At 41.3% G+C, this 144,179-nt stretch overlaps 3 protein-coding genes across 5 annotated transcripts; 2 read left to right on the top strand and 1 right to left on the bottom strand.

Moving 5' to 3' along the window:
- Positions 1-25,839: 25,839 nt before the first annotated feature.
- PFDN4 (prefoldin subunit 4) lies at positions 25,840-28,726 on the bottom strand. Its single transcript, XM_080405254.1, has 4 exons — positions 28,494-28,726; positions 27,404-27,511; positions 26,556-26,699; positions 25,840-26,236 (listed from the first exon to the last, which is right to left on the bottom strand). Exons 1-4 carry the CDS (start codon positions 28,515-28,517, stop codon positions 26,105-26,107), a joined length of 408 nt encoding a protein of 135 aa, XP_080261380.1. The 5' UTR covers positions 28,518-28,726; the 3' UTR covers positions 25,840-26,104.
- Positions 28,727-36,631: 7,905 nt separating this feature from the next.
- On the top strand, positions 36,632-49,558 carry CYP24A1 (cytochrome P450 family 24 subfamily A member 1). 2 transcript variants are annotated; one of them, XM_080405245.1, is made up of 12 exons: positions 36,632-40,452; positions 40,557-40,747; positions 41,107-41,200; positions 41,905-42,001; positions 43,241-43,332; positions 44,121-44,232; positions 45,616-45,761; positions 46,066-46,232; positions 46,437-46,515; positions 46,940-47,134; positions 47,243-47,354; positions 48,194-49,558. In XM_080405245.1, the coding sequence occupies exons 1-11, from the start codon at positions 40,231-40,233 to the stop codon at positions 47,351-47,353; spliced, it is 1,506 nt and encodes a 501-aa protein (XP_080261371.1). In that variant the 5' UTR covers positions 36,632-40,230; the 3' UTR covers position 47,354; positions 48,194-49,558. The 2 variants fall into 2 exon arrangements, with proteins under 2 accessions (XP_080261371.1, XP_080261372.1); XM_080405246.1 differs by having other exon boundaries at positions 48,187-49,558.
- A 20,363-nt stretch (positions 49,559-69,921) lies between these two features.
- BCAS1 (brain enriched myelin associated protein 1) lies at positions 69,922-142,440 on the top strand. 2 transcript variants are annotated; one of them, XM_080405244.1, is made up of 12 exons: positions 69,922-87,325; positions 87,441-87,522; positions 97,473-97,885; positions 103,349-103,504; positions 104,074-104,118; positions 108,865-109,005; positions 112,159-112,194; positions 112,534-112,737; positions 122,807-122,974; positions 129,225-129,290; positions 133,036-133,302; positions 138,717-142,440. In XM_080405244.1, exons 1-12 carry the CDS (start codon positions 87,257-87,259, stop codon positions 138,789-138,791), a joined length of 1,722 nt encoding a protein of 573 aa, XP_080261370.1. In that variant the 5' UTR covers positions 69,922-87,256; the 3' UTR covers positions 138,792-142,440. The 2 variants fall into 2 exon arrangements, with proteins under 2 accessions (XP_080261370.1, XP_080261369.1); XM_080405243.1 differs by having other exon boundaries at positions 69,922-97,885.
- Positions 142,441-144,179: the final 1,739 nt, after the last annotated feature.

The following is a 144,179-nucleotide window of genomic DNA, read 5'->3' as shown; positions in this document are numbered from 1 at the left end:
AAGGAGCAGACTGGAGTCCTGTATTATCAATATGATTATTGAAGGTGACAGGACCTGACGTCAGTCTCCCATCTGCTGGGTAAGTCAGTGGTATACAACTTTGTGCTCCCTTGGGCACAAAGGAATTAGAAACATATAAACTGTAAAATCTAACAATTGGTCTTGATCAAAACATGAATGTTTTATTTGACTTTTAGTAGAGATTTTAAAGCAATACTGTTCTGCTCTCTTAAATAATGCAATTGAATCTACTGGAGATTTACTGTCTGGATTAATTCTGGCTTAGCTTTGGATAACCTACTGATATTTTACATTTATTTTTTTTTTAAGTGGACAGAGATGATCATCCTAAACTATGTATTTAAGTGTGACCACATTTGTGATTACATGACTTTTTTCCTGGGTTATATTTTTCTTAACACTGAACCAGGAATGCATTTTACAGATGCTGAAGCAGCCACTTGTCCATATAAATTTTATGCTTGCTTCTTGATGAATCTAGATATTGCATTTTGATTGTAATAAAATTAAATCAGCTTACACAAATTGATGATCCTACTCCACAGTCCAATTTTTTACTTTAATTTTACATCTCCTTAAGGCTGTTTTATTATACAATGAACCCTTTAGTATTTTTTATGCTTCATATTCTGAATTATTGAACCGAGACCCTGTGATAAATTACTATTCTATGACACTTTGACTTCAATTTTTTGTAAGCAAACACTTCTGATTTGTTTAATATAACTGATGCATTACACAGACCTTGCTGTACTAAGAAGCTTAGCAATTCAAAAAAGCTTTGGCTGCTTCAGACAAATGAGGTATTGTGATGATGATACTGAGTTAATTATAGCAATAAAAAATATAAAATGTATAATTATGTTCCTTGATATTGGCCTGAGCAACATCTGTCTTCTTAAAAGCTCACTTAAGTAACTGTTTTCACAAGTGTGTAGCTATTCTCATCTCAGTGGGTAATTTACGTTTTTAAGATTCTCTTGATCAAAGTCTTTACATTTCTAGGTGACTCGTGATGCTTTCAGTTAGAAAGGGTTAAAATTGCCTAGCTTACGTTAGGCAGATTCAGAAGACAGCTACATCTCTATATGCTGCAGTTGTATCTTTATTTTGTAGTCAGCTGCATCCCGTATGTCTGTACAACACAACTGGCTTTACCCCAAGAGCAATCAAATACACAAACCACACAGACATACACTTGTTTTAATTTGGTTTTCATATATTCATTTTTTTTATAAATTCAAAAATTTTTCTCTGGAACTTGTTTCTGTTCTGGTTTACAAAATCCAGATTCAAAAAATTGTTATGGAAATTCATAATAATACTGCTTATGGATTTTCCTGAGAAAAGGTATAACCTATTCAACGTTTTGGCTGTGTTCTTCAGCATTTGTTAAATTTGAAAATCAATACAGACTTGAACCATTATGAAATTTATAGCAGTCAGAACCTCTCAGGTAGTCTTTATTTTTTCAGGAAGAAAAGCTAAACAATATACAGTAAAATATCTTGAGACTTAAAACGTACTGGTCAGACAAGACAGCTGTCTGGGCTTGTTGCTTGTCATAACCATAAAAATACTACAGAGAACACGGTCTCAAAAGAACAAAAAGGCTATTTGGTCACAGTGGGCTTTTATGTCATGATTATTTATGAATACATATTTGTTATGGAAGAAAGTGTACATTAAATTTTGATATGAGCTTCCAGTATCCACATAACAAATGTCCCATCAGTTCAGTAACCTGCTGCCCCCTTCCTCAGCCCAACGTTGGACTGAAGTGTGTCAAAGCCGGGAGGTCAGCCCTGCAACTTGAGGATACAGAATCCCTGTGGCTGGGCAAAAGCTAGCTGCTAAAGTTTACAGTTCTTTTGAATGAAGCCTAATATGCTTAACTTCATGCTAATACTGCCATTTCCCTTTCTGAAGAGTACTTTTTCGTACGTGTAAATGGTGGCAGGCACGGTAGGACTCCCAAGGGGACTTGTTTGAGTCACCAGGGTTACGCAAATGCCTTATTAACTGTAGTCAAAATTGATGTACTCAGCATGATTAACTTGTAGCTCCATTACAAAACGCTGAAGTAAAAAAAGCAGAATAACAGTTTAAACAGAAAAGGGTTTTTTTAAAAAAGGAAAAAAAAATGTAAACTTAAATAGATGGAGACAGGCGGGAAGGTATTTGCTTTAACTCCGTTCTAATTGCCCTAGTGCAGAAACAAGTGTACTGTACAATAGATTCAAAATAGCTTCAGAAATTATGTCAGTAAGCCTTCTAAATTTGGACTAAGAGCTCTTTGGCTAGGCCAATTTCTAGGTTAGAAAAAAACTTGTCTTTTCTTGTCCAGTGCAGGTATCACTCCTAAGAGCGATAATCTGCTTCAGTTATTAACTGGACCTAAGTCATGAGACAGCAAAAATGCCATTAGCTCTGTCCTGCATTTTTATATAGTCAGTGTATCGAATAATTTAATCACACATTATGTTTTATGCTTTTCTATGGGTTATTCAACACTACCAGGTCATCTGCAAATGCTGCAGTGACCCTGCTTTGATGGGTCGCACACCTTTTTCCTGTCCTTTCTAATCTAAAATTAACACATCCAGCACGAGATCAAAGGCTAGTGAAATGATCTATCTAACTCTGATGCGTGTTAAATGAGTGATGAAACACCAGTTTTCAGTTCAAAGTAGGCCTGCCATAGCATGGAAGCTATTTTAAAAAGCATTAAGAAATTTTCTTCAGTGTCTGCAGAACATAGCGCATCTATACATGCAACAGTTGGAAGGTGATGGTTTGGATTTGCCAGCCATTTTTTAATTTTCTGAGCATCCTGATTGGTAACACCTCTCTTTCAAGCTCAAAAAACTTTAATTTGGTTATTGAAATTCTTCATGGTCTTCAAAATTGACCCCAAGGTAACAGTCCTCTAGTTTCTGATGGAATTTAGTTTCCCAGGGTCTGAAGCCTCAAGAATTTAAACCGAGTCTGTTTAGGAAAAAAAAAAAGTAATTTCTGAAGGCAGCAAATGCTTTATGACTTGGAGTTGGCACAAAAAGGTGATGCAGAATTCAGTGTACGCAGTGCTAATTTATGAGCGAGAAGTGAGCTCAACCTTTTGCAAGCATCGGCCAAGCACTGCAACAGGAGAACTGGTCCACAGCAGGGCAGCTGCGCCTTGGCTTAAGGCTGTCAGTGCCCTGGGACAGGGACCCCTGCGAGAGCGATGCAGGGGCAGCTCTCACCTGGCGGGGCTGGGACTCACCATCTCCAAGCATTTCATAAGCCTGCTAAATGTTGTCTTTTCACTTTCTATCATAACGGTGACAAAATAATATGTATTCTGCTTAATAGAACAATATCTTACAAAAGACCAGTATGGCTGGTTTATTTTCCAGACAATACTAAAATACGCTCTTTGTGGCAAAGCATAAGGGCATCACTTTGTGGAAGACATGGCTTTTTTCTTTATGGCCTTTTTTCCTTACTCAGGCCAAGTTGTTATGTGCCTAGGAATTCCATAAGGTATTTAATCATTAAAAAACAAAACCCACAGAAATCTATGAAGTATTTGGAAATTGCATCACATAACATGTTGGGTTTTTTATCCAGTGTTTAAATGTGTTTGCCCTTTGGCATGTGGCAATGCTAGTTGAGTGATATCCATTGGTATTCACAAAGTCAAAGAGAACTTGCTTCTAAGTAGTCCTCACATTATATGCTCCAAAAAAAAGGACATCAGGTATGCCCCTATCGTTTATGGGAGAAAACAAACAGGTGTCTTTAAGTTCAAGAATAACGTAACCACTTTTGGTATCTATAAATTCTCCCAGAACACTTTTTTATGAAAAATGAAATGCTTGTTGCTTATCTTTTTGCAAGGCATTACAAAGATTTCCTATCCAAATTGCAGTAAAATTAATAAGAAGTGATTCTGGAAAAATTTTAATTAAAACTAGTATGCGGCAGCATGGGGGGTGAAGGAAGACATGCAGAGTACGGTCCAGCATGTTGCCTGCAGTATTTTATACACCTCATGTCAGTAAGTTTAGTTGTTCATAGAAAGGATATTCACATTTTTACCAATCCAAACAAAAAGCAAATTTATTAGTGCCATGAAAGAATAATTATCAGATCGTCCACAGGTAGTTATGCAGCTAATGACCTCAAGATGGGAGTGTAATTAAGGCCTTCACTCAGGACTTCACTCACTCTAATATCCTTTCCTGTCTCTTCATTTATGTTCTATTCATTAAAACTGTACAGATCATTAACTCATTAATAACCACAGAATGCAAATGGAGTGACACAGAGTGAATTTAATGTCTCTTTGGTTGTGAAGTATGCTCCATTGCTGTGGTGATAATTTTTTACAACTGTTATTAGAGTGGTTCTGTCAGTGAAAGAAGCTCCTAAAAAAAAATAATTTATGAAAGCTAACAAGAATTAATATTTCCCTATTAAATAGCAAACCCAGCCACCAGACAGGGAATTAACTGCTATTCTAAAAGATACATTTCAGGACATTAGTGTCTCTTCTCTTTTGAATTAAAGGGCTGTTTCTATAGATACTGGTCTTGCCCTTTTTTTCCTATTGTAATACAGGAAAAAACTACCTGTGTCTTTTCACCGAAATTATCCCATTAAAAGAACTTTGACAAACATGGATAGAGGTTAGACAGAAAAACTTGTGGAAAAACTGGAATGATTTATGCATAATAATTAGTTGCATAATATACTGTACATCAGAGGGGTTTTTCCTCAAACCTCAGGTCTGCTTGGCCAGCTGAGCAATCTGTTCAAGACAAGCATCTTGTCACCTGGTCATGCAAACCCTGCAGTCCTTCAGCTTCCACTTAACTCACCAAAAACCTCAATAGTAACAGATCTCATAAAGAAAACAGTATTTCAGAGCTATTTGATTTCCTCTTGTTATTAAAAGTCCTTTTGAGGCCAGGGGAGCGACTGAAAATAACTGCTAGTGAGATGGATGGCCCTACAGATGCATTCAAGAGACACGGGGTCAGTCCCTGGCTATCTCATGTTTCTTCTGAGCATCCTTGCCTAAGCTCTTGAGGGCCAGAACTTCAAAGCAGCTCCAATCCCACTGTCCTGATATCAGGAAAAACATCGCTGCTTAATGGGAGTTCTTTGTATTTATTTTTTTGTGTGTGACCTTTCATTTTTCTATGCCTAAAATTCCAATCTTTAAAGGGAAAATACATGTTTTTCTCTGTCACTGCCACCACAAAGTTCTGCTCGGTGGCCGAAAAATACGAAGAGGAGGAGTGCTCATGGAGGGGCTGCTGTAGTAATAAAATACTGACTTCAGTGTTTTGCTTTATATAGCGTGACATATCTGGGGTACGCTATATGTTGTTGTTATTCAAAATTCAGTCATTGATGGGAAAACATTTCACCCAGATCAGCCCACTGGCCTTTTTCTAAGCAGTTCAGTTAGCTTTAAAAAATGACTATACTTTTACAAGTATCATAGTGAAAAAGTTAATTAACAGGGCATTTAATCACATTTTTGAGCACCAATACATCAGGTATAGATGTCATTTTCATTAATATCCTCCAATATTTATATTTCTCAAGACTCTGTAAAAGTACTGTTAACAGACTTGAGAAGAAGAGACAATTTTCTTGCTGAACTGAGTCTGTGTGATTAAGTGCTCAGTCTCTGGTAACAAATGGATGCAACAACCTTTAAATCCTTTCCATACAGACAAATTAATGCATTTCTCATAATAATATTGCTGGAAGTCTAGACAGGTCACTGCATCTTTGTGACTTTCTCTGCATGAGTCAGATTTACAATGCTGCACTGGAAAAAGAAAAAAAAAAAGGGGGGGGGGGGCTATGATGACAAGTTGATAAACAAGTTAAAATAATATAATTTGCACTGCGTCATTTGTATGCTGTCAGCGTACATATAATTCCAAAAATCACCGTGGGTAAATCCATTATAGGTCTGCTAAGTACTGCTGCTGGGTACATTGAGTCCTGACGCCTCATCATGCTTTATACCCGTTAGCAATTTGCATGGCAGAGCTACATAGCTCTTAACTGAAAGTCACACTTCCTATTCCAGTAGCGCTGACATTTAAATTTGATGTCAATGTTACACTCTCATCCGAATTTCAAAATCCCTTGTGCTAATAGTGCTTAAGCCTTAATTGCACATTTAATCATAAGAATTACAGAATCATTCTGGGAAGTTAGATGGGAAAAAAATGCAATGGACATAGATACCAAAGCAAATCAAAGAGGAAAGACAAAGAAAAGAAGGCGTTTTCTATTTTACAGAAAATGTTAAACATGTTTTTCAACCAATCAGCACAAATGGTGAAATATGAGATTCCTCTATCACCTTCATGCTGCTAAATGTTGTGTGCTTACTGTAACTAAAGATGTAAAATTTGCCTGTTTATTTACAATTTGGAGGTGACCAACAGACTTGCTAGCCTCAATTAAATTCAAGTAATGTACATGGAGTTTGTTGGGTTTTTTTAAAGCTCTGCACACCAAAAAAAATATAACCCCACAAAAAAAAGTATTCTGTACTTGAAGAGAGACGGATTTTTAAAGAGGCAATTAAAATATTTGACCTCAAACAGAAAATCAATCCTATCTACAGGCTCCCTGAACCTAACGTTTCATGACTATCAATGAACTTGCTGTAAGACTACAGTCACTAAGGAAAAAAATGTTACAGAGTTTGTGAAATAATGAACTCAGACTGGAAGCTGAGATAGTCAAGAATGTTCAGTGTTAATGCTGAAATGTCAGAACCGCAATTTATATATCAGTGCATGGATCTCATGCAGCGTAACTATTTTGAGAAAAGTCAAAATAAGATTTTGAGCTGGAGTCCACAGACATTAGAGAAAGTCTTACTACATGTGTTACTGTAACACATTTCTTACTGACATTATACAGTGAAAGTCTTTTTGTTAGGTCCATAGTGCCTCACAAATGATACTCTGATTTCATAATTATGCTGCCAGCCACTATCACATTGTTAGAACTGCACAAAAATAGATCTCACTTTTTCAGAAAGTTGCCCTTTTCTCACTGAAAAGGGATTTGTTCATAAAAAAACTGTAACAGTTTTTTATAAAGAATCTAAAAGTACGAAACTGATCTGGAGGCTGACCGAAGGCAGGATGAAGGACATCATCTAATCCTGTTTCTGACAGTGGGAATAGGTTTGCTTTTGTATCCAGCTACATTCTACACTCAGAAATTTGTCTGCTTCCAGTTTAACTGCCATCAAAACCAAATTGATACTATGGGGAAAAAATAACAATGATTAATTAAGATATTTTGACAACGAAAACTGTATGTTCATGAATTGGAAGCAGAAACTACTGATCTTTTGATACTCCATCTGATCATTACAGTTGTTGCTAATAGCATTCAAGATAGCAGCACAAAAGCTCAGCACAGAAACTCAAAGTGCAGAGCAACGCTGGATCATGGTAAGACTGAAAAAGAAGTATTTAAGATGCAAGTATCCTTTCAGGCTTCAGAGGTGCATGGTAGCATCTGAAGGGCCCTCTCTGATAAGCATCACATTGTATTTTGCTGCATCTGGACACACTGCAGTAATCAATGGCATTATAGCAATAAGTACTTTTTAATCACTCTTTTATTGCATCTTGGGTCACCAAATCCTGACAAGGCCAGTGTATGAATGGCATTCATTCCTTTCCATGAGCAGGTGGAACTAAAGTCAGAAAGTCTTGGAACCTCTGCCTTGCGAATGTGTCAGTTTTCAGTGCCATTTGCTCTGACATCAGCTATGTTTTGCTGGTCAGAGCAAACCACCCCAACACCACACGCCCTCTTTGCTGTCAGTAATTCCCAGCTGTGTTGGTATCAAGGTCATGTTGCTTGAGGTTGTGCTTCAGTATTTCCTTGAAGATTTTCATCTGACTGCCCTGCTGACATACTCTTCCTTTTAGTACACCAAATACATGTGCCTTGGCAACCTTCTAGAACTGTTGTCTTCCATCCCAGATATAAGACCAGCCCAGTGAAGTTTACTGTACTGATCGCAGTTGCAGCTCCCTAGAAGACTGCTATGCTCTAAAATAATTTAAAAGTCAACTTCTTCCTACCTTGAATGCACAGTATGGTGAGCAGATGAAATCTCTCTTCAGCTATATGCATTATCAGCAGAAAATCTGCTCCTTCTTGTATAGAAAATTAGATAAAGTATCTACTTTGCAGACCTTTAATTTAATCTAGAGACTGATAAGACATTGCTTCTAAGCTTTATTTCTTAAAAAAAAAAAAAAAAAAGCAAAAACCCACAAAAGATGGACAGACTGTGCTAATGATATTTGACAGTTCTTTGTCCAAAAGAACACCCTCCGATAATGTATTTCAAAAACAAAAATTTTCATGGCCAACATATGTTGTGCATTAAAATGACTAATGACAGACAGTGATACAAAATGACATGCATAATGTCCTTTTTCCCCAAGTTTATTATGAGTTCATACCTCTCAAACCAAGCTCGTCATCAGCTTCATGATATTTTTTTGTATGTGCTTACTTCCATGGGGCATTTATCAGCAAATCGATGTGATTCAGTGCTTGTAAAACTTCATAGTCTGTTCAACTGTGTTCACGAAACACTGCAGGCCCCTCGATGATACACAGATCAGCTTACACCATCTGCCAGGCTTTCTGTCACAGAACAATCTTATGATACTGTTTACAGCTACTCAAGTCACTGCGGATGCTTTCCTGGCTTGCATCTGATTCTGTGTCTGGTTGCATTCTTGAGAAACAATCCTCTCCTTCTTGGGGCATGCTAAAAAAAACCCCAAGGCTCCTGAAGGAATTTTACAGGTGTTTTGGATTTTTCTCTTGAGGAACCTAACTTGTAGGTCATTGTGGAAGTCCCAGTCTTGATAGTGTCCAATTTTTTGGTCAAATTCACTGGTAAGAAACAGAACAAATATGCTATTCTATAATTTTCTGACAAATACCTCACGGGCTGCATCTCCTCTGTATTTTAAGCTATATCTTGAGTCAAACAGCATGTACTGGCTATATTATTCTCCAGAAAGCGTTCCAGTAGTGTGCTATCCAAGACAGGATAATTCTTGCCTTTTTTTTCTTTTTTTTAATTGTCAATGGTAATGAAAATGGCACTTTTGAAATCCTGCCTTTCTTATGTTTTCCAGTTTGAAGGGGCACCACAAGCCCTCATAGACCATTTTGAGGGAGTAGGGGGATACATACAACTAACAGCCATTGCTGACAGGATATGTCTTAAGCAAGGCACCAGTACGCTGCATTTTCCAATAAATTCGTATATCTATTCATCAGTTCATGCACTTGATTCTTTCTTAGTATTTGTTGAGGTTTTTACTGACTCTGAACATACCTGTCTCTTTTTGTTAGGTCCCTCTGACAGCTCAGCAGACCCTCAAAATTAAAAGCTTTTGTAATATTTATAGAACTTAATGCACAGATCCCCATGTTACCTGAAGCTCCACAAAGCCTTTTGGTGGGTTTTCTTCATTTATAATTATTTTCTAACTCTGTAACTGTTTGCTTGGCTTAGATTAGGTATGAAATCAGTTTTATTTGTGTACCTGTCTAGCCCAATGTTGCATAAACAGCCCTAATTCTGGATCAGTCCTTTTCTTCCACTCTTTTTGATTACCCTTCATAAATCAATCTGGGCTCAGTTTTGCTCTGACACTCATGAAGTCATCAGGAGCTCGCAGACATAAATCAGGTAGCCAGGGCTCATTCTGAATTCATTGTTCACGCAACAATGGTTTGAGATAAAAAGCCAGATAAAATATGATACAAGCTCTATAAACAGTAGGATACTATACTCTTGGCAACAAAACATCTTGTATATCTTCTTTGTTATTTTTAAAAGTCAGTGAATGTAACCACACACACAATATTCAGAGGTATTAATGTGCCTAACAGCTTGCTCACAATTTTGGTATGTTATCTGGCTGTAAATATAAAACAAGATATTTACAGTAAACAGACACTATTTGCCTGATCTGTTCCCTACTGCTTACTCCCTTACTTGCAGCTCTCACCAATTTCTGGCAGCGGAAGATGTTCAGCATTTGTAAATATCAAACAACTCTCTCCCCTGTTTATACAGAACAGAGTTCCTGGTCTGGAAGCAGATCCTTAGCACCAGTCAGAAATGTACCTAGGCCACAAGCTCATGTGTAAAGCTCTCACATTATCTATGTAACACAGATTAAGCAGCCTATGTTCCTTCCCCCAGGTAGGAAGAAGTCTGGAACTGGACTACCGAAGGACCTATAGAACTCAGCCTTCAGTGGCTTTGACCTTCTGCTGAGACCAGCCAAGCCAAAACACAGTATGTTATAGACCCAGCGTAGAATATTTCTGTCCAGAGTTGGACCTATTGCATATATGTCATATAATTTTTCTTTTTTATCCGCACAATATATGATCAAAATAACGATGCAGCCAAGAATGCTTCTGTTCAGTGCAGATGTACAGAGCTTCCCACAAAAGTTGGACTTAATATGCAGAACTTCAGCACAAATACCTCTAAGCAACAAGTAGCATCTCCACTTACACTGGAAAATGTCTGAGACTTTGGAACATACGGCAGCCCAGCGAGAGCTCCTGGGCACATACAGTACTGTCTCACATTTCCATCTGCTAGCTCTATCAGGTCAGCCACAAATTCTTCAGAAAATTACCGGACAATTTTGTTCCGGCAGAAAGAGGACATATCCAAAACCATTAGTCATGCAACAGAATTGTATTTTTTTTTAGATTTGGAAAAGGTAACACCTAACCTTGACACGGTTCCTTAAGAGAAAGGCAAATGTCTGTATTGGTATTCTGGTGTAGTCTTGCAAAAAAAGTGGAAGAGCAGCGTCATCAATTCTGATGTCCTAGAAGTCAAAAGCAGGCTGGAGAATGGACAGATCCAGCATTGTTTTGATCCAAGCAATTATTTAATCACTGAAAGAATTTTAATGAACGCTGTAAGAAAAAACATTTAGTTATCACCTTGAACATAAATGTTTTATTTGAATTATGCAGCATAAGCAAATAGAATTACATCCTTGTTTTCAGAATTAACCTAGCGAGCTCTGAAAACACCTTTTTGCTTTGCACCTGCCACTCTGTGCATCAAACAATCAAACAACTCTTAAATCTCATAAAATGAACTCCCAAAGTCATTGAAGAGATAATAAACTAGGTTACAACACTTGTCGGGTATACAGTTAAATGTCTTTCATATATCTTTAAGTGGTTATTAATCTCTGAATTAGTTTAGAATACATTAACCTTCAAGGTAAATTAGATCAATCAAGAAAATGACTCATAAGACTAGGTCTATCTTTTTTGCTCAAATTTGGAGTATGTGCTAAGAATATTACAGCAGCAGGGAGAAAGCTCAAATGAAGCTCTTCCGCGGAAGTATGGCATTTATCACGGAGAGGGGCTGGACATTCATATTCTTCTTGATGCTTATGGATAAAGTTGTTCCTTAGGAGAAGAGGAATCAATGACCAGACAACAACAAAATGTTTACAGCTGTGCTAGAGGGGAACGCTATGCTGTGAATGTAGAATGAAACGAAGCCCATGAAAATTAGATGTAATCATATCCTCAGCTCAGTTTATTTTCTACTCTGGATTTATTTTAGCCTTGTTGACTTTAATTATAGTAGTGGCTGAAAAGCTTTTTCTATTCCATTTTGCATATGGCACACAGTCCAGACATTTGTCACATTCTGCTTCAAAAATTACTTCGATCTTCAGCTTTTTTACTTCAGATCTTACAGAAAAGAGGTACTTAAATACTTATGTGGGAATGGACCACCATTACAGTTACTATACGTAATATGCTGTGCATTGTTTTAAGAACCTATGAACTCAATGATTAGCCACTGTTTTCTAAAGGAATATGAGAATATTAACACCAAGTAGCAAGAAGACTAACCTGAAGTGAATGACCAATGGTGAAAGCTCTGTGGTGGTTTAAGCTAACGATTTATTTTTGCTGTTGCAAAATGCCACACACAGTTATCCTGGCTTTGCTGACAAGTGATAAGTCACTAAGACAAACTCAGGCTCCTATGTTTGTGAGAAGATAATTAACTATTTTTACAGGATACTTCAGATCACACCAGTGATCAGTGTCACTATAATGCTATATTCCAAATCTACGTGTAAAATCCTTAGCTGTAAGCTGTAAGAGGAGCACTTCCTCTAACTGCAGTTAGTGGAGCACAGCTTTTATGTATAGTCGTAACACACTGAAAAACTGAAGAAAATTGATATTATCAAAACATTTCCTTTCACTGGTAAGGGGTTTATTGTATTAAAACTTCAAAGACTGCAGTTTGCCTTGACATCAGACTATCTAGAAGCATGAGATTTACAGTGCTGATACATGACATATTAAGACTTGATGTGCTTTACAAATGGACAAGAAAATCTAAACCGAACATCAGACCACCTTGTAATACCAGTATACTGTGTTCCAAGGGAAAAGAAAATACAGATAGAACTTGCAAAGTGAGATCTGAGAGCATGACGGAAAGGAAGTAATACTGGACTCTGGTTTGCAGATACTGCATATCAAACACCTGACTTAGGAAAGCATTTTGCTGTTATCAAACTTCTGAAATATTTTATAGTCCTATTGTTTTCAGTGAGACTGCTTACAGGCTGGGATTGCATGCACCCTTCAGGCCTTTGTTGGACCAGAACCTAGGGGCTGGAACCTGCCCTTCTTGCCTCTGGGGCATAATATGGTATAACCCAAGCAGTCTCATTTAAACCCTTCCTCCAGTTCACCATTATCTTTCAGCAGGGTCAAGAGCATATTGCATAAAGCAGATGCTAGCCCCAGATGAACAAAATTAATACTTCTCTTGTCTTAGAGCATCACGCCCTTATGGTCCCACAGAAGTCACGCTGAGCAGACTGAAGGGGAGCCAAGGATCTGTGCTGTGATTGTCTGCAACAGTGTCGCTTTCTTGAGGCATTAGTCGTATTGGTTGTGAAGAATTTCAACACAGGATGGTGAACCCTGCAGTAGAAGAGGGAGATCTAGCTATCACAATTCCAGCTTCTCCTGAGCCTCTGTCTGTGGACTTTAGCACAATAAATGCAAGCGACCAGATCCTGGTTTTGGGCAGATCTCTAGAATATTACAGCCATTCAGCCAGCAGGGACACAAAAATCTGCTCCTAGCTCTTCCCTTCCCAGCTATTCCGCACCTGCTGAGATAATGCTCCTACTTCAGCCTAATTGCAGAGAATTGAGTAAAAGCTTTGTCCTTGTGCATCTACGAATAAAGACAGCATTTCAGCAATCTTGTTGCAATTAAACAGAAGTCTGAGTGTGCATGCTGTAATTAAAAATATGACTGTTTCTTTAAAACAAATCAGTTTAAATTGGCATTCTAATTGAAAGCCTATTAAATATAGTAATAATGCTGAGAGATTATTTAAAATCTTGACACCTACATGATGCTCTGAAAACACTGACTAGTCCCCCCTTGCAACAGCTGACACAGATAAGTAAATAAATCTAGCTAATATGAGGAAGAGAAAAAGAACTGAAGTAAATAAATCTAGCTAATGAGGAAGAGAAAAAGAATTGAACAGAAACTTCATTTTAAAAATTGAAATTTATTAAAAATTTTCAAGACCATACCAATTTTAGTTAAATGTTCAAAAATGAGATTAAGCTTTTTTTATGTTCTCATAGCATCCAATGAATAGTTATGGTTATAGCGAGTCAGAATGCTGTCCTGAAATGCCCTGTGCTCATGATAGTCTCAGAAAGGCCACAGCAGCTTAGCTTAAAAATCCTTCTAGCCCATGTCACTCCTTTGAGAGCAATCCACTGTGGTCATAACACAGGTGAGTATGAGAACAAAACTAACCTGTGGCAACTTTTTCTTTGCATAGCCTCTCAGCCTGGAGAACAGTTGCCCTGACTTCCTCAATCAAAGGTGTTATTTTTGGGATTTTTAAAAATCTCTAGTCAATTACTAAAATTACCTATCTGTAGAAAAAATTTCTCTTTTCTGTGTTAATGGTTGGCTTATGCCTTAAAACATGAAGTTAATGGTAAGAGCTGGACTGACTCTGTTGATAGCACACTCTGCAGTCTCACTGGGAATTTGTCTTCCACTTGTAATACTCTTATCTCAGAGAATTTGGCGGTGTTCCTCTGGAGGCCACCACCGGGAATGAGTTTATTTTCAGGAATACTGATAGCTAAAAGAAAAGAAGTAAATTCAAAGCAAATTACAGAACTGCTTAGACAAAAATCAAATATCAGAATAAAAAAAAAGTAATTTTAACTAAAACCCTGATTCTAATAGACTTAATGGTTGCTGTCATAGAATTATTTAGGTTGGAAAAGAACTTTAAGATCATAGAGTCCAACTGTTATCATAACACTGCCAAGTCCACCACTAAAACACTTCCATCGTTCAAACAAGAACTATGGTACGAGATTTGTACCCAATTAAGCAGGTTGCTTCACAAACCTCTCCCATTTTTAATAAAGCTGACACAACAGCATTGGAGACCAAGAATTGTTTAGTGAATTTCTTGAATAATTGAACAAATAAAAAACTCACTCTATTTGTGGCCAATTTGCGAACAGAATGGGAAACAATGTGTTTGAATAAACTGTTCATTATGAATTATTTATTCAGTTCTAGTAACTCTTTGCATGGGGCTGTTTTTCTTCATCTGTGTCAATTGTAAGGAGACACATTATTAAAACAGCACATAATTCTGTATTTACTATAACTAAAGAGGGAAGTTAAAGTTTTCTGTCATCCTACATAGTCTCTATTGAAATGGCTAATGTGAATACACCAAAACTACTTTATGTGTCAAAAAGAGTATCTGCAACATTTCTGAATCCTCTGTGGGTAAACTGTCCAGAGAACTATGTCGGTACATGTCAGGCAAAAGTCCCGCTGAAGTTTTAGAACACACTTGTCCTTGCTCCTGGTTAAATGGCTGGAATTCATCCTCTGCTGAGGACATAAGATAGACTTTAAGGAGCTCGAGGTCTCATTTGTGTTTCAAGTGTTGGTTTCATTGCATTGGTAATGGAGGAATTATTAGTCCTCCCATGAGGATCTTCATTTCCATAATTTAATTTACCAAATTCTGTACAATGGTGAATTCTCAGCCCCACACTTACACAATCTGCAAGCAGACTGTGTTTAATAACAGAAAGGAAGACCCTCTGATAAGATTTATCCTTTCTATTTAAATCCACATATTTCAATTCTAAGTTACCAGATGACATTACTGTTAAATAGATAACTCCAGTGGATTTAGCTTCTTTATTCTTAACTGCAATTCTGGCCTAAAAATTACTTTTTCATGACTAATTCTTGGTTTGGAGAATGTGAATATGTCGCTTCACAAAATACTTGGACAGTTGCTGTGATGTCCCTGTGACACAGGGTATAAATATTTTGTTTTAGTGAAGCTTCTAGCACTGACTGGATCCTTATGCAAGAGACAGGCTTGTTATTATTGTCTGAGAATAATGGATGCAACCTCTAAGAGAAGGCCAGCAGAATTACAGACCTTAAACTTCTCTCAGCTTATAAATTGCACAGTACTCAAAAGGATAGGCTCTGTGTGCCCAAATACTTACCTGTCTTCAATCATTATGAGCTAGTTTAGATACAATATAACACAATTTGAACTTCCTCTGAAAAGTAAACCTGAAAGGATTAGTCTATAAATGTCAGCATGTCTTCACCTTGCCCTTTCTTTCAATGACTGCTGTACCTAGTAGGCTCTGGCTAAAAGACAGGCATCCAAATCTCCAGCTCTTCCAAATACACTTTCACGTTCAAAATCCAGCTTTTCTTGGTCCGGACAAATGGCTAATTGAAACCAGGACAACCATACGCACTTTATGTCTTTAGCTATGATAGACTGGACATCACCACTGTCTGGCTCTGTTCCACTTATGCTGTTAAAACCGTTAAAGAATTTCCTTCTCCTTAGGGACTACGAAACAATCACGGTTTTGTGTTTTAAAATTTTGCAGGCACTAGGGACAGGTGTGTTTTTAGCTGCAATCACTGTACTGTATACTGCTTTGGAAAGCAGAGATAAGCATCCCAAATACCTGCTTCACACAGAAAAGAGATGAAATAAGATTAGCACTTTTTAAAGGCAGGAGAAAAGGGGGCAGGGGAGAATAAAAAAAAATCAATTCCAAAGAGCTACTAAAAATTCATTTCTTCACCTGAATAATTACTTGTGATATCCTCTGAAATACCAGTGTCACTCTAAGGGGTTTATCATTTGAAGTGGTATTTCCATGGTAGCCAGTACTATCACTATAATCCCTTCCAAGCTTTTAAATGCTCTAATAAAGCTGAATATCAATAAGCAAGGAAGGGACAGTTGTAGGCTTTACTGTATTTTTCATCTCATTATTCTTTATAAAATGGCTGTGTCCTTCTTCTCTTAGCGATGTTGCCTTGCCTACTGATTGTACCCCTTTTTAAGCCACAGGGAAGAAATAAAACATGGTAAGTAATGACATGTGCTTTTTCAGATTTTCCATTTTTGAAAAATAATAATAAAATCTTGAAAAATACATTGCAGAGACAATAAAAAAATGTATACATATGCCAGTCACCTTTTTTCCAATTTCTGCTTTTGTCTTGTCTCTTAAGAGATAAGACCAATTAGTGCTTTTTCCTCTATATCAATATTTCTCACAGGCTTTGGTACTAATTTTGAGTCAACTTTAATACAAAGTCTAGGAAAAACAGTTTGCTCAATGCAAATCACATCCAACTTTTGTACACTTGGAGTTGAGGACATTTGCCTCTACTAATGTGGAGATCTTTGCATCTGTGGTCTTATATTCACCACATTATAGATGTAGTAAAGTTTATGTTTAATTCACTTCCTTCCTCTGGCCCAGTGTTTGGGGCACTCAGTAATGAATTAGCAGATAGGGGTCAACTCTAATTCTTCAACAAAACTGAAATGTTAACCATGGGAAAAGCAGACATTGTTGAGGATCTTCCTGCGCTGCACTGTCCCTGTAACAGCTAAGATCATCAGCAAAACTGTTTCAGACATACAAAAGGCTTAGATGTCCAAATATATCAACTCTTCCTGTTCCCAATTCCAATCAAAAGATTCCCTATAAACTCTATACATTCCACATCTAGGTAGGTAAAAGAAAGAATTTAGAGGGCATGCCACAGCTTGCTTTGTGTGGGAGAAAGTCCAAATGCTGTGAAATTCAATTACTTTTATTGAAGGCACTAACACTGATACAAAATCCCAACAGACAACACAGCAAACAAAAATGAAACACTTTCTCATCATGTTTCAACCCCTAATTCCACACACGGGAAATTTGTACAAATGCAACAGCAACGAATTCAGGAAATCTGCACAAGTATATGTAAAAGTGAAGCTCAGGTGTTTTTCTAAAGCACTGTTTGTTTTATCACGTGTGCTCAGAACCCCTTTAGAAAAAGCTAGAATGGAACTCATTAATGCACTGTGAAAAGAAAACCCCACCACACTTCTGTAGTCTATAAAGACAGTATAGACATTTCAAACATTGCGGGTGTCACCTTTTCACAGCAAGCTGTACGTTGATTCTTAGATCTTTCTTATCCACTGCTTCCAAATGAACCATATTCACTATGAAATGGAAATAATTTTTTTTCTAGTTGTTGCAAATTACCATGTTTGCTTTGTGCCTTAAATTATTCCTTTATAATTATGCAGACTACTATAGCTCATTAATTCAGTTCTATTTCACAACCAAAAGACCGAGAGCACAGCATTTTCAGAGCTGAACTAGAACTTTCTCCTTTCATTATGATGATTAACAGCACAGAATGTGACACAATCTAGTTCATATAATTCAGCTAGGTGTAACTGGTACATTGATGCTAACAACCAACTCTGTAGCCTTATTTGAAAAATAGTACAGAATAAACTTAGACGTACACAATAATGAAGAGGTAGTCACTGGAAATACCTGAGATTTTTCAGAAAAGTTGCATTTATAGAGATTCTCTCTTATTTGCTCCTTCCAAAATTTATGACAGCTAAGAGGAACTTATTTCTTTTGGCTCTGAATTAATCACTTTTTCATTTTACTTTTTTTGTTGTTTTGCTTTTCCAATTTGTGAATCATGTTAATCAATTAATTATACCTCCATTAACTGAAATATAAACATTTCAACAGGAAGCTACAGGTCATCACGTAAGCAGAGAAGCGTAAGAGCCTAAATGCAAATTTTTCAGCGTGCCAGGAAGTGTGTGAACTAAAGCCAAGCCTGATCCAGAGCTTGTTATCAATGCATCAAATCTACTGTGGAATAAAAAGCAAACTTTGTATTTGCCATTGCAGTACAAAGGACAAATGAAAATAGGAGGTTACAGACAAATTACTCTGCAAAGTTTCCTAACTTTTGTATCAACTTTGAGATCAAGAACTTCACCTTTGAAATAACTGGGAATTGAAACCAGCATTTAAGGAGCTGAGGGAAAGAGCCTGTGATCTTTCTCCCACATGTCCTGTTTAATTATAAGGAAAGCTTTGCAAGGCTATTCATATTTGACATCAAACTCAGGAAATTCTTGAGATAATTCCTATGCTAACCACAAAGTTACTGCATGTTGTCATAGCAACAAGCATCAGTTGAAATTTCATGATGATATTAAATAAATCTTTGCTTTGATATAAAATGAAATGCAATTTTATTTTATTAAATGTTTGTCATATCAAATATAACGGCAATAAAATTATGTGTCAAGAAGTTCTAGCCAGTGACAATAAATAAAAGTCAACCCGATATGAAATTCTTGCACTGATGTCACTAAACAGCATTATAAATACATACAGCTACTTAGCAGTCTGTTGTCTGGAAAAGTGAAAGCACACAAAGCCCAAGCTAGATGTAAAAAATGCAAAGCACTAGCTAAGTGTCACTTATAGTACATGTGGTTGAAATGCAAAATACCGGTTGGTGAGCCTTAAAAGTAGAAATGGAGCTTTCATACTCATTTGTGGTAAAGGTGGCTACCACAGTAGAAAGTAACAATATCTTATAGGTAAAATACTGGGTTTCTGAACTTTGTTAAAGTGTGACAGCTACTGCATCCAAATGCAAATCTGACTATAAACCTGTACTTTATGTCCTCTAGTTACTTTTTCTTCAAGAACTCAAAAAACAAAAAGAAGAAACCCACAACCAACCAACCCACACACACCTGTACCATATCCAATTCTTCATCCCGTGATACTTTGTCCTGCAATAGTGAGGTGTCAGAGAAGTGACTGTATGGGTAAACACAAGTGCTATAATGCACTCCTTGGCTATTAATAAATACCTCTACCTCCTCGACAGCTACATCACATAGGAATGAACTGCAGGGAGGATAATCTGGGAGAGAATAGCTGCAAAACCTCTGCAATGGTGATCTCACAGTAACATCTGCAAACAATCATAAAGTTATTCCATATCCCTAGTGTCCAAACCTAGAAGGTGAAGAGAACGGGAAGAAGAATCCTCAACGGTAGCTCCTTCAAATGTTGCATAACAAATTAACTAGTCATATAAATTCTACAGTTGATTTTGCTACCACTTTCGTAAAATCAAAGATCATGACCACAATAAAATGTGTATTCATGGTCAAAACTCTTCTGAAGTGAAGTCCATTTTGCTCCTTTTTTTCAAAAATAGTAATTCCTAAGGTTTGTATTTGTCTGCACATGCATAGTAGAGAAGTTTTCTGCAAAGTGCATACTGTACCAGCACGGTCCCATCTGCTTATAGTCTGTAAGTATTTGTGTACTCCTACTTTGCTTCAATAAGCCTACCAGGTTTACTCTCTACAGCAGCAGGAAAAACAGCTGGAGGGGGAAGAAGGAGGTAGCAGAAATGCTGTGGAGTTTAAAGAGGCCTGCCTCCTTGAAGGATCTTGACCACAAACAAGAAATTAACAGTTTTCTAATTCTATCTGCAGAATAATTACAGATACAGCAAGGACTATGCATGACAACTACCGACTTTGAGGGAGATGTTTGTATTAACCTATTAACCTACTTAACCACGTATCTGTTTACAATTCTTACCTCCCAATTGCTGTTTCTTTCATGTAAGCAACTGTACAAGCCAAGGAGGGGGAAAACGTACTGTCATCCTTAATACAATTTTGACTTTATACCTCAAAAGAAAAAAAATAAATGTAAAATGGTTGGGGCATATTTTATACAGAAGGTTTAACGCAGCTATCTACATAAGCAGCACAGGAGTTGTCAGGATATCCATCTGCAGCTGACATTATCCTTGCTTCCTTCATCAAAAGTCAACCACTATAAATGCTATCCTGAACATCGCAAACACATCCATTGCTCTCCTTTTCAAGAGCATGAATTACCGTAACATATTTGTCTTAGGTAGCACATGCATGAAAAACATACAAACATTTCTCTAATCCCTACAAAGGGGAGACAAGTCTCAAGTTTAAAAGCTTCCCCAGAGGCTGTTTGAGAGCATAGACATGTTTAACATTGATGCTAGGAGACATTTTCAAAAGCAAATTAAAGCTTTTATGGATGAAATTTTAATAGCAACATTAAGCAACTGTGGAAGAAAGCACTTTCACAATAGGAATGAAACTGAAAGTTTTATTATTTTCCCCCAAAAGTGTTAATAAAAAACAGTCTTGTGTGTAGAGTTGCCATCAGTCTTTAGCAATGTGTGATGAGATTAGTAATTTTTATCCATGTTGATTTACCACTATCATGTACCCAAAAGTAGTCAAGAGTCAGGTTTTATACATGTGTGCTATAGGCTGTTGTTATTCAATTATACTAGCCCTTACCAGTGGGGGTGGTTTAATTCACACTTCTATCCAGATACCTAACAGCCAATAGAAATTTCAACTGTAAACATAATTTTTAAACAGTTTAACTTTACCAGAGCACTACAAGTCTGGTATGCACAATCATATTAACTACAATTAACAAGGCAAGAAAATCATCAAAACGTGGCGATATGATGGACATCTGTACCGTGCTTGAAGGGGTAAAACTTGACAATCTAAAAATCCACTGAAGAATGTTTTTCCTTACTTGTGCTGGGCTGTGTTAAGAAAGCAAACTCGAAATTTTCCTAACACCTTCAGGAAATCGCCAGGTGTAGTACTGGCCAAGCCTGTATTTCACCATCAAGTACATCTTGTCCCTCCTCTCCCCTGTACAAGCAGTAACGATGCCAGACCTGACCACAGGTTATCCTGAAGCAATCCTTTGGTGACCTTACATTACAACCCTGCACCGCACCACTCAGCACCCCCAAGCATGGTGTTTGCTGGCATGAGTATAGAGGGCCACTTAACGATACCTGCAGTTTATTAATTGAGATCAAAGTCACAGTGTACTAACCAGCTTTGGAGAACAGAAGCAAACAAAAGGTTTTTGTAAATCTGCAATAAATTGCTGATGTTCTGCTCAGGTTTATCTTTTTTTTTTTCCTTTTATTACATCTCTAAAAGCTGAATGCAGTCCCCTTTAACTGTAAACCTGTTTCATCTCTTGCTGAGTGAAATCCTTCACAGCCACTTACGCCTGTGTTTGGTGCACTGCATTCTGTGCAGTCTGATCAGCAGCTAACATCTAATTACAAAATAATTTGTTTTTCTGTATGACTCATGCAATCAATATAAGGACAAACTTGGTTGTAAATAATTTCTGTCAGGCCTTATCATGCCTATATACATCCACATTTTTTCTCTTCTTTCATGAATCAGACTATTAGAATAACATTAGATGAATTATCTGAACCACTGACTCATGCAAACCAAATTACTTAATTCTGTTGCTCCTGCAGAAAATATGGCTTTAGTATTCAGAATTCAATCTTTTTGCTCTTCGAAGTGATAGTTAATACCACAAAATTATCTGTACTTCAGCTACACACCACTTCCTAAAATTATTGAATAATTATCAACCATATTTGTATCAGAGAGTGTAATGGTATGCGAGGATCTTCTATACAGAAGCATTGAGCAATAACTAAGGTTCCACTGGAGAAGGTTAACCTAGAGATCATCATGTGGAAAACGTTTTCATATAAACTGAGAAGATACGAGTCACAAACAAGCCCCTGAAAATATCGTAAGCACAATAATTCTGTTCTACTATGTTTTACAGAGGTTTTGGCAGGTTACTTTGAAAAACTGGTAAGTTAAGTCTCGTTGACAACATGCACTGAGATGAGCTGTATTACACTGGCTGCATTTTTGCTAGTTTACCCACTTTAATTGCTGCAATCAAGTGAAAAGCCAGCCACTGGTGGCTCTACAACTTGCAAAACAAAAACAGTATGGAAACTGTATTTTATTTAATACAAAGATGGAGCTGAAGAGCAAATTCCATCACTAAGAGATCATAAAAGTTCACTGGCCCAACACTCTAAATGAAGCCTTTAGATTAAAGTAACACTTAACACTTCTACAGTGTACCTCTTCTTTCAAGTGCTTTACAAATATCACTCATTGACAACACAGAGAATGATAGTAAACTATTTGCATTCTGACAACGACATTAAAAAAATTTATGTTGTCAAGTGCAGCTAAATGATTTGTGGCATGTACAGAGGTGCACAGAGGATCAGGGTTTTCTCATGGACTTGTATTATCTGAACAAGACAGCTGTAAGGCAAACAGCACTAGAGATAACAGAAATTTCCAACCTACCAAAAATATAAAGTACTTAGAAAATGAGGCCCTACACAGAGTAAATGCCAACTGGAAAACAATTGCATATATTCACTAGGAATGAGAAAGGTTATTAAAAGCAAAAACTAGGCCTCTGTCAGATACCTTCAAATAACTGATGGACGATCTGCGAATTAACTTCTGCAATGACAAGTGAATGACAAAAAGGCATTTCCTGCATGTTCTATTTTATGCATATAAAAATACCAAATGATAGCCTGGGACAGCAGTTCTGTAAAAATCCAGTGACTAATCTGAAAAAGTTTTCTGGAGAATTACTTGCCTGACGTGCAAACACAAATGTCCAAATCATACAAGGAAACTAGTAATTACATGTGCAAAAAGGCACCTAGATTTTTCAAGGCTGCATGGACATACAATTTGTAGTAAGGACTAAACCAACAGGAAAGACACAGGATACACATAAAAGCCTAACCTCTAGTAGTGTAGGAAGCCCTAGTGAAATGGCCTAAAATACACCAACGCCATGATAACCAGAAACAAAAGAAAGAAAATAAGGGGGTAGGGCTACAAAACCAACACCAAAGGACTGAAATCCAGCACCAGAGAGGAAAGACCTTTGGCGTTCCCAAGAATGCTCCAACAGCCTTCTTTTCTCCGTAAACACCAGGGTATGGTTTTTATACATACATGGACAATTCCACTTCTAGGATACCAAAGAACAGCAGGGACATTGCAAGCTCTCCACACTTTGCTAACATTCTCCCTTTGGGTCCTTTACTGAACTAAAGTCCTCATTGGTTTCACAGCTGCCACTGGAATCACAGTTAGATCTTATTAGCTGCCTTCTTTTCGATAACGAAGCCACATCCATACTATGGCCTATCTAGAAATCACAATAATTTTAAATAACTGCAGTCTGCACAGCCACGAATATGCTCAGAACAGCAAAGCTGGCACAACAGTCATTTAGGAGTGAATTCTGAAGTGTTACCAACCAATTAATGAGAACGTGATCATTGCAGCCAAAGTTTCACCTTAACAAAACCAGCACCGGCGCTCACCGCCTAGGCAGGGGCGCCCTGCAGAACAGGCTCCCCGGGTCTCTGATGCCACCTGCTGGGTGCTTCTCATCACAGGTCAAACTCCACCCCTAGCTCGAGCTTTCACCCGGAAAAAGAAGTCTTTTACATTTAGTTTGGTTTATAAAAGCGAGTGCATCGGATGGTTTACTTTAACACACCCAATTAGTAGTTTTGCTGTTTCGAAAACCACTCAAGATACCAGCACCTCCTAAGACCATAACTTTGCTCTCAGACAGCTTTGGACTAAGAGCTGTATCTAATGAAGCAGGATAAGGCACAGCTGAGTCACCCAAGTCCGCAATACTCCTGTCAGCTGCTATCAAATAACTGGGTACCTTCTTCTTCCTTTCGCAACTAAAATAACAACTCCAAGTCCAAACTACTTACAGCAGTTCTGGGTGGCGCCAAACAATTGCCTAATTGTACAGAGGGTTCAGAAATTATGTAAAGGAACACCTATACCTCCTTGAAGGCCCAACACACCCGATTTGCTACAAGCACTGGCTGGCAGATAGAGCAGCAGAGTTGCCACAGCGACCATATCCACATTTTACCCAGCAGTAGCTGGAGTATTTGCTCAGGAAGTAAGGAAAACCTTGAATTCTTTCCTGAGACATAGGTTTGAATTGGAATCACATCCAGTTAGAAAAGAAGGTTTAAAATCTGTACAGTTATAGCCAGGGTATTTATACACATGTCCAGCAGCAGAAGCATATAAACCATTGGAATTATACAAAAAAAAAAACCCCCCACACACACCCTGGGAAATGCCAGGGGTAAACAGAACATTAACCCAGCCTTGGAAATTTACAGCCATCAGTTGTATTACATCCAATGTATCTTAAGTGCTTGTGTTGAGGTATTAGATCTTCACTGTCAAAGAGTCTTCTGTTATGGCTCTGCTACAACTTATATACAGTGTTAATAAATTTACGTAAACAACTATGTAAGTTTCAATGCTGTAATCCATAAATAACAACGCATTGGTGAGCTGCTGCTCAGGTACACTGAAGATCAAGTTCAGTATCACTACCCTGTTAAAACTACTTCAACAATAGAGAAACCAAGTGTAGGGGCCGTTTTTCTCCACATTCACACTGTTTGGAGATAATATGCAATTGACATGATAGCTAGGCATTAATCACTTTATAAAAACATACTCATGTCACACTCTGATTATTTATATTAAGACAATGCCTGTAGATTAATACTGGGCCAACTGAATTCTCTGTCCACACTGTTTTGGAAAATATCTTAAAAAGTATGCTAAGATTTAATTTTTAAAAGCAAAGTCATAATGAGCAGGTATTTCCATGGAACAATACATTAATCAAAGCAGGCAAAAATCCAAAAGCAGAATTACAAGGAGACAGTACATATTTTTTTAAGGATTAAGGAGTCAGCAAATTAAGACATTTTAAGATTACATTCAACTCCACACAGCAACGGAGGCATAGTTTCAGGGATTTACACTGACATAGCAATATCATCAATGAACAATTATGACATTAATTTGGTATATAGATGTGGATTTAGAAAATGACTGTTCAGGAAAATTAGAAGAAGTTAAGACTCACCATTCTGACTTACAGCATCTTTTGTGAATCCCAAATACAAAGTAGTAAATCACTGAACATGACTGTGACTCCAAAAGCTTTTCCTCAATACCAGTGCGAGCCCTCCTTTCTCCCCTGTCAACTTGTTGCCACGTTGTGCACTGAGCTAACAGTGTTTATGCTATCTGAACTAAGACTGAAAGACAAAGGATAGATTTAGTATTTCCAGGAAGGCTGCTAAAACCAGCTAAATAGCATTACAGCTGAATAATGCCCTATATATTACAGAGAAGCTTTTCTCAAACAGCCATTACAATGCAAATCAAAAATTCCTCATTTCTATTGTTTCTATACTTAAGCATTTTCATGAGTGGAAATCAAGACCAAGGAAACCACAACATGTGCCTGACTATTACTTTATTAAACAACGCAAATATTCCAATCTTGATGCTTTACCAACAGTATGAAGCTAATTCTTTCCTGAACAAATAAATAACTGCAATAACCAAAATAAGAAAGCTCTCATTAAATAGATGGATCCCAAGACAGGAAAGTGAAAAACAAAAGAAAATAAAGTGGTGGATTTTTAAAAAACGTAATTGGAAGGATATTATCAAAATATTTAATAAAACAAGGAAAAGTTGTATGGTATATTTAGAACACCTTTAACTGTCCTCAGCCTCAAGATTTATGTTATTTCCAAACTTGGCATAGAGCTGAACTTTCAGGTCAGATAACACCCTCTGAATTGATTCCACTCGGGATTCTAATACTTCAATTTCTTCTTGTAAACTTTTCTGAAAAAGAAAAAAAAAAAATCAACCAGTTACGTAAAACAAGCAGAGTCATGTTTGTCAGTAACATATACAGAGGTACCCCGTTGCCAGCTTTGTGCTAAGTCAGGCTGTAAGACTTATTACAGGGCAAAACAAAGGCTAGCATGACTTTGTATACTGCCATCACAGTTATGACTGTGCATGCACACTCCCCTCCTCAAATCCTAAATCAAACAGAACTTTAGAAAGTGAAAGGTTCAAAAGATGAACAGGTTATCCCATTCCAATGCTTATCGCACTACAGCGGCCAGTAAAGGAGCTCCCTTTTGCCCCAACCAACCTTTGCCTCCTCCAGCATCTCTTGCGTCTCTTCTTGGGAATGACTAATGAAGACATCTCCAATTTGGTAGGGTATCAGAAGTGAATCACCATCATCAAGCATCATGATGTCATCACAAGCATCTTCCAAATTCTGAAGTTGTTTCTATTTATCAAGACATAAGGCGGTCAGTGATCACTTTGTATTAGGCAAATTATTTCAATGGATACATTGTCATGCTATCAGCTGAATAACGGACTCAGTGAGTCCACATTTTGGGCAAAAATCCTACTCTCCAGCATGATATCAATACGTTTAACAGAACAGTTCCAGAGCTGTAATTTAGCATAAGTATTAAATTCAATGGAGCTGTACCAGTAGAAATTTCTAATCTACGCTCATTATCTGTCATTAACAGCATAATTAACTGCCATGGCGAGAGAAATACAGCAGATTTAAATTTCACTAGTACCTGATATGCTCTTACACAGGAATTTTTTAATTTAGCTAGAGAACAGAAAAAAGTAGTAAAGATGGCAAATATCAATTACTTTATTGCTAAAGTAGGACTGCTCAAACACCCGGCACCTTAAGCCATCAAGGGAACATCAACAGCCACTACATATGTAGACAATGTTTCATATATGACAACTAAGTAGTTCTAAGAACTGCACACAGAAATATACCAGTGGCCTTTATTTCTCATGACGTTTTCCACTTTCATGTTCTCTGGCTATTTCCAAAGTATCAGAAATCCCGTATTAGAAGCAAAGCATTACTTACAGTAATCCACAACCCCCATTTTCTGCGTTACAGCTGAAAATTAATTCAGGGTAATGAAGAATAAGTGCTATTTGAAGCAAATATACCTTTTTCACTTCTATTTCCTCTTTCAGCTCTGTGATCCTACTAGTATTTCTTGCAAACTTGTTAATTTTCTGTTGGTCTTCAAAAGTAACATTGACATCTTCTGCAGCCTGCAAGAAGGAGAGGTCAAAATGAAGACTTCATTTCTTACGCTACCATAACTTGAAGCTCACTCCAAGGTTACTCCTTCAAAGCTTCTGAAAAAGTCTTATAGCCACTACATCCTGCTTATACACTTGATTCCTTAAGGCGCCTCCCCAAGGGCATCCGTAATAAATAGAAAAAATAGCTGGGCAGAGGTGCTAGTAACATCCACCTAATGCATCAGCTGCCCATGGCATCCTAATGCCAAAGGTCGTCTCCTTGGCAGCACTGACAGCTGAACCTTGCACCGGACACCTCTGCTCCAAGATCAGCGCAGGGTACCGTGTACCACGTCGATGTAACCTGTCAGCACCATCAATTAACGCTAATTGATTAGCTGCCACGTGCCGTAAGAGATCCCTGTAAGAGATCCGAAGCCGACAGAGCCTGCCAGACCTCCGGGGGCGGCGGCGGGGCTACGGGAGGGCCGGGTGCCCCCCGTGACAGGCGGCCTGTGCCGCCAGGACGCCCCTCTGCCGGTGCACAGCACCCTGCACCGGCACGGCCTCCGCGACCGCCGGTGCCACCAGCGCCGCGCTCGCACGCTCGGTGGCGCGGTAAGCGGCTCCGGTAGAGCCGGGGTAACAGCGCCCGGGCCTTAATGCACCGACAGGGGACCGGGGTATTGTCGGCAGGGCCGGGCCCGGCCCGGCAGCGGCCTAGGGAAGGAGACCCCCCGCCGGCCCGCGCAGGGCTGCCGCCCCGGGGCTGCGCCAACGGGGAGCGGGCGGCCAGGGAGGTGCCTCGGGGGTGCCGGAGCGAGGGGTGGGAGACGGCGCTGAGGCGACATGGCCGCGCCGCCCCAGCACCGAGAGACGACGGCACCCGGCGGCCGAAGGGCCCGGCCGGCCGCCCCGGGAGGAGCTGAGCCCCCCTCGGGGGAAGCCCGCGGCGGGAGAGAACGGCCGGGAAGGGACTCAACGCCCGGTACCCTCCGCCCACACTCACCGCTTTCTTCATGGTGGCGGCCATGTTGGTAGGACTGAACTACTCACCCTCCCCACAGGGGAGGAGCTGGGGGCACGGAGGAACGAGGCAAGACGAAAGAAAACGCCCAGCGGCGCCAGCCCTGCGCGGCTCGGGGCTTCTCCCCCTTCCCAATCTACCCCTAGTTGGGAGAGCTGCACAGAGGGACCACAGGACACACAATAATCTTCAAACCCCACCGCCCCCCGGTAGCGCTTGGTACGTCCTGTTTAAAAGGGAAGAGCCCCGACTCCGCCCCTCCGCTGACACGGGGCTGTGGCTGCAGCCTGCCCGCGCTGCCGCCAGGGGGCGCCACGAGATGGGGCCTCGGCTTCCCGCCCGCGCCGGGCCGGGCCGGGGCAGCGGCCGCAGCGCGGGAGGGTACGAGGCGCCTCCCGAGGGGGCGGCCCCGGGCAGGGGCGGGCTGAGGCCGGGGCCGGGGCCTCGTCCGAGCTGTCCCCAGCCCTCGCCAGCCAAACCAGGCGCCTTTCTGAAATGGCAGAGGCCTTCACGTTCAAATTATTGCAGAGGGACTTTTTAAGCAAAAATAAATGTTTTTCTGCAAAGGCTGGTTGACAGCTTCTGGACAGACACGGGGATCGTTGGCATTTATGCTGTGTAATTGTTTCCACATGCTTCAGTTTGTTTAGCAAAAATAAAAAAAAACAAAAATGAGGGCAAAATAAACAGATCATCATAGCATTTCAGAGGCACGGGGGAGAGGCCTGGCATCGCGTGTCCCTGACGCTCGGCTGCAGCAGTACAAGGCCCATGGCCCGCAGTCCTGGGCCCGGGGGATATTCAGGACATGAGGGCTCAAACCTGACAGGATTCCTGAAGGTATCACACCGACCAAGGCTGGTCCAGCTGCTTCTGCTGGCAGCGGTGGCGGAGGTTCCTTGAGGCTGTGATCAGCTCCTGCCTGTGTCTGCCAAAACCTTATTGAAGAATGATCAGCATCCTCGGCACCCGGCAGCCTTCAAAAATTTAAATACACCTCAGCTACAAAGATTTCCAAGTGATACTGTTGTGCCGGTGTCAGGTGGGGATAGCAACAAACCTGCACTGTAAGATCGAAAAAGGTGTTTAAAAATATCTTCAGGTGTTTTGCTGTGATTCATCTTTTCACTCTGCCTTCCTGCAAGCTGCACTTGAAAGTCATTAGAGTTAGACCCAAAGAAAGTATCTGGGTGCAGAAAGCCCAGGGCCCAGGGCAGCGTGCTTTTAAAGAGTCTTGCTTTGGAAAGGAATTTGGAAAGCTGAGTGAGAGTCTGCGGCTCATTGAGCAGTGTCTAGGGAGAGTTGGATCTCCAGAAAGAAAACCAAACAGCCCTGCGACCAAGGAGCTGTCTAGGGTCAGCACATTCAGTCCCAGCCGCCAAAACTGCTGAACCTTTCCTCAAAGCTGCCGAGAATCACCTCCACCAGTTTGGAGTCCAAAGATCAAAACCATTTCCTGAAGGCAAAATTTATAACCTTTCTTTCTCAAGCCACGCTTTAAAAAAACTAATACCTTGTTTGCATGCAATGGTCTTGTTCTTCAAATACTTATTCACAATGTAGGATGCTGATGTACACTTCCTTGCTATCTGATGGCATACAAATTGACATCTCTCACCCCTCTCCTATCACCTGAACCATAAATAACTGCATGTTATCAAATGACCATTTTAATGAAAATATAGGAACAATGAATGGAACAGTGCTAGTGTTTGCTTGTTAGAACCTCTTGTTGCTGAGGGAGAATCCAGCCCTGCAGCTGCAGAGGAGTCGTTGTTCCATGGTAGCTCATAAAAGTCCATTCCAAAGGGAATCCATGAAGAAAAAAAGAAGACAACACCCGACAGAAGAAGAGGTGTATATTTCAAGTTTCCTATTAATTTCGTGCAATTAGGCCTTAATAGGAAGAGCTGAAATACGGCACGCTCCATTCAAGTCTTACCACATATGCTAACATCATTCTCTCTCGTCCTTGACTTTGTCCATCATAGATGGAAATAGTACAGCAGCCCTACTTCCTGCTAGAATGAAAAGTCTGGGTTCCTGCTTTATTACTTACAGAGATGGAGCTTACATCAAGGGTAAGCTCTTCATTTCGTAGTAGAGCTGCTTTGTGAGCTCTGTTTCAGTACCTGCTTTTTGCTGACTAAATGTAAGAAAGTCACCACTACTTGTGTGAAAGATTGCAGCAGGTTTCTAGCTTAAAAATTAGCTGAGGCAAAAATTTCAGAACTATCAAAATATTCTATAATGAATATTTACTGAATAGAAAAGTTCTGCTTTTTTCAGTTCAGAATAACTGCTCATTTCAAAATTCCTGTTACAAATTAGTAGAAAAAACAGAATAGGAAAGAAAATATTTTGAATGGCCCCCAGACTAACCATCACATTTTATTTTAGTGCAGAATTTTGACTTGTTTCCCACTGAGGGAAAAAATTAATCACAAAATTTCTTCCTAGAAATTATTAATTTATGTAAAAATATAATGCTAATTCTCTCTTTTTCTCAGAGAAAAAACTTTCATGTCTCTGTCCATTCTCCTACTCTTCCCTAAGTTAGCTATCTTCTCTCTTCTTAAAGATTCTAGTATGAAAGAATATAGCCTAAACCATGGTTCTTTCCATGGATGAGTTAGCTGAATAACACGTTAGGTCCGAGCCAATGTAATTTCCTTCAAGAGAAAAGGAGTGGATTTTGTAAGAATGTGATGACTTGAAGGTTTTGAAAATAAATCTTTTTCTCCCACATGCTCAGGCAAGATCTGTGGTGTGAGCATGTTGCCAAGAGTAACTCACTGCAGACCTTTCCTATGTAAATAAAAGTGAAAACAGTGCACGAGTGCAAACATCTAGTGGTGGAGTAAGATAAACTCATTGAACTCAGTGACATCATTTCTCTTTCAGTTGCATAAAAGAACTTGCTCTTTCTTGTACTGGTCCTTGTTACTGTTGCAAGTGTGGTTAGCTTCACCTTGCACTTTGGTGGGATCCCTTCCATGGTGTGTATAACCCGCACGCCCTTCATCTTACATCTTCTTTGTGGTTCTTTTTCACATTTTCATTTCATGTTACTTGCTGTAGCCTTTTGCAATACAGCTCAGTGAGAAAGCCTTCCCATGATCTCTGCTGCCTAAGTGAGTTGTTTTGAATTACCAAACTCTTTGCCCTTTTCCCTGAAGTTACACAGAGCTCTTTCTCAGTCTTTGAGCATCTTGAAACACCACATATCAACAGTGTTTGTTAATACAAGTTGCATTAGAAATGGAGAAATCTTAATGGGGATGAAGTGGTTGGTTTATCTAGATTTAGTGTTTATGAAGAGGATCCCTATTAGCAAAAGCTGCACAAAGTTGTATTATTTTAATTGTGCCAGTATACCAAAGGGGTACAGCTTCAATGTCATGTAGGTGCAGAGCTGGCAGTAGCATGGCATTTCCAATATTACACAACATGACTTATTATGGTATAATGGTCCTTATGCCAGAATGCCTGTCTGTCCTTCTTGTAGCAGCATTGCACGGGGAATGGAGGTTGAAGAAAAAAAATCCCCTTCTAAGGGTGTGCTCTTCTTTTTCCATAAAGACATGCCAACTCTTAATGATACAAGTCTTAAGTATTTATATGACAAATCCCCCTTAGTTTTTCTCTTTTTTTGTGGTCTGAGGAAAGGAAGGCAGATTTTCTCAGATTTCTAACCTTGTCCTTCCAAAGAAAGAAAACCCTCCTGTTAGTCAAAAGCAACATCGACATTTCATCATTTAAGCCTTCCCCTACGCTCCTATATATCCAGCATTAGAATTATTAAATTGCATTAACTCCTCTCTGCAAGTCATCCCAATGAACTTCACCCTCTGTGAAGGAAACTTTGCAGATAGTTCTGCAGCATCAGCTGGACCCGTGAAGCCAAGGGGAGTTTCTGCTGGCTGTTTGTGCCTGAGCTGGAACCTGGAGATTCCCTTTTGCTGGGAAATCCCTTTCTGGTTAAGCCCAGTAGAAGACCTTACTCCACCTTTGTGGATGGGTTATTTTGTAAGCATAGTGCTTTATACACCCATAGTCCTGGCCCAGCAGAACAGTTGTTGTCTCATGCTAGTTTTATTTAAAATAAAACGTAAGAGCTATCTCTGCAACCCTGCCCTTCCTCATCCTACCTGGTGTCTCAGTATCAACACTAAGTTCAATAAGAACTGCTCACAAACTACCTGAAAATAGGTCTTCAATTATACCTGTACAGGTAGAAATAATTTATTTTCTAAAAGTAGCACTGTTAGTGCCAGGTTCAATACATGCCAGTTGGTATGTATTTCTTGAAAAATACATAAAGACGAGTAGAGTCCTGTTTCCTCCTCAGCCGTCACCCTGCTGGATTCTTTCATCTTAAAGCATTACAAATTTCTTTGCCACTGAATCTGGTGGCTGGTTCTAAACTTACTGTCAGTAATGTGCCGAGTCTGTAGTGTTACTCAGCGGTTCTTAACCTGCACAAGTTTGTCTTTTTTATTTGTTTGTTTGTTTTGTTTTGTTTTGTTTGGGGGGGGGGGGAGTGTGGGCAGAACCACACTGGAGTTTGGGGAGAAGAGTTTTCCACAGGGAAGTATCAGATGTGCTCATTTGATACTTTACCAAATAGAGTAATAAATATATTAAATGTTTTCCCAAGGGCAACAGTTGCATTCAAGCAGTCATACATCTGAGGAAACTAAACTCTTCCCTAGGGAGGTCTGTGGCCAGGCATTTGAAAGGAAATAAACATCAGGATTTCAGGCAAAGGCTTTGTCAGACGAACTGCTGATGCAGTCTGCCCTAATCCCTCCAAAAGCAATGAATAGGAGTAACCAGGATGTGGCCCAGAGGGTACTGAGTTCAGCGAAGCATAGCCTGAGTGCCTTTTGCCTGACTAACGGTGAAGGGAGATAGAGATTTCATATTTTCTTACGGCTCTAATGAAGACAATAGAAGCAAAAAGCATGCAATTCACAGCAATTCACTAGTTAAAGTTCAAACTCATCTCTGTGGTTTTACAGAAGTACTGCTGGATTAATAGTATCTTTTACATATCTGTTAGACCTTTCATCAGAAAATACTCCAAGGCCGTAGACAAGGATTGTTTCACAGACCTCCTCCCTGCGATGAACAGCAGGGCTCCATAATAGTAAAAAACATTTAAAATCTCCTATTTATTTCCCATTCCTAGGAAATTTTGAGACCAGATATTATTACCAAACTGTATTCATGGACAAGATGATGACAATAGTAATAACTAGCATTCTTCCTCTCTGAACACTTGCAAATGGTTGTAGCCATGGTGTTGTATATCATTCAGAAGGAATTAGCTGCAAATGCCATAGAGGCTACTAAGAGCTTGTTGGGGCTCTGAGTTCTGTACTGGCTTAGAGGGGAGACACCACTTACTTGGTCACTAACTTAGTCTCCTAAACCATCTGTCTCATATATTGGCAAGCGTTCAAGCTGCTAACCTCATGAGAGCATCAATTATTATCTTGGTATTTCAGGGGAATTTAGAGACCAAATATTATTATCTGTGAAACTTATTCTAGAAATATAATACAGTATAATACAAAAATAACATGAAATACTATATTGACACAATTATGCTTTATGAGATTTTATAACAACATAGTACAGGCACAATAAGATAAATATTTATTATTATAAGACAAATGTAAACAAAATGTGTAAGAATAATATTGGTCTTGTCTTTTCTTTGACAAACTGGCTAGTAGCTCACAGAAATAGAGCCTTCAAAATCCTAGCAAGTAACAAGCATCTGTTTGCTTTCAAAAGACTTGGTATGAGGTTAGTTTCACCTCAGCAGAAACACATCCATCAGACCGAAAGTAATCTGTGCAGACAGATTACAGGCTTAATCAACAAATCCAGTAAATTGCATGAGTTTGAGTCTGATTCACGTGTTTGTATAACCAGCTTTAGCAAATTCTCTCAAGAAGTCATATAACAACTATTTTTCCAGGCAAGTAAGACAGTCACACAACAACTAAAAGTTTCAGATTCGTAGATCTTTATTTTAAATTCCAAGTCTTGTTTGAACTAAAGGGACACTCAACATTTCCTGTTTCTGAAAGCTTTCCTTGTTTTTAGCAAACAGGGTTTGGTTACTTATCTGCATTGTAGAGTTATTATTGCCACTAAAACTGAAAATATTTTCATAATTTTTCAGGACCATAATACAAGTGCTATTTTGCATGTTAACTGTATGTGAACAAGGCAACTGCACATGTAAAATATCTTAGCAGAAGGCTAAATGTATAATGGCACATAACAATTAATATACACAATTGTTCTTAAGTACACTGTTTCTGCAAGAGCTAAAATGAAGATTAATTTCCCAATGGGCAAAAATCATCAAGAATTACTGTCTCAGAACATGGATAGCTGCAAACATATTTACAGAAACATAAGTACATAAATACCTACAGAATGTAGGTGCCTTTTGGATCTGGGATGCCTGAAGATCTGCATTTTGAACTGTATAGAGATCTAACATTCCATGTCTCCATGTGATACAGCAAATTTAAACTGTCTTCTTTGGTCTGAGTCTTGGGTATAACTTGACCACACAAATGCTTCTTTAGACTTTTGATGGAATCTTTCACAGTCCCTCCTAATACTTTCCAGGACCCTCCTGCCCTCTACACCTTTAGGATCAGTTAATAAATACAGGTATTTAGATACCGTGCATTTACACAGGACTGTCTGCACATCTAACCTGAATTGTATGCAAGCTGGCCTTATTCTTAGATACATCACCTGAAGTTACCAACACCCACCACAAAAAATAAAGGAGTTTAATGACAATTTATGGAATCTATATAATTATAGACTTTTGCTGATACTGCTAAACTATAAATGTTTCAGTGAAGACTAGATCTAAAGGCACAGAGCTTACATGTCATGGATCATTAGTCAGCATAAAAGAGTCACTCTGTTCAAGTGGTGAGGAAAATACTATTTACATTATACCTTTCTGTATCCTCTAAGATTTACTTTGCATCACATCATGTTGTGCTGATAACATCAGCAATAAATTGACACTTATTTTTACACTGTCATAAATGTACATAATTCTTTTGCAAGTATATAACCAAATTACATCCCTACTCATTGAGACAAATGTAAAATTAGTTAGATTGTACATTAAGCCTGTTACTAGTTGCAGAACAGAGAAGAATAAGATGGGTGTCAACTGGAAAAAGATGGGTTATGGAAATCTAGGAGAAACAAGACTGAGAGAAGCAACAGAGCATGTCCTGTACTAGCTTAGTATAAGGTATCCACCCACAATTGTTGCTCAGTCATAAATCATGATTCCAGATTCTGAGCCATCTTGAGGAATTTAGTTCACTCCGAATTCCCTCAATTTTCCCCTGGAAGTGTTGAAGACCAGTAAAGAGAAACCAGGACTTCCAGTTATCGCCTTCACGGCACAATATCCATGGAAGCATATACAATATCCACTAGTGAAATTCCTACCTCCTGAACCTGAACCATATGCTTTGAAAAATGAAGTGTTCTGACAGATTCCTAAATGCTACTGCTTTTAAAAATTAATCTCTCTTTCACTAGTGTTGTGTGGAAGGTGAAGAAAGCTTCTAGACTTCCGTCAGTTCTCTCCAAGGAGGAAAATTCAGCCTGGGACAGAAACTCATTCTTGCAGCATCCTAATGCACAAGCCCTTTGCTACAACTTCCTTCCCTGCTCAAGGAGGACAAGATTGCTAGAAGAGACAAGAAACTGAAAAGCCCAGAGGGTGGTTCTAGTTATCAGAAGAAAAGGGAAGAGCCAGTCAAGTCCTGAGTATTTCCAAGCTGTCAGAACATCTTGTAGTGGACCTCAGTTTCTTGGTCTATGCTCACCACTTTCTCCCTGACTTATCCCCCTATAAACTTTACCTCTCTCAAGAATGAGGTATGCATGGAACATTGCCTTTTTCATGTAAAGCAGATAATAAATATTTATTCACAGAAAAGATGGTTCCACCTTTTTTTTAAGTAAACATTACTTGTGCTTAATTTAAGTCAATAAATGTCTTAATTTTCTTGAATCATATACTTACTTATTTAGACACAGAAAAGATTCACAGAAAAGATGGTTCCACCTTTTTTTTAAGTAAACATTACTTGTGCTTAATTTAAGTCAATAAACGTCTTAATTTTCTTGAATCATATACTTACTTATTTAGACACTCCTTCAGTAGTTGAATGTCGCAATGTTTATTGCAGAGGTAGATACCTCAAACAGGTCATGGCCAGGTATAAGATTCCTTGGCTGGTGGAGTTTGAGCTGTTCATCCAGCTTTCTGTTTTTCTAGATCACTCTCCAAGGATTACCTTGGTGTCAGTTTGCTCAGCAGACCTTTATGTCTGCACTGCTACTGCCATCTTGTAGGAGTATAATCATCTAGTCTGCAGTGAGATAGGAAGAGTTTGGTGTTAAAAACCTACCATTTGAGTAAAAACATAATAAAGATTTCTTTTTATTTCATTTTACAGTGCGTGTCTACATAACAACTTTGAGATCTCAATTTTTTAATACGTTTCAGTTTCTCTTCTGTAGAATGGGAATCACTGTACTTTCCCATTTCCTAAGCTGAGGATAAATTCATCAATATTTACAAAACCCTAAGATCCTCAGCTGGAAAGAGACATAGAACTTGAAGTGTATAAACAAACACAAGCAAAAACCTGGAATAACAACTTTGTGTTTTGACACTCGACTTTATGAATTGCATTTTGTCTTCCTCAGTATTGTGAAATACCTTGCCTGTGACAGAGATTCTCCCTGTGCAGTCTACACATTCCCCTATGGCACTTTTACATGGCAACATTTTAGAACATGCAGGAGACTTCACAGCATTTTAGGGCAAAAATAACAAGGAGCTTTTTCTGACAAGGAGATAGAATAGAGGTCAGGAGACAGGAATTGTGTAATATGTCACAAAACAAACCTCCTGGAATTACAGATATTAAGAAAGAAAATTAACTACCAATCCAAAGCTCTTTCCCACTGAGCAATTATTTTGGTAATATTTAATGTATTTGAAATGCACTGTGTGAAAAACACTCAGTTCCCTTTGCCTGAGCTCAATGCTTTTGATACGTTTATTGGAAGTGCAGTCACTGTGTTTCAATGAGATTTCCAAGCACACCTCGGTCTCTTAAATCCTGGTGAGGAGTTCTTAGCTTGATGGGATTTCCAAGCTTTATCTAAAGAATATGTTACTATTGTTTCCCAAGAGGTAGAACTAGCAATTACTTCTGCTTGGGAAGCAGCTCTAAAACTTGCATTTCAGGTACTGATTAAATATTTTAGGGATGAAAAAGATATGCTGTGATCCAGCCTTTCTGTAACGCTACATCAGTCCCCATCAGGTCTTCTACAGAAGCATCATGCTGGCAGATTATTTTTCAAGCAACGTTCTCTCCTGACATCTGAGACTGCAGAAATCAAACCTTTTTTTTTTTTTTCCAGTAGCAAAAGAGAAGCATAGAAAAATATGTATCAGAAGCTATTTAGTTTTGATTTTTAGGTATTTCCTGGTCTTTGACCTAAAAATACTCCTTGCCATTGTATAGAAGTGAAGAGGGCTTTTTGCTCAAAGTTGCAATTAGTTGTTACAATTATTAGAAAACATTGGGAAGTCTTGTGGATAGACATCTGGGGGACAATGGTGACATCTTCACTGTTACAGGTGCCTCGGTGGAGCGATATCCTGTGAGGATATGCCCCGATATTCAGTTCAGGAGCCCTGTAACTAGTGTCGCTTTACTCTTAAGATAACCCTTGATACATTCTAAAGGTCACAAGAAAAAATCTTGCTGAAAATTAAAGGCTTGTTTTTGAGATGTCTTAAAAGGGAGGGAAGGAAGAAGCGAAGGCTGAAAGTGCCCTTAGAACTGCACTTTACCAGAAATTGAGGCAATCATTAGCTTTCCCAGCTCCAGGCCTAGCTGAGCTACAAATATACTAGCTTCCCTGCCAGAGACTTACATCACGACCACGGAAGTTAACTAAAACCTTTTCCATTCTGTAATTTAAAAACAGCTTAATAGAGAACATTTCATATTAAAAGGGTGGTTTCTTCCCCATAGCAGCAACGAACATGGAAAATATGACCTGAGCCCAGTTTAGTCTTGACTTGCTTATTCCTGACTCTTCCAAAGAGATCGTTTCACAGGCACTAAGCTGTGACCCTTTAAATGAGTTCGTTTTGATTCCTTAAATAGACAGGTGTCCACAGAGCACACAAATTGTCTCTTCTTGTCTAGTTTCCCAGAAGAATTTATCATTGAACGAAGCCCAAAGTGCACTCGCCCTACAAGGACAGCAAGATGTGTTTTCAGTAGGACTGGTTCAAAGAAAACATACCACAAGAATATCAACTTCTTATGGTGTTTCCCTAAAAAAAGTTTGCAAATCTTTGAACCACTTCAATTTTAAAGCCTGTCCAGAAAGTGCTCTGATCTTGTGGCCCACATAGCATGAGCATGAGCCCATAGAAGAAAATCACTGAAATAGAGGGGCAAGATTGGGAAGGATGTACAAAAATCATAGAAAAAGTCTGCAGTGAGATGTCATGCTTTTGTACATTTTTCTGTGTATTGATCACTGCTACCTTGGTCTTTTTATTGTTATTAATTTGACTTTGAGACACGTGCCTTTATGCATCTCAGGTTCCGTGTCAAACCCATCTCCTGATTTTCCCTTTGCTTGTCCCTTATCTCACACACCTAGCCTCTCACTGTCAGAGGCTTAGAGGGAATTAAGAGCTTAGTCACAAAACGCAACTTGGGAAAGATGAAAAAAGCTAACGTGGGATGGGAGAAAATCAAGTCCTTGCTGTAGCATACCTGTCTTTCCTGGAAATCCTCTGGTTTATGGGTAGCTTTTGTCTTGCAGCAAGACCTGTAGCCTCTCTGACTTCTCCCTGCAAGGAGAGGCTCCCGCGGAGCACCCAATACCCAGCACCCAGGTGACCTGAGCTGCTTTATCTGTGTAGCACCTCTTCGGCCTCCGCTTAGCCTGAAAACCTTTGGCTCTCTCTGCCGGTTATTGCACAGTTCCAGATTAAAAGACTCATGGCAATAACTGATTTTTGTTAGAATTTCACGGCTGCCAACACTAACAGTGAAGGGAATTTTGCCTTCTCAGGAGCTGCACTCGCATGCCCTTTTCATAAATAGGTGGTTAGTCAGCCAGAGAGGGTACAAGCACTCCGCCAGCCAAAACGTGTTATTCCTCAGCTCCCTGCATTTTTTATTCCATCACTTCAAAGTGCAAATAGTGAGGGAAGCCTCAGCCACCTGTACGTTGTGGTGTGAACACCACAGCCCCCCCCCCCCTCCCCAGCCCCTCTGCCTCCCCACTCCATGCGGGTGCACCCTGGCCACCTCACCCCTCTAAAAAGCCGAATTTAGCGCAGAAAGAAAGGGAGAGGGGAGCAGCGGCTTTCTGCAGCCTGCGCAGGGCGCCGCTACCTGACGCGCTGGGCGCCGGGCCCCCGGGCAGCCCCGCGGGGGGGCGCCGGGCCGAACCGTCGGGCGAAGCGCTTGGCTTCCCCGGGCCGGGCCGTGCCGTGCCGCCGGCCCCACCTCACCCCACCCAGGGCTCCCATTGGCCCCGATGAAAGTCCAGCGAGGCTCCCGGCTGCTATAAACGTGCATCCGTGCGGCGCGGCGCTATGGCAGGCGGCGGCATCTGCCTCCGGCACCCCGCCCGCACCTGCGGCCGCGCCGCCATGGGCCCCGCCGCCCCCGCGCAGCGCCTCGCCTCCTCCCTCCGCGCCCTGCGGAGCCGCGGGCACCCCCTGGCCGCGCTGCCCGGCCCCCCGCGCTGGCCGCTGATGGGCAGCCTGCCCGACGTGCTCTGGAAGGGGGGGCTCAAGCGGCAGCACGAGACGCTGGTGAGGCGGGCGGAGGGATGGGGATGCTGCGGCGGGGGGGGCCGGGGAGCGCCGCGCGCTGACCGCGGAGGGGGGGCGTGTGTGTGTCTCTTCTGCACCCCCAGGCTGAGTACCACAGGAGGTTTGGCAAGATATTCCGCATGAAGCTGGGGGCTTTCGACTCGGTGCACATCGCAGCCCCCTGCCTCCTGGAAGCCCTGTACCGCCGGGAGAGCGCCTGCCCCCAGCGCCTGGAGATCAAGCCCTGGAAAGCCTATCGGGACTATCGCAATGAGGGCTACGGGCTGCTGATCCTGTGAGTGGCACCCGCAGGACGCGGGGGTTGCGGGGAGGGGGCGGTTGCAGCCTTTGGTGGGCGGGCGAGGGCTGTTTCCGAGGCGGCCGGGGATGCTGCTGGGATGCCGCGGGGGGGCGGCCGGGGATGCTGCGGGGATGCCGCGGGGCTCTGCTCCGGCGGGGCGGCGGTCCCGTTATCCCCGCTGCGCCCAGCAGCGGCTGCGGCGGCACCGTTGCGCCCGTCGGGGCGGTGGAGGGGCACCGGAGCCCGGCGCTGCCCGACGTACCTCGTCTCACATGCTGCGAGGTCGGGGGGTCGCCTCTCTTCCTTCTTTTAGCCTCTCTGTTTTCAGCCTCACTGGTTTTCATTCAATGTAGGGAAGGAAAGGACTGGCAGAGGGTGAGAAGTGCCTTTCAAAAGAAACTAATGAAACCCCGGGAAGTTGTGAAACTGGATACCACCATCAATGAGGTACTGTGCTTTGGGAAACTCCTTTTCCATCTCCAGTCCACTGGAAACCTGGGAAACAAAAGCAGATCAGATGGTCCAGTTTACCTGTTGATTTGATCTCCAGTGATACAACCATGAGTTCATACCCTGAAATCATTCCCAGAATAATAAGTACAAACTGATTATCAGAGTCTGACCAAATGTGAGACCACACAGGAACCTGTAGTTTAGATTGTCTCCACAGAATAAGATTATTTCACGATTATACGGGCTCCTGCAAACAGAGTTTTTGCTTACTTTTCTTGCGTTCAGGTTTTCTTTGCCTTTACCCCTTCATTCTTAGGTTCCTTCTGTCAGGGAACACATCCTTCTTTAACTTCTGTGTTCCTCATTGATTTTGAGGAGCATCTGCAATAAACAGCTTAATCCTCTTTATTGGGGAAAACCCAGTATTATCCCAGCATCAGACTGAAGCATTTCGTCCCTGTGGAGGAAAGCTCAGTTCATTGAACCATAAGCGGTAATAGCATAATACGAGTTGTGTAAAACCCAAACATAATTTAACACAGGGGGAAATAGAAACTTTTCAAAGAACAGGCAACGTAAGTATTCCTCTCTTATGTGAGGTTGTTATCTATTTAAAAGATAGTTGAAATGCTAAATTACTTGAGTTTTTTATTAGCTAATGTAATTTTATTCTCTTCTTTTCCCTCTCTGCCACTTAGGTCCTGGAGGACTTCATGCACAGAATAGATGATGTTTGTAATCACAATGGGCAAATGGAAGACGTCTATTCAGAATTCAACAAATGGTCCTTTGAAAGTAAGTTGGTTTCTGCCTGGGAACAGTATGCATTTTGTACCTGCCATGGCGGTTCAGTTAAAGTACAATCAGGGTTGAAAGTGTAGACTGAGTATTTCCAGACTACCACCTATCATGGAAAGTGGCTTGCACAAAAGCCAGGGGACTATCAGTACAAGCGCAAAATTCATCAGCAGCTATAGAAATGCTTCTGTCTGGCTCTGGCTATCTGTATGGCTTCTAAAAAAAATTAAAACATGATAGTGACTTTTAAATTCAAAACTTGGGGGAATCAAAGTGCATTTATCTAGAGTGGGATCAGATAGTACATGACCAGTTTTGTCCATCCAGTATTTGTTAATTATCAGCAGCACAAGATCAATGCAACGACCCAATAACAGTGGAGTAGTCGTTTTAGACAAGGGTTGGAAAATCACGTTTAAAATGTTTACATTAGGATTGAGAAACACTGGAATGAGTTACCAAAACAGAAGCCTCCATCTTTAGAAACCTTTCAGAGTACACTGAAGAGCCATCTGCCAGGAATGACTTAAGGCAGAAGAAACTGCACCAGTGATTTCCTGAAGGGGAGGGGTAGCTGGGTATAGTGTGTAACTGCCTAACTGAACGAGCTCTGCCAGACCTGTCTGCTCTTGGCTGGCTCATCTCAACAACCTGCGCACTGAGTTCCTGAAAGTGGTTTTTCTTTCCACTGTCAGTGACGATGGCTGCTTTTGGAAAGGGAGAAATAGGAAGCGACAGCATAAAAAAAAAAAATAAAAAGGCAAGTGGAAAGAGGTGGAAGCTGGTGGAGTGTGGGATGCTGCTGCCAGTGTTTGTTTGCAAGTGGTTTCTGGCTGTGGAAAGGGCTAGGAGATGCTGGAATAGATGGCCTCTTTCAGGCCCATTTTTCCTGTGACTCAGTTCTGTTCGATAGCTTTATCTAACAGCTTATTTAGCTAATATGCCAGCCCTGCTTGGCAGAATGGTCCCGCTGCTTCTGAAGGGATCAGCAATGATTCTTATTTTTTAAGAAATTGCTACCAAAGGGCACCTTAGATAGATATACAGCTATGATAGATATACAGCTATGTGGGTCTGAGGCAAACATGCAGAAGGTGTTTTGAAGTGCTGCTCTCACCGGTGTGTATCATAGAATGTTTTTCAGAAGGATAATCCAAGCCATTCCTTGACAATAAATGGTGGACACCATGCACCCTTTTGTTTATATCATTTAATGACAATACTGCTTAACAACAGGTATCTGCCTGGTGCTGTATGGAAAGAGGTTTGGTCTCCTACAGCAGGATGTTGAAGAAGAAAGTTTGAACTTCATCAAAGCTGTAAAAATGGTATGGAAGTGTCTTTATTGGGGCTGTAGGGATCTTACACGCCTACTGCTAATGAGAGGGGGAATGGGTCACCTAAAAAAAGAAACTTAAGCTTCTGTACTACATGTGTATTGGCAGCCTTGCGCATTCAAAGTGACACTTAACTGTGCAGAGCTCGTACTGAACATCTGACTGTCTCATTTATGAAATGCCTAAATCTGTAGGGGAAAAAAGCTCTATAGACATTTGGGTAATCCTGGAAATAAGAGTTGTCAGGTTGGTTGGTTAACTTTCCCTCTGAGACACCTGTTGTGCAACAGTGCTGTTTGTTGGGTGGGACTCCTGGAGTTGTGTGGGATTATGCAAATATGCCGGATTTTAGGTTAGTCATTCCTGCAGGCACACCTCCTGTGCATTTTGCTGCAACTTGGACTCTGGTGATACATATCTGCCTAATTTTAGCCACCTGAAAGATGGGCATCTAGCCTAGCCCAGTTTAGCTCCATCTGTCGTCAAGGGAGAGAGAGAGGCACTGCCAAAAGGTGTCTTGTCCCATTCTAAAACAAGTGCCTAAAATAGATAGGATGAATCACCCACTGGAGAAACCTCCTATTCTCCACTGGATGCCCCTAATTTTTAGCTGGATGTGGTCGAAGTAGGTTGAGACCCATACTTTCTGCCCAGGATGAAACATCTGCCAAAATCTTGACTTCCTGAAAATTGCCTCCTACTTTACAGTCTAATTTTTTTCAGAGATTGTAAGTAGATAAGATTAAAGAAAGGTTTCAAAAGCTCTTTCTCCACCACAGATGATGTCTACTTTTGGAATGATGATGGTGACCCCTGTGGAACTTCACAAGGGTCTGAACACAAAAGTCTGGCAAGCTCATACTAAAGCATGGGATGACATATTTAAAACAGGTTATTGTTTTAAACACGATTCCTTTCTCTATGTCTCTGTTTCCTACTTCATGGAATTAACTTTCTTCATACTTGCTACTGCCCTACACTGCTGTTAATTGCTGCCTTCAGCACAGATTGAGAGCCCTTTGCTGCAGCTAACCACAAACCTATTCCAAGCACGGGAGCTCTGTTTCCTTGCGGCTAACACTTAGGTCTGGTTGTGGGGCCGTACCCAACCCCCAGGGAAGCCGTAGGAATTTTGGACCCAGCAATGTCATGAGTCCACTTTAACCTGTCATAAAAGTAAATAGCCAGAAAGTGTGTAATCTCTTTAAAGGCAGGGTATACAAGTGAGAAAGGGGACCTCGGAGTTGTTTTCTTGAGAAACAAGAATAAAAAAGAAATTATAGGTTTTCTGAATAACCTGGAATATAGTCGTAAGTCTTAAAAACAGAAGCAATTTAAATCATAAGGTACAGTTTGGCTTTTTGACAACATTTTCTGTCTATTTAAGATGAATTGGCCTTCAAGGTTACAAAAACTAACTCCGGGTATGAAGTTAAGTTTATATTTTTCAGTGCCTTGCTAGACAGTGACAGGACTAGCTAAAGACTGAGAAAGGTTTTGGCACTTGGATAATTGTAGTGCTGAATGATATATTTCTCTTAGGCATTTGAGTACTTGATACTTCAGGACTTTTGGTTATGCCAGCCACATGTGCATTTATTTTATTGCTGCTTAAGTTACAGGTTTTAGGAAAGATGTTTTAAAACAGTTTTGTTCAGAAAAGCCAGTTTGACACCTTCACTTGACATGAATAGCTCCTTACTAGGAACTGGTCTTGACAATTGGGATATTCATGAGAAAGGGTGGGCAAAATCTAGTCCTCTTTATTAAATATACATATATACAAAAAACAGCATGTAGAAATTTGGCATCTATTTTTGCCTTCTCCCAGTAAATCAAAGGCTTAAATTTCCCCTCAGGGAGTCTGGGTGCTAAGTTTCTTTGATTTTTTAGCACTTTGATCCCCTTTGAAAATCCAAGCTAATAAATTTTATACACTTGTATTTCTGTTTGCTAAATATTTCACTCAACACATCACTGATTTCCTTTCCTAATTTAAGAAAGCAGATTCCTAATGGTTTGCAGGAGCTCCTTCTGTTCAGAAGTGATTTCTGTGACTGAGTTTTTTTGTCTAAGTAAAAATACTATTATTTATTCAGTATCATTCTCATTGCTTGAAAAAAGAGCACAATTTGGTATCTTCTTTCAAAATCCTACATGTGAGACATACTTTTGCTTTTTTTATAGCATTTTTCATAGAATCATTTAGGTTGGAAAAGACCTTTGAGATCATCAAGTCCAACCATTAATTACCTCTTGCTCCTCCCTCCTCAGCCAAGCACTCAATTGACTGTCGGCTGGAAAAACACTCTGCAAACCCTCAGGAGGATTTCCTGTGTGACATCTATGCTGGAGGACAACTTTCCAGGAAGGAGCTGTACGCTGCCATCGCAGAGCTCCAGATTGCAGGAGTTGAAACGGTAAACCTGACTTTCCAAGAGCTTGTGAAAATTAGCATCCTTCCAGCTCCCTGCTTTCTTCCACACCCGAGTAAGCTAACCCTCTAGCTGCTTCGGTGGCCTAAGTGCAAATGGATTTTTACCTGTAATCACTAGATTCTTTCTTTTGTTTGTTACTGCTAGAGAGCAATTGGGATGGCTCATAATCCCTTAGGCTTACAAAATATAAGGCAGGGACCAGCTGTAAATATTGCTTTGAACTTCTGGCGACTTCTTGTTTCTGTCACCAAGTGGAGGTCTTGTGTTTCTTTTTGGTTTGTTTCAGACAGCCAACAGTTTACTGTGGGCTTTGTATAACATTTCGCGCAATCCACATGTTCAGCAGAAGCTTTACCAGGAAATACAGAGTGTTTTGGCTGCTAATGAGAGTCCAAGTGCTGAGAACTTGACGAATATGCCTTACGTAAAAGCATGTCTGAAAGAATCTATGAGGTAAAATTCTCAAATAATTTGCAAAAAGCAACATGAACAAAAAGGTTTTTTACCAGGTAGATGTACTAGGGAGAAAGAATTTTCTAGTATATATTTTATTCACCTTAAACACCAAGGTGAATAAAATATATACTGAAAATTCTATGATAGATGCAGGAAGAAAAAACGCTGGAAATTTAACCCATTTTGTTTCTTTCACTGTAGATTAACACCATCAGTGCCATTTACCACTCGCACCATCCACACAGAAATGGTTCTGGGAGATTACGTATTGCCCAAAGGGGTAAGTCAATTAATTTAGCTTACCACAACATTTTGTCATTGATTAACTGTCCTGTAAACCACTGAAGCTGGTCATATTTTAGTCTCAAAATGACTGCCAAACGACTAGTCCCAGGATAAGGAATGAGGAATTCACGCCAGGAATTCCCGTAAACTGAAAACCATACCTGCCTGCACTGCTGTTGGTTTTAGACAAAAATATTTTGGTGTGCTATTTCAAAAATGTTTTTCAAACTTTCCCATGATTTTTGGAAGCAACGATGACCTTTTCTGTAATTGAATTAATCTTCAGAGAATTACATGACATCTTCTGAGGAAACTGCCTCGCCTTTATGGTTGCATTATTTTTTTCCATTAACAAGCTGATTCACTTGGTAGCTCTAAGCCAATTTGTAATGAGACTCTCTCCCTTGCTTTGATTATAGACCGTACTAATGATAAATAGCCATGCCCTGGGTTGCAATGAAGAGTACTTTAATGGCTGGACTCAGTTTAAACCAGAGCGCTGGTTTCAGAAGGACTTAATAAATCCATTTTCTCATGTTCCTTTTGGCATTGGGAAGAGGATGTGCATCGGACGCCGCATAGCAGAGCTGCAGCTTCACTTGGCCCTTTGCTGGGTAAATACTCTAAAAGGCATTCTGTACACAGTGCCTGGTTGTTCACCACGTAACCTAATCAGAAGATCTAGTAGCTAAAGCATACTGACTGAAATGTTTGTGTTTCAGCTCATTCGCAAATACCAAATTGTAGCAACTGACAACAAACCAGTAGAAACACTCCATTCGGGAATACTGATTCCTAGTCGGGAGCTTCCCATCGCATTTCACAGACGATAAGGTACGTGAGGAAGGTTCTCCCGAGTACATGAGATTTTTCTTTGAACCTCATTTAGAAATTTTCATAAAACTGTGAGTGTAAAGGAACAGGTGCTTTTCTAAGCTTTATTCTCACAATGTGAGATTTATTAAGTGCCATCATGTTTGATTACTTTTAACAGAAAAGACTCCATGTACTAAGAAAAGTTTTGTGCAGCTTATGGCTATGAAGTTAGCTGTCTAGTTTTAAACTCCAAGAGAGGTGTCTTCTGGGTATGATGCGGACCAGAAATGGGGAAATCAAAATATATATACTGTTGGAGAAAATAGTAGCCATTATTTTATTATAACTTCTCCACTGCATTTCTAGAAGATACTTCCTGAAAGACATCACTGTACAGATTAAAAAGAAAATGCCTTAATGAAGGACCAGTACACCAGCACTACAGAGTTTAGATAAGAAAACTCAGTTTTAGGCAGAAGGACAAAGAAAAGAACTATCTATTTGTAAATACTCATGCAATGCTGCAACTTACTATACATTTTTGGTTCAAAAAAAATGAATGTAAGATTTTCTTTGCTCCCAGGTTTATAAAAATAAGCTAACAAAAAAAGCTTATTTGTAGAAGAATCTAAATTGGAAAACTGGTTATTTGACCTAGAACTAAGTCCTCAAGTTAGAAGTCAAGTGACATTTAAATACAGTGGGAGATATTTTTTTGCTGGCCAACATCACAGTAAAAAAATCACCCAATATAATCTGAGTAAGGGTAGTAACTCCTTTAACTGAAATTTAGTCAGTGCTATTTGCTTTTAAATAATCATTATATGGATTCTTTTTCTCTTTAATCCAGCTTGCAGAAAATAAATGACAAACCTGCTGCTGCCTCCTTGGAAAAAATATACATCGACTGGGAAAGTCAAAGCCTATGGTAACCAGCGGATAAATGGCAACACCTGTCCCTTGAACAATTGCTGAGCCAGAAGAAGTACCAAGGAAATCTTCCATACTGTTTTATTGGGAAAATGTGGTTAGTTAGTTTAGCTGGACTTAGTAATGTTAAAGGGATAGAAAAATACCATTCACGTTCATATACCTATGCAAATACACTGATTTAATGCAGCTGGAGGACTGTACAGGATAGAGCTTGATAATGAGCTGTGGCGTGTTATGTACATACAGTTCTTGTTGGTGTACACTGAAATTATTATAGCCTCAAGCTGTTCAACAGGCTAGCTTGGAAAGAGCTGGTTTCCAGTTTGTGGGTGTCATATAGGACACCTGGGGGAACAACTGTCACATCTGAACTGGCCATGTTAGCTCAGAGTTGAAGAGCTTTGGGAAGTCACTTCAGGGAAAAGAAACTCACTTATCAAATTATCAACATCATGAATTAAACCGAGAAGTAAGATAGCAGCCTGTAATAAGGCTAGCAACAGGGCTTAAAAATTAGGATAATTTAAAAAGTTTACTTTCCCTAATATTATTCACTTCCTTAACAAAAGGGAAATAAGGGAAAAGGTATGTATACATCAGGATTTATTCCTTATGCTTGCACAGTGCTTCAGTTTGAAATGGTGCAGTACTGTGCCTGCCACATACTCTGCTCATACCCAGAGTCTCATGCCTCCAACTCCTACACAAGCCATTTTATCGCACCTTCATTGTAAAACCTTAGCGGTCTTTTATTGCATGAAAGGCCTTATCCATAAATGGAATCACTGGAATCCTATGGGTTCTGTCACTATTAAATGATGATTATCCTAACAGGATAGTTACTTCATCAGATGAGAAATACAGAATGTATGTTTCAAAGAACCACAGGAAATAAGGATCCTAAACATTTCAAATAGGTCTATTTCTTGTGGAGATTGCAGTTTCTGTGTCTAAAGTTGTCACTACCCTGCATGTAATACTGTATGTTAGCTGTTATGGTCACTAGTGTATTTTTCCCATAATACAGTTTCAAGTACAGGTTTAAATACATAATCATGAATGGTTACTTTTATTTTTTTACATTCTGAAATGATACAAGTTCTTAGCATTTCTTGGTCTGTTTCCTGCAGGTTTTTTTGTTTGTTTTTCTTTGCTGTTATACTCAAGACATGTAAATGTAGCCATATTACAATGTGTAAAGCAATTTGTGCATTATCTGCATCTTTCTAGTCAGTTTGATAATAGTCAATTTTGTAATAAAATAAAGATTTCTATTTTTTTTCTATAAACAGTTTTTCATAGTTTATTATAAAGTCTCTGTAGCATTACAAAAATCTTGTCATTCATCGTAACTTCTTGCAAAATGTTGCTGTGATACTCCCATCCCTCTGCTTAATAGCCTCAACGGGCTTGAACTTGAAATTCTACAAAATCAAGTTACTTTAATTCAACAGTGAAAACCTTCTGCTTTATGCTACCCCCAAAATGCTTGGTTGTGCTGTAATGACACACTAGTTCACAAAGCCCAGCTCCTGGTGGGAGGGCACGGTGGGCGCTGCCGCAGCCAGGCAGATCCCAGGTTAGCAAGTCCAGGGGAGTTACACCCTGCAGCACAGGGCTTTGATGCCAGACTCCTTTTAAGCCATTAATCTTGCCATTCCTTCAATCCAGGCTAGCCTAGTATTCAGGAATGTGTTAAATCCGTGCCTACAGCCCTACTTTCCCTCTGTATAATCCTATGAGACCTCAGTGAATACTAATGTTAGGAGACTTTCTGCATCCATAATGCAGTCTGAACATGTTTCTCCCCGGCGTGCACAGTACTGAGGTCCCCAGGGATGGGATTGTTATATTGCTCTGCCATTATGACAAGATAAAAATCAATATAAAGTTTTGAGGAAGGATGAAAATAGTCTGAACCTTTGCAGGATCAAAAGAAATGCTGTATATAAAAAGAATGCCATCCACCCAGCACTGTGACTGACAGCCTGATGGTTGCGCAAAGAGCAAATCTGACAGTTATCAAAACCATGCTGTCCTTGCCAAGTGAAGGCTGCCTCCGGCTGAGCGAACGATGGTGTAAGAAAAATCGTACAGCGCTGTGTGAGAATGTCACTTTTCTGAAAATCATATTGTAACGTGCACTTCAGAGCGACTGTAGCTTGTGCTGCTGAAACTAATCTGACAGCTGGGAGCGCTGGGTCCCAGAGCCCAGGGGGGGTGGGCTGGGAGACCCTCAGAGCTCACCCAATATCCGGGGAGCTTGGGCCGTTTGTGCTAAAGTGCAAGACTGTGGGGAGATCTACTCAAGCTGCTACAACAATAATACACCGTCTCTCCTTATAGTCTAATAAACTAATATTACTCCATCAGAGACAATGAAGTTGTGCCAACATGAAGCAAGCGCTAATAGAAAGTCAGGACTATTGTCCAACTCCACGTGTATCACATTGCTCACAAACGTTCTGACAGTTTATCTTTTAAAGACAACCAAAGAGAAGAGGTGCTATGTAGCTGAACTGACCTTGACAGCCTAGTTATCAGCTGTTTCGAAATCTTTTATTGCTTCTGTATAGTAAATCACAGGTTCATGCTTACTGGGCTGCTTATTTTTGCTATTTAAATTCAGTGGACTCATGCTTACTGGGCTGCTTATTTTCGCTATTTAAATTCAGTGGACTCAAAGATGTTGCTCTAACTAAGGTTTGGACCAACTCTGTACAAGCTGAGGTACAACTGTGTGCTGCCTTCTGGATTTCTAAAAGTACAATAACCACTGACCTGGAAAATTTTATTCCGGAAGCTTTGTAGATTTTCAAGTCCTGAAGTTTTCAAAGAACTTCGTTAATCTGCTACCCCAAAGTAAATGTCCAAAGCAATTATCAAACTACACAGATAATGAATGACCAAGCCAGACTTTCACATTAAGAAACCCGTATGGCTTTCTTTTTCTGGTATTTCATTCAGAAGTACAAAAGCCAGCACGATGCTTCTGAGATTAATAAATCTCCATGAACTCTTTTGCCTGTGGTCAGCTGGATAACCTCAGTTCTTCGCTGCTTTGAAATGATTTGCTCATTCAGAATTACTTATTGGAAAGAAAAGACAACACTTCTTCCCTGTTATTGTTTCCTACAGTTACTCCTCAGAGGAAGATGGTTGGATCGTAAAATGAATGGAATTAATTGGCCTCCACGTTAACTTTCTCAATAAGGAAGTGAACAAGGTTTACCTACCCAATGGGAAGTTAATTCTGTTCAGGCTTTAGGCATGTCAGTGGGAATGATATAGACAAAGTTGGAGCCAACTAATCTGTGCTTTTTTTTATGAATAAAGAATGCCAGTTTTCAGGACTGACAATCTGGCATTTTTCATATATGTTCTGTTCATTATAAGCTGGTTGTTATACAGTAAGCTCTGAGTCAGTCTCTGCATACACCTTTTGGTGCTGTGATTAGATGACAGATAATTTGTTCTAGTTTGTCTTCTTCCATACTGAGAAGGATCTTTGTTCTCAACCAGGAGAATTCATTTCTGTGTCAATGCTGACTTTAACTGATCGGGCAAAATAACCCAAGCTCCACAAAATGAATCCTGCAAAACGTTCATAGCTAAAGTTCATTTCAGAACAACTTTCAGGAGAACAACTCAGCATGTGCTTAATTTTAAATATGTGAAACTTTGTATTGACCTCAGTGGGACTGCATGTGTATGTGTGAGTTTCTTAATGCATTATCACATTTTATAAAAGGAGAAAGTTTAACAATTTGCAGCATGTCACTTGTGGCACACATATTCAAAATTCCTGTAAGGTTTGTAGCTTTAGAAGAAAAAGCTGCCTTTTTACTTCAGCTAATTGAAACAAAGGGACCATTGAGGTGGAAACTACAAACAGTCTCATTAATCTCTTACCCTGGATGTGTGTGTTGTGCTGATAACTTGTGGATTGATGTACCATAGTGTGGGTGGATGCATTCAAATATTTTTTTAATGCGTCCTTCCAGGCATGGCTTGGGAAAAAGTATGAATATTATATTACGAAACTGGGAATTGTACTTATTCACTTACATTTATCCTTGGGTATTTCTGAGTATCAGCTTTCAAGGGAGTGAAAAAGAAGGAGATGCTGAATTGGTTTGTCACAGAAACAGCACGAGTCCTGACCATCCTGCCAATACTGCTGACTCTCCGCTCTCTCTTACTGCAGCTCAGGGCTGCAGCCCCACTGCCTTAAACCCTTTTGTACAGTGAGGTATTAAAAAAAAATCAGGAATACATTTGTTGACAGTGAGAAATATAAACTAACATGAAACTGGTATCAGCCACTACAGAATCGGTCGGATTCTTTGGGCAGGGAAGTGTAAGGGGTATGGCTGGAGACCACGCTTGGATCTGGTTCAGCGTTACAGTGTACTTTTTTTCCAAGACAGCCCAACTCTCTGTGTGGATATTACTGTTCACTTCTTTCTTGTCTGTTTATACAGAAGTGCATTGACACCGCATACAATACCTATCTGGACCTCACCTATATTCCTATATCCTTCTTTGCTAGCAGAGGAAGGACTACATTGACTTTCAGCTCTTGTCGATAGTTTTTGCCTCAGCTGTAAGATCAGTAGCCTGTGGCTTTGGAACAACATAAAAAGCTAAAGTTAAGCTGTAATGTTTGGATCCAGAAGGAGATTTAGACATTTTTACCTTGTGGGGTTTGGATGGAGCTGAACACTTATGGAGCAACCCTCCTCCTGACAAGGAAAGCAACGATGAGACTTAAAAATATTTTTCTCCAAGGGACAATGTCAAAACAAGTGTGGAATGGAATGCATTTTATAATCAGGGTAAATTATACTTTGCTTTCTTGGGCATGTTCCTCTCGACAAGTTTGAACTCTTTGCCTCTTATTGTTAAGTGTGTTGAATGAACTCCAGGCACCGTGTGTCGGAGGAGAAGGGAAGGGGCAGCTGCTGGCAGGGAGCACAACAAGGCAATAAAGGGGAACTCTGAGTACGAGAGTTACCCCTTGGTCTTCCCAAATTGGTATGCACGTTTATGATACTTTACCCTCTGCTATCAACTGAGGTGCCTAGAAGCTTGATAGTAAATCAAACAAATCACATCTGATTCATTCTGCCATTGAACTGTGTTCCACATAAAAGCAGGAGATAGGAGAGAAGCAGGAGAATGGTGCAGGCCTTGCTTACCTTGAATTAAAGGGTTTCCTCACTGCCAGATGGACTTCCAGCAGCATGGAGTTGGCTGAAGGTGAAGAAAGGAAAAACTTCTTCTAAATTTAATGGAAATAATGGAAGGAAGTCTTTGAAAAACTCATACCTCAGGCAGTACGGGTTGCACTTATCTAGACTTTCAAGTTCCCACAAAAAAGCCCCTGTTGTTATCTCAGTTAGACCAATGGGGATCACAAACAGTTTTGCAGATGAGGTCAATACCTGAATCAAGCTCAGTCCCACCTGGTTCAGGGCAAAGGTACCCACATATCTGATCGGGGGTCAGCCAAGAGCCAGCTCAATCCATGGTCAAAGGCCATCCTCAGTCCTAAATCTGGGACCTGCTTTGGTGGCTTTGCAGGAACATTCAACCACAGGCTGCAGATACCCAACTGCACTTTGTCAACACAGTCATTATGTTGAGGTTGCAAGTTGATAGGATTAAACTGGCTGTCCTACCATAAAGCACAGGAGAAAGCCTTAGCTAAGATCTAAATTTTAGTAATTTTAAATGGGACCTGCAGAGCATAAGTAGAATAAGGAAGACAAGACTTTGGGAGCAAGATTTTTGGCAGGATGACCCGAAGGTAGCTGGGTTCACACACATCTTTCACTCTGTTCAGGAGATGCCAAGCTTTGGTACTCCAGAACGATCCTGTCTTCCCTCTGGCTATGTTTGAAAGTCAGAGCAATAGGAAAGAAAAGCTTTAACTCTGCATTGCTCCTTGTGACAAAGAGTATCTCATTTCAATGCAAATTAAAATCTTCAAAGCACACTCCACTAAAAACAAACAAACAAGACAACAAAACAGGAGACATCTGGCTTGCATTCACTGAACACACTGAGATATATTTCTCAAGTAGTTGGACACCCTGGAAATATTATTAAATTCTTACTGGGAACTTCCACAGTAGCTTCTTCCTTTTAGTGAGTGTGAAAGAGGTTGGAATGCCATAGAAAGGTGGTTTTAATCATTAAAGACTAAACCCTGGACCATCTTGGATTTTCTACTGGATGGAGAAAGGTTGTGCAGCTTGTGGAATTGTGAAATCTTTAAATAACTTCAAAGAGGACAAAATTAACTGCTCCTTTAAAAAAAAAAAAGATACTTCATGTATTGAATTGCTAATGATGACTGATCCACAGCAATATACATTTACTACATTAAACAGCATACTAATTCTGAGTGCTAACTCTAATTTCTAGCTTTGAAAAAATAGTTTTTCTACTTTAAAATTAAATTGAAACCAATGCTCTGTTTAATATTTTTACAGGATGAAGCAGACATATTGTCTCATAACAGTGCTTCACTGATGATGTTTTTTGAAAATCACAGTCAATGAAACGTGTGTGTTTGTGTGCGTGTATGAAAAATTTGAAGGTCTATAATGAAGCATGGATAACATCTCTAAAAATACTTGGTAAAAACTCAGGATATTTCTAAGCAAGGCTAGTGTCCAAATAAATTTTTTTTATGAAATGGAATTTCTGCTAAAAATTTTCACTTTTACATTTTAATACAAATTATTTACCAGTAAATAAGGAAGAGATTACTTGTGAGATGAAAAGGAATTTTGAAGGTCATTGTTTTTAGTGGGGGAAGTGTACAGCAGCGTCTGACATTTAGCTTTGAAGAACATAGACAAATCATAGGAGAAACAGAAATTTGTTAGAGAATGCAAAATATTGCTGGGTTGTCATCAAAGAAGGTATTGAAAAGTAAATTTTGGTAGAGGTCAAAAGTATACCTCCCTCAAGATAAGCCTGAGAATAAACATTTTAAAAAGAAAAGATCATTTCTGGCCATGAACGATTTATTTAGTGAAAAGACGTTACCATTCTAAGGAACAAGGATCCAAGTACACTTTGGTATTAATGGAAACAACTCGATTCAAAACAGTACTCCATACAAATGTTCAATAAACATGATTTATCCATTCCGAAGCTTGAATAAAAGAAAAAAAAAAAGTTAATTAGACTAAGAATAACTAGATTAATTTTTTCTCAGCAACTCCCAGTAAAGAGAGAAATTGAAAGGTGTTACTCAAGACGTGTGATGGGAATTTGGCTCATAAGGTATCAGGCATTTACTTTCCCTAAGGAAATTTAATATTTCAAAGTTTGCATCTAGGTGCTTTCTCTAGAAAGGACTGCTGAAAAGTGCAGAGGGTAGGAAACATTTGCAGCGAAGTAAATGCTGCTTTATCAGCTTTATTAAGTCCAGAAGCAGTGCTGCGTCTTTGTGGAGGCTTCTGCTCAACCCACCTGTCTGTTAAATACCTACTGACATGCAGGTTGGAAAAGACTTTTCAGGGGGGAAAAGTGCAGTAGAGTTAGAAGAAGAACAATTTACATAATTGTAAGGTTATTTTACTTTTTGGGGCCTCTTTATAAATGATGATGCTTTGATCATTGATTTAGACACTTAGGGCTTCAATTACATTAACCAGCTGTCAATGAGAGTTAAGCTCTGCAGACTCTTCTGAAAATGGAAAGACTTGTCCCTAGAAGCCATTCACCCCAGCTCAAAAAAATAGATAGGGCAGTTGTGTGAAATTTTTTTAGGTGTGGTTAGCTAACCTGCAATAAAAGCCCCATGGAGATTGCGCCCCAAGGGAACTTTGTGGGTTCACAGACTAATTATGGGCTGTTGTCCTCCACCCCTCTCATGACCATGTCTCCTGCTCTCTCTCAACCGTGAGACTTTGATCCAGACAAAACCGTTTTTTTCTGAGTTGGTTTTAGTAGGATCAGAGAGCTGCTCTGACTCAGCTCTTGGCTACAAAATTGCTAGAGTCAACAGCAGGAAAATGGCACAGGCAGGAATCTGGGGGATGGCACCATGGAGCTGGAAAGGGCAAGACCACTCTTTCTGAGCTCCAGTCAAGGGAACCACGGAACTGTAGCTGTTGTTGCACAGATCAACCTAGGGAGTGATTCCCAAGATCACTCTTAGGAGAAATAGGGGTGCAGAATCATTTAATTTGAGATGCAGACCCACAGGTTCTTAAATATTTAGGTGAAATTAAGCCATCTAAATCCAGAAGAATTTTTGGAAGAACCTCGCAGGAAGAAGTTTCCTTCTGTTTTGAACAAAACAGAAAAGAAGAACGAATTGCAAAATATGTCCTTGTTGCTGAACCACAGCAAAACAAACTTCCAGCAAAGGGTCACACTCAGAGGGAAGTCTGGCAGCTGATGCATGGGAACATGTGCTTGAGGACATTTTCCAGAAAGGAGGGTAGCTTCAAATACAGTTGATTCATAACTCTTGCAAAGTTTTTCTTGCCCAAAGGCAGAATTGAAAAAGAAACTAGATCAGCTCATTCCTTGGGGAATCAAAGAGATCCATGAGCCAACGGCGTGCGGATATTCACCGTTCACTGCATGGGGGGAAAGTTCTATTTATGCGTAGATACAAACGAATGGAATAAATATTTTAAAATAACATATTATACTACCTGCAGTAGAGATGTTTGGGGAGGGGTATGGCTGATGCCAAATATGTGATCTGCTTTCATCCGACAACAGGGTTCTGGCAGGTGCCCTTAGAAAAATAGAGCACGCATTCTTCTGCATATTCAGTAGCCCCTCAGGAGTTCACTGCTTCCTCCGAGCCCCTCTTGGGCTGTCATTGGCACCCAGTGTACTTCACTGGAAAAGGCAACAGATTTTTGAGGACATGAAGAGTATTGTGCTATATACAGAAGTCAATGGGATCCAAGGGAAAACAATAGAAGGAGCAACTGGCAGTCCTGGGGAAAATCAGAGCTCCTGGGTAAATAAAGCTGTGAATTCTGTGTAATGGAAATAACATGCTCATAAGGGAAGTTAAAGCAGAGGGTGTTCAGACAGATCACACAGCAATCACTAACACGCCTGTCTCAACAGAGATCCAGCACAAATATGCTGGGGATCATGAAAGGAGATGGATGTTGTGCTTGCCTGCCTCAGCCAGCAGCCCGAGCGCGGGAGCCCGGGCACCCTCGGTGAGCGGGGCTGGGAGCTCCCACAGCTCCCATCGCCTGGCTGGGGGCAGGATGCCCTGGCGAGGCAGGTGGCACAGGACCTGCATGGCACAGGCACACAGGGACAGTTAAACTGCCAAAAAACGTGCTCCCACAGCCGTAATGTGCTAGTCAAAGCACAAACATCTGCTGTCTTCCCTCACAGGATGCTCGAAACAGGACAGTGAGGTGACTGTGCCGCCCTGTGAAGCCACGTGCCTAACGCCAACCACGCTCAACCTCCTCCACTTGGTGCTCTGCTTTCTGGAGGGGCATTGCACTTCTGTGCACTGTGTGCCGGAGCTGAGAGCCCGCTGCCCTCACACCTTGCACAGGGCCAGTGTCTTTCATTGCTGCTGAAGGAGGATGGGACTGAGGTTTGCTACATTTTTGGACCATCTTGAAACTTACAATTATTTTGTGTTTGGAAATTTGAATGAAATTAAATGAAATGAAAAGGAAGACCTTTTTAACAAAATCAAGTTCAGGAGAGAGAAAATACATGGGGTGAATGCAAATACTATGGAAAGAAATCTTCTAAAAAACTTGGAATTCTTTTTAAGAAGTAATAGTGCTGTTAGGAGAAATTTTGCCAGCACAAAGATTCTTCTCTCAGTCAAGCTCCTAACTGGTGGGTTTCAACATTATTATGTCAACAACTCTTCATTTTCATCTTGAAAGGCCATTTCATGAAAACTGCCTTAATCTCACGGCATGTTTTGATTTTAAGAAAGTAGCTCCTTCCAACCATCTTCAGGCACAGCATCATCAGGCCCAATTAACACTAAATTGTGAAAAAAAATGGGACAAAGTCACTCTGAGCAGAAGGTGTCCAAGAAACCCTTGAGCCTGCTTTTAAAACACATGCTTTCCACAAAAGACTTTTATATCTCTGCTACATGGTAAATGCTCATTTACTCCTTGATTAATGATTGCAGCATGAATGATAGCCATCTGAAATTTTGCAGATGCTGATTAAATTATTGATACTCTGTGTGTGTGAAAAAATAAGGTACACTATACACCTCCACAGATATGCTCTTGGTATACTTAATTCCTTCTGCACCAAATTTCTGATTGACGGGATAGACACCCTGCCCCGTGAAGCTTTTCTCTGTTCATACAGCCAAAAAGACCCTAGAGAGACACAGTCTGTGATCAGATGCGGGAAAGTTTATTAGCCATGCTTGTCAGACACACGCAAGTCTTCACACAAACCCTGTTTGGGTTAGCAGAAAAAAAACATCCATTGACCTGAGTAAGGGTATTCATGAGAAAACTCTGCACTGGACTTTTGTCAAAGGTTGCACCTTTTTATGGTATGTGGGTAACACTTAAGTCTTTAGAAATGTGCAACTGTTACTCCCTTTCCGACACGCTCTTGTCTTAGCATGTGCACACAGAACCCGCTGGTTTATTTTCAGTTGCTAGTCCAGAGCTGGAGTTTTGCTTATATGACACCTGGCGTGGAGGACCACGCTGCAGCTTGGCAGCATCACTCACGGGGAAAGCTGTCCTCTGAACCACCTCCAACAGCCTGCGCACAACAATATTCCTAGCTTGCACAGAAATTCTAAGTATTATAGTATTAGTGACTTAAAGCAGGTAGACATTTTAAAAGCCCAGGTAACAGTGTTTGACTCAAAATTAACTCTGTACTTGCTTAAAAGCAGGCAGACGCTTCCCCTCAGGTACCGTCATTTCCAGATCTAGTGCCACTGGATAGAAATGAAGGATCCATCCATTCTCACCCTCAGTGCTTATCTCAGCCTGTCAGATGCCTTTCTTCCTTCGTCCTGGATAATCCCCACGTGCGTGTTTCACCTAACTACCACTTTCTGGCTTTTCCCAGGCTGTTTTCTCAGCTTGCACCATATCTTCCTTGAGACAAGCTGAGGAAAACCAGGCAGGGCAATGCAGATAACACATTCTGCCCATGCCCATGTCTGGACTATAAAATTATGGCCGGGATGTTTGTTTTAGCACAGTTATTGCCCTAGCAAGCCTATGTAGAGAGTGACTGCAAAAGCGTATGAAACTGTTGCCATTGATGAATGACATCCAGTAGCTGAGATGAAAAAAAAAAGAGAATGTGCCACATAGCATCTCTTTTGATCTTCCTCAGGGAGAGGAAAAATTTAAAGAATGTGTCTAGACAAAATGATGATTCATACTCTCTGTAACATCTTGCAGCTGCTGGGGGGAGCCAGGGTATAGCCAGTGTGACCGACTCCTTGCTTCTAGACCCTTGCTGCTTTTTGGTTTTGTCACTGTTTCTTCCTGTGGAAGGGCATGGAGAAAAATTAGTCAGGATTGTGTTTGGAAGGATCTGGAGCAGATCTTATGTCACATACCTGTGCCATTCAGCATATCCCAGAAACAGGAGATTTAACTACTTCACTGTTAATCCCTGAAAGTTCAGATAATAATGCATCAGCTCACGAGAACTAACGTAGCTTGTTCCTCATTAAATGTGTCCTGTGGTTGACTGAATTTTAAGAGAACAGAGGCATGACTCTACATATAAGTTTCATCATCGAGATGAAATACCTTTGGATGGCCCACGAGTGAATAAACACAGAAGGTGCTGTAGTGGCATAAACTCTTGGGTGAAAGTCTAAATATCACAGATTCTTTTCTACAGGAGATAAGGGCTGCTAACTGGAAAGCCAGACAATGCCTTGTGCATCTCAGTGCATGGAAAAGTCATGAGACTTCGTACTGTGTTTTCATTGTATTTTTAATTTTGAGCTTATCATGATGTTGCTAGTGATACAGGTGGTAGCTCCATTATAAATCCCATATGATGAGGCTAAGTTAATGAGCTGGGGTGGTGTACATTTCCTCTTCAGCAGAAAACCCCACATCTGTTAGGTCATCTTAACTAAACTGGTTTGATTTGTGCTAAATGCTTTCCTAAAATAACCTGTTGACACTAAGCATCACTTGTTGAATTCTTTTGTCCTAAGAGACTTATTTCAAAACTCTTCTACTGAGTGAGTCAGCTTCAGAGTCAACTGTGAAGGAAAACCTGGAGGAAGATGTCTAGCAATGCCATGTCTACAACATTTGCTGCAACTGCTTTGAGCTCCAGCTGGAGGAAGAATTTCCCTCATGTCAACAATTTGCTACTTGGTTGTGCTTTGCTAATTGGATTGAGAGTTTTACTGCAACGTCTCTTTCATTTAACTGCTGTAGTTTCTGCGGTGCTTACTGTGAACAGTCCTGCAGACACGAAGGACAACTTTTTGATGAGTCTTCACACACCACAACATTCAATCCTGTCTTTCTTGAATGCTGAAAATATTTGTCAACTTTTTTGTAAGTTGGGAAGTCTCCAAGAAATGCAGGTCTGGGTCTGAGCGGCGTATCTTCTGGAATGGGTAGGTTCTCAGCTACATCAGCACATGCCAAACTAGAGATCACTGCAGTCACAGGATTAATACTGGCAGCTTCATACTGAAACTGAAATCTAATGCTTACTTTGGCTTAGAATTGACCTAAGAGTTGCTTTGAATTTATCTTGATGATAGTTAATAAAATACATTAAAAAATCCTTGAACTTCATTTTAACTTTTAAGTTGAAAAGCAGAAAAAGCCTTCAATATATATTAATTTGGAAATACTACCAAAAGAGACATTACAAATAAAGTAAATGATGCTCACCTGCTTTTTTTAACACGTTTGTTCTATAGTTTCCGGCAAACTAGTAAGTGAGTATCAGGGATCAGTGCCTCCAGGGTTCACAGAGTTAGTATAGTATGTGTTTTTTACTTCAAAAAATTAAAGTTTTATCAGGGTTGGACTTTTGTGTGTCTATTTTTGGCATCCTTCAGCTGAAAAATGCACTGTCTGAACTTGCACTCCTAACCTCTTGATGGTGTTTTACTATTAATAGAAAAAGGGGTTAATAAGTAATTAGTCTCACACTTCCCACTTCTTTGCAATCTGCTTCTGTGAACTTTATGACTTGATACCCACTTAAACAACAATAGAGGGCCTTGCCAGGATGCCCGGGCAAGAAGGAGCAGGTGCCGGCGGTGCTGCCGGCGGCCCCGCGGTGCCTCAGCCCCATGCCATGCCGGGAGGCAGCCCGGGCTGGGGTGCCAAGCTTGCCCCGGTGGGGACCCAGCAGCCACAGCCTGAGCGTGCGGAGCGGTGGCCACATTGCCACAAGCCTCCCACCTCCGCCTGCCTGTTGATGTCAGAGAGGAGCCGCACGGGGCTGTCGGGGGGTGTCCCCCAGCGACCAGGGAAGCAGGGGCAGGCAGCAGATGCAGCCGCACAACTCTCAGCTGCACGTTTTCCCCAGCCTCCCTAGTATGATCGTGTTAGGAGAGTCTGAAAAGCAGGGAAGAGTCATGCTTTAAGAGGATATAGAAGATCCAGATCATTTGAAGATGCCTTGTTGCACAAAGATAACGTGGGTCATGTGTGTAAAACAAAAATGCTGACACGGGTTATGGTGCGGCGGGTGGGAGTCGGTGTAGGCATGTGGGCAACCAGCACATCGTAGCCGGCTGACCTTGGAAGAAAGGAGGAAAAGCAGTAGGAAAATCAGGCCAGGAAAGCTGCATTTATTTCAGAACAATATATGACACACTCATGTCTAATGGTATTTTTACTTGAAAGGTTAAGTGAGAAAAAGAAATGGAATGTTTGCTTCTCTGTTCCAGGAATAATATTTGAACTAATCCAGCAACTTTGATCATCCGGCTACATATTATGTTTATTTGTAAAAACTGTTAATATTTTTCTAGGTCCATGCGGATTTCCCCTCCTGTTGATCTCTCAACACCCCTAGTTTTCCTGTAAGGTTAGAGAGATTAATCCATATTTATGTTCAATACAAAATACAGTATCCTTTTTTTTTTTTTTTTTTTTTAATTTTCCAAACTGGACAGGATTAAGACACAATACAAACATGCAGAATAACTGGTTGCTCTTCCCTGCATTTACAAGTTAAATATTTCTTCTCACAGGCACTCTCAGAATGAGATTTCCACCAGCTCTTATCAGTTCAGAGCACACAGATACCATCCCTTGGGTAAAAATGGACAGGCTCTTACAGCCAGAATAGTGGGAGCACAAGGTTTGGGGTTGTTGTGTTTCAGAGCTAGGCTGGAGCTAGAATGAGTTGGCCAATGGTAAAATAAATACCTGTAGATTAAAACTTTCCTTTGCTAGCTCATACGAGCTCCTCCAGCTCCGATCAATTAAGCAGGAGTCGATTTAGCCCTCACCCAAAGTACTGATGGACAGCCCTGCCTGCTCTGAGCCAGCCCAGAGGACCCTGACTCTCAGAGGGAAAGTTGGTGCAAGTTATTGATTAGTGGTGTGTGAAAAAAAGGAATGCAGCTACGTGCTGTTCTTTGAAAAGTGGTTTTCAGCCATTTTCTCTGTTTTCTACTTATGGTTTAGTTGATGGTTTATTATTAAAAAGGACTGATCAAGTGTAAGGAAATGCGTGTGGTCATTGTCACTAGCCCCATCGGGAGAGGGTTCAAGTTACTATATTTGCTCCACAAGGTTCTTTAGATATACTTTGATTTAAAGATTTTGTCTCCATTAATTATATATCTCCATTTTATAACAACACACAATATCCCAGATGCACAACATTACTTTCCTTGTTTTGATGTGTGCTGGAAATGACCATTTCCATTTTCAAGATAGGCATTGTTAAAGCTCCATTAGCCTTTATCTCAGGGGTCTTGTTCTAACAGAGAGGTTATCTTGTGTTCATTAATTTTGCATGTTAATTGCTTGTTTTTTCAGCTAGAACTGCCAGTAAGGATGGTTGTGGACATCTTGTCCAGTGAGGCTTGATTCAAGACCACTTTCTTATTGCACAGAGGATATGAAAACGCTCAGCATCTAACTGACAACAAAGACATGGAAGTCTTTATAGCCACTGCTTTTCCTTGGCCACATCAATGTTTTGAGAATTTTTATGAACATTATCTCCCACAATCATTTTTCCTAAATTCCTTACAATTTCACTGAGAATTTTCCACTAGAACTTGTTCTGTCAGATGTCTTTCTCTTTCACTCCCTCTCTCACCCAAAGCAGAAGCATCCAAAATCCCACGTCCTAACCCCTGAATTTGGTTCTGTGTTTTCAGCTGTTCTCCCCACCACCCATTCCATCTACATGTTGCACAAAGTCTTCCAAGTCCAGGTTTGCTGCAGCCAACAAAAGCACTGGGGAGTCAGTGGTGTGCAAAAGTCTAGTTGTGGCTTTCTTTCATTTTCTTGACCAACCTGTTGGAAAAGAAGCTAGTAGAAAATGATGATCAGCTTATATGAACTTATTGCAAAAGTTTGTCCCTCCTTCCTACCAGCAATGAACTGCATGATCTGAACTGGAATATATTCATCTCGGAGAACAGATGAGTGAGTTTACTGGGATTATCAAGCTTGCTTATGAGTAAGAGCACTGCCCTTGCTTTCAGCAATCGTTGATCTAAAAGAAAACAGTTTGCTTCTCAGCCTTTATCTTTTATTGGACACTATTAAGGGTGGAAAAAAACCACTGGAATTTGAGGCCTCAGAAACCCCATGCTAGTTCCTTGGTAATGTTACAACCCATTCTACCAGCTGGGCAGCCCGTAAGAGCTGTAAAATTAACTAGCCGATGCAGAAAGTACACAAAAAATTATATTTTTTTCGTCAGGGTGTGGCTTTTCTAAACAAACAATGTTTTCAGCTGAATTCTCTTTTATAACTAGCCTCAATCTTCAGGTATGCAACTCAGCCTACAACTTGCAGGCAGTATCTAGACCATCAAGACAATTAAAAAAGTACTCGGACCAGTCTTGGAAACGCCTTTTCTTGGAGACAGTTTGGGAATGCACAGGGAGAAGGTTGCAGGCAGGCTTGATCCTATGGGAAGCAGGAGCAGCCCAGTCCTGGCCGCTGCCTTCTCAAGCCTTTTCCCAACATGTCCTTAGGAATTTGCTGAGCGAATTAACTGCACATTCACGGCAAATCCAGTGCTTCCAGGAAAGCACTGAGTTTTGGGAAAACATGAAATGTAGTCATGTTATGTGTGCACAGTAAACCTAGCTCACACTGGGTCTACTATGTGCGTGCAGAACAAATATACAGCACGAATCCCTTACACGATAAGGGAAAGGCCAAAGAGTGCAGCCTGTCCCAACGCTGACATGACTACGTGACCCACTCTGCCCTGCCGGAAAATACGGGCACTACTGCTTGAGGTAAAAAACACCCCGGGATTTTTCCCATCAGCTTTAACACCAGTCATCAGCTAATTGAAAATTTTTACATTTCTCAATATTATTTTTTTTTTCCTTTCGATTGGAAATTTGGAGAAGAAGATATATAGTAGAGGGTTTTTTTCCCTGAAAGTGGCCCCAAACTGTGTAAACTTTCAGGTTAAGTGCTCAATTAAAAGGTCAAATTATCCAAATAGAAAACTGAAGTGTCAGGCAATAATTGTCTACTGGACTCCGTTACCTGAAGAGTTCATTGCACACTGACCTCGTTTAAATATTATACAAACTAGTGGTACGTGTAGTACTTCCTACCAGTTATTTATAACTCTTAAATATCCGGAGTTAGGTAAATATCAAGATCACTCTTCAAAAGTGTTTTAATATGAAATTGCAGGATCCACAAATACAATAAAGATGCTTTTAGAATTGCCAACCAAATTTTTCCCAGAAAAAAAGTAGTCCTTATCTCTTACCAGCGTAACAAATACAATTATGTAACAATATTTAAGCTATTTCTAATACTTGCTAAGAAGTCTCGTTTTATGTGCCACCCCCAGGGCTCAGCTCTGTGCCCATACTCTTCCTATGTGGTATTTATTATAACTCAACTTTTCAAAGTCATTCTTTACTTTTGACCAAAAACTCAGCTTCTATTTAAAGTATCTCTGCCTCTGGCAAATCAGCAGGGACAGTGACATATGGTAATCATCTCTACTGTAATCCCTGCTCAGTGCCATTTCAAAAATTAATTCAATTTAATGATTCATATCCAAGTTCTTACTTTGTAGTTGAAAAAAAAAAAAAAAAAAAAAAAAAGTGCTAAGAAAGCTTTCAGTGTCTAGTTGCAGCATTCAATAGCCTTTGGCGATGTCCAGAAAAAAAGCTATTATAATTCATTTTCAGAAATTAAGGAGGAAATATACTTGAAGGTATTCTCCTGAATAAATGTTTCTCCAGTGGGCTAGGAGTTCTTGTTGGCTACATCTAAACTGCAGGGTAGGTGGTGACTACATTTACCTGGAACATGCTGTGGCTCTTTTTTGTACCTTACCCCAGGGGAATCAGGAGCAGGGTGAAAAGGGTTGTAAACGTCTCATCCTGCCAAGGACCTGGGATGTACCCATCAGTCTAAGCTGGAGCCTATTCTTCTCTGTCAGCACAAACCTGAGTGCCAAGGTTGTGCACACCATCACCTGTGAAACACAGCGGTATTTCTGTAATACTCTTGTTATTAAACTTCATGCACGTCAGAGGTGGTTTCCAAAGCTTACTGAAATTAGTGGGTTCCGTTCTATCGGATCTGAACATGCTTAGAAGAGGCCTGAAATGATTCTGCCTCTTGCACTCGGCAACCCTGACGGTGCCACATGACGATACGCGGGTCCCCTTTCTCTTCTTGTGTGTCCCCTCTGGGTGAAGTCACATGCTGGCTGCAAAAACATTAACCACTATGTCCTCTTTAAACCCAACTCACTATCAGAAGCAGGGAGGCCATAACCTGGTGTTTTCTGGGAGATGTGGTCTGTTCCTGATAAGGGTTATCTAATCACTTCACAAAGCTGAAAAGAGATAGTAGGGACACACAAAAAAAAAACAAACAAAAAACAAAAAACCAAACCTGCCAAATATATATTACTTCTCTTTCTTTTAGAAATCTTTGGCACTGTAAGCACACATCATCTGAATACAACAATAAAAAGGCTTCCTGAGTCATCAGTTGGATTTGTTGTGAGACCTGAGTAGGTTAGCACTGACATATGAGTCACATTAAATCATTAACCCCACCTGAAAATATCAGCATGGACTCTATGACCCCAGGGAACAAATTTAACAACACAAAAAACTTGATGTGAAAAAAGCTAACTTTAGATGAGACTAGTTCAGACCAAACATAGCCAGTGGTGTGGCTTGAGAGAGCCGGAGTCATGTCATGGGCTGCTCCCAGTGGGGCCGTGGCTGGATGAGAGGGGGAGGTAGATGCACCTTCAGGTTTCTCGTGCCTAAATTGCACTTTTTGTTCAAAATGGGAACAAAGGAATGAAGCTGGAATAGGAAATTGTTTGGCTGCCCAAGGAGTTGATCATAGCAGCATCATGTCCTGTCCAGTCTATGCTAAAAATAGAAATCTGATAGTCCGTTAAATATTGTTACTCTTAATTAGCCAAGTGCCAAAGAAAAATCTTAGCTTCTTTGGGGTTTTGCTTTTGTTTCTTTATTTAAAATGCAATGAAAATGAGGGAATACCTATTTTTTTTAAGGATGTATGAGTATGTTCTTGACCTAATGATACCTACATATTATTTTCACAGCTGTGACTTATAGTTTTACTACAGATGCTAAAAACAGACCTGTCCATGAATATGTATGACAAGAACAGCTCTTGTGCAGCCAAATTCACTACTCAGTCACCGCAGTCACCACAGTTTGTCTATTTTAATGACACAAGGGAAACAGCGTGCATTGTAGCAGCGTGAAAAAAAAAAAAAAAACCAACCAGTGCTTAAAAAGATGAGTCTTTTTCAGGGTTGGGGATCATATGATAGAAATGACACACACACTCGTCCCTACCTACCAACCTACAAACATGCACATACACATGTAATTAATCAGACAAGTTTGTCCTTGGTTGGAGGCAAAAGAGAACACATGGACAATTCCTTTGCAGGAGGGAAGAGGTGGCTGGATGTACCCATGAAGAGTTACAAGGCATGAGGCTGCATGAGAATACCCCTTCTGAGTCACAGAAATGTTCAGAAACTTAAAAGTGAGGCTGATTACCTCGTGACACCTGCTAACGGTGAGGAAAAGGCAAGGCAGGGGTTGACTTGTTTTCTGGCAAGGGATGTTGCAGGACACGGATGCCAGACACGGTTCTATAAAGTATGTCCTGAACCTCAGCCCCTTGCTGACACTCATATTTGAGGACAAATTAGGCAAACTCATTGCAGACTAGCCTCTAACAGTTGCCAAATGAGTCAAGATCCCACGGCAAGGCAACTTCTGCTAAATTGCCAGACAGTCCAAATCTGTGTTCCCAATAATCCTAGGTCTGACATTTCAGATGGCCTTTAGCTTGGTGTCCAGGGCAGCACATGGCTGAAAGGTGGTTTCTGTTGGGGCAGTTATGCAAATCGTACTGGTTGGAAAAAATTCAGTGGGTTTAACAGGACTTCACTTGAGTCATTGAGTTCTTTCTAACCCAGAATTCATAAACTAACTGCAAAACAGTTACTCAAAGATAAACACAGTGGACAGCTACGAACCAGACCAAACAGGTTTGGAAAGACAGAATTCCAAAGACATACCTGCAGGATGACTTGAAAAGGCCAGAAGTCCACATGCTCCCATTGCAATCACTGAAACATCCTCTGTGAGCTTGAACCTGGACTGGAAGAATATACCAAATAAAAGACAAAACTGAAGGCTGCTGGAAGAATGGAACTTTTTGGTGGATATGACAGTCTCATTTGGTGGAAATAACATGAAAGAAAATGGCTGGTTACTAGGAATGTTCTCCTTTACTGTAGTTACCTAAATGCTATCTAAATTATTGAACAGACCATTGAACCATTGGAATTACTATTCCAGGTGAGACCTTTGGTTAGTCAATGATCCTGCTGATCAATGTCCCCAGGAGTGATCCAAGACCTTCAAAGCAAGGCAGGAGAAAGATGTTTTTAGCTAGGTACCAAACATGTTGGTCCTGATTAGGAGTGTCTCAATCTCCAGTAAGAGATTGTAACAATCACTGTGTTCACCAACACACCAGCATTTGAAAAAAGAAGATGCCAAGCCTAAAAGTGTGAGGTGTGACGTCGTGAAGGAGACAGGTGTGACGGGAGGAACAGCATTCACCAAACTGATAAATGCGACAGTTTATCAGGGATATAAAGGAGCCAAATGATGACACAGCTATGTGTATCTGAAATAGTGCTCTAACGATTAAATCCAAAAACCACCCAGTTCATAAGAAATGCTACTAGTGATGGCTCAACCCATGACACGTGTAAGCTGACCTTCCTAAGCAGATTGATGGGGAAAGTGAAATGCAAACCAGACACAGCGTTCCAGGCACTCCCCAGTGAGTCACTGCTGCAGCAGGCAACATCAATGAGAAATACTGATTGCCAAATTTTCCACTCCTTCCCTGGGTATTGGTTCCTTAACATCACCCCTCACAAATCTCCCTTTCTTATGCTGTTGACTGTATTCCTCTGAACAGCTCCCTCCTGTCAGTCATCTGCCTGCAGCTCTCACCAGCTTTCGGAGCAACTGAGACATGCCAGCATGCGACTCGAGCGAGAGTCTGGCCTCCGAGAATCCTCATTTGTAATTCAGAGAGACTGTGGTCCTTCCAAGCTGCCTACATTGTTCACTTTAACTAGTGAGGCACATATTTTCCCAAATCTGTTTGCAGAATTTGCAGTAGTGGCAATTAATACCAGACAACAGGCTCCCATTGACTTTGGGCATTCTTGCTGTAACTACGAACAAGTGCAAGAGTTACATATCTGTCATCACAGCGGCGGTAACAGAGAATGACCTTTTGTCTGGCTGAATTGTTTAGGTCTTGCACTGCAAGACGTGGGCTCAGCCAGTTTGCAAATAGATAAATACAAAGTCATTCAGGTAAGGTTACACAGGGATAAACAGCAAAAATCATCCTGTATTTAATAAGGATTAAGGCAAATTATTTTCAGCAGGTACAGCTTACATTGGCAAAAAAAGTGGGAGTGAAATTGTTCTTAGATGTGGATTAAATCCTGTGAACAATTTTTGCAGGGGAAAAAAAAAAGTAGGGAAAAGTATTCCAATAAATTCAGAAGTTTTGCTTTCATTATTTAAATTCTTGACATCTGTGGGTTTTTAGATGAATTAGAAATGTTACGTCATGCATAGTTTCTGATCAAATGAAAACTTCCAGATGACCTAGCTCATTTAAGGATTTGTTTTTCACTTTTTTTGAGTAATATTTTCATTTTGAGTCAACAATGAATAATTTTTTCACTCATTGAACTGCAATGCTCATTGTTAGATGTTTTGCAGGTGACCTGTGACCTGTGACTGCATTACAGAATTATGCAGAAAAAGGCGTTCCCATCTTTTAGTTTAATTCCACAAAGGGAAAACTTTGCTATCTGAAGGCATTTTGTCTTGGAGCATCTCTGGCCATTCACAATAGCTCTGAGTAGGTTGGAAAGTAGGATGCAGAAATGAGCATCTGCGACCCAAAGCACCAGCCCCCAGGGATTTTACCTGTTTGGGAGGGTTGGGGCAGTTAGACAGCAGCGAGGTTCAACTCCAAAGCAGATTTCAAAGTCTAAAACCTCTCAAGAGGGTGTTGCCTTTCAAATCCCGGAGGCTGTTTCATTGCTGCCTCGTTGGGTCTGCAGCGCGGAGCCCCCTGCGAGACTCCCCGGCGAAGGCGATTTACGGCTGCCCTCTGCCGTCCCACCGCCCGGCCGGCCGCAGCATCCCTGCCCCCCGGGCCCTGCTCCCTGCCGTCCCCCTCAGAATGGGGAAAAAGCTTCCAGCAGGGTGAATTCAACCCCCTCTTTACATTTCAGACTTGTTGCAGTATGGAAATTGTAGGGGTTTTTATAATTGTTGCTTTGTCTCAGGCATATAATTGCCATCATCTCCCTGATTTGTAATTAAAAAAACCCCAACAAACTGCACCACTACAAAAGTAGTATGGGTAACTCTATACTTTAATGCTAGTTTCCAAATAAAATCTATAGTGTAAATTAGCTTCTGTAAGTGAATTAATTACACCAGTAACAGCAACAGCCTGATCTGTGCTCTTAATCTTTGTAACCAAACCAAACCAAAACCAACCGAACAAAAAATCCCGGTGTCTCTAAAAACTGCTGCGAGGAGAAGTTACAATTTTTAACGTTGTAGTACCTTCAAACTACATTTCTGGGCTTGCATTCCCCTGTACTTTGTGCCATGTAAACACCATGTAGGAAGTAACACCAGCTGTGTTGTTTCCTATCCCGTTCCATGTTAAGGTGGGACTAGAGGCAATGGGAGAACTGAGCTGGGAGGAATGAAGGGTGTGAAACAGGCAGCAGGTTTCTTATAATTGTGAGAATAGGTGCACAGGTTATCAACTTCCATAAGTAAATATGCTTACTAACAGCTGGAGGAGCTTATTAACAGGGAGGTTCTTACACCTCTGCAGTGGAAGAGGTATTAGTAAAGAATTAATTTCTTCTTGTCTATTTCTCAGCAGAAATCCTAGGTGAGACTTTGGCTCTCTTCCAGAGGGCTGCCTGAGCTTGTTAATACTCAGGAGACAAGAATTAGAGAGCCTGGATGCACAAAAAGCTTTTTTCTTGTTTGTCACAACAGAGCTATAGAAAGCCTGGCTTTAGTGTGTTAGTTTTGTTTGATGCACGTGATTTCTCACTAGCCCTGACTCACCTGACAGTGACTCATCTTGTTCAAGGTAAACTTTCATTTTATTGAATTAGCAGGAAAAAAATTGGTGTGGAGAGCAGGCACCAGTTCTTGCACTGCTCTAAAGAGCCTATGAAGAAGTGGTTTAGACTATAAAGAATCATGCACACTAGAAAAAAACAAAACAGACCAAACCATGATAAAACCTCCATGCTTCAAAGCTTCAATGAGGAAGAAGAAAAGCAGGATACAATCAGTATGAAGAGGCACAAGTAGCAAAGAATACCAAATTCACCATTTGATTTATAGTGTAAATACATAAAAGGCTTTTAAATACATCTCAGGCTGCGTTCATAAAAACAAGTTAACCTTCTGGTAGTCTCCTTTGGAATTTAGGTGACATTTATGCCTTTAGTCTATGCGTATCATTTCCAAACTGGGAAATCAGAGAGAGGCCCAAGAATAACACTCGAACCAGAGCTTGGCAGAAAAAGAAATATTAAAAGAACTCCTCATGTTTAAACATCAGAGGAAAGGTTGGGTGGTTTGTGGTTATCAGAGGATGATTCGATTAAAATAAACCATAGAGTGAAAAGATATATTCTTGATTCTTTATTAGAAGCTGTAAGAGAAAGGCGTCAACAAAACAATCTCTTACACATCTCTTGCCCTTAAGCTACTCCTACAAGTGGCAGATTGGGAGAAAAAAACTGGTAGATGAGTCAAATATTTGCACTCCATATTTCAAAGTTTTAAGATATGTAAGAAAATACTCTTAACTGAATATTTTAAAGCTGGACTGCCTTTTTTCTACTCTAAAATGGGGAAAATGCCAGGAAACTTTTGGAAGGATTTTTGGCTGCCCTGAAAGAGCATGTGGTGCAGGATGGCTCCCAGTGCCACATCCAGGGACACATTCCCCACTCTGTGGGACAGAAGCACAGGCACTGAGGCTACCTGGAGCCACCGAAGGACCTCCAGTGGGACGCAGCACGGTGCCACCCAGTTTAGTCACAACCAGAGGCAGGGCTGGATGCTGGTGCACACCAGCTCCCAGCTCTGCAAACAGCCCCACTGGGAGTAGCTGCAGTAAAAGCTGCGCAGCTCTGTGGGTAAGAAATGAGAGAGGAACAGGCAGGGGATCGCTGTGTTTTGACCACACTAACCCCTGCCTTCGTGTGCTTCCTATTGTGCTGGATTTCTCTGACAACGTACCCTATGATGTTGTGTGGTTTCCTTAGTCGCTTCCATGCAGTTACATCCTTCCTAAGCCCTAATTATCGATGTGAGCACCTAGGTGCAGCCAGATGCACACGGCGGTTTGCAGGAAGGCAGGAGGATGCCCTGCCCTGTTGTCCTGGTGTGTCCCCAGCTGGCAGCTCAGCCCCCCCAGCCGCTCGCTGCCCCCCCAGCAGGGTGGGGGAGAGAATCCAAAGGACAAAAGTGACAAAACTCGTGGGCTGAGAGGAAGGCGGCTGAACAGGTAAAGCAAAAGCCGCGCACAAGCCAAGCAGGACAAGGGGGTCACTCAGCAGTTCCCATGGCGGGCAGGGGCTCAGCCGCCCCCGGGACAGCAGGGCTCCAGCACGTGGCACGGTGACCTGGGAAGACAAACGCCATCCCTCTGAACGTCCCCCTCCCTTCTTCCCCCAGCTTGACATGCTGGGCATGACGCCAGGCGGTACGGCACATCCCTCGGGTCCGGGGGGGCAGCTGTCCCGGCTGTGTGCCCCAGCTTCTTGTGCCCCCCAGCCTCCTGGCAGGCGGGGTGGGGTGAGGGGCAGAATCTGCGTGAGCGATGCTCAGTGGTAACAAAACATCTCGGCACTGCCAACACTTTCAGCACAGATCAGAGCCCGTACTAGCGACTGGGAAGGAAATTAACCGTGCCCCAGCCCCAGCCAGCAGTGCTGTGCTCACAGACCCATGCATTGCACGTGGCATTGCTGGCCAAGACGTCCTGGCCATCTCAGGTACCGGCCAGTGTTCATTGCCAGGGCAGGGCTAACTCACATCTCCTAAAATCAGCTGTGCCTGAATCTGTGCTGCTGACATTTCACCTCCCCAGCAGAGGATTAAACCAGTGGAGGCACGCACTGCATAGACCCAACACGAGCCGGTGCTGAAGCCAGCCAGGAGACGCTTTTCCACCCAGAAGGCATTCCCCTTGGCACTGTTCCCAAAGGCAAAGTGCAATCACTCTGTACTAACAAGACTGATAGGTGCTTTCACCCAACCCACATTTGCTTCTGGGCTTTGTTTATCTGATCGACAACTTGATTACTTTTGTGAGCATTACTCATTCAGCTATCACCTGGATTGTTTTATTGTATGTCCTCAGTGTTGATTTTGAGAGACATGTAAGATTTCGTGACACTATACCAAAGCATTAGGAATCTGGACAATATTGGCTAGAGACATATAATGGGAGACACTCCTAAAGTGTATGGCTTTGCAAGTCCATGAAATCGAAGGGAATGTTATTTTGATTATGCATCTGTATAATGACCTCATTCCAGAGCCCTGCTGCAAATGGTGTACTTCCCAAGTACCACGGACCCACCTGTCCTGGATCAGAAAAGCTTCTGTTGCAGCATCAGCACCTCTAATTCAGTTACTAATATACTCTAGAATATGTTGACAAATTTACACATCTGTAGTCAAACAAACCCTCTGACGGCTTGCATCGAAGGCAGGAAGGACTCCCCAGTGGCATTCCTGCTGGGGTTTGCACCCCGCTGTCGGAACTCCACCTCTGCCCTCCAGCTTGTCTGGGAACTGAATTTTGGGTCTTACGAGGACTGCAGTAGGGCAACAGACAGAACATCATCACAACCAGTCCTGAAGGACAGGGAAGAAAAGACTTGGCATTAAGTTCTCACCTTAAAAAACTGCATCCTAGACATTTTCAGGTTACTTTGTGAAGGAATTCAATTTAACTAGCAGTTGAAGAGCAAGTAATCAACAGTGTTTAGGGATGCATCTTTGAAATGGGGAAAGAACAAAAGTTTTTGCATATTTTCAAGAGTCTGTATGTCTTTTTCTTAAAGCCCAAGAGTAAAAAATTGAGGTTTGGCTTCTCTCTGGATGCTTGGGAGTCCCTTTGCAGTAATATCTTCATGCTGCCCAAGCCTCTGCAGACTGATGCTGAGCGTGTGGTTGGAGGTGAAGTTGTTATTCCATTTTACGAGTGGGCAAAATGAAGGACAAAATTGAAGGTTACATGGAAAGTACAAATGCCAAGCCTGGGTCATGGAGGACAGGTCAGGCCCTACCCTGGTCATTGAACAGCACATTGTCAGGTAGTAACCTGTCACTCCTGGAGAGCTCCACTTAAATTAGGTGACACTTCTTCATTGAAAACTCCAAAACTGAGATACTATTTTGAATCCAGAAACGATTGCTCCAAGCTGCATCAGGCCTAGAAATCTTCCTATTTATTTATTTATTTTCATAATTTTGAATTCAGATGTGACAAATTAAAATCAGCTCATTTTTTTTTTTTCTAGCCCAGAAAAAATATTGCTCCTTACAAATAAATTAATATCAGAGCAGTTTCATGCAGCACTGATCCCTTGGAGGAATGACACCAGGAGGTGAGAGCTGAATCGCAGTGTCAGAACTGTGGGTGAGAGAAGTTTGTAGAGCTGCTAGCTTTCCCGTGCATAGCTCTCACTTTTGCTTTTAAGAATTTATAGCTTTGAATACTAAATTTAGCTATGAAGTTACTATCTGGTAATATCCCCTTCAAAAATGTATAATATTACTGGGTTTGAGTATTACTGATTTTACTGATAATGAGTTACATAGAGTGTAGATCTCTTGAACTGCAGTATAAATTCTCAGTACCTGGTAACTCCTCTTTGCATCTTTTTTACTTATTGACAATTTTTTTTCACATTGATAATTAATTTTCAAAAAAACCCAAAGCTATCAAAATGTTCCTAAATGCTGAATCAAAAAATCTATGAAATCCCAAGATGCATGTCATATTTTTTTGTACATGAAACAACCCGTCTCATGAACCAGGAGGATTTACAAGAAGTCCTCCCGCGCTGCCTGGAATTCCTGCTTTTTACTCCCAGCCCACTTGGATCACACTGACCCTCTGCTGAGCTAATGGGCTGCTGTGATGGCACTGGCTGCTCTGGAGCTGTGCTGACGGACAAGCCCCTTCTGTTAGAGCTGGGAGTTATCCTAAAATAAAGCTTTAGCTCGTAACAACCACAAACTCGCTGACTAATGCCGTGGGGTCACAGAGTTTATCTGCAGTGCTGAGATGATGATTTCAGAAAGGGAAAGGGGCAGTGCTGGAGCTGGCAGAGGTCAGATCTGATATTTCAGCGGAAGCTCATCTCCCATGGTAGCAATAAAATTATGTAATATTCTTACACTCTGCAGCCATTCACTTAAATTAATGTTTCCTCACATAGCGTAAAGCTTTTATCCCCTCAGTGTACTAAAGCTAGGGCTACCCATGCTTATGTTTTCACTTGACCGAAGTTTAGCAAATTGTATTTTTCCAGGAAGAAAAATTGTCTCCAGCTGCCCTAATCCTGCAGTGACCTAAGGGACGTCTCCTTACGTCTGCCCACCACAGCTGCTGCAGCAATTCGCAGCTGGGGTTGCACACAGAGTTCTCCCAGCTCATGCTCTGCGAGCACAAAGCATGAAAACAAGGTGCCTAGGAGGCCAGTCAATTGTTCCCTTGCGAAAAGTCCAAAGAAAAGAAAACAAAAGAAAATTTGGACGTTTCCCTCAGCCCAAAGCCATGAGGACAGCTGGTAAGGAAAGGAAGGTTTAAAATCATCCATGCCTGAAGGCCAGCACTCATCCCCAGCTCAGCCCATCCCATCCCATTATCCGCTGGTACAGCCTTAACCTCCTGCCTGGCTCCTCCTCAGGACACAAGAGCATCATAGAGGTGATCCACATGGACCAAGCACTCTTTTAAAGATAATGATTTCTATTACTACTAACGCTGCTGCTGTTTGTGCTGATTGTGACCATGCTAGTTTCTCACTAAAGTGACGAATTAAATACACGGTCTAAAATAAGCCTTTTTTCCCCCTGCTTTTTCTTTTTAGTAAGCCAAACTCTTCATGCTTTACATTTCAGGCTTGGGAAGGGGAAGGGTGATAGACTGATGGGGGGAAAGTACAGCCAGTGGGTTTCAAAGCTGTGACAGCTGGCAAAAGCCACGACCCAGCCTTCGCAGAAGCTGTATTAATGAAGTATTTAACATAGTATTGTTATCATCAGTGCATATTTGATGGAAAAATAAAATGCTCATACAGGAGAATAATTGTGGTGCAAATGCCTGTCCCACCCACTAAGGCACTATGTATACAATAACTCTCTGTTTCAATCCTGACACAGTAACCTTCTATCTGTTCTAGAAGCTCCCACATAAAGAAATAGCTGGTATATATTTTGTAATTCTCCCTCTTTAAATAAATAGTGACAGCAGGAACTTGGTTTTTTGTGATGGGGGAAGAAGAGGCAATAGCAGATGGCCAGTTCCCTTCCTACAGCAACGCTGTGAACCACAGTCAGCATCTGGAGAAACCAGAGGCTGCAATCCGTAGTTTGCAAACCACGTTCAGGCTCTCCTTGGTAAGCAGCACAGGCGAATGTTGCTCATTCAGCATGGTGTTTCAGCTGAAGCGTGTGAGCCGAATTCTGCTTGCACATTAGTGCGGATCCGGAGGGATTCCGCTAGTTTTGGTGGAGTTATTTCAGAGCAAGAGCACAGTAACTCAGGCTGCAGCCTCGCTCGCGGTCCCCGCTGAGAGGTATGGGGAGCATGGTAATAATTACTGATGATTCTGCTTCCCTGGAGCTCCCCGCACTGAAGCAATTATTCTCTCCTTTTCATTACCCAGTCAGACCACATTGGCTAAATAGAAGACAGATTCAACAATTAATATGGACTCCACAAGAGACAGCGGGGAAAACCTACTTGCTGAAAACATAATTCTTCGGTAATCACTAGGAATCACTAACTGTAAGGGAGCCAGATCCAATAAAGCTTCAAATTTAGGCAGAACTTAAGCAGAAACAGTTTTCCCTGTTAACTCTGTGTCAGGCATTTCAGTTTTGGAGGCAAATGGGTTCAGACGTGCTTTTCTCTGTCTGGTTCCAAACAGCACCTGATCTGCAAAAGATCAGGGTGTTTGCCTTGCTGGTGTGATGTGTCTGACTGTGCCCCTGCACCACCTTTCGAGCTCGTGTCTGTCCCAAGGATGATGGATTTCACTGCAGGGACTGGGTGTTTAGGAGTGCCAGCATCTTTACGCCAGTTGCTGAAGCCCCAGGTCTGTAACGCCATCAGTCAGCGCACTGCCTCGGGCTCCTGGAAACCTGCCCTGAGTGGGCTGCTGGGGGAAGTTATATGGAGGTGACAAATCTCAGCCTCAGAGGTCTCACTCAAAGTTTCTTAACAGTGCAGGGTTACATTTAACGACTCGGAGCTGCTGTGACGTTCCCCATCTGCCACGTGCGCTGAAGTGTCAGACAGGACAGTCCCTCCCTTCCTTCCGCAATGACTGTGCCAGCGTGCAGCAGCTCCCACTGCCAGGACAGCCTCCCCGAGACGTGGCGTCAAACCGCACAATTGAACAGCATTTTTGCTGGGGAAAATTCCCACCGGGATATTCAGATGATATTAAATCTGGTTTGGACTTTCAGATGAAGCTGAACCCACAGAATGGTGGAAAGGGAGATGGTTATGTAGTTCCTGATGGATTTACTGAGTTTCCATGAGAAATGACTCTACACCACCACCTCCATTTGCTTTGGTGTCTGCTCCCTTCCAGCGCTGGCTGGAACCAAACCAGCTCCTCCAGACCTGCAATCCAGCTGGACTCCTTGTACCTCAGCCTGTTTCTCTGGCCAAAGGAGGCAGAAACGTACCCGATTTACCTTCTCCATGGTCTGCTTGGACAGGAATGAAATTGAACTCAATGCACTTGAAACTTTTAACTGTAAATGAGGCATCTTCTATTTCACAACTCATCCCTGTTTACAGCTGTTAGCCACCAGCACAGGGCAAACCCTGCAGACCTCAGAGGCTGGTGTGTCACCCCTCGGACAGTCGGTCCAAACCTGCCCGGGTGGTGGGTCCTGCCAGGGGCTGGCCTGGCTCTGGCATTTGGGTGGCTCACATGGTTCTTCCTACTTGGGATCTGGGGTAAATTAAGCAATGCAAATGTTGGGCTGCTCCTCCCTCATCTAAGAGAAGAAGGAAGTTCATGACTCACTTCATCCATCCTCTTGGGACTGAAATGGGAAAGGCTGAGTCAAAGCTTCATCTGTATTTTGTCTGAAACTGTCAGAATTTGACTGGAGTCATGCCTAAATTTTGTTTTTCCTCAGCTGTTCTCCTGCAGGTCCCTTCTCTCAGCTCTCTCTAGTGTTGCTAAGGGTGTATTGCTGCTCACCTCTCCTGCTCTGCTCAACAAACCTTGACCGCACCAGCCAGATGGAAGTCCTCACCTCAAATTAACGTCAGCCCCTTTCCAGACTCCATATAGCAAAAGCAGATGCAAACATAGACCGATACTAATCAGCTCTTCAACTGTCAATATCTGAATGGTGCTGGCTCTCATTCTGGACAGCAATAAAAGAAGCTAGCTAATCATATGTAACTGTTGGGAGCTTTGTGCCATTAATTAGCAGGAAGTTTTACGCAGCTGTCAGATGCACAAGCTGAGCATTTCCTGCAGGGGAGAAAGACTTACTTGGTGACAATTTCATTATAGATATTAGATAGAAAAAAATAACATTTTGATCACTGAAAAATTATGGAAGCAGCACACAGCTTCCTCCGTTTTGGAGAGGATTCTCCTCTGCGGCCATCATCCTCCCTCCCCTGCCACCCAGCTAAATAATTCCCAAGCACAAGGCAAATCCAAACTCACCGTGTGCCCCTCTGGTCTGTCCTTGATGAATACATGGGATGTCTTTGAAAGGGCTGTAAAAAGAATAATAAAACCAGAGCTGAAATACGCCTCAAAGAATGGATAGTTAATTGTCCATTAGGATCACATAACTGGGAAAAATTAAATCGGTATAAACCTCGCTCTGATCTCTCTAATTTAATAAGGTTACACCAGTGTAATCAAGAAGAGCATCCCAGCGACTGCACATCAAATTAGCTCTAAATTGCACTGATGCTGGAGGAGTCACAGCAGAAAGACATTTCCTCTGATACTTGCTGTAGTTATTTCTGTTGTTGTAAGTGCTGCCAGACCAGGTCAGAGAAGGATGAGCTACGAGGACGGGGGGAGAAACAGCTTTGATCTCAACAGAAATAGCGTTGATACTGGGGAAAGGAACATGGAGATGCTGGGAGTATTCACATGGCCTGGTTGCAGGCATCCAACTCAGCTGCCAAAATCCAGGGATGGGACTTGAGAGAGAAAGGCACTTCAGGCGGGTGTCACAACAGCCTCCTGATCTGTCCAGCACTGCCTGTGTAGCGTCCAAAGGAGATCTGTCCCCTCATGTAAGCACTTATGTTAAATGCCCAAAGCTAGGCAGTGACCTTTTCTTTTAAAAGTGTCTAAATTATTCCTGCGCAATTCAAGTCATGAAGGGGAAAAAAATGCCTGGATAAAAAATAGCAAACACAATTCTGTAGAAAATAAAGGAAAGCGTACAAACATCCTTCAGCAGTGCTACCATCTGTTTGTGCTCCATCCTAAGAGTAACCTTTTTTGAGGAAAAAGAGTATTTTTTACTCTTATATTCACAGCACATTCCTGTAAGTGAAGTATATGATAAACCAAATTATTATTTTCATTATGCTCATCAAGTTTTTAAGGCGGAATTTTATGACATTTTAGGAGCAAATAGATTCATGGAAAGCAAAACATGGTGCAAATATATACTGAATCTTAGTAACGTTTTCTTAAAGAAATTAAGTATTTCTGGAATTAAATATTTACATCTTGTTTTTCAAAATTACTCCATGAGAATATTTAAGCCAAGGAGAAAGACCAAAATAATAATAATAGTAGTAGTAGTAGTAGTAGTAGTAGTAATAATAATAATAATAATAATAATAATAATAATAATAAAAAATGAAAACTAGTCCAGAGTCACTGAATGGGTGGCTGGTTTTGCAGCCAGGTTGGTATTTGGTGCCTGAACCAGCAGGTAAGTTTTGTTGCCACCACCACATGTGCCATCCCGAGACCATTCCCAATATCATATTCTTTCTCTGGACAAGATTATGAGACTAAACTTTTGGGGTATTATTCATGGCTGTAGTAGGCATGGATTTGCGATATGTAAGGTGATAAATTTGGGGAAAAATGTTAAAGATGCTTGACCTGATGCTTGAAGAAGGAATCAGAAAATCCACTCATCCTCCCATGCATGCTGGGGTGGTGCATGTAATCAGCAGCTCTTGTTTTCATGCTTACAGTTTCTTCACCATCCTCTGAAGCATCTGACATCATTCACAGCCAGCACATCACCCTTGTTACAGATCTGCTTCTGTTTCTTTATCATGGCTAATAACAGAATAAAATACAAAACCATAAAGCAACACAGAAATAAAAGTGCCATCCAGATGATATAAGCAAGTCAACAGGGAAAAAGATCACGGGGATTGCAATAGTATTCCAGTTTATTTGAATCTTGAGACACATACTGAGGAGACAACGTACCACTTGAAACGAGCTGGTTAATATATTTGAACACTTGAAGCTGACACTCGAGTGATCTATGTATACCAGGCCTGGATGAAAGGAAGCCTAAAGAGAACTTCTGGGAACGCCTGGCCTTGGGATATTTCATTCATAATCGAGGAGAAGTTGGCATTGTGCTTTCAGTATCTTCACATCACGACAGCATTAACAGCATTGCTGCTGTCACCTGCTGCGCTGGGCAGGCGCGTGGTCTCCCTCCAAGCCTTGCAGCAAGAGCTCCAGCTAGTCCCCAAACTGGTTTCTGGTATCGCCCTGTGTGAACCTTTCACAATTCTTTGCTATCACTTTGTCAGCCTATAAAATATTTTTTTGTTGGTATTACAACAGCTTGTGGGAACCCCCGTTCCAGAAACCAACTTTTATTGGCCAAGGTGGTGTGAAAACTCAGAACAAAAAGCCTTTCCCTGCTCCAGACACCCCCAGCCTGAGCGTGGGCTTAGTGACTCATGTAAGGGAGCAGTAAATGGTGACAATAGATGTGAAATAAAAACACTTAGTCAGTTTACATATTATGGAAAGATGTTAAGATTCACTTTGACTGCAGAAAACAGTCATCATATTAAATGCACTTTATTTTTTTCTGCCATCGTGGGAAAAATGTGTACTTGGAAGGGGTTTCAGGTGTGCAGCACAACATCGCAATTTCCAACAACAGAGCGTCCGTGGTGGGCTCCCCCAAAGCCTTGCAGCCAAGCCTGCGTTTGAACAGCTTTGGGTGGCCAGAACACTCAAGAACAGAAAATATTTCCAGAAGGGCTGGGAGGGTGGACTACTCCACCCCTCCGTGTGTTTGCACCCAGTGTTTGCGAGCACTCCCCGGGCTGATTGCGGGAGGCAGAGGCAGGGAGAGCTGCTGGGGCTGGGGGAGCAGCACCTCGCCCCTTCCAGCGCCGGCTCCCAGGGCCACTGGGTGCCCCGGCCACCCTCCCCCAGGTAACTTGTGCTGCTGCTGTTGGTTTGGTTTTTCATGGGTTTTTCTTTTGCTTTTCCTCTGCTGCCACTTCTGACCATTGCTTGAGTAGAGTCCTGCAGGGGCTCTTGTGCTAAATGATTTTGGGAGCTCCTGCAAATGCTTGGCTTGTTCAGTTCGGGTTTTAAAGTATAATTTTTTCCTTTTGGTGCACTGGTTTCTTCTGCAACAGGACACAAGAATAAAAAGATCAGCTTTCTGACAGAGCATTTCTACCAGCCGGGTTGGGACTGTTCACCTTTGTGGCATTGCTGAACTGTTCCATCCCTGAAAGCCCAGGGTGTGAATGTTTGAACTATTTTGCTTTTCCCATTTGGCTGCGATGCAGGGTGGCTGAAAGAATTGTATTAAAAACTGCCCTTAGAGCCTGAAGGACTGTAATTCTGCATGTGCTGGATGCACAGCCGGCTGCCAGGTGGCTATTCAATTTGTTCCTGGGTGTTTCTTGTTTGCTCTTAGGTGAGTCATCTCAATCCTTCCTTCTCCTGTCCCTCCACCACTGTCAATTGCGTGTCCATTTCTCCTCCTTAGCCACTGACAGTGCTCAGATGCATTTGTCCCCTGGTTTCATCATACCCAACACGTGTTCGAGTTACATTTTTCTGCAGGAGAGCAATTGGGAGCTGCAGTGAAGGAAGGTAAGGAAACTCTAAAACTGTGCTATTATTAGTCCTTCCTTGGCTCCACGTGAATCGTAGCAGGAGCTTCTGCCTTTCTAGCTGGACACTGACACGTCCCCATGTTCACCTGTTTTCCAAGAGGCAGGATAAAGGGCAGGGATGGACCAAAGAGCTGAGGATCCAGTCCTTGCCCTGTGACCATGAGGCAGGCTGCTCTTTGCATTAATTAAGTGTGCTAGGTCCTTCCTCCGCCTCTGGAATGTATGTGGGTCTATTTAAGTCTTTCTCTGCACCTACAGTGAAAGAGTAGACATACCTACAGTGAAATAAGCTGCATAAAGAACCGAGTAAAGTTGATTATTTTTTTCTGACATTTAAGTACAATATATGCAAAGTTTTAGCGAGGAACAAATTGTGTACTTTTTATACGAACAGACACTGTGACACAGGTGATTGTAATATTCTAGGTTGGTCAATACATTAGAAAGGTCAGGCTTATCTGGTTTTAGCCAGAGTACTCAGCAGCTCATGGATTTTGTTGTAATTTTCTTTGTGTTTTTCAAAGCTTTTGCCACTCTGCCAGGACCAAACCAATGATTTTTGAAAGTGAGAGAAAAAGGTGAATTTTACCAAGCTTTGAGCTCATGCTCAGGGCACACTACGGTTCATATAATGTTTCAAAAAATATTTTTTTTTAATTACAATTTTTCTTTTGGATTATTTTCTGCATTTCAATAGAAGTAGTTAGGCATAATTTGGGAAAAGAACTCCTTTGGAGCTGTGTCTGATCTGGAGGCTGGTAGCTCATGTTCCTTTTTAAACCAGTCAGGCTGCATTCCAGCTGGTCTGAATGAGCCCCCTGCCAGGATAATATTCTTGAAAGTTAATCAAAAAATCTGTATCTAGAAAGGAAGCCTAAGCATGAAAATGAGCTTACTCCAGTTCCTCTCAACTTCTGAGGGTTTCCTTCTCATTTTGAAAAAACACTCTTGCATCAGCATCATCTCTTTTCCCCTCTCAGTCCCTGGAAATTGCCTTTGTAAATTGTAAAACAGCGATCTTGCCAGCAGTATCTCCCAGGGCTGGTGAGGTTTGCTCCACACGCACAGCTCCTGCAGAGGCCGGCTCTGCCTTTCCGACATAGAACAAAGGGCATAAATAGGTCCTGCCTGGTGGCTGTACTGCTAATAAATAGCCATCATTAATAACAAAGATGGCAAAAACGCCCAACGGAGAGACCAAGCCAGCATCCCAAGGAACAGTGTAGGGTTCACAGCTGAACAGAGGTCCTCAGAGAGCTCCTGAAGGTTCATGGTTCTCAGGCAAGTCACTGCACGCTGGGAGTCCTCAGCATCTTTTGAAAATCCATTTGCTCGTGTGAGGATTTTAGCTGGGGGCCAAAACGGGTCCTGGTGCTCAGATTTTGGCAGCGCACGTTCAAAATGGTGGTCTTCATAAACGCATTGGCAAAACGAGATACCCAATGAGAGCCTTGTGGGAGCCCCTTATTTTTCAGAAAGCTTCTTTGGCTCCACATTTAATCATTTTAGCTTCAAGAGAAGATGTTTCAAATCAGAGAAAAATGGATCTGTTCATATAAATGACAGGCCTGAGCACTTTGGGGAAAAACGTAACTATTTGATGTTAATGACAGAGCTGGAGCTGCTCGTTTATGCAGCTCTGGAGCCACATATGGGTGCGATCAGATGCAATAGTCTTTACAGCAGCAATTTCTAGATGTGATGGCAGAAGTGAATAGCTGTGACATTACTTGCTTGGCAACTTGAAACTCTGCCAATATGATACCATTTTGTATGTGTGTTATCGTATCTGCTGATACTCAGTTTTGTCTATAGGTGGCAGTGACCTTTCATTTTTTCTTTAAAATAGGGCAGAAGCACACATATATATATCTTTTCCTAATTTTACTGGAGGATCTGGGCCAGGACTGTGAGGCTGTGCCGCTGACCGAGCTCAGTACCCAGAGGAATGGCCACAGACTTGTCACCTTTCTTCAGTAGCCACTTTGCCCCAGAGCACATCCCCCTCACACAGTACAAAACTCAATGCAATACCACAATTAATTACTGTTGCAAGAACGAAAAAAGTCTCAAGAGATATTGTGTATGTGCATGGTGGAAACTGTGTTTGGTGTTTTGGGATCATACTCTGAGAGGGTTCTGTAGTAAGTTTGTCCCATTTTTAGCAAAAGTAGCCTCCAAGTCTTACCCAGCTTTCTATGAGAGAGAAGTCTGGTGAGTGAAAACCTTTAAAAATTCCATGTGACCACTGTGTATGTTTTATATCAGTGAGAATTAGAAACCTGATTGTAGAAAACAGGTAATCTCTCCTAGAGCAAACTACGCCTGAGATCAGAGCCTGTGATTTCTGCTCTGTATCGGTTAAAGATAACTTACGCGATGCGAACAGAGCTGCATCAACAGGAAACTGGAGTAATTGAGAATCAAGCTACAAGCCATTGTGGAAAAAAAAAAAAGAAGGAAAAAAAAAAAAAAAAGAAGGGAAAAAAAAAAAAAGGAATTTGCTTCTCTTCTCTCGCTCCCTGTAGATATGTACTGATTTTACAGCACATGTGAAAAAAGGAAGCGTGTAACCTGCAAATAATTCCACCCTCTGCTTAAGTTGTCTCCTGGCATAAACCAGGCGGCCTTGTGAATGGAAAACAAAAGTAAATCCTCCAGATTCAACCAGATACTAAATTTACCATCGAGACTAAGCAGTAGGATTTGAATCTTGTTTTCTTCTCTTCCGATAGGATAATACTTAAAGTTGCTAGGAAACAGAACCACATAGCAAGGACAAGAGGCTATTGTACATCCACAGGGAAACATTGGCTGCTTTCCACCGTAAATCAGAAGTTCTGATTTATAGTGGAAATATCAACTGAGAAGATAAAATCCCTGTAAAATAACTCTGCACTCTGAAATCAAGGCTCGGTCCTACAGCCGCTATTTATGCGGCAATTCTCAGCAGTGCACGGCTGCAGTTCATGTTCCAGCATCAGTGGGGTCCGCTCGGTGTCCAGCACGGCAGTAGGCACTTTGCAGAGCAACAACCACCTCTGGAGATTGGTGCAGCTTGGGTTTCATGTCAGCTAGGATGCAGCATAGAATAGAAACCAGATCTGGACCATCCCTGTAAAGCAAAGGTTTGTAGACGGGGGTTAGCAAAAACCCACAGCCAGCTCCAGCTCTGTAAAAAATAACTGGAAGCAGTGACTTGGGGTGGCAGGCTGGAAGGGGAGCTGCCCCCACTTCTCACTATCAAATTCTAGTGAGCGGGATTTAGCAAAACTACTCTTTTCCTTCTTTTTTTTCAATAGCTAAGGGTTGTTTAAGTAAAACACTAAAGAATTTGCTCTTATCCGTACATCCATACCTCTGCAGCATCACTGATTCATACAGGCATAAACCAGAGCGATAATAAACCAGAAGGGCACTTGGTACCCGTGGTGGCTGCGCAGGACATCCGACAGGACAGGCACTGAGGCTGGTCCAGCCTTCTGCCTGCATCTCTTTGGAGACCTCCCCCTTTCAAGGTGTGGCTCAGAACAGTTTATCCTTATTGTTTATTTGTGTAGCTTTAACAGTATATATACATATATATCCTGAGCCAAAGTCAATAGGAACCATCCTCTTGACTTCAGTCTGGTTTGCCCTTCAACCATGTTGCAGAGAGTGTGTTTGGCCCCACAGAATTTACAGTCCTAAAGCACAGCAAGCTCAGAGGCTACATAAATGTATTTTAAATTAAGGGAAAAATAAAAGAAAACCAAAAAAAACCCCAACAGGTTTATGTGTACTTGTACATAGGAAAGAGGCTAAAACTGAATCAGACACATTGCTCCTGAAACAAAGTTTAACAAAATCAGAACAGTTTCACTAAGTGTTGAATTATCTAATGGGCTAATAGTAGTTAACTAGTGAAGGTTATTCCTGGATTGTAGTTAGAGCTGTGGCTCCAGTAAGTATGGACGTAAGGAGCCCATTTTAAGCTGACTAACTTGGGTACCAGTAGTGCTGTACCTTGGCAACACGAGATGCTCAAAAAACACATCTGGGACAACAGGTGAATGCTGTGGTGGCTGGTTCATGCCATCTCTGACCTGCTGCAGCTACAGGCTTGGAGGTGCTTGAACTAGCCAAGGAAATGTCACCCAGTTACTTCTGTGAGCTGCAGTCAAGTGGTGAAGTGTCTAGAGCAGGACAAATACTTCCACAGGTGAGAATTTTCCCGGAGGATTTCTTATACATAACTGCAGGACATAGAGGGCCTGATTTTCAGAGTTTACCCGCACGATGCCTTTACACACTGCCTCTTTTATCTCTTCTCTTTTTTTATACGAAAACCAAACAAAAATATAAAACCCCACCAAGCTGCTGTAATTTATTAATGTATTTTGGTCTTTTTCACTTTATTCTGCTGCTAAGTCCACCTTGCTCTCTGCTGAGTCCTAGCAAATGACACGGGTGCGATTACATCCCATTATCCTCAACAAACAAGAAAAGTTGGTTAGTTTGTATCGTTTTCAGCAAGCAGCTGTGAGCCCCGATGCACAACTGGGTTTGAGGGAAACAGGTTGGTGCAGACTGATGACTAGGGCAGGTGCCTTCAGGAAAGCAGGTGGGGCTTTTTAAATTCCTAGTTTAAACAGCCTGTCAAAGTCTGTCACCATTGGCTGTCTCTTAATTTGAATTAGGCAGTAAATTCATACAAATGAGTAAGAAAGGCTGGTTTGTGGTTTGGGTTTTTTTTCCTCTCTTCACTTTACAGGAGCTATGGGGAACACAATGAGTATCCCAGAGGAAGCTGGAGATGACAATATGTGCACAGTAAAGAGCTATCAGGTAAGCAAGGGCTGTCCATTCTGACCTTCCCTGGCTATTGCATATTGCCCTTTTCAAATCTCATGATGTACTCAGTCCTAAGAGTGCTTAAGAACTGTATTATTTGCTATTTCAGGCTCTATCTGAATCTCCTGAGAATATTAAAAATGGATCGGTTGCATTTGCTCAGACTTGTTCCCCTGCAACAAATAGTGAAGGTATGTACTGGGAAAGGGTGGCACGTTTGCATTTCTTTTGCTCCCAGACTGGTGGAGAGAGGCTTATGGTGGAGCAACAGTAAATATCAGTGCATGGCCTCAAATTAAAAGATGAGCCCATGTTTCAGCTCTTACTTGTGATTCAGTATATGTGGATTTTCAGAAGCCTGAAAGTTTAAAGATAACAAGGAGTAAAATAGGAGAATATGTCTAAAGTCCGCTGGACGCTGTTTCTTTAATTGAGCTAAGAATATGGTTCTGCACCTGGTCCACAAAATGTGGTTTTATAGACCGATGGGTTTGGTTGATGTGAAGTGTTATAGGGCAGGAGTGGTGTGACACTGGTCCCTTTCAGGCTGCTGCACAAACATCGGGGTGTCCTGTGATGAGCCACCTCTGCTGGGGCTCTGGTGGCAATAGTGCCTCTGACAAGCCTTGGGGGGATCGTTGCTGCAAGGGGCACAAACTGGGGATCCTGCGTGGGGCATCATGTAGCAATGGCACCAAGGCGAGGGGCAGAAGCTGTTAGGGAGGTTTTGTGTTGCGGGGGTCACAATGAAACGTTTTGCAGGCTGGGATAGGAGAGCAGGGAGAGAAAGCTGGTTTTAAGTAATGTCATAGCATCCCTGCTGCTGGTGGGGAGTTAATAGGTGATGTTGTTGTGCCTGGATGCCAGTTTGAAATACCCACTGGTGCAGAAACTGGTAATCCAGAGGGGATATACAAAATTACAATTAAAAAACCAAAACAAACAAACAAAAAACAAAACAAAAAAACCAACCAGGACTGAATGCATTGAAAAAAGGAAACTTGTGCAGGCTAGAAGTAAAATTTGTTAAGCTTTAAAATATTCCCCAGCTACTGTACAGGAATAATCTTTGAGGCTATTGCTTGTGTTGATCAGGCTGCTTTGCTTTGCCAGACCTGTTCTCTGGCCACAGTGGGCACAACTCTGGGACTAGACGGAAACTGGGCTGTTATATGGAGAGCTGCTATAATTTTCTGTTTATAAAAGAAATCCACAAAGTACCCTATACTTAAGGGTCTATCCCCAAACCGTCTAATAAGGATGCCTAAAGATAGGCAGGTTAGAACAGTGCAAAACTTTGCAGAAATGGGGTATCTTGGGGTGGGTAGAGGAGGTAAGACATTAATGGGCCAGAAAAAAGACTATTGTATTGCTCCAGGTAGCGCTGAACTGCTTACCGGTGAGCTCAGAGTGTCTCACCTGAATTAGGTTCTGTAAGGAGCTTGAGGAAGGTGTTTCAAGGGATACCTGAGGCTGGCACAACGGGGGTGCACCTTGCTGATCTGCCCTTTGAGCTAAGGACTGTGAGGGGTGCTTACCGAGTGCCCTCGGCTGTTACAATATTGAGTGTAGGAAATGGGGATGGGATCATGCAAGCCCAGAAGAAATGTATTAGTGTAAATTATTTAAAGCCCAGAGTAATACTGTACTAAGGTGACAAAGGGAAAAAGAAGGGAGTAGGAGACTGTTCTGGGGGAACTTCTTTTAGTGACTGCAGTAAAAGACATTATTTTGAAATATTCTGCACACATTCAGCCTTCTGGGGGTGTTTTGAGCAGTTTAATAAAAGAAAATTTTTCAAAATTCTTTGCAAGTTGGTTACAAAAACTGAAATAAAATAAAATCCAGGTCCTACATATGTGTTCTCATCCATGAGATTGTAAAGTCTTAAAAATCACCTCTGCTTTTTTTTGGAAACAGTATTTCCGATCTGTTCAGTAACAATTTCCACAAACATGATAGAAATGTGAGTGCGTTTTTGTTAGTCTAAACATTTCCATCTTGTTCTTTGATTTTTGGTCTTGTGTTCTTGAGTAGGTACATTGCTTTGACTTCAAAGATACCAAAAAATTTTGTTAACAATGAAATATGTATAGGGAATTTTTTTTTTGTCTTGTTTGTCATTTCACAAAAATGGTTGGCTGGGAAAAATATTGTAAGATGGTAGGCATTGTACCTGCGGTAGTGGAGTTATGACATAATTGCCTCTGGGCCTGAGATTTCATGATGAAATGTCACTTCTGTTCCTGAGCTGGGCCTCAGTGGTACCTTTTCTATATAGAAACCCACCTTGCTTTTGTTTTAGAGGTGGCAGACCTTCTTGAAGAGAGCAGGGTATGACTAATCTGCAGTAAGATTTTCTTTATTAAACGAAATATAACTGCGTCAACTGCCTGTGTTTAAATTCTAGAGAATTTAGGGTAAAGCACAGCAATTCATAGAGCTAAATAAATAAAAGTTGGGAATGTACTATGGCTAATAACAACATTATTACCAGGAGGTCGGTCCCATTTACCAGAATTTATTCAAACTGTTTCACAAGACAAATGTAACCCTGACCACCTCTCTCCTGTTACAGTTATAGGACATATTAGATATTAACTACTGCTGGGGCAGGAAGAGCATCAGGGAGGCAGGGGAATGATGACTTTCTCTGTACACTAATGAAACAAAATTTATAGGTCCCTACTGCGTATAAACTGTGGGTGTTGGTGTAGAAGTTGGATAGTTGATAGGGGTATGGGTAGATCATTACTCAGCAAGTGCTTCCCGTTTTGGACTTGTTTGGGTGCTATTCATAGCAGAACAGCAACCAAGTTTTCCACAGTGGCAGGCTGGCCCCTGGGCTCCCCATGGAAAGGTGCCTGTCACCAGCTGAGCCCCACTGCCAGTGTTGACATCCTGAAAATCTGGTGTCAGCTACATGGCTGGAGTATTAAAAATTCTGCTCCAAGTTGTTTTGAAAAAAGTTATCTCCATGTATTCATGAGTAATTGCTTTCACCTACAGACATGTGTGTCTCGTCACCTTCCAGCACCTTATGAATTTCTCCTTCCACCTCTGGTTGGCTTTGGAGCCCTTCTGAGCAGCGTTCAGGCAGCACTCATCTGGAGCAGCGTTGCTTCAGTTCACGTCTCTGCAGATTCAACCACGTTAATTCTGCCAGTGTTTTCCTTGCATTGAATTTCTTTCTGTTTTCAGAATACAGTAAGAAACAATTCTCTCTAATCTCTGCAAGGAAAGAAAATATTGGTTTATTATTTGTTGTTAAGAGAACCCTCTCAGCCTGCTACATCCAGTTAAAATCTAAGCTTAGACAAAAATAATCAAAGACTGGTAGGGCAATATGCAGATGGTACCTATTACAGTTCAGAATCTCTGTTCCATGGCTAATTTCCTAACGTTATCTAGCTATAATAAGTCAGTTTAAATGGTTGTCTACTAGAAAATGAAAGCCTGTAGCTGTGTGTTTCTGCTGGTGTAAACCAGTGGAGTTCTGGAAAGTAAATAAAAGCCAGATGATTTACACTGTCTGAAGACCTAGAAAATAAGTGTACATTTTACTCTTTATACATAAAGTGAAGCATATGGCATTGTTTTACTTAAATGGATTACCTAATTAATGTAATTACTAAATCGGTTTAAGTAGAGAGTTAAAAAATGGGAATGTCTTGTGTTGATATTACTCGTATTTTAACTTTAATGTTTAAAAAGCAGTTAAAGTCATTAACTATTTAGGTACGACAGAAATCTCACTGGTTTGTGTAATGTAGCCAAGGTCTTGGTGAAACAAAAGTGCAAGTGCTGTTTGGAGATAGAAGTTATTCCTATAGAAAATGTAATTGACAGTATTTCTAACATGAAATAACACAAGAAATAGTACTGTTATCTGTCTTATGCTCATAAAGCGAGCACTTCTCCAGAAGGCAAAAGAGCTGCAAAAAAGGCAAGTGAAGCAAGAGGATTTTATTAATAGTGTTAGATGTATGTTTGTGGTCTTTGTCTTGTTAGTTTGTATTTCTGTGATTGCCAGTGATCTGACCATGTGCTGTGCATTAAATGGTATAGTTGATAAATGAGTCTATGAAATCTATATCTACTAATATAATGAAAAAAGAATCCAGAGAGTTAACTTAATATGACCAGAGGAAGTAATGTTATTTGGAAGAGCCCTGTCACCATCTGCTTCACATCTGGGTGAGCAGATTGGTGACTGGTTCCCTGCATTTGCTGCTTCTGCTCAAACAGGCTGACAGATGTGTGGGCTTAGAGATTCTTTCCATGACTTGCCTTTCCTGCTCCTACTGATTATCAGGCTGCAGACACTGCACAGAGTGCTAGCATCCTTCTCCTGTAATCCTATTTAAATAGTAGTGGTGCCCTTACTGCTACCTCATGGTGTTGCTTTGCAAGCAAAAGGATAGCAATTTTGGTCCTGGTCTTTCCTACTGTTTTGTGTTGGCCTTTTAGAACTTTAAGTAATACAAGTACTTGGAGGACAACAGGTAAAAGGAAGACAGCCAGAACTAAAAACTCTTTATCTGAGATTTGCACTACATAGAGCAGAAATGTATCAGAAGGATAAAACGGGGGGGGGGGGGGCGGGAATTTGTTTGTATGTGGGTGGTACTTACATGCAGATTAAAACAATGACCTGCTCAGAAAAAGAAAGATTACATGAGGAAGAGGAGTTCAGTTAAGCTGAAATGCCTTTGTTCCAGGAGATAAATCTTATTCAGCAAATTCTGCTGCTAGCCAGCATCTAACAGAAATGGGTGTCTTGCAATAACTTGATGTGCCTGTAAGCTGTGAAACAATGCAGTTTGGTTATTTCAGGAATGATCATTACTATTCTTGCTGCTAGCTTCTCTTCCCCTATTTCCATTAATTTCAGTAAATCTGTTAGGTAAATAACAACGGCAGTTACCTTAATGACAAAAAGTTATTCTAGTGCATAAATGTACCGACAACTTTATTTGCATGGAATAGTTGAACAATATTGCAAAAGAATATTAGTATGGGGTTTTTTATTTAAGAGGGGGAAGATGTCTTATTTTAGAATTCTTTAATGTCTCTGACAACTTAGTCATTTAGTTGTTAAAACAGTTTTGGGGGTGTCCCACACAAACATGAGTTATACTTGGAGAACTGAAAATGCTGCACCTACTGTAGCATAATGATCCCAACTCAGTTCTAAATAAAAAAAGGAAAAAATAACCTACACAAGGTCTATAAAAATCTATCAGAAATGTCAATTAGGAAATTCACTTTTTGTTGGTAAACGTTTAGATTTTTAAGCCCAGTATTTGCTGCAGTAATTCATTCAGGACTGTTGTTATCCATTGTGCTGGCCTGCTCTGGTAGATGACTTCGTGCCAAATGTTGCCTTGTAGCTTTAATGGTTCCTTCAGGGCTGTTAAAATCCATTGTCTCCATGACTGTCTGAACTCCAGGGAACAAGACAATGCTGTGGTACTATGATTACATTGCTAAGCAAAATACCTGTCTGTAACTGGCTTGTATTCAAAACAATCAAAGATGCTGAAGCGGTATTTGTAGCTAATGGCTTGCTCAGTTCAGTTCCAAAAAAACCCCTGATTTCTTTCTATTATCTAAAGCAGCAACATCAGAAAATGTTTTCTCCTAGCATTAATTTTATGGCATGTTTGCATGCTAGTGGCCTACAGGAGGAGATGACTATGCTGAAGACATTGCCAATTTAAGTTGTTCCTCATTCAACAGCTAAAAATTACTTGCCCTATGAAAGAGTCAGTAGGACAAATGGCAGGAGGTGAGAAGCTGCCAATGTAAGGCATTGCAGGACCTGATACCTTCCTGACATGTAAGTATTAGCCATGAGAGCGCGTAGAACTGCTGAAACCAGACTAGCAATCAAAGGCTAAGGAAAAGGAGTATGTTTTAAGAAAGCATCTGAAGGAATTAACTTGGGTAAACTGAGCATCAAAAAAATAGATGCCTACCTAGTACGTGCCTTAGGATGCTGCCAGCAATGAAAAGAGCAAAGTAAGCTTCAAAGAAAATCGGGTTACAGTGGAGGAGGGGGAAAAACAATCTGGAAGTGCTGGACAGAATTGCTTTTGGTCCCATTTGAGGGAGTTTGGCTGCCATCTGTTACGTGCACCAGGCTGAAGTCTGGTGATATTCCCTCTGATTAGCAAAAGCAAATCAGCTGACAAAAGCTTGGGCAGCTTTTTCATTTATGTTGGACTGGTGGTTCTGAACTTGCTTTCATATCGGTCACATCCTGCCCACATCTGCTGTTACCTCTGGTCAGTGCTGCACCTTGGTCCAAAACACGTGTGAAATGGGTGCTTTGCTGCAGGCGCTTTGCACCGCTGCTTTCTGAGCTCTGCTGCCTGCCCAGGGGGTTCTGGGCACATTAGGTCCTATAATGAAGAGAAATAATTCTGTACCTACGTGGTGAGTTTTGCAGCTCATGTGGTCAACTTAGTCTGTGCTTGCCTTCAGGCTTTCTCCGTTATAACATTTTATTTGCTGACTCTATTAAAACCGAAGCACTTTTTAAAAACTCAGTGCTAATTCTGCAGACTTGGTCCCATCCTGTGTCAGCAAACATAGTGCTGCTGTTCACCCTTAGCCTATGGAAGTGCTTAAAATGCAAAGTCAAGCCTATGAGAGGAAGCGGGAGAAAGTCGGTCAGCAATTACTTTTGAGCAGTGAAATGGTATTGACATAATATTGTACTGTTACTCTTCTCCATACAGTTTTTCTTGTAAATCAAGAAAAAAATGTTGGTCTAGTCTAGCAAATTTCAGAAAATCTCCTTATTTTGAGTGTATTCTTACAGAAGAGGGACTTTGTGCAGCTATAGCATTGCCTTTTTAACATATCCTGGTGAAGTGAAGGGAAAGGAAGAAATCTTCTGTAGCATGACTGTCTTCTGTTAAGTACTTGAAAATGCCTGTGTGGTAGCAAAATGAAATGCAATCTTACAACAGTGCTCTAAATTGTATATTGATTTTAGTTTCAGAGCAGTTATTAATCTCATTCAGAGTGAGCAGCTTTGATCTACTTGCAGACCTGGCGTAGAATTTGGGAGGCTTTGCTCCTATTCATAATTCTGCCTTTGGATTGGGGAACAATCTTGGAAAGAATGGCACTTCTGTGTCTTTTTAAAACCAAAAACATCATGCACTTTTCATCCAAAAACTGCAGTCTCAAAGCCTTTCTCCTTTACAGTTTGCTGTGAATATGACATGAGCCAAACCCCTTCTGTTCAGCCCACCACAGCAGTGTCTCCTCTCTGGTGGTGGGACTTGCCTCGCCTGGGGTCTGAGCAGACTTTCCCTGAAATGGTTTGAACCGTTTTGACACAAGAGACGTGCTGCAGAGCTCTTGCTGGTGATACTTTCCAGGTCTTTCATTCCTTCCATGATAATTAGAGATAAAAGGAGCTTGATAGGCTCACCAACTACTTTTTTTGGTTGGTTTTCTTAATGATGAGCTTCTATTCCTATTTTTACACTAAAGAACATTTTCCTGTGTTTCATTTTTTAATCTGTTACATAAAGCAGAAGTTCAGCATCTATTACAAATATTTTCCAATGGATATTGTTTCTGCTTGCTTTAGCTGGGGAAGGGTTTGCTTTTTGCTTCCTTCCCAAGTTTCCAACTATAATTAGAAGTTAGTGCTTCAGTTTTTTCACACAGTATTACAGGAGGCCTAGGAAACTATAGCTGATACTTAGTGGCCCTGACTGAATGGCTGAATAGGTGGTTGAGCAGCTAGTTATTTGTACCTTTTCTTTGCATGTCAGTCTGTTGAAACAGGCACTCATGAAATATTACAGAAGAATATTGCTGGCGAAGGATTCTCGCCAGTGTGAGTTATTTTCTTACGTGAGTAGTAACACTGAGAAATCAGAGGAAGACATTTTCTCTATTAGAGTGCACACAAAGAAATGAAAATCTATTTACCTGGACAGAACAGGCTGTACTGAGGTGCCCTGGCCCTCCCTCTGCACGCTTGCATATGCCCAAAACACAATAAGAAAGCAAATGTCAGACTAAAAACTTTAGAAGCAAAGCTATTAGGAGCCAGCTCTCTGGCAGCTGGTGAAATGCTGGCCACGGTTGTGAACGCTGCCACCACAGCCCTTAGTCTGTCAGCTGTTGCCTCCACTGCTGGCAAGTCTTTCGGTAAAGTCACTTGAGACGGGTGCTGGCGTGCCAGCACGCTCCGGTGCTGCTCACCGCGTGGGTTTATGGAAGCTCCGGCGAGTCAGGGCCAGCCCTGAGCTGTGAGCAAGGGTCTGGGGGGCTCCTGGTCACCAAGTTAAGGCTGTAGGGAAAGGGATGTCACAGCTGGATGCTGGGGCTCTGTCCTCCTCCTGCATCTGCCCAGGGCCATGAGCAGGGTCCATGGGCATGGGCACAGGAGGACAGTATCGGATGGGCACAGACGTGTTACAGGGCGCCTGCTGATGCGTGCATAGTGTCAGGCCAAATCCTGCAGAGGCGTGGGAAGCTGGGGTAATTTCGCTGGGAAAAGCTAAGGGGTAGTTTTGAAAGCTATGATCTAAAAATGGTCTGCTTTCCTTACCTTGAAAAAGAATTTAAACAATGAAACCGAAGATCTGTACTGCGGAAGACAGGTGTTTAGTCAAGTTTTGTTGGTATCTGGGGTTTTATTTCTGTTAAAGTAAAATGTGAAGGGCATAATATTGACTAGACTATTACAATTATTGTTTGAAATAATTTCAATTTTAAGCTGAAACTGACAATTTTGAAGTTCTAATTTAGCAAGTCAGTTTGAGACTGTCAGTTTTTCACAATTATAATTAAGTAGATCTAAATTCATCCTTGTCATCTGTGGTGGTGATTGACAGGGAAATCATATACATATTCTAGTCAGAGTAAGGAAGAGATGCTCCCGCTGAGGGGGAGCTGTAAGGTTTACCTTTCGGCCAGCATCTTGTTTACTGCGGTTTCAGGCCACGTAAGCTGCAATTCAGTCTCCCATCCACAGAACTGGTACAAGAGATACTTCTGTCTCTTGTTTCTTTTGTCCTCTGTAAAGCAGGAGCCTTCTCTCCTGTCTGCATATACAGTATTAGGGATTTTCACCTCAGCTGTATTATCAAAGTGCCACTGTAATACAAAAAAATCATAAAATATGCTTTTAAGATTAAAGATTTTTTTCACATCTAAAGTGTGATGGCCACGTGCCTACACAAGGGGGAATTATTTGTGCGAATTTTAAATGGGATTAAGAGCTGTACTGTTTGTGGGTCAGAAGAGTCAGAAACCTGAGGACAAGGCGGCTGGCTCAGATGTGATTTATAAGTATTCAAATCAGGCTTAAACTAACCTACAGACAAGAGAGGAGATGTGCAACTAGACCCTGCACTATGGAGAGCAGGCAGGAAGGCAGGGAACAGTGTTGGAAAAATTAATTAAATAAGTTATGACTGCAAAACCCTGTGGGGAGTTTGGCAAGCCAGGAAACAAAATAAGTCGTCGCACTTTCCGTTCTTTTTCCCATTTAGCTTTAACAGAGGAAAGTGTAATATAGTCATCCATAACTGTCTCTCAAGTTTTATTGACTCCTTTTTTGCGTATCACTAATTTTAATTGGAAAGTAAAATACTTCAGCTTGTCCACTGGGCTAAGCAGTCAAAAACCAGGGCCGCTATCTGCCTTTGGCAGCTGAGAGGGGGCTGTGGAGAACATAAAATTTGCACCACCTTCAATGAGGAATGACAGGAAAGAAAATCAGACGGGGGGGGTCTGAGACATGAGTGGCAGCTCGTGTTTAGCACAGGAAGACAACAGGGTCTCTACACAAGCTGCACCCTGTGTGGTCCTTCCGGAGGCTCCACGTTTCAGAATTAGTTTATTAAAGAGCAAGGTCACCATGATTAATTGTACGACCAATATAACTTCTTTGCTGTGCTGGATAATTACTGTTTTATGTTTCTGTTTGTAGTGGATGCAAAGGCAAGTGTTGCACGGGATAATGTGGCCGTTTCTTCCCCAAAGACAATGGAGCAGAGCCCCGCTCCCGAGGCGGGCGGGCAGAGTCTCGGGAGCACTGCCAGGAGAGCTTTGCCATTTGCTAAATCCCGCTCTGTCTTTGCGTTTTCATGGTCTGTACCAGGGCGTACTGAAGACCCAGCTACAGATTCATCAGTTGGATCGGTGAAACTTGATGTCAGCTCAGAGGCGCCCGGAGTGAACAAAGCACCAAGTGAGAGCGCGGAGGTTCCCGCAGCAGCTGCGCGGGAGGAAGGCACACATAAAAACCTGACCCAGGCCCCCCCGGCAGCATCGCTTGGTGACATCGATCTTGCAGCATCAGTGACACCTGAGGGAGAGGATGCGGCCGCCTCAAAGCCGAAGCAAGTAACCTTCTTTGACAGGATCTTCAAGCTGGAGAAGGGAAAGGAAAGGAGCAAAACACAAATTGATACCCAGGAGGAAAGGCAGACTGCAGACCTTCCCGACGGGCGCATCGCAGCAGAAGAAGCGGCTGGATTACAGAGCGCATCAAACACTGTCCCACAGGGGAAGGCAAGTGCTTCAGTAGGAATATCCATTTCACTCTTAATGAAACCTCCTAGGAATATTAATAGCACAGGACAACTTGGTGTCATGATAGCTGTGTGAGTGAACCGGTGTTGCTCTTAAAATTATTGTAGGTAACATCCCCCTCCTGCCGCAGGGGCGGCTGGGTAGAGGTATGGGAGAAGAACCGATGGTGGAGTGGTGATAGCTCTGATGTCTGCCTTGAGACTAAATGCTGGCATCCGACCTTGATTTTAAACTAATTTGTAATTCTCTGAAAGGTTTGGGCAAGATAGCTGTGTTCATGCTCCAGTTGCCAGGATGATGAACAGCAGCCAGCTACAAATGGAAGCAAAACCACCTGAAAGTAAAATTGTTTCTTATGCTTTAGGAGCTTGGAGTTTGGCACGGGATGGTTTTAAAGAAGTTGTTTAGCATGTTTTGTGCCATTCTTAAAATAGTCACTCTTCTTGAGCAACAGCTGCTTGCTGCACACCCTCCATACCAGAATAAGGTGTATTATGCAGCAGTTTTTGCATGCTTAGCTACTGTGACTTTTTTTAGTCAAGGAAACATGGTCCTCTAGAATTGATTTTTACAGGATGAGAATGCAATATAAGAAAACAAGTAACTTATCTGAAAGCACACTAATCAAAGAAAGGAGCTGAAAACAGACATGAGTTTAGATATTACACTTCCTGCAGAGTCTGATATTAGCAAATATACTATGGGATCAATTTTCAGGCGGTTAACTACTGGAAAAGCCCATCCCCTGGATAGGGATAAGTGGCATAACTCTTCTTAGCTCTGTTGGAGAGGTGCCAGTATATACCAATTGGTGATATACCTCAAATCCCGTCCAGTGTCCGAAATGGGAGGGAGAAACTAGCTACACGGTCCCCTCATTAGAATCTCTGTGTAAATCCATTTTAATTGTAACTGCTTTTATTGGCCTAGTTCAGGCTTACAAATAAGAGTGCTGTATGATTGCTAATGCTTTGGATAGTGTTGAACATAGCTCACAAGATCCTCACTGCTTGCACTGATGACATTGCCGGCTGTCCCCAAAAGTCTCTTAAACTTGTATTCTTCTACCTTGTCTTCTTTATCTTATGCCTTCTCAAACTGGAAGATTACATTTCTTGTATAAACATATAAATCATAATATTTTTCTGAAGAGTCATTTATAAGACTAAGCAGTTGCATTTTTGACCATAGGCACGCATGACTAGTATTTCAGACAGCTATATACGTGCATTTAAAGGATCCATAGTCTCAACCTAGAAAAACATCAAGGCATTCACTACATAAACAAAACAGAGTGAATGATTCAGAATGAATAATCTATTCTGTGCATACTGGCACTTCTGTTTGTAGCTTTTAAAACTGAAGCTTTTCATCACTGAATTCCTGCAGATGCTTTTGACTAATACACACAAAGAATAAACTTTGCCTGTGGCTCGCAAGAATTGTTACTTTTACAATCAAATGCAAAATTCATAACTTCCTATTTTGCTGTGATTGCAAACTACAGAGTGTGAAAGATCACAGTTTGTGGTATTGAAGTAATAGTGTGAAACTGTAATGAAATAACCTGGAGTAGCTTTAGCCAGAAGTCAGCTAGTTTGCTGGTTGCAAACAGTCATGTTGGGAAAGCTCAGGTAAGAAAGTGTTTGTAATGAGCAACCATCAGGGGACAGGACAAGATAATCTGAACCTTATTCTGCCAGTTCAAGCAGGTACTAGAAGCACTGTTCACTCAGATCAAGCTTATTTTTATCTCGATAATGCCTAGCTTATTAATTTTGAATTCTGTTCCATCCTCATCTTATACCTACCCACATCCTGAACATCGCTAATGGGAATAGCCTGGAAATCCCAGGCACTCATCAGCTGTAGGTTATGTTTGGGATGTAAGTGTTTGTAGGATCCCAGCCCACACAACAGCTTTTTGGTGCCTGAGGACCTGCTTAAGGACAGGTCTCCTGTTTAACTAAAGTGCCTGTACATCACTTACATATGTGCTTAAAGCTGTACCACTGAAAATCTTTGAGGGCTCTCAAAATCAGGGTACAGGCTGCTCAGTGTGAGTGGCAGAAGTGTATCATGGGGAGAGTGGGATTTTGACCTTATCTTTGAATTTCTGGACTACCGTTTTTGTCTTTAATTTTTCAAACATGAAAAGGAGTATATGCTGGGGACAGAGAGGAGTTAAGGACCTATTCTGGGAAAAATATGCCAACTAAACGCTTCTGATATGTTGCCAAACTTACTTTAACTCCATTTCTAAAACAACGGTTGTGGCTCTGCCTTGCAGCACAGTTGCCTTCTGTTCCCTCTAAAGTTGCTATTCTCATGTAGGGTGGGAGAATGACCAAGTCTAATTTAATTGCTGTTACTGTAGTAACTACAAAGTGTTACCAAATAATCGTACTAAAAATCCAGATATTACAGCCAACAGGTTTTTTCTTTTTTCTTTTTTTTTTTGTGTGGATTTTGACGTGTAATATCTGTCAAAGCAAAGTTTCCCCGAACTGAGTGCCAACACAAAACAAACAGCATTGCTGGTAAGTAAGAGAGAAGCTCCACAGTTGTAGCTTAAGAGCTGCACAAACATTCTGTGTTTGGTGAACCACTCTTTATTTTTGTGGTCTACAAAACTACATTCAGAACACAGCATAATTAAAACAAGGACAGAATTCATGAATTCATGAAGCATTTACTATGTAAGCCAAAGAAAAGATAAATTATATGCCTGAAATGTTTCACTGAGCCATGATTCATACAAACAAAAGTGCTGGCAGGAATACATTCTTTTGATATATTTTTCTAATGACTGAACTGAAACTACAGTATAAGTATTTAAGGTGTTTATTACCACCAAATTTGACTCCTCAAAGAAATGAATTGCACATTTACATAGTATCTGTTAACTTCTAACACTGACTTTCTTCTGTTATTTCTAGAGTTTTCTTTCATTATTTGCCTCCGGGGCTTTGCGCAGCATATCGTGCAGTGAGCTGCTGCGGAGGTTCCTGTGGCTATTTGACTGCAGCTCTGAAAATGGGATATTGTAGGGCTCCACATTCTCTCTCCCTGATTTACATGCTGATGGCCTGAGTCTGCGCTCCTTCCTACAGCAGTATTCCCACGAAAGTGCAAGATGGATCACAGCATCTATCAAAGTCCAGATCTGAGTTGTATCTCTGTAGCTAATGGCAGCCTTGGCTTGGGAAGCCTGGAGCAGGGCTCCGCCAGTAGCAGCGGGTCAGCATGGGGCCGGTTTGTGCCCTGCTGGTTGGAGTTCAGGGATTTGGGGATGGTGCCGTGCCTCCAGCTCCGCATGGCCTGCAATAGCTTTCGCTTCTGCAGGGCGAAGTGTGGCTTTAGCAGGGAGGTACCCTGGGACCGCTGGTGCTGCCAGCGGTGGGACCTGTCACCTCTGCGGCTGTCCCAGGGGTATCTACTGCTGGCAACAGCTCTATGGTGCTCAGCAGAGAGATCTTTTCCTCCTTGCCAGAGTGCAGCCCAGCACCAGAGCTTGGGCTTGGCTGTGTAGAACAGTTTGCTTATTGCGGTTTGATAGCATCTAGTGCTTCAGTTATGAAGCCAATTTTGTGTAGCAGCGTATCTTTTTGCCTCCCGCTTCTGTAGTGTCTTGCCTCCTGCCTTTGTTGCCCCTTTAATACCTGAAACAGAGCCAGCATTTTTCATATGACCAGGGCTCTTTAGACGGGATCCCTGGAAGCAGGGCTGCCGAAGCTGGCACGGCCACGCGTGTTCTGCACGGGACATATTGTTCTTGGAGCCACTCTGGCCCATGACTGGCAGCGGGACAAAGTGGTGTGTTAGACCCTTGTAAGAAACTTCTCAATAGCCTGTGGAAGCACTCTGAACTACTGTGCTGTGTTTCTTCCTGGGTAAACTTGGAAAACAGTGGGTGGAGAATTAAACAGCAGTCTGTTCTTGCAAGTAAAACCTTGCGCTTTTTTTAACTCCTTAAACGCTGTATGGACACTGGCCACTCCATCCTGATCTTTCCTGATGCCAAACTAGCCCTCTGAAGTTTCAAAACACTTATGCATCTTTAGTCTAGTCCTTCCCTTAGGGACCTACAGAAATGTATGTCCTATACAAATACTGTGGGGTTTTGAATCCCCCAGTACAGTGAAAGGCTCTAGAGTACAATTTTATTTTAACTTTTCCTAGTTAAAATGGCACTGAACAACTATGCCTAATGGGCAGGTTGGGAAAAACCCCCTGGTGTCACTTAGATGTTCAGGCAGTCTTTGAGAGCAGCAATTCAAAGATGCTGTTTACTGGAGACGCCTGAACAGGCTCATCTGTTTTATTTCTTGTCCTGATTTTGCCTCTGGAGTCATCTGGGCATCTAGTATCGTAACAAGTACTTCTCTAGTTGCTGTCTAAGTAGCTGGGGATAATAACTTCTGCTGAAGATTTATGGCACTGCTACGATTGTCTGCTCAGTAATGTCCCAAATCCCCTACCCAAGTTGGGGCCACCATCATTTACCTTAATAACAGACAGATCCAGCCCTGCACTTACGATGCAGACAGATAGACACGGGGAAGGAGGATTATTGGTAGCAGACTCGGATATTACTAGCCAGATGTAGTACTCCTAAATAGCAAAAAAAAGGAAATGCTGAATGGGACACGAGGACTTGTCTCAAGCAGCTCTCTCCTGCATAACATTTGTGTTGGCTTTACCTGTGCAGGCTCAAGGCAAAAGTGGCCAGAATAGCAGGCAAATTCAGCGTAAAAGAGTGCCAAGCTCTCCAAAACTGGTCCAAAAAGAGGTTTTTAAAAACCAGACCCTTGTTTAGGTGTCTAAACAGAAACTGAGTAACTTAATATTACTAACTTGTGAATGCCTGAGCACTGGAAAACTATTTTTGGGCTCTGGGAACTGTAATTCCAGGAAGAGAGGAGGCAGTTCCATCTGGCTCAGAAGAATAACTTTGGGTTGTTGCTTTTTTCCTTCTTTTAATATGTACCATGTTTGTGTTTTTGCTAGATAAAAATTATTTCTGGTATTGCAGAATACAGAGTATCGGAAGCAATCTTTGTATGGTATAATCAGACACTGAGCCATCAAAAGCCAAAATCTCAGCGCCTGTTCTGATGCACAAGTTCAGCCTTGAAAAGAGAAAAGCAGTGTTGTTTGGGACGCTGTGTGCAACTTTACTTGTGTTTGTTATACTTGGTAGCTGAGAACAATGTTCCTCCAACCAACGGCAAATGCTGAATATATTAGAAAAGAGGGGAAAGAGATGCATAAATGCTCAATTGTTCTAAATACGTAGGCTGGAGAAGTATGGTTGGAATTAGGGTTGTGACTCTCAGAGCAACATAATGCAAGTCACAAATGTTACTTTTGCATTCCATTGGAAATTAAGCAAGCTAGGACTGAGGAAACTCTGTGCAACCCCCCCTTCTTTTTTTCTAGGACATAGATGACTGCAACCAAAAAGACCTACGGCAGGACTCGGCAGGTGTCAACTGTCTCACTGCTGAGCAACCTGAAAAGGCAGAGGTAAAACAAGACAACCTCCAAGCAGCTGCTGCAACAGATAACTCTGTCATGAGTTTCCTTAAAACACTGGTAAGCTTTTGCCTTTCCTTTTCATCTCTAGGCTGTGCTTTAAATTGCTTATAAAAATCCCATGTGAACATGTTGAGCTAAATGTAACATGCTCACTGTCACAGGCACTGAGAAGTAATGAAGCCAAACAGGTGCCTTAAAGAAAGACTTGAGAGTGACAGAGATGTGTAGGTACTGTGCAGTTACAATCAAACGATGATGACCTACTCTGGAAACTGCCTCTTCTGCACAGATACTGGTAGACCTGGAGGTATTTAGCTCTTGAAGTTTCATCATGCAGAAAATCCTTATTTTGTCATATCTTTAAAAGTTTATGTTCATGGATTAATGGAATGGTCAAGCTTGAATAATGTATCTTTGGTCTAGATATTTTGCATGTTAGCCATTGGCTTTAAGTTGTTTTTGAGACATGTTTGTATTATAAATTTTCTCCTGTGCTGGGGGGGAGCAATATTTATTTTTTTCACCTTTGTGCTAGAAAATACTGCTAGTTTCAAACATATGATCTTTCAGATCTTTTGAAAGACTGTGTTGGGTGTGACTATTTGTTTTCCTCAAATACATTTAAGGTCTCCCCAAGCAAAGCTGAAGCCAAAAGTGATTCTGAAGACAAGGTAGGCACATTCCTCATTCTGTCACTGGTCACTAGATGTTTCTGACAGGTATTTCCTCTTCATTGTGTTGCTTGTTCCCCAGTTGATGTTATCATTTGAAGTAAGTTAAAATATTTTCCCCCTGAATAAATTTGAAAGGAAGATGAGCATAAAGAGTGCAGTTTTTCATACCATATGTTACAATCAAGTTCCAAACTGTAGCATTTCCTGCAAGGCTGGTAACAACCTGGTAGTGCTTTTAGTTATTACTCTGACTTGTCCTTGATCTAAAACTACAGGTCCCTGCAGCAAGATCCTCTTGAGTCCACAGAAAACTCCACTTGCTCATTGAGCTGTGCTAAGCTGCTGGTTTTTCATTTCCAGTTGTGTATATGCATGTCTCCTTTATGTCCCCACACCTGCTGGTGGGGGGACAGGCGAGGTGCCCCTGCCTGTGGCAGCTCTGTGGCTTGGTGGGCAGGAGCCGGCTCCCACGCCCCTGCTCGGCTCTGCAGCCACAGCTACTGCTGGTCACCCCTTAGGGTGCAGGAGAACAGGCGAGGACCAGCTTCCCACTGGAATCAGTCAAAAACAGGAGGAGGAGATCCCAGTGCCTCCTCTCTGGGACTCTCCAGGCTGAAGCACCCCTGTGTGGACTCTGCCGCAGTCATTGCGGACAGGCTGCTCCTATGAGCAGCTGAAACGTCAGGAAGGCAATGGAGCTGCTCTGAGCAGGACTGCGGCTGGGATCGCTGTCCTGCCTTGGCTGCTCAGGATTCTTCCCTTTACATGCGGAGATGAGGATCAGGGGGGTTGCTTAAGCACCATGAATTGAACACTTGAGCTGTTCTAATACAACGCATCGGGCTGGCTCCAAGTGTGTGTGAGGCTCCCACTGGGAACTGAAACCCACATGGGCTAGACAGGTACAGGACCAGTCTGAGAAATGCTCCTCCATGAACAGGCAGATGTGGCCTCTTGCTTTCCTCTCTGCAAACAGTATGTTCTTGGATTCCACTGGCAAAAGGAAACTTGTTTTTAGTGTCCATGTGCAGTGATGTTCCTTCATATGTGAATTCAGGAAAGCTTCATTATTATGTTTTTCATTTGCTGTCAGATATATTGAAAATATCAGACTGATCCAACATTTAACAAACTTGTGGAAATTACCACCACACCACCCAAAAAAAGTGGAAAAACAAACTGTAAAATTTAAGTTGAAAACATAATCTTCTAAAATGGAAAAATGTAGGTGTTTAAACACTTTTCTCCCTTTTTTCCTTTTCTGTTAGTGCCAAAATTTACAATAGTTTCAACAGAAGCAGAAATGAGACAATTTTTATGAAGCTGCCTTCTATCTTCTAGTGTTTCAGTGGCTTACAGGAACATCACTGCGTAACCAGGAACTTCCAGATTAGATGTCCTTACACATTGTTATGACTATAATAACTAAAGCTTTTCTTGCAATGCCTGTGATAAAATTTAATTAACACATAAAGAATAAAACACTAGAAGAGAAAATAGTCTTTCCATGCAACTATGTTGCCAAAACCACTGTAGGCACAACTTTTTTCTATCCTTTTTTTTTTTTCTTTTTTTATCCTTTGTCTTATTCAATTATTTTTTTATGTAGCCTGGTACTAAAATGGTGAGGTCAGTCTTTCCAGAAAGCTTGGTGAGTACGTGAGAGATACACACCACTCCCCGATTATAGCTCAATAATTCCGGAAATCATCAGCCAGGGCTGTGGTCTCCCAAGATATCCAGAAAAGGCAGTTATCAAATTCCACTCTTTCAGTGAGACTTGTAGCTCTTTCAACAACTCCTGAAAAATCCAATTGAGCAATCCTGTTTGCATACCTGCAAACTTTATCATGTGCACCCATGTGCTTCTATAACAGGTGACTGTTGGTGGTGGTGTACTGTAATTTGGAAACAAATATGCTGTTTGGGTTTGGTTTGCTATCACACCTGCGAGGGTAAACAAATCCAGATGACTAGCAGGATATGCAAACTCATTATGTAGTAGTTGAATGGGAGTTGCTTTTTTTATGAAGAATTCCTTTATCTTCACTATCTTCCTGACACAAAGAATGACATTTTCACTATATTAAAGGAAAAACATGTTTAAAAGGTTAACTTATCAACTGTCGTATAGAAAAGCTGCAGATTTATCAGCTGTTACATATAATGAAATAATGGTCATTCTTCCCCTGAGAAATAACTTCTGTCTTAACGGTAAAGACGTGTTCTTAAGTGAGGCTTTCCCCTTTGTGCAGTCTGAGCCTCTCCTGAGTGCCATGGGGCTTTCACGGGGTTTGGCTGGCACAGGGATCACTGTGCCTTTGAGTCCTGGTCACACTTTCATTTCAGCTGCTGGTGCACCCCCTTGGCAGGGAGGAGCTGGGGTTTAGCATGCAAGGGCTAGTATGTGCCCAGTGTCTCTCGGCAGTGCTCTTCCATGGTGAACAGGACAGACAAGCTTTCTCATGAATCTGAGAAACAGCCACAGCCCACTTGAGCTTTGCAAAGCACGGCAGTGTGCTCCCTCCTGCTGAAATGCAGAGGTGTGTGAGGCATCAGTGACACTGAACTGGGTTGGTGTTATTTTTGTAGCAACATGCTGTCATTAGCCGTTGCCTCTGGCTTTAATCAGCTGGCTAAAGACACGGATGCTTTCAGCAGCCTGTGCACACCCTTAGTGGTTGTCATTTCATCTATGTAAACACAGGAGTTTAATACGAGTTGAGTCATACTTCCTTGGAGTAATTGATCTATTGCAAGTTTATACTAACCAATGTGGCATTTGGATCAGATCTGCCCCAGACCACCTCTTTGACCTTTCTGTAGCAGATCCTGTCTTGTTCCCACATTGTACGTTTGGGAATACTAGGAATGGTACAGTGTACTGCAGGGGGAAGTGGCCAATTTTGTTGTGACTGGCCACAGCCTTTTCTCAGTACAAAGCACTTTGGGAAGATGCAACGGCACAGAATGGGACAGTCCTGGAGAGCAAGACCCCAGCTTCACCTACTCATACCTGTTACGTTCTGTACTGTGGCCTTTTCCTCCTGCCTGATTAGTTGTGGTCAGCCACAGGGCTTGATACTTCACCTTGTAAATGCCATAGGCTGATTGTTTCTGTAGTTCCTGGAAGTTTTTGTCAACTCACTTTAAAGCTTTTTACTGGTTGAAAGCTTTTCTTTTTGCCTTGTTCAAGTATAAAAGAAAACAGAATGAAGCTTGCAAAGGGACAAGCTAATTACCTGATGGATGAACACTTGAGTCATTTGCATTGAAATATTTTTAAAATTCTTTATTTCTTTGCTATATATTGGTCTGATTCTTAATTAAATCGGGAAATACATTGCCTAAAGGAGATTGGAGTCAAGTCCAGGATACTAGCAAGTAGTGAGTTAAAAAAAAAATACATCCACCTTTGTACTAGGTAATGAAAGGCACCTTATTGTTTTTAAACCTGACACTGAAGAGTGAAGAATGCTACCCTGTATTGTCTGCGATTAGTCATATGTTATGGGCATACGTACAGCGCAGTCACCATAGAACACACTCTTGTGTTAACTTGTTTCTATGTGGAAGCTCAGTTAAGCAACCTTGCACGCTTCTGGTTTTGTGTGTGTCTTTTTTTATTAATGAAAAGATGGAAATGGTGGTGAAAGAAGGAAAAAAAAAAGCCTATTTTTTATTACATGAAAACTTAAGTTTTTTTTCCTGCACTGACAAATCCAGAAGGTTGTGTTGAAGACTGGGGGTGAGGGGGGGACAGCAACAGTGACTTGAAAAGCAAAGTTTTGAGAAGGTACTTCATTAAAAAAATATTCCAATTCTGTGAAAAGTTAAATGGAACATTTTAGCAAATGCTATTCGGGTTTTTCCAAGACTTGCAGAGAAGCCACGTACTTGAACAGGGCCACCTCTACCCTCTCAGCAGGGTAATTGACTCTGCCTTGAGCCACAGGCAGTCTGCTACCACTTTTAAAATAGCCCGATGCTGCTTTTTCCCCATATAGAAAGCTGTCAATGTTTCCTTATTTCATAGCCCTTTGTAGTGGATTTTTCAATGTGTTGCCTAGTTTTTTTTAGAGATCTGGTCTCTAACATGTTTTGGGAATCGTCGTTCAAGTTAAATGCCTCCTGCAGATATTTAAAATGGAATGAAAAGGAAGCAGTGCTCATCCAATACTTTTAGTATCAGTCTATCATTACTATTTTTCTGATACTTTCATTTCTAACTAATTTCATGAACACTAGTGCAAACTTGAAATAGTTTATGTAGCATATATTATGAATATTCATACTGCCTCTTTCCTGAATAATGCATTATGCAAAACATTTTCAAGTCTCTATAACACTGCAATAAAAAGAATGAAGGTATTTTCAATGATTTATGTATCTGCCTATTTTAACACTATAATCTCCAATTCAGTTACTCACGGTAACTAAAACACAGAGGTCTCAGTCTTTGTGGGATCTGAGTCTCAACTGAATGAAGATTTTTAGGGGGCAAATTGTGATTTAATTTTGAGTCAACTGGATTGCCTTAGCTTTTATATTTATTTCACTACTCATGTGAAAGGAAGTCTAAGGAGAACTGAGCAATCGCTCAGAAGAAAACATTATTTACTGTCGAGAGCAAAAAGGAAATGTTTGGATTTGATACTACATGTGTGAGTAGTTGAATGTCTTCTGTGGATCAAGAAAGAACTCTGCAATAAGTACTTAACTTCAAATGCTCTTGTACAAAAGGGATCAAAAGTGGAAAAAGGACATGGCGGGCAACCTGCTCCGAAGACATCAGCAGAATCCCAAGCTAAAGGAGCCAAGAAAAAGAAGGCAGAAAGTCCCAAGCTAGGACACAGTACTTTTAGTAAACTCTTTAGACATAAGGTCTGTATGAAACACTAGCATGAGCAGAACCCTGAGCAGTAACAGATGGCTCCTCTCACAGAGTGAAGTTGTTTATTTGGTGACTGAAATCAGCATCTGGCCAGCTGTGCAATGCTCTGAAATCAATGGCATGAGCATTTCTGTGCCATGCCTTATGAAAATGATCTTCATGTGCAAAGTTTCTCTTGTTATACCATCTGTGAATTCAGGATTCTGAAACAATTCCTCTAACCTTCCCTGCTACGTGCTTCCCAGTTACACTTGCTAATGCTGACTAAACTTCCCTGGCCACTTAAAAATAAAAGGTACTGACAAACAATGAGTTCTGCAGGCATGAATGGTGCCTACAGTTGTAGGACAGGTTTAAGAGTTCAGTCCAACTACAATTAAGGCTTTATGATCCACGTTGCCTTACCTATTTTGACCACATGCCAGTGCATGTTGGTTTGGTGAACTGGGGCATCAGATACGGCACAGAGAAAGTGAGAATTCCCTTCACAAATATTGCTTTTCACTGAAAACAAGAAAAGTAGTCGTTTATTGAATCCAAAGTTTAGTTTGGAGGGGAAAAGTCTGGTTTTCAAGGATACTTTTAAATTGTTCAAAATGCACGCTTTTCGTGCAAATGATTGCTTCAGAGGACATTAGCTTTTACCTTTATATATATATTTATATCTCACTGAAAAATCTTTGGTCTCAAGGCCTGTATTTGGGCATTTCTGCATTCTCTGAAGATAATCTGCCATGATATTCTGTGGCAGGGAGGCAGAGAATTGTAGCTTTTTAGCCCAAAGAATGCAGAAGCAGAGACCCTTCTACTGGGGGAGGAAAGTAATTAATATTTAATGTTCACTCAAAACACCCACATGGAATTTCTGGTGAGTAGGGGGCTTTATAATCAAAGGCCCAGGTCAAAGGGAGTTCTTCAAGCTATTTTCAAAACAAAAATGTTCTTTCCACGGTCTAATTTTTGAGATAAAAATGTCATCTGTATATTATTGAAGGAATAATAATCTTCCCAATGGTTTTAAGTCTACAGTTCTTGCCAACAGCTTAAAGTTAAGATCTTGTATATACTGCATTGATAGCTAATGGTTTTGATATTTGATACAATTAAAATATTAATTACTTGTTCATAATCAATTAGGGCTTCCAAGTAAAAAAACATACCTGGCTAGCACTTCTTAAGGTGCTAAGCCTTTTCAAGAGTTCAAAATCTTGCAGTGAGTTGTTGGGAAAGATAATTGGGTTTCATTAGGCTGTTCGATAGAATTTGTAACAGAGCCTTGGTCTGGAATGAAAGCAGTTATCTTGAAGGAATGCAACAGCACTAAAATTTTACATCAATAAAATCTATCTTATGAAATGTCATTACTTTTTAAACAGTTTTTTCTTGTTTCTAAGTTTATTTTCACAGTTTGCTTTCAACATACAAAATACAGAAGCAATAACTAAGGTATCATTTATGACATATTAAGAATAAAGGAGATGGATTAAAATGGTGCCAACAGTTTGCTTGTAAGGCTGGTTGAAAGTGGAAATTCAAATCAGAGCACTGATGTGACAGGCAAGCACTAAAGTTATCACCTCTAGTAAAAAAAAAAAGTTTATCTCTTTTCATTTGAAATGCCTTAGCATGATGTGTCAACTGGATGAATAGGTAATGAATTCCTTTATTTGAAATTATCATTTTAATGTATGTCTCATATTTAATTTTAAGCAGTTCACTGTCTCCTCTGAAAGTTCTTTCCCTGCAAGTCTTCCAAAATGCACTTCTCCACACTTTAAGTATAGATTGACTATTAGGTTAACAGAAACATTGTTTTTCAGTGTCCTGTGTTTACATGAGTATTAACTTTAAAGCAATTTGTGAATGTTGTTTTCAAACACCAACATGCATCCTGGTATAAATCCATAATATAAGCTGATGCAATGTGATTTGGCCATTTGAGCTGAAAGGCTGAGTTTGGGTGGCACTTGACAGTTGGGTCCCTGTCTGTTCTTTTATGCACATCCATGTATATTTGCCTTGCATTGCATGCCAGTTTGGTAGTACAACCATACTGATTTATGGAATTTTTACTCGGAACAGAAGGGTTAATCACTTATTGTCAGCACTGGTATTGAAGCCAGCTCATGGCATTGTACTACTTCTTACCGCTTGCTCTGGGTCTTGTTCATTAGAGCTAACCACAAAAAGAAGTTCTTGGCTCCTGCAAAATATCTCTCACCTATTCTTTTAAGAAATCTGCAGAGCGTGTGGCAGGCTGCCTAAACCCGGGGGTGCTGGACTCACGTTTACTTGAGTTTGTGGCTTGCTGCTCCTCTCTTTGTACTGCTCAGACACTCATCTTCAGCGTAAGCCATGCTGGGTGTTAGGATTGATAGATGCTGGTATGTACCACTGGCCGGGAAGGAGTTTAACAAACTGGATCCATCCTGGCTTTTTGTGTTTTGGTGAAACCAGGACGCCCATGACTGTGAATGATTTTTTTTTTTTTACAAAAGAGTAAATTCAAAAGCATGAGTGGATGGACTAAAGCAATCTCCAGCACCTGCAGAGCGGCTTTTTGTAGAGCTGCAACTCCTGCTTCTAAGTTATAAAGCCACCGCTGTTCTGTGTCCTTCATTTCCAGGCAGTCATCTGCCTATGTTTTGTATCCCAGAAAGCAAAGTTTCCCGTTCTGAAGGTGATGTTAGCACGTCCCTGACTGGTATGCAATTCCTGCAGTGGAAAAGACCCAGCTCTGGCTCGTACATGTGCACTGAAAGCTGTGCACCAGACCCAGCTCAGAAAAATATCTGCTAGTATCTTAAAACCCTGGGTAATGTCTTACCTGAAGAAACTGGGAATCCATACATAAATACATATATTTCTACAGCCGCTGAGGACTGCAAGCAGAGCAGCGTGAGCACATAGCAGTTCCACACAAGGCTTCAGTGCTGCTGCAGGTAGAAGGATGCAAGCTGGCAGTCCCTCCAGGCAGCCTCGCCTCTGCCAGAGATCAGTTTCCATGGTTGCAGGAGCCAGGACTTTCACAAACATTCACTAAAAATAAAATAATTTGTGACACAGACAATTCCTGAACTGTGTAACTGTGAGCACTGACGCTGCCAGAAACAGACTTGTCTTTGTGTTTTGTTTCCCTTCAGGCTGCAAAAGAGACCCAACAGACAACTAACACCAAAGTGAGTAGGATGATTCAAGTTATCTGTATGAATAATGCAGTTAAAGGGTAATTATTCTCGCTGTCATTTTCAGTCTCGCAGACAGTGTTTTAATTTCTTTATCAATTAATCAACTCTGTTATGAAGGGTGGGTTGATATGTAATTTGCTTCCTCTGTTCAAGACATTACTTCATTCGAAAGGACAGGGATGCAGCCCGTAAGCTGCAACTTGTTGCCTTGTGTGTCCTGTGCAGCGGTGGCCTGCTGTGCACTCCTGTACAAGGTGGTGCCCCAACTCGCTGCAGGTATCTTGTTCTTCACATCTTTCCAATAGCCTATGTGTTCATGTTTCTTTCTAGAGCACTGAACAGCAGCCTGTTACCTCTGTAAAATCAGACAAAAATGTCCCTTCCTCTCAAGAGCCGCAGACAACTAAGCAGAATACAAAAGCCCCCGAGCCTGCAGCTCAGCAGCAGGCAGTGGCCAGTGAAGCCCCCAAAGATGTGACGAAGGAGAAAACATCGTCCACTCCTATGCCACTGAGCAAGCTCTTTTGGAAAAAGGTACGTCTGGATTTCAGAGCTGGTCCATCCCACAGCTCCATCCTCACACAGTGTCTAGTTATTGCTAAATACGGAGTTACAGTAAAGCAGTCAAATCTGCACAGTTGCATATATCCCACGTGTCAAATGCACAACAGGCTATGCATGTACAAATGCATACGTGAGCTTTGGGCAGTCACATATGCACACAGGTTATAACAGCAGTTGGGCTCCTGCAGAAGAATCTCATAAAACATAGTATTTTAAACCTGCCTATAGTATTTTTTTAGTGCTGTTATGGAAGAAGAAATGTTATACTCTGTCAACTTAACACATTTATTAAAAACCCCACGAAGATTATAGTATTCTTTACCAAATTATGTCATTAATAGAGATATAACCATAAAAACCTATTTCATTTTCATGAGAAAGGTTTGCTTTAGTTCTAAATGTCAGAAAACCTGGAATCTGGTGGGTCTATTCTTACTCAATAGAAAAAGTTGCATACCAGAGCGGATCAGTCTTTAATTTTGAGGACTGAGGTTGATTGCTTGGGAAGAAGTATTTTTCCTCAGGTTAAGTAATGATTTTAACCAAAATTAGGACTAACTTTGAAAACACGGTTCCTGTTTTCATGATCTGTGTGTTTTACAAGCTGAAGGATAATTCTTTTCTCATTTAATTTAAGGGAAGAGCTGTATTAAACTTCACTGAATCACTGTATGTTGAATAACTGCTTTCCTGGGCTTCTGTTCAAGTTCAAATCCCAGAAAAGAACTACTTCCAAACGCACAGATGCTGACTGAGCAGCTAGCCCTGCAGCTTCTTTAGCTGTATTTCCCTACTGAGCAGTGGTGCTAGAGATACAGTTTGGGTATGTTACTTATATTAAAAAAAAAAAAAAAAACCACTAAGGTCTTTAGATATTTACAGAATAAACATGCATGAAAACAATCTAAGCTTGAAACATTTGTAACTTGGGACTTGATTTCCTGCGGAATGAGGCAAATCAGGTATTTAGAATGAAAGGAAAGTTGTGAAGAAGAGGGAGAAGGATTTTTTTTGTCTAGTTACTGCTACAGAAACCTTCTCCTCTGAGTAGCCTGGCGCATTTGAAAACAGGGATGGGAAGCAGGATGTATGCTGAACGTCTGGCAGATGGTTGTATGTAGTTTCAGCATAAATTTGGAAGTAATAAAGCTGGTCTGAACTTCAGTAATTTCATAACAAAGTAACAAGGTCTTTTGTGCTTGAAAAAGAAAAAGCATCTAAGAAGGGAACGTATTCTTGCAGAATAATAGGGAAAATCATTCCTGTGGAGGAGAAATTGGTAATGATGGTTGATTTAAAAAAAAAAAAAACTGATAAGGTTTTGGTAAGATTTCAAAACCTTAATTTGAAAGATTAAACCAAACTAATGTAGTTATAGCTATTTTACTGCTCTGTAATGTAGGTTCTGCCCACAGTGAGCACCAGTTCCCTATATCTTGCATTACAGCTAAGCTAAACTAGTTTTAAGTACCTACCCTGTGTTTCTTTAACCTTATAACAATCTTCATGTGAAGTCCTGGGATCTCAAACATCTCAGGGGTGTAAAACTTGTACCAAAATTGTCTTTCACTTATGTTTGTTCATAATGCTGTGTTAAATTTATCCTACATCAGTAGCAGCTGCTTATGTCAGTGTCATGGTTTAACCCCAGACAGAAGCTAAGTACGCACAGCTGCTCGCTCTCTCCCCCCACAACAGCAGGGCTGGGAGGAGAACTGGGAAAAAGGTAAAACTCATGGGTTGAGACAAGAACAAGTTAATCATTGAAATATAATAACAACAACCATAATGAAAAGGATAGGGAGGGAGAGAGGAATAAAATCCAAAAGGGAAAAAAAATACCCAGGTGATGTACAATTGCTCATCAGGCACTGACCGATGCCCAGCCATTCCCTGAGCAGTAACCAGCCCACTCCCCCCAGTTTATATACTGAGCACAATGTCCCGTGGTATGGAATACCCCTTTGGCTAGTTGAGGTCAGCTGTCTTGGCTGTGTCCCCTCCCAGTTTCTTGTGCCCCTCCAGCCCTCTGGCTGGCCAGCCCTAGGAAACTGAAAAGCCCTTGACAGTATAAAAACCACCCAGCAACAGTTAAAATCATCTGTGTGTTATCAACGTTATTCTCATACTAAATCCAAAACACAACATTGCACCAGGTATTATTAAGAAGAAAATTAACTCTACCCTAGCTGAAACCAGGACAATTCATTGAATGGAACTACAACTCCAAGCAGGTTTTGGTTGCTACCAGAAATATTAAGGGCTAGTTAAATAATTTATGCAAATGCACTGAGCTATAATAGTATGTGAAATCTGAATTCTGTAAAAGGAGCCCAGTTCTGCTTAGTTAGAACTTCTTTGGTCTGGAATCATGCTGAGACCAAATGTTTTTGCAAGTTTTCTGCTTTTCTGGAGTAAATTTCTGCAGCAGAGAAGTGAATTTGGTCCTAAGAATTAAAAAAAAAAAAACAAACGTGCCTGCTTGAGCATTGAATCCTTACCTATAAAAGGCTGATGTTGCTTTACTGGATTTTCTTGACAGAGAATAATATTGTATTTCCTTTGATGAAAGACCCTGGTGACCCAGTCAGCTTGAAGCTAAAAAAAAATGATGATAGATGTAAAATAAAATAATAAAAAAAAAATCCTTAGACTACAGGTTAGCCTCAAACTCAGCTTGGTTTGAAGATTCTGTCTTTTTTTCTGCAATGATTTTATCTTTCTTTCTGGCACACTTAATGTACTGCCCTTTTGCTAGGACAGAGAATCGAAGCTAGCAACTGTTCTAAATAGGTGTATGATGCAGAGTCACATGTAGTTTTCCTTTTGAACTAACAAATAGCAAACACAACACTCAATAGATCCAGGATTCAGATCCAGATCCTCTCTTTCCAGGCAGTCTCTTAGATATCTATCTTCTGATGAGCTTTCACTTCAAAGTAAAGTTAATGAAGTGCCTGTCAACACATTGCAGTTAATGCTGCTGCTCTGACTACAGATAAAAAAATATCTAAAAGAAAAAAAAAATCCTTATTCAGCTCCTCAGATGGAAACCACTTTGACTGTATTTGCCCCATTTCCTGATCAGTCTGCACAAAATTGTCATAACTGCTACTTAAATGTTTGTCATGCTAGCTTTTGGGTTTGGGTTGGGGGTTTTTGTTTGTTTTTTGCAAATGCTGAGGAATATTAATAGAATAATACAGTTAGTAGTTTCCAATATTTGTGTTGGAAACTTGGTTTCAAGACCTTGTAGATATCTGATTGGGGCAGAGAAACATGACACTTCATTTATATCTGATCAAAGCAGGCCAGTGAATGATGGAGGAAAATGATTGAGGGAGTATTATTTCAAGTGCTCTGTGAATTATCTTTAAAGCGGATATATTTTTTAAAATCCAAAATTTAAGCTACTGCAATTCTGTTGCCATACAAACGCAGAAAAATCATGCCCTTTTTACTGAGGGATATTTATCTACTGTTAACACAAACAGCAAACTGGTTAGCTAGTAAGTGAAGCAGAATAACACTTTCTATTCCTGAGCTTGCAACTGTGTTCTTCCATAGGAAAGCAAAGATAAATATTTGGGTGGAGTGTGTGAGATAAATGTCACAATTGCACAGGACCTGCCATGTTCCTGCAGTAGTTTCCCTGCTCCCATCCTGGGATGTACCGTCTATCATGCAGGACAGGAGAAGATTCTGGCCATTTTTGGCTGGATAAATGGATGAAGGAACTTGAAAGAGAATTGCCCCTGGCTGAGGGAGTGAGGAGGACAATGAGCAACAGGCTTTTGGTGGCCGTTTCACCACCTGAGTACCAGCACGGCTGCCACCCTTACAGCAGAGGGGACCTCTAACCGCCTCAACCCAGCAAATAAAACCAATGGGACTTGTGAGTCAGAACCACACTCCTGGGATGTTTACAGACCAGTGTGGCTTAACCATAAGCTGCCCGTTGTTAACACTAATCGGTTAACAGTCTGAGCTGTTACAGCTACAGATCTGCCCAGTGGCACCTTCGTGCAGCAGCTGCAGGTCACAGGGGGCTTCAGGGCGGAGGTCTGAGAGCACGTCCATGGCTGAAGCTGAGCTACCTTAACTGCAGCAACCTCTGTCGTCTTCGCATTGGCAAAGGAGGGCAGGAGGGTGGGTTAAAGCCTCTCTAACCCTCCCTGCTTCCCGCCTGTGAGTCTGCAAGCAGCAGGAACAAATGTCAAGCATGACTGCTCTTTTAAGTGGAAATTTCTTGAGCAAAAGGTCATCTCCCATATATATTGTTAAGATAAAAGAAAACCTGCTTCATAAAGAAGGTATGACCCAGGGAAAACAGAAGAACTGTTCTTTGTGTCTAATGAAATGCAGTGCAGAGTACCAGTTCAGACTCCAGTACAAGATCAAAGCAGGGTATAGTGTTTACCTCAATTCTGAGGAAAGATTCAGCAAGCAAAACGAAAACTCCTATCAAAGTTATCCAGGTCACAAAATAAGTTACGCTCTCATAAGGTGACAATTTGTATGGTCAGAAACCTAGATAAGAAACTGTTGTAGTAATAGTTCCCCAAAGCAGTAAGAGGGTTTGTAAGAACCAGATCACAACTCAAGGAGTAGACACAAACTTTCCACCACAACTGTTTTAAGTAAGCTCATTAATAAAACAAAATCAGAGATGCTGTCATTCAAGAGATGGAAGAATGCTTCCCAAACACAGTGAAATAAAGAGCCTAGTAAAATACTCCTATAAAACACAACTAGCAATGATAAATTAAAATATTTCGAAGAAGAAAACAAAGGTATTTTCTGTAATAAGAAGAACAAAGGATGGCACTCATCTTACTTCAAACAAATGTATCTTGAAATGTTTTCTAAGCTTGGCAGAGTGCCTTCAAAAAACAAAAATCAAATAACCTAACGGTACTTCTGTCTCTGTGGTGCATAACAACAATAGCTGCTGACTTCGGCTGAATTTAGTACAATTTGTGTCTAAGGAAACTGGAGGCAGAATTTGGACCCATGAATCCAGCAGCCTCAGTTGATATAAAAAACTTGATATAACTTTTGGTTTTCTCCCAGGTGAGTAAAGAAACTGAGCCCATTGCTCTAGAGAACAGGTTAGGTTAATGTAGTGTCATTCAAAGTTTATTGACTTCATCGTTGTCAGGCTCTTCCCATCACACTTTCAATTCCTGCCAGAAACACTTTGGCAAGTCCCTTGGATGCACAAATGGAAATTTTTCTTCTAGTTTCTTGGGGGAAACAAAAATGAAAAACTCTTAAAAGTATGTCAGAAAACCTTCACTGAAAGGGGTTTTCCCCATCTACTGAGACACTACGTGCAGGCATTCTCTGCCTCTCTGAAGCATGCAAGATAGCATGATCCTGTGTCATCAGTCTCCAAGAACATGCCACCTTGGTCAGTCTTATTGGAGAAGAGGATTATGTGTTGTCTCTAGAGCTTCCTTTTGTCCCAGCATGTCTGAATAGCCTGATCTGATTGTATAAAAATTGTGAAACCTCCAGCCTTGGAGATACTAAAAGCTCAGCTTGACAAGTTCCTCAACAGCTTTGAGCAGACAGTTGGACTAGGCCTCCAGAGATATCTCTGAGATCACAAAGTTGCAAAAGAAAATCTGCAGCATCAGTTAATTCATTCTTAGAGAGGGAGATGGGTATACAAGAATGATTCCTGGAGACAATTTATTAACAGTCCTTGCAAACTGGGAGGTCCCATAAGACTGGTGGTTAGCTAGTGTGAGGCTCATCTACAAGAAGGGCAAAGAGGATCCAGGGAGCTACAGGGCTGTCAGTCTGACCTCGGTGCTGGGGAAGCTTATGGAGCAGATCATCCTGAGTGCCATCACATGGTACGTACAGGACAACTGGAGGATCAGGCCTTGCCAGCAGGGGTTATGAAAGGCAGGTCCTGCCTGACAAACCTCATCTCCTTCTATGACAAGATGACCTGCCTAGTGCATGCGGGAACAGCTGCGGTTGGTGTCTGCCTGGACCTCAGTAAAGCCTTCGACACCGTCTCCCACAGCATCTCCTGGAGAACCCGGCTGCCCATGGCTGGGACGGGGGTCTCTGCGCTGGGTAAAGCCCTGGCTGGCGGCCGAGCCCAAAGAGCGGTGGGCAATGGAGTCACATCCCGCTGGCGCTGGGCACAGGGGTGTCCCCAGGGCTCTGCTGGGGCCGGTGCTGTTTCACGTCTTTACCAGTGACCCGGACGAGGGGATCGAGTGCACCCCCAGTCAGTGTGCAGGTGACACCGAGCTGGGCAGCAGTGTTGATGTGCTGGGGGGCAGGAGGCTCCGCGGGGGTCTGGGCAGGCCAGGCCCACGGGCCAAGGCCAACGGTACGAGGGCCAGCAGGGCCGCGTGCCGGGCCCTGCCCGTGGGCACCGCAGCCCCGCAGCGCCCAGGCCGGGGGCACAGCGGGGGGAACTGCCCGGCGGGACGGGGCCGGGGGGGGGCTGGTCGCCGGCCGGCTGGGCAGGAGCCCCCGGTGTGCCCAGGTGGCCAAGGCGGCCAGCAGCAGCCTGGCTCGTGTCCCAGACGGTGTGGCCAGCAGGGCCAGGGCAGGGACTGTCCCCCAGCACTTGGCACTGGTGCGGCCGCACCATGAATCCTGTGTTCAGTGCCGGGCCCCTCACTGCCAGAGGGACACGGAGGGGCTGGAGCGTGTCCAGGGCCGGGAACGGGGCTGGGGAAGGGGCTAGGGGGCGGCTGGGGGAGCTGGGGGGCTCAGCCTGGAGAGGAGGGGGCTCGGGGGGACCTGATCGCTCCCTACAGCTGCCCGGCAGGGGCTGTAGGCAGGTGGGGGTCGGTCTCTGCTCCCAGGTAACAAGAAGAATCAGCCTCAAGTTCCACCAGGGAGGTTTAGGTTGGGTATTGGGAAAAATGTCTTCACTGAAAGGGCTGTCAAGCGTTGGAACAGGCTGCCCAGGGAGGTGGTGGGGTCACCATCCTTGGAGGTGTTTAAAAACCATGTAGATGTGGTGCTCAGGGAAGTGGTTTAGTGGTGGACTTGGCAGTGCTGGCTTAACGTTTGGACTCAATGATCTTAAAGGTCTTTTCCAACCTAAATGATTCTGTAATTCTATTCTAATTATAAGGAATTTATCATAAATTTTTTAATAGCAAGCCTAAGATCTTACACAAGGTAACCTGTAAGTTCTGCAACAATTTTGATATGCCTAAAAGTATGAAATTAAAATAACTTCATAAGTACACTAGATATCTAAGTTCAAAAAGGAAAAAAAAAAAGGTACTGTAAAACAGGATTTAAACTTTCCTAAAGCCTCCCATGGAATCCATGAAGAAATGTACAAAAAGTCGCCAATTGCTTTAAACAAATCAAATCAATTTATCTGAATAGTTGACTATCACTTTGTTCTTTGCTTTATTTAAATAGACAGTGCTTTTCAGAGTTTGGCATTTCGCCCCAGGACACATTTGTTTTCAGTAGTGACACCAACGCTATTGCATAGACAGAGCTTGAGAGACAAAACTCATTTGGGTTGCAGCTGTAGGAGCGCAGCAGTAATATGATCCCAAACCGTAATCTTTGAGTGATGAGCTCCCAGAAGCTAGGTTGCTGCTTTATTGAGCCACTGTTTCAACTCATGCAATGAATCATTTCCTTCAAGCAAATAGATGGTGAATTGATTATATGTATGTGTGAATAGGCAGAAATATAGATTAAAATTATTACAGATTGATTATCTCAAAAATGTTCATAAATATAAATTAAATCTACAATTCCATGGGGAAGCGGGCTATGCTGCAGTCATCACAGGCAGCAGGGGACAAGGAATATTTATTCCCTCATCATTCTTCTCCCCCCTACCCCACCCCCAAAATGTTCATTTCTTCCACAAAAGAGGAGTACAGAACAAAGCAAAATCTCTCATGCTGCTGTAGAAGTCCATGGTGAGTCCCTATCTTGCATGTGGGGTCCCCTTCAACTCGAATATGATAGAACTAAAAGGTATAATACTGAGGAAAAAAAGGCACAAATAAATTGAATGGCTTCTGTATGAAGAACTACATAAATTAGGATTTATTTATTTTTTGGCTCAGAAAGGAGTTGGCAGAAAGGAAGGTGACAGCAGCCTACAGAACGACTACTGTAACATAAAAGGTGAACAAGAAAGATCAGTCGTTGCTCAAAATAAAAGCAGTAGAGTATCAAATAAAATGATTTGATGACTAACAAAAACAAACTACTTTAAAAAAAACAAACACACTTTCGCTGTAAAATCCTTTGCCACAGGACTATGCTGGATGTCAGGAATTTATATCAACTGAGAAAATGTTCAGCTAAATTTCTGTAGGAAAAAATCCATCAAGGGCTATTAAACCAAAGATACTACATGGGAATCACCAAGTTGAAGACAATTGGACAAGTGTGTGAGGGCAGCAGTACTTTAAGCTGCTGTTGCTGGAGGAAGCATCCATTTTTTGCCGATCTGAGTAAGGATCCGGGCCTGGGGTGAATCTCTGGTATTATCTTTTAAGTTGTTTTCATGTTCATGTGGCTAAAATTAATTTGGTCAAAATAACTATGAGTATGAATTAAGTGTGAGTTCCTCTAAGGATATGTAAAAACTGTGAGATATCATTCTGAGATTTATTTACAGCAGTTCTTTCCTACAGTAACCATAGCATATATTTCAGCTGTAACTTGTATTTTTAAGCAGCAGCATGTGTTGAAATGCCAATACCTAGAGAAACTGCTTCTGTTTGATTCAGTATTGGAGGCTGAGGGTGCAACTTACCCTGCTTTCATGTTCTGCACCTTTCTGTGTAGGCTGCAAAATGATAAAGGGCTTGCTCCAGGTCAGAATACCTGGTTATTAGCATAACAGCTTCTTTTCACGGGAGAAAGGAAGATACTTCTTTATACAGTTACCATGGTATGGGGATTAATTAGTGGTCCTTGAGGGCACAGGAGAATGATATTTACCAGGGCATTTATAAAAGGCAGAATAGTCAGCGAAGGAAATGCACGTTCAGCCTCCCACCCAGCTGTGCCTCCACCTCTGACAGCAGAAATGTGCCTCCTGTTCACGTATTCTGCTCCACACAGGTCTTGTTCAGTTAAACACATCGAGCACTCCCAGGATAGCCTTGAGAAGGCTGTGGAATGAGACATGCAGGAGATTAATCAATAAATCTTATGGGGAATCCATATTTCAGAGGCATTTACAAACCACATGCCTCTGATTGAAGTACTGTTATAATAGAAGGAACTTTCCAGTAATTCACAAAAGCTCAGTGGGACCCAAAATCCTTCTACAAAGGCAACGTTGCTGAGTACCCAGCAGCTTTTCTTGTACTCAAATGAGGGTCAACACTATCAAAGAGGGTGACTGTGACCCATGGGATTAAGCAAAGTAATAGATGAGCTACTTAACTACCTTGTACCTCAAGAAGTCATTTATATCTTTGCAACTGGGAAGAGGAGCTGGCGTTGCAAATGTGACCAGCCTGAGAAAGCTGTACTTCTGTATTTCACAAAGAAGGGTGCCAAACAGTTTTAACGATTAATAGTGTCCACGGTGTGTTTTAATTAATCCTATTCCTGCTTTTGTGTGCAAACTCCTGGCTATGATCTTGCTCATTTCATTGGTTTTATGTGAGTGTCATCTACTCAGGGCACATATTACAATATGTAATTTTGTTTAAATTTTCTTTTAAAATTGTGATCAAAGAAAAATTATTCTGTTTGGGAAGTGGTACTGCAATTCAAGAAAGGCTATTTCTTCAGTTTAAACCAGTACTTAAAATCCCACCAGCTTCTATGCTTTTTTTAAATGAGGATGAATCAAATTCCTGAAGAAACACGTACAGATGCAGTGAAGCTGAGAATGCTTTTGTGCCGTATTTGTTCCTGATGTACCAACTTACTGCACTGCTGAAGCACTTTGATTGTAATCTCTTAAAAAAAAAAAAAGGGCAAAACAAAAACAAAACCACAACAAACCTCACTGATACTTTTTTTTCTTTTTCTTAATGTTTCTCCAAAATAACCCCAGAATGCGTCGGAAGAAGCAGAGATTGTAAGCAATGAAAAAGCGGACGCTTCTTTAGAAGCAGTGGCTCCTGGCAAAGAAGAGGTTAAAAGCCCAGAAGCCGCAGAAGTGAAACCCCGCAGAGAAGAAAGCAAAACCCCCAAAGCCAACCTGAGGAAGTTTTTTAAGCTGGTAAGCAAGACGCGCAGTTGCCAGGGTTGGGAGCCATGCGCTCGCTGCACGGTTGGGCTGGCAACTCCTGGAAAACCTGCTGAAAATCAACGGCTGTGAGAGCGCAGAGGCGCAGCTGCGCCCGTTCCCCGCGGTGCGCGCAGGGCTGCGCCCCTCCCCCGCGCCCCCCCGCGCCCCCCCGCGCCCCCCCGCGCCCCCCCGCGCCCCGTCCTGCAGCTCCGCCTCGTGGCGCCTCCGGGAAGCGCCGCCGAGAGGCGCGGGGCAGCCCGCGGGACTTGCGCCGCCGAGGAAGCCCTTCAGCTCCGCCAGCCGTTTCCTCGGGGTGATGGGAGAGCGGGACTGGTGCTGCTGGGCCAGCCCACCCGCTGCTGAGGCAGCCCACCCGCCGGCTGTCCCTGCGCTCTGCAGTGCTGTGCTGGCTAGAGCGAGTCGTGTTTTTTAGCAGTTAACACGTTTTTGGCAGCTTACCTGGGTTAGCTACGCTGGCGTGTAAAAGCATACGGTTGCTGCTTCAAAGGTGTTATATGCTAGACAAGTCAAAAAAAAAAGGCACGAAGATGAATCTAATCCTTCCCAGAAGAAGACTGAAGGGAAGAAGGAAAGCACTGAGGTGATAACGTAGCTAGACTCGATCTTAAAGGGCTTTTCCAACCAACACGATTCTATGGTATCATCCTCCAGTCACAGGCATGAAGCCGTCCTGGTGGATTTGTGTACAAACAACAGCCAGACAGAATTCCTCAAAAGACTCTAGAAAAGTAGCCAAGGAAAAAAATAGTCCAAGACTAGAACTAACACTTCCCTGATTAAAATTATCGCAGGCCTTGAGGATTTATATAGCAATTGATCTATTTTGGCAAGATTTACAAATGTGTATGGAAGATTTCTATTTTAATCAATGCTGTTTATTTTCAGGCAGCTACATGGTGTGGGTGTCAGAGTAGCTTATACATTAAAATGGAAAAATCACAGTTTCTTATAACACTACATAATACATAGCCCAGGTTGACTGCTTGCTGGTACATACCGCTGTGAGCAGCCACATAGTCAAAGGTTAAAATTTGTGAGTCAGGCTATAGAAGGTACACACAACAACCCAAATCCTGATTTATTTTTTTTATTTCTAAATGTTTGGTGTTTATTTTCAGTTGTCTGCTAGCCTCAGCCCAACCCATGATGGGTGCCTTTACTTTTTGTTCTTTAGAGTTACATTACTACATAGCCACTCTGGTGTATCTGAGGATCCAAGCTAAAATTCTTAATACCAGTCAAGAACTGTGCACCCAATGGGCCTTTAATTTCACATATGACTTTACAAAATTAGTCAGTTTGGGAAAATCTCAACTTTATTCCTAAATCCAAGGGGGCTTGTGGTCATCCTCCATAAAGGCTTGTCACTGTGGCACATGCTAGGCATGCAGAAGGTGACTCAGGAGCAATGCATATCAAACACAGACGCCTATGGCAACCATGACTTCAAATCATGTCACCTTACTTTAAAAATATAGCACCAATTAAATAATAAAGCTGTTCCACACCTGCCTTAGTCACCATGGGAGAAAACAGGGCTGTGTTAAAAGCCTAGATGTAATCAGAGCAGGCGTTTAGTCCGGATTTTAGCCTAGAAAGACAGAACTATTGTGTAGGCAAACATCTACCCACATGGGAAACAGAATTGTATTAACTGTGTAACTGGTTTTGCAGCTTTTTGAAACCTTTAGTATTTATTTGCTCTGCTTTTGGCTATCAATTTGCAAACAGATCATGGATTACTTTAATATATTTTTGGCCTTGAAGTATGTCCCAGGCTGTTTCCTCTGAATAACTTTTGGATTACTGGACCACTGCCATGCTGTTGCGCGCATCAGAGCTATGCAGCTGCCCTACCTACAGCTTTGTGCTGACTGGTCAACCAGTATTTCTGATTCCTAAGGCAGACAGAAGGATTTTAAGCCACTGCTAAACAGCCACCCTCTGTAAAGCTTTTGAACTAGTGGTGAGCGCTGAAAATGCATGAAATGTTTAAGACTCTAAGAGAGGCTTTTCTGGCAAGGAAAAGGCGCCAGGCTCCAGTGCTGTGGGGCTGAGAGCCGAGATGGGTATTGTAGAGATAAGGTCCTTCTGCTCAGAACGGTTATACTGGCAGACTGCATACTGGAAGGTATCATTTCCCCGCAGAAAATGTCCATTTCCACTGCAGTTTTCTCCTGAGGTCTGACTACCCTAGAGTAACAGCCGTAAAGGGGAGGAATTGCCGAGCCAGCTCTGCAATAGCTAGCTCACAGCCTGGTAGTGGTGTAATTCTGGCACCATGGAGCTCAGAGCTCGGTAATTTGCACATTTTGGGGAGCTGCCATTTGCAGCCTCCCTGGTCCTCATGCTAATGTCATTAGTCTGCTGTTCATACTAATGCTAGTTAGTTTTAAACTAACTCGGACATATGAGAGTTTACACTGCAGCTCCAGCCACAGCGTGAACGTACAGTTAAGGAGCACAGCAAAGGGCCTGACATCACACCATCCCCTTCTGCTTTCTGCCTGTGTGAGGGACGCGGTTCTTAGCACCTCTTACCTGAAGCATGGGGGATAAAATGATGTCTTCATGTGGTTGCATCTGTTCAACCTCTTTCACTTGCAAATCTGGACAAACCTCAGCCAATGCCTAAATGTACCCTGTGGCGTTCTACCTCCCATGGTGACAGGGGCAGGAGACTCTTGGAGGTATGGGAAATGCCTTAAAGTGGCATCAGAGCCTGTCCAAAGCATGCCATCCACGTGGTGCAGGTCACTGGCTGATCCAGCAGGTCCTCTTGGAGCACTCCTCCTGCCTTGCTGCAGATGGAGTGGGCCAGGAATTCTTGTAAGATAGGATCTGGACAAGCACAGGTACTTATGGTCTCTGAAAGAAACCATGCTTGTTGTGAGAAGGAATGTGGCAGGACTTTGCTAAAATCCAGGCTTCTGTTTACTGATACACTTCGTTGTTTAGTCTCCATTCTGGCAATAGATGGATTATCGCTCTGGCTGTTGAAAGAGACTGACTTAATTTTATACTACTTTACTGGGTTTACTGGGTTTCTCTTCTACCCGCAGAAGATGATCCCAAGGTATTCTGGTAACATCCACATTTATGTTACACAGGTCAACCACCCACGTGCCTAAGAAAATGTAGCTTATATTCTTAGAATTCAAAACTGGGACTCAGAGATTGTTTAATAGTATTTCAGTCTATTGTGAGCCTCAGACAGGCGAGTCTGTTATTCTCCATGTGCCCCAGTTTTGACAAATTCTGCTTAGAAAGTACAAGCACAGGCTGATAGCAAATAGACATTTAGATCCATAGCCCTATAGTTGCCACTATTGACACAAGGATAGCCATTGCAAGAACTAGGAATAATTTATTTTGGAAAAGACAGCATGAGTCTCGAAGGTTGCCCACTGACTTGCTCAGTACAGACATCCCTTCTTATTTGTGACAAATTGTTTGCAATTGCAAAGGTCACAGAAGTCATTGCTGTGGTTAAAATGGGAGAGGGTTAACTAATGCTACAAAAGCTATTGGGAAATTATAGAAATATATAAAGTATTAGTTTAAAGCCCCATGAATCAATAAAAGATGAAGAAATACTACTGCTTTTTTATCTAACTAACCCACACCTACGTGAATGTGAGTGAAATCCTGTGCTTCCAAATGAAAGTCACTCATGTCTCATTAATTAAAATCAAATAGCTATCTTATTATTTACAGGGTGGGATACATCAGACCCAGTGTAAATGACTTGATAGAAGTGGCTACACCTGAGCTAGTCACCCAGGTTCCCTTTAAAGGCACCGAGTAAGAGGTGCCCAGGTCTGAGAGCCCCTTAGAATTTAGGATGTCAGATGGCATGAGCCTATAAAGTTCCTGCTTTTCTCCATACAGTATAAACAGATACAAAGCTAGGTAAGATAAATCCTTTCAAAATGTCTGTTTTGAGATATTTTTGTGGAGATGAGAAGGATGTAAAATGGCTGCTTTTTTATTATTATTTATTTATTTTTATTAAATCAGAATGAGCAGACTTATTGACTGTAAACTGGGGGTGTAGCCTTTGTCCTCAGCTGGGAAGCTGACTGGTAGCACAGTTAGTCTGAGATAGTGTTGAGTATGGTCTTTGTCAAAAAAAAAAAAAAAACAAAAAAAAAAAAAACAACAACAAAAAAAAAACTCCTGTTTCTGGATTAAGGAAGATGCTCTCAACTCTCAAGGAAAATATATCTTTCTGGCATAACAAAAAAAATATTATTTTCAAATTGTCTGTAGTGTCTGTGCTGTGTAATATATAGCATTTAGCATCAAGAATAACTATTTTATGTTGTCCCAACTTAATTTTTCTTCATTATTCATGAAAATGTAGTAAGCCTATTGCCTGTCCCCACCCTCCTCCATTTAAAGATATGCTGATCCACCCTTACTGCAGAAAACAGAAAACCCTTTCAGGAAGCTTTCAGCAGCAGCAGCAGTCCTAAATGACCAAAGGCAAGGATAAGAGGTCAGCAGTGCTCTAGAGAGAAATCCTTGTGATCCTTAAGCATATGTTTAAGTGAAGGCAAGAGGGAACTTTGTCTAGGCAGAGACTTCAAGGTCTTTACACTGTTATTTATTTTTGGGAGGTGAGGAGACAGACCAAACCACGGATTACTAATTGGCTAAAGCAGGGGGGTTTCTTTTTTTTTTTTTTTTTTCTGGTAATTTTAATTGGGTTTTTTGTTGTTGGTTTGGTGCTTTTTTTAGAAAAAAAAAAAAAAAAGTAACAAGGTGACTGCTGTTATAGCATAAACTTTTTTTTTTTTTCTGAAGGCATTTAAAGACTTACTGAAATAGAAATGCAAACTAGATCTTATCACAATGTATCTTCATGCACTCTGGGCTGAGTTTCTATCCTGTAATGTTCAGACAGACCACACAGCGCTTCCTCCCCTCCGTTTCTGCAACCTCTTACACATAGTCACAAGCATAAACATGCAAGAGACTGAGCAGCAGCATGTTCCAGAAAGAGCACTCTTCCCACAATTTGTGACAAGTAATGAATTGTCATGAAGTGGTTTAGCTTTCTATCATGCTGCTTCTATGTATTGATTTTCTGTGGGTTTATAGGGGAAATCAGAGACTGAAATAGGTCCTTGCAATAACACCACACACAGGATCGAGTTGATACTGTTGTGCTTCAAGTAACAAACCTACAAGCTACAGAAACCCACAAATCCTCCTGATCTATCTTTAGAACAAAAGTCACATCCTTTCATTGTTTTCATTGAACTCATGCAATGAAAAATGACATTTAAATTTGGGCACTTTGAAATTCTGGAATTTATTTTATGCTTTACTGCTAAGCATTGTATCTTACATGGTACTCAGGAGAATACCATGTTGAATCCTCTAGCGTACTTTTTAATTAAATGAATGTATTTATTTATTTTGTTATGTCACTAATTGTAACTAAACCTTAATCTAATTGTCACAAATGTTGTGATATTTACTCATTGAGCTAGTTTTGTCAACCAAGTTTTTGTCATTTTGAAATCTAGATAGAAACAGAGGACCGTACCTTAAAAACATATTTCAGAGTCATGGTTTGCTCTGAATGACTGGCCAGTGCTGCAGCCTCAGGGTCTGCTCTGATTGTCTGGGCTGGGAACAGCGGGCACCAAGAAGGGCCATTACTTAGATCTATATAGACAGAAGGCATAAACTGGAAAGCAAAAATTGGGAAAAATGGATGCGGATCATAAAATATAAAAATATATCTGTAAAGCCGAGTGGGTTTTAATTATTCACAGGATATGCTCTTAGGATGATGGTTAAATAGAAAGGCAGTCCCACTAGATCTTATAAGACAGATTTGCCTCTGAAAAGCAAGCAAAAGCTCTTTCCTAGAAAACTACAGCGGCAGGCCTGATAGCACTGTCTTGTTTACTGGCTGATATGATCTCTGGTCCACTGAGACCTCATTCATATTTCTCAGGCCTTAATGGGAAAATTGACTTGCAAGAGACAATCACTTCACATAGAAAAGGACTAGCAAAAAACTGCCTTGGAGATGTGGGTATTTAAAAGTGTTGGTAGAGTTTCTGAAATGTCTGGGTTTGTTTTAGTGTTATAAAGAGTATCCTTAAATCAAACCTCATGTTTTTTGACTCATGTTTTCATATTGAATTAATGCCTCAAACAGGAACCCAGTTAGAAGTCCTATAATCCTTTGTTATTTTAGTCAGTCAAGGGTGATGGAGGGACAACCAGTTCAGAAGAGGTAAATGGCCCAAGCCCCAGTCACCAAGTAAGTGCCCAGATTTCTTCATCTTTTGGTGATGGGTTGTTGTCACCTGCTTCCATACAATTCTAGCTTTTGAAATGTAAACATCACTGAAAGAAAAGTGCTACATGCTCATTGAGCTTTATATATTTACATATTACTTTACTTATCTATTCATTTTATCAGAATTTTTTTTAATGCTTTTTTTCAGGTGTGTTCCTTTTCTTAAAATGATCAGTGTTTTTATGTTCAATTTTTTTTCCTACCTCTCTTGCTATTGTTTTACTTCCTGCATGTACCTCAGCTTAGGCAGTGAATCTAAATACACACAGCTAGAATAATTTTTACTTCACTGATTTACTTGTCTGCAGAGGAAAGGATCATTTAGGTGGAAACTCCATAGAAGAGAAATGAAAGTGAGAATGAAAACTGTTCACTGCAATTTAACAGAAGCTGTGAAAATAATTTTTCTTACTCTCATTTCATTTCTTTCATTTTATGTTCATAAAAGCTAAACCAAAACTTTGGATGTGACCTTTACATTATATTCTTTATGGCTTTAAAAATGCTTCAGAAATATCACAGTTTCATTAACAAATACTGTTACCTTTTCTGAGCGTCAAACCCTCACCTGTTGCAAGTCAAGATATCCAGAATGATTACATTCAGCAATGAGAGACAGAACACAGGCTCTGTGTTCAGGCATAAGGTTTCCTTCAACCTGAGAGCAAAGCAGAAGATGTATTGGAAGGTGACCTTTCAGAATTTCCTTTTTTTAATCAATACTAAAATTATTTTCTCACTCTTCCTATTTTAATTATGTCCTATGACGCTAAGGTTAATCTTTATGAATTATTTCTCTAAAAGCATCCTAAATATAGAAGGTCTTGTCTTGTGATGCTTACTCCTTGTTTTATACATCAGCTTTGTGCAATGATCTGGGTGACTAAAAGTTACAGACCTGGATCTACTTTTTTATTTTTTTTAAGTATTGTATTATTTTAATTATCAACCAGTTTACTTCATTTTTTTAAAAATAACTTATTGGTCTTCCTTCTTCTCTTGCTTGCATTGGTGTAAATTAGCACAGTTTTATTACACAGAAGAGCTCAAGGAAGACTATCTGCTGTTGACTTTTTCCTTTTTTTAGAATTTCTGTGAAACAATCTTAAATTATGCTATTGCATCTCTGGAATGCTGTGATTCTTCTTTGCTCTTCATCATTGCCATTCTGTATGCTACAGAAATGCATTACAACATTGATCCAAAATCTGCAGAAATTTAGGGGGTCTGCTGTTGTGCTTGAAAAACAGCCTTGGATCAAGGTCTCCTGAAATATGATGGGGAAAAATACTATCCTGTTAATCTTTTGGTTGGGTTGGGTTTTTTTCCCCTCTAGCAACACTGTTAATGTTGAGAGAGTAAAAGCAATCTGTCAGGTGCAGATCACCCTTTAGAATAAGAAACATTAACATGTTTCATTATTCATAGGCTTCACTTTGTATTTCCTGAGCTTCTCCCATCAATATAAAATATGCCAATTTCCTGCCTTTCAAGGTTAATGTGAAACACCTCAAAGATATTATCTGATTGGATTTTTTTTCTTATTTTGCCTGGAAAATGTATTATGAATATTTTTAAAGTGTTTTGTTTTACTAACATCAAAGGCCCAAACCTGCTCACAGAAATAATAATGTCGCACCCAGTTCAGATTTGGCTGCAATGCTGTAACTATCAGGCACCTACACAGTCAAGTACGTGTGGTGAGGAAGACTCAACTCTAATTTTATACCTGCAGAGTAAACCCACAGATTTCAGAGTGTTAATAAGGGTTAGAAGTTGTTCTGGCACCTTTGAGTTCAGACGTATCCAGTCTCATATCTGTATTTTGGGTGCTGTGGTTATTTCTGAACTGAATGTGCACATTTGCAATTGTACCAAAGAGAAACATTTCAAAGGCGAGCGAAGACAAATAAGAGTAAGAAGGATCTTCTCAAACTAACCGATGGGGCCAGCAACTGAGAGCTTCCTGTCTCATAAAGTTATTCAGAAAGAGAAAGACAGAATTAAATTTGGGTCTATGAAGTTGTGTTTGTCCTTGTGCTGGGAGAGCTCCTGCATCACTTGGGCACCCAGAAGTGCATCCAAGCAGGTCCTTCTCCTCAAGGCAGGTGAACAAGCTGCAGGTAGCGTGCCGTGTTTGTGCAGCCCCAGGCAGTTCTCCTGTACTCTGACATTATTGAATTTGCTTTAATAAACTATTGACACCCGATGGTGCCTGCCCGTGAGCATGGGGCTACTGATCACCAGCATCTCCAGGTTTCACGGGCTGTCTTCATGTATCTCCTGCAGAACTAGAGCAAAGACTAGCTTCACAGCTGTATTTTTTTAAGACTAAAAGCAGACAAATCCAGATGTAAGCAAGCATGCACCCACACATGCCTGTCCTTTGGCAAAGGAAATAGTTAAATACAAGCACATATTTTGCAGAGGACTGAAGCTTACTGGTCAAGACTAAATGTATTAAATGGTTGTAGGTTCTATAATTTACATGGGGGGGGGGTGTAAGATTGGGTGGGGAAAAAAGGTAAACCAAGGTAAAAAGGCCAGAGGTATTATTGCTACTCCCTCTCATTCTTGTTTCCCCAAAATTAGAGGGTCTGAGGGGTTTTTAAATAGATATGAGAGATGTATTTGCATTCTGTTTCTCTGGAGTTTCTGCTTTCAGGTTTTTCTCTAAAATCATAATGTCTAAAAATGTTTTTATTTTTAATTTAAGCTTGTCATGTAAGTGTATAACCCTAGGCCTTTAGAAGAACACCAGATATTTCAAAACTAATGGTAAAATCCCCAAAGCTGGAAAAATTACTCAGCATTAAGCTTTGGGCTCTGCCCTGTGGGCAGATGTAAGATTTCCAGCTTTTCAAGATGGTAAATTTGTGTGCTGTTTTAATTATTATGTTAATAAATAAGACAATATGATTTTTTGCATAAGAAAAAAGACAATCCTATTTGCAAACTGAATTCCAAGCAAAAACTTATCTAGCCATTTGCTACTCTCCAAACTGTGACAATTTCATTATCCTTTGTTTGCCAGATACGGTTTTTATCCTGTGAACTTCAAACATATCCGGTACTTCTCTGAGTTTCGAAATCTTTTTCTTTACTATAAATAGGTGCTCTGTTGTTGTATTTGTCTTTGGAATCTTTGCTATCTCTTCTTTTGTGCTTGTATATGAAATTTTCTATGACACTATGGCCTTCCATAGCCAAACCCCATGTTAATTCTTGGTGGAGTGGTGCAGTTTCATGGCAGAGTTGGTTTTATCCTTTGCTTTATGGTGTCTTTTACTTCGTTTCTCTCTCGGATCTTTTTCTTGCACTTTTTGGGTGCTTTCACAGCTTTGGATGCAAAAGCTGGGAGAGCCTTAGTTGGCAGTGCATGCTTGTGACTCTGCATCTTACCACGCACATTGTCTGCCTCCTAAAACAGTCTCAGCATAGACAATATACATAAATAAAGTAAGTCTATGCAGGGATGGTTTGATCTTGCAGTCTTTGCTCATGTAAGTAATTCTGTTGGCTCACTGGGAGTCCTTCCCTAAGTCAAGGCTGCAGGAGTTCATCCCAAACTCTGTAAATGAAAACTCGTTGGACGGCAGGATTTCTCCCTGCCAGGTGGCCTTTCATTTTCTAATATATTTATGGATTGCCTTCCAAAATGTTTACATTTCACACTAAAAATAACCATTGTTTGAAACTGCTTTAGACATTAAACTCCACAGAGAGGCCAGTTGCCCCAGCTGAAAGTGAACCTGTGGGCCAAAAGAGCAAAGAGAGTTCAAAAGACAAGAAGTCTACAGTGGAGCAGAGCAAGCAGAAAGGCAGCAAACAGGAAACCAGGGAGCAGCCAGACTCCAGGGAGCAGCAAGCAGCCGAGACCGACTCCATCCAGAACGGAGGAGATGCTTCCAAGGAACCCTCCTTCAAGAAGACAGAGAAGAGGCAGTCACTTGGAGGGTTTTTTAAGGGCCTTGTACGTCAACTTGATCTTATCTTTTTAGTCATTTTTCAGCTGATTGAACCACCTAGCCTGCAAGCTGTAACCGTGCGATATTTGTGCTCCGATGGAGTGCAACTTCACAAGCAGCTTGCAGGACTAAAGCCAAACAGCCGCAAGTTTTTGGAAAACTTGGGCCTCAGGGTACTGATTCACAGGCAGGTATGGTTTACTATGGGAGATCTATAATTGTTCCCACACCCCCGTTTTTGAGGTTCATGCCTTGGCTATGGGGATGACTCAACTGTTCCTATAGCAGGTACTGAACCACCCACAAATTATGGTGTGTTTGTTAAGGAAAAGTGGACATGGTGCCAGTGAGTAACCTGCTGGCCACAACGGTGGCTTAGCTGCTGCTTCAGAGCAGCTGGGACATCCCTGCAAGGCAGGAAACCCCTGCAAGGAAAAAATTAAGGTAGACCACTGGGTGGGTGGGAACCAGCATAGTGGTCACAAGATAAGCAGCTCATGTTAGAGACCAGTTATAGACTAGTTAAGCACATTAAAAAAAAAGTGGGGGTTTTTCCCTGCTTTTTTTCTTAAATCTTACCCTAAATTTGCTATGCCCCCTTCACTGAAAGCTGAAACGTGTAAATGAAAAAATTCAGTATGCGCAAAATCTGAGTTTCTGTAAGGTTTGGTGTTAATCATGCAACTAGTGGTTCCTCAGAGTATTAAATAAGTGGAAACTTTTTTTTTTCCCCCTCGTCTGTATTTGGTGCCAAGGTAAAAACAAAAGCACAGATTAGACCTGGGACTGCCTCTCAAGTGCTGGCATGAGGGCAGATTTTGATTGCTTTTTACGAACAAACTGGAAGGATGCAGTTTGCTCCTCTTTCCTCACATTGCCACAACAGCAATAAATCCACAGAGCTATGGGGTCATTTTTAGCATCTTTTAGAAACCTTGTGTGTAAACTGAGCTTCATCACAAATTTCAAGTGATGTGAAGAAGCTAAACAGATTTGACTGTTACCTTCAATGATTCCTAGTGAATCTGGCTCCCCTGAGAGACATACAGCTTTTTTTCCTTCCTCCCTAACCTACTTCTAAGGCTGTCAGGAAAGAAAAAGAGCTAGGCAATCCTCCAGGTCTGAAAGAAGGAAAGGCAAGCAATACAGATTGAAATGGTAACACAGATTTGAAAATTAGCCCTGTTAGGACACTGGGTTATAAAATGAGGGCTGCCATGCAGGCCAGTATGACTCATTCAGAGGCAGATGTTTTTCCACATCATAAGAAGTGTTTAATTTGCACACATTTCACAGAATTACTGTGTATACTACAGAAGGTGATTTGCATTACCAAAATAATTACATATTTAGAAGGGGAATTAAGAACAAAAGGAAAATAACTTTCTGTAATATTGATTAGCAAAAGTTCAGCCACTTCTGCTTTCTGTTTCCCCCCATTGTTCTGGGGTAAAATCCTGGTCCTCACTGAATCAGTGGGACTTTCCTGTAGTTTCAATGGAGCAAGGAAGTCCAGGAGCTCACCTGGAGCAACCACCATCTTGTGCTGGCTTCCATTCATCTTTGCTCCCAGTGAAGTCAAGAGGAGAAATCTTTTTGCTTAACAGAATGTGAGAAAGTGAGGATATTGTTTTATATCTACCTATGAATTATACTAGCTAATTGAAGTTATCAAACACATGCATGCTTATGTGCACATTTCTTTCCTCACACCCTTTGCCTCCAAATTTTGTATGAAATTTCCACTGTGCACAACATGAGTTCATGTGCATAGCATCTGATCCACGCTCAGAAGCATGGTGTGTAGGTGTCATATCCTGCTGTGAGTATTGGCAACCTCCCCCCAGCAGTGAAATCAGGAGTTCTGTTACTTAAACCACTCAGATGATGGTAACAGATCTCTTATGTCAACTGCAGGGGAGGAAGACAGCCACATATTTCCAGCATAGGTTATCTAGAAATGGGGCAAATGTTAACTGCCTCTATTATTTCTGGAGATAAATGGGATTTGTTTCTCTGGTCTGGAGGTTTGTTGAATTTAAGCACTGACAGTCCTCCTTTGTCGAAGTTCTCACTGTAGCCACTGTGTGAAAAAGGGTTTGTCTGTTGACAACTGTACTTTATTTGTATGGTGTCATTCATCCAAGCTGTATCCAAAAATCTCTCGTAGAATTTAACAATAGATACAAATTTAGAATTATTCCACAAAGGGAGAAACAGGAAGTGCAAGCTAGCAAGGAGACATGCTTTCGAGTGCAAGTTCATGAGACACAGAAAGAAGCAGGAAAGGTGTCTCTGATTCAAAGGGCAAGAAAAAGCTTTTTGATCAAGAGAGGAGATTGTGAAGAGGTAAAAAGACCGTTTGGGGAAAAAAAATGCAGAATAAATGTAGAGGAAGTAGAGATGTTCTGTGAGATATTTTTGCTTGCTCGAGTAGTATGCCAGACAGTTTGTCTGTATAGTCCCTTATCTTCTGTTGCAATTATAAAGGTCAACAGTATTCCTACAGCTTCCCTCTCCCATTAACAGAAGATGGCGCTAAAAAAAAAAAAAAAGTTTTTATAACAGTATAGCTGATATAGTCAGTTTCTTGTGCTTTTGAACTGGGAGGGGAAAAATCAAACCACAACAAATGAGGTCTGTGTATGGAAAATATCTCACAGAAAATTACTGTATCTTTTTTAATATCCCAAAAAAAGATTACCCACATCTAAGTAACCCAGTTCTGCTATGCTTTTAAAAAAATAATCTGCACATCTCCTAGGTGATCATACTAAGTCCTAGGAAGGGTAATCATTAATCTAAAAGTATTAGATCACACACAAATCAATGCCAGAATTTTCATTTCAAGATAACAGCTCAAATATCTGGGAACAACTCAGCAAAACTATAAAGCTTTATGCTGATAAAATGGAAGCAGGAGATACTTAACAAGGGATCCAGCAGACCTTACTTGCTCACATAACCTGTACCCACCCAGCGCCTCCTAAATTCTGGTGAGCTATTTCAATAGCAGCTATTTTAACACCGCTCTCTCCTAAATCTGTGGATTCCTCTGGGAAAGGGCACAGAGTAAGAGGAAGTCATAGTGCAGGAATGCAGCTGATGAGAACACTACAGTTCAAGCATCTGCTCCCGGTTGGACTAACAAATGCTGAAACTTTTGATACAAATGGAGCCGCTTATGCAAGCAAACAGTGTTGCAGCCCGGCTGAGGGGTTTTAGCATGGACAATAAGGTCCAGTGGTTGTCCCTATGGTAAAAGAGATTAATTTATAAGCTGTATAAAATGCAAAGGTATTTAGTGAGTCTTAGAAAGATTAGATTAGAAAGGGGGGTAAAAAAAAAGATTAATGACATTGTTTTCTGAGCTGGAATAACTCATACTTAAGTTGTCAGAAACTAGGAGTGCTTAGCATGTGGAAACTATTCTGACCTATTCTGATCAGAGTATCTAGTATACTGACACAGATTTCTCCTGAGCACAAGGTGGAAAAAAAATACACTCCAAATCCATGACATTCCTCTGTGTGCACTTTAAAGTGCTCTGCACAAAATAATATGTTCCAGCTTAGCTGTCACAAATACAGCCAGCTTCCACTGCACTGAAAGGGGTGTGCAAAGTAACTGAAAGCAAGATGTGAGCCAGCGGTACCTGTGCTTCTGAATCTGAGGGCAGAGCTGGAATTTGTCCGTTAAAAGGGCAGGAACAAAGTTCCTTGTTTCACACAAGGCTTGGAAATTCCAGTTTAACAAGAATCATCAGCCAGTCTCCTCAACGCTTCCTGCTTTAATCAGCAACCACCTTGATGGGTGCAGCAGGGACACTTGTAGTATAAGCAAATAATGTATGACACTTCTGCAAATGTGCTAAATGAGTCAAAATGGGGATTATCTCAAATGACTTCCCCTCCTTTACTCCTCTCTCCACCCATTTATAGGAAGAATGGCAAGTAGTATCATCCTCGTTTCCATCAGTCTGAAAATGGCTTAATATCTTCATGCATCAGACAGAAGAGCTACCATTGACAGACTCCATTACTCTTGTAATGTGGGAAGTCTTTTAACAGATGTGTAGGTTTTTAGCATTGTTGGATAAATTTGGAATTACTAGCTTGTTTGGTATTGTCTAATAGATATTAGGAGCTATTACATTGTTTTATGTGGTTTCCATTTGCTGCTACGTATATGTGGCCAAAAAATTTTATTCTGCTCTAGAGTGTCTTCCAAACTCAACATCGGTGTAAGCAGAAACAAACCCATTGCAGCCAGCTGAGCTGCACAAGATTACAGTTAAAGACAGGGGATTCTTTTAGTCTGTTGTGATTTTTGGCTGCTTTTTTTTTTAATACTTAGATTTTCAAAGGTGAAAAGTTAAAAGAATATCAATGAGGTGGAGACTAATCAGTATAAAAACCCCACTGTTATTACTTCTCTGAAAAGGATGAGGAAGTTGAGATCTTTCACTCTCCAGGTCTGACACAGAATAGTCCTGTGGTGACCTGAAGTGATGAGTCAGGTTTCCAGTGCAAAACATACTGTGTGAAAGGAGAATTTGTATATGATTCTGCACAGTTCCTATTGTGGGGAAAGCACATAGCAGTCACCTTTAGTTTTATCATGCTCTTTTTTCTGTTTAGCATGTAATGACTTAGGCATCTGGCTACAAATAGGATTGGCATCCTACATTAACAGTGACCTCTGAAACGGTGTTGTGGATCCGTTTTGCTGTCATGTACTGAAGTTTCGATGGTTTCAAGGCCAGTAGAATTAGGTCAAGGCATCTTAAACTAAAGCCAAGGTTTTATCAATTACTAGTAAAAAATTTAATTGGTGTGGCTAGATCTATGCATTTCCTTCATCTAAGTCGGATTAGTGTCTTGAACTGGTTCCAAAACCAGAATTGAATTTGTAGTGTAAAAAAGCTTTATCACTCTAACATTGTCAAATACCTGTCATGCATAAAAGTATTTAATGTTCCTTTAACTTAGAGCAGACCAAGGCTGGCTATAATACACTGTTAATCATGCTTGAAGGACTCAGCATGGTTTCAGTGAACCATTTAGGCCAAGAAAATTTTAGAGAAAGCTATGCCAAAACTACAGTGCAAGTACACAGCAACATGTCTCTGGTACATTGGTCCAATTTCTAAAGACAATTGCTTTCCGTGCTGACCAGGAAAATTATATGAAAATAACCAACACATTTAGGCAAAGTCACAAGCAGTAGCTTTCTGGGATTATCATGATACAGATGGTGCTTATATGCTTATGCATATAAATAAAGGGCAAATTAAGAAAAGCAGAAAGGTGAAATGAGTGGGAAATATCTGGTAGCAAAACTCTAAGACATAATTCCAGACTTGAACTGTTCTGAAATATTTGAAAATTTTTATAAATTTCTCTATTTTGTTCCACAGGGTTCCAAAAGGATGTCTGATGCTGAAGTGCAAACAGATCCAGTGTCTATCCTACCTGCTGGGAAATCCAAGTAATGAATACACTTGGTTGCTGAAGGATCAGCAGCTCTCTGTAAGCTCCCTTGCAGTAGAGATGACTCATTATTTTCCTTTACGTGGCTGTCATCAAATGCCTGAGGCTAAAGCAAACATTGGTGTATCATTTAAGGTATATCATTTACAAGGTTTGTTCATTAGATGTTAGAAAGCAACTCTAAAGATCATCAAGCAATGTGTAGTATACTTAAAGAAAGGTCATGTGGATGGTTTTAAGTCTATAGAGGGCAGAGTATGTAAGGTGAGAAAGCAGCAGTGAATTAAATAAATGGCAGAAAAAAATGCATGTGACAAAGGAATGCAGTTTGTGCAGCAAGGCATGAGCAACAAATCCTCAGCTTTAGAGAGCTTTAAAGCAGCCAGGAAAAAAAGAAAATCTCCTTTGATAAATGTTATAGTTAAATGTAAAAACAACCAAGTCACCTTCTGTGGTTTTCAATAGAGCTGAAATTAGCAAAAAGTCTGCAGTATAACAGAATCAGTGGTTATAAAGTTATGCTTCATATTGGTTATTAATGTAAATTAAAACGCTAAAATGCAAAGGCTTTACATGATTGAGACAACTTCTCTCTTGTCTTGGTGAGGTGGGATAACAAATTAAAAACGATTTAAGGTTCTAATAGGAACACAAGGGGGCACTCGCGTCCCCACCGCAGTCCTAACTCCAAGGCTGTACCTACGATCCTGTTATTAATGTTTTTCAGATGATAGGAAACTTAGTGGTTTCATCAGCTATTTGTTTATATCCATACTTTTAATTAATCCTAATAAAAACCAAAATCAAGGCTGTCCAGGCACCTACCTGCTTCACAAGACTTGTGTAATAACTGTAGTTAATAAATTTTACAGAAAATTAAGATTTCTGTTTATTCAGCCCCGGGCTAACCTGGACAGTTTTAATCCACACTAGCATCTGAATGATACAGTACTGTATATTTTGACCTCCTTATGATTAAATAAACGAATACTTATCCTTTCAAAGAAATCACTTGCCGCTTTAATCTTAAAACAAAGTTTGTTACTTACATCTCTGTTTTCTGATAATTGATGTGACATTAAGGCATAAATCAACACAACAAAATCCTGCCTGCGGACTGAATAGCTGTCATTCTTTATTTGAGTAGAGATTAAAACTGGAAACCAAGCGAGAATTCTGTAAAATCTGCAGAATTACATTTCTAACTAGTGCTAGAAGACCAAGGTATAAGAGCCTTGTTTCTTGATACGAGCCACTGCATAGGTGGGTGGTATTTTTGCACTGGCCTCTGCAAACCTGTGGACTTGTGGCAGATGACCAAGACTTGCCACTGGTTCTATGCACAGAGAGCACAGACAAAAGGTCCTTTAGTTGTAATAGTACTTTCTGCTCTCCTCCCTAGCACAATGGGCCTTTCATGCCGTATAAAGCGGTATCAATCAGAGTGACTGCTTACAGTTTTCAAATCTGATTCGTAACAACCTACTACATCTGTGTAGGACCAGTGACTTCTGTGCATCCCCATTTTTGGTAGGATGAGAGAAGAACTGGGTTTGTAATATCCAGCTTTGCTCCACAAAAAGGTCTTAGGCTTTGGCTTTGTCTCCACTGCAAGAGTATACAGTTTTAATTAAGTCAATGCATGTAAAGCTACATACAGTGAGACAACCACCATGGTTACACGCTGGTATGAAAGTGCCAGATGTCAGCATAGTGAGTGTTCTCAGAAAGGAGGAATAAGCTATCATGCTATTTGCTGACTTCATACTGCTGTAATTGCCTCCGTATTAGGATAGTATTTCAGCAATTTTCAAATAAAAATATGCTCTGTGTAATTAATTAATTATAGACTATATATATATTATTTTATTATAGACAGCTTGGACATTAATATTGTATTATGGGTACATCAGGCCGCCTGTGGAAGGGAATAACTCTTCCTTAGTCCATGTGTTAGGAGCAGGTCTGCGTTGATTGAATCCTGTATTTCCAAGGCAATTAGGACCGCTGACCACGTGATCTGACCATATCACTTGGCAATGGGACTAATTTCAGGAATCAGGAAATCCTCTTGGCAGAAAAACAAGAAAAACAGTAAGTTTGGCTGTGGATGCCCCTTATGCCACTGAGCTATTATTGCAGATGAAATAATGGTTAGTGTTGGCACTGCCTCCCACGTAGAAACTCCCCGTTTTGCTCGATTCCTCTCTGATAACAGGAACAACACGAGCCCTGAAGAAGCGACTCAGCCTTCTCATAAAGCAACAACACATGGAGCCCCAAGAGGAAGAAAGGTCTTAGGAGGTGCATCCACAGTTAAGTTGAGCTTCCGCATTCCAGTGCCGTGTAAGAAATATAAAAATACAGCTTTTATGTTCAGGCCCAGTAAAGCTTAACAAGTTATTTGGAAATCAAAGCTTTGGAAGAGGCGGCAATCCAAGATAAAGGAAAAGAGCAGCTAAAGCAATGCATTGCATTTAGACTCTTGTCAAAGCTCAGGTTTTATGCATAGGGTCTTTTGAGGGGAACTGAAGCAGGCCAGACTGCTTCAAGGCTCTTACGTGTGTATCATGTAGGCATTTTGGAAGAATTTTAAGAAGTTAATGCAATCTCATAAACACAAAAATCACAGGGAATGGAGTAAAATTGCTACTTTTTGTGTAAGAAATGCTTCCCTCCAAGGGGCAGATGTTTATGCCACCACCACCCTGCCGTAAGCGAGCCCACTCGCAGGTGAGGCTCGGGCCCTGCCACGCGTGTCCTGCTGTCCCCAGGATGAGCCCTCAGCGGGCCCAGCCCGCCGCCACAGGTGGGGCGCCACAGGTTTTCTGAGGAAAAAAACTGAAAGCACATTATCTCCCATGGAAGTGTATCTGAGAGCAACTGTTCTTCTCTGGAAGCTGGCCAGATGATTAACTTCACCACGTTTCAAGAAGGTTTTTAAGGGCAACTCCTGGCAAAACTGCCCTGCGCTGACTGTTACAGTGCGCAGCCCGGTTAGAACAATGTGATTTCCAGTATTAAACAGCCTGCCCATTAATTGTGTGCGTAACCAGCAGCTAATTACCAGGACACACAAAACAGGTAATTGCACTTTAGCAGCTATTAATTATTTGGTGTAAGCATTGACCCTTGCCTAAAAAACACCCCAGAGCCTGGTAGTTTTCTGGCCTGCCCTGTCTGCTGGTTGTCTTGTGAAGTCTCAGAGGGACATCTCTGAGGGGGTGTCCCTGAGGGGCATCTCTGGGGGGCATCTCTGAGGGGCATCTCTGAGGAGGCGTCTCTGAGAGGGCATCTCTGATGGGGCGTCTCTGATGGAGCATCTCTGAGGGGCCATCTCTGAGAGGGCCCCATTGGAACCGGGGCCAGGGCAGCTCCATGGCCAGGCCCATTTCAGTGTCCACGTCCAGCTGACCACCCAGCCTGAAGTCACCTGTCCCTGTCCCCAGGGTGGGGAGGGGTACTGCAAGAGCTGTCACACTTCCCCCCACATTTTAGGGAATGGAGGGAAACTGAGGCAGTGCTGAGGGCCATACCTGGACTGCATCTGTGCTCAGGGACAGTAGGTTTGTGATCGCTGCTGTCACCCTGCCTGGCTTTTCTTTGGTGGGAATGCTGGGATGGGGCCTGTTGGCAGCTGCAAAATGGCCACAAAGTCATTAATGGGTCACACATAGAATGGTCATTTAATGGGTCACGCATAGAAAAAGACCTGGTTGCATGTGACCTGTTGGGGCTGAAGTATTGCTTTGAAGGCTTGCTGTTTGTGTGAGCAGGCACCACACTTTGGTGTTCCACAACCTGGTCCACACCCTTTCGGGCCCCCTCAGCCTCCTCCACCTGCTGCATCTGCCCCCGCCAAAGTGGGGGGACTGCAGAGGAATTTCTGTGGATCCCCGCTCCTGCAGAATATATGCCTAAAAATATCATAATTGCACTGTTGCGTCTGTATAATAGGATCTTCGGAGGTTCCTGTTGGGCCACCTGTCTGCTGAAAGCATTTGTTCTGTTGAATTGTGTGCATCCATCAATCACACTGTATTTGCATTCCCAGGGAGGTCTGCAAAGCAATAAACACCTTTAAGAGTACCTAGAAAGCACAGTCTTTCTCCCTGTTGGCCATGCCAGACCTGTATCTACCCTCTGCCTGGTGTTAAGCTCGAGCAGCTTTCCAGTTGGGAATCTGATTAGGCTCTTGCCCCTTGTAAGTACAAGATTTTTTGCTTCAGGAGATGAGGGGTTGGTCTGCTCACACAGAGACCAGGATCTGACGTCTAAGGAAGAAACAAAAATGCTTCCAGGGTTTGTGTGGTTCACATTGCTAGCTCTGTACCCAGGGCTTAGAACATGTTTTAAGTATACCTTAATACCTTTTTATATATAAATGTTTACAACTGGCTTTGAGGCAATTTATGCAACAAAATCCATGCTTTCATACCTAGAAAAGACAGCACTCCAGAATACAAACAGAAAGGGCTAGTGCATGGATGAGTGAACTGACCCCATTTGTGAGACAGAGATAGAAAAACTCTAACTTCAGCACACTCATTTGAGAATATCAGTGAAGAATCTGGATTTGTTATAGACTCCACCTCTTCTGGATAACACACCCAGGTCTTTACTGGCAACTTCAGCAGTTTAGCAGTTCTGAGAACACAAAAACAGGAAATTCTGCAGCAGCCTTGAAAGGGGCTGAAGATGTGTATAAATTCCTTAAAGTTTGTATTATTTTCTGAAAACAAATTATCAAAAGCCTTGAAGAAGAATAAAACCCTTATCATCAATCTTTGCTTTTACTTAATCATTTCCTATTAAATTTGTCACCTACTAAACTGCATAGGAAATCAGCCTTCTGCACAGGAAGCATTAGCGATTTGACTTTAAACCGGAAAGGTACAAAGTCCAAATTCCTTCTTTATCACATCCGACTGTAAGCAGGTGATGCGACATTTGACACTACCCCTTCACCTACCTTTACACAGAGTAGGAGTAAGGTCCTTTATGATTTTTGCAGCGCACAGGGAATGATAAAGGCAGACCCTGGACACAATCTTCAGGACATTTAAAACATGATTACACTTTTGCAGACTCATCTTTGTTGCAGTACTTTACAAATTTTAAGGATGTTTTTGATTACTTCATTAGTATTGTTTGGAAAAACATAAGGGAAGTGAGGATTAAGTTGCAGAGTTTTCACTTTTTTTTTCTGTCAGCAGTTTCTAGTCAATTGGAGAAACAGATTCTTAGTTGGTATAAACTGAAATTGTATTACTTGAATAAATGAGATTGAAGCATGTTGAGGCACTGTCATCACAGGAAGCTTTCTTTTTGCAGCTTTTGAGCACTGGCAGTGGCTGTCATAAGTGGAGGAAAAGAGTTGCTTGTGAAAA

This window comes from Falco punctatus (genome assembly GCF_963210335.1).
Source record: "Falco punctatus genome assembly, chromosome: 10".
Classification (NCBI taxonomy): Eukaryota; Metazoa; Chordata; class Aves; order Falconiformes; family Falconidae; genus Falco; species Falco punctatus.
This window is presented reverse-complemented; position numbering and strand designations above follow the sequence as displayed.

What these genes read in the sequence shown, in the direction of transcription:
- PFDN4 (XM_080405254.1), bottom strand. Translation starts at nt 28,517, where the DNA reads ATGGCCGCCACCATGAAGAAAGCG. An exon ending in CCGCCACCATGAAGAAAGCG is followed by an intron (nt 27,512 to 28,493) that starts GTGAGTGTGGGC and finishes TCCTTCTTGCAG; the next exon opens with GCTGCAGAAGATGTCAATGT. An exon ending in AGATGCTGGAGGAGGCAAAG is followed by an intron (nt 26,237 to 26,555) that starts GTTGGTTGGGGC and finishes TTTCTTTTTCAG; the next exon opens with AAAAGTTTACAAGAAGAAAT.
- CYP24A1 (XM_080405245.1), top strand. Translation starts at nt 40,231, where the DNA reads ATGGCAGGCGGCGGCATCTGCCTCCGGCACCCCGCCCGCACCTGCGGC. An exon ending in GGATGACATATTTAAAACAG is followed by an intron (nt 44,233 to 45,615) that starts GTTATTGTTTTA and finishes CTCCCTCCTCAG; the next exon opens with CCAAGCACTCAATTGACTGT. An exon ending in TTCACTTGGCCCTTTGCTGG is followed by an intron (nt 47,135 to 47,242) that starts GTAAATACTCTA and finishes TTTGTGTTTCAG; the next exon opens with CTCATTCGCAAATACCAAAT.
- BCAS1 (XM_080405243.1), top strand. Translation starts at nt 97,286, where the DNA reads ATGTTTCTGTTTGTAGTGGATGCAAAGGCAAGTGTTGCACGGGATAAT. An exon ending in ACACTGTCCCACAGGGGAAG is followed by an intron (nt 97,886 to 103,348) that starts GCAAGTGCTTCA and finishes CTTTTTTTCTAG; the next exon opens with GACATAGATGACTGCAACCA. An exon ending in GCCCAAGCCCCAGTCACCAA is followed by an intron (nt 129,291 to 133,035) that starts GTAAGTGCCCAG and finishes AAACTGCTTTAG; the next exon opens with ACATTAAACTCCACAGAGAG.